Source organism: Aphelocoma coerulescens, chromosome 8, assembly GCF_041296385.1.
Source record: "Aphelocoma coerulescens isolate FSJ_1873_10779 chromosome 8, UR_Acoe_1.0, whole genome shotgun sequence".
NCBI lineage: Eukaryota > Metazoa > Chordata > Aves > Passeriformes > Corvidae > Aphelocoma > Aphelocoma coerulescens.
Genome location: NC_091022.1, coordinates 24348869 through 24455719, shown reverse-complemented (window position 1 = coordinate 24455719; position 106851 = coordinate 24348869). Strand labels below are relative to the sequence as shown.

Genomic DNA, 106851 nt, shown 5'->3' with positions numbered 1-106851 from the left:
AAATATCAGTGTTGGACTGCACCGTGTCCACAAGGAAACACAAGGGCAGACTGATGCATGGGAGCATGAGGTTATTTCAGCAGAACACCCCACCATCAGGAAGCTCAGTTGAGGCTATTCCCAGGTTGACTTTTTATATATTTTCATCTATTTTTGTACAGTAAACTTTACACCACCCCTTATTCCTAAGGCAGCTGCAAGCAGTTTGGTCTGACATGCAATACTTATGCTAATTTTCTGATTACTTCTTTCTTATGGAGTCAATGAATAGGTCATGAGCATCACAAAGGTCCTGTGAGTTAGGCCAAGTGTCCATCTTGGTGGCTTGGTGGCCATGGACAGGAGACCATCTCTCCAATGACACCATGAAAAGAAGCAGAGAAACACAAAGCAGTTCCAAAGCTGCCTCAAAATCTCCATTCAGGTCTCCACAGCTGCCCTGGGAAACGTGAGGAAAACTGAAATACACTGTGTTACCCTGGAAAAACCTGTGCTGATGGATTTTCATGTGCACAGTCTCATTCTTTAGTTAAAAAATGAACTTTCCTATAACAAGATAAATCACTTGCCTGGTGGAAGCAGCTCAGCTCCCTTCAGCTTGGCCTTGTTGAAGGCAAAAAAAATACTCAGAAGTTATTTGTCAGCTTCAGTTTTGCTTCATGTCACCAAAAAAAAAAATCTTGTCTGATACCTCATGTAGTCCAGTCCTCTCTTCCCCAAGGAGATATGGGAGCTGTTTAGTAAAACCTTGGGATTGCCCTGTGGAGACCACCAGAGGTGAAACTCTTCCCCCAAGAGATTATCTGCTGTAGAGGGATCCACATGTGGAATTAAGGACATATTTATTGCTGTGTCAAGAGAAGAGAGAAGCACCACATCTTCCTGAACACCAGCCCTGCTTCACCTCTGCCCTCCCACCCCAGAAACCGTATTTGCCTCACCTCCCTGTAACAGGCACCTTAAAGGAGAAAAAAAAAAGGCCTCTGATCCACTCTGAAACATGAGATATCTCTCAAACCCTCAATAACATCTTAATTTCCTCTCCTCGCTCTCTGTGCTGGAGATGATTACACAGGCAGGAATGTTTCTGAAGACAAAAAAAAAATTACATTAGTGGGGAACAATAGAGGGGAGACCTGGTGGAGCAGAAGTGAATTAGTTTTGCCTTCAGAGACGCCCATGGAGAAAAGAAAGGTGTCTGAGTGACCTCAAAGTAATTCCTCTGCACACAGAGCTCCTCTAAACAGCTTAACCAAAGAGAGATGAGAGATGTGCTCTTGATTTCAGCCCCATTTCCCAATTTTGTTTGTTTGCTTTGCTTCCACTTGCGTTTTTAAGTCCCTGCACCTCCCAGGACGTTTGCAGGGCTGTTACCTGCAGGAATGTGTCGTCTCTGCATCAGATCTCAGCACAGCAGTCAGGGGTGGGAGGGGGCTTCACCTCTGCCCATGTTCCTGCAGCTTTCAGAGAGAACAACTGCATTTTCCACATAAAATTTAAGGGCAAATTGACCTGGGGTATCCAAAAACAGCAGGGAGGGCTGCAGGGTAAGCAAGGGAAAACAGGAAAGCAAGGAAAGGGGAAGAGCTAGAGCCTTTCACACAGGGAATCGGGAAGGGCTGACATCCCAAATAGCTAGAATTTTATCTAAATGCCTTTTAGGTCCATTATTACATATTTTCCCCCATTTTGCTTCATTTTTAACTTAAAAAAAATCCCAAATGCTTCTCTTCAGCACTAAGTAGAACGTTGCTAGTGGAAAAATTGTTTTTGTTTTAATTTCCCAACAATACCTGCAAAAATCTCTGGGGGAAAAAAAAAAAAAAAAAAAAAAAAAAAAAAAAAAAAAAACCACAAACCCAAAACCTAACAACTTACTTTTCATTCATCTTTACTTGAAAAAAATGCTGAGGTTAAGCCCTCAAAGCCTGAATCAGGATCTCAGCCTAGGCCTTCCAATTGGCCTTTAAAACACTGCTTTTTGGCACATTTCTGGGGTCACAAGGGGCTCCTACCTCTGAACTTTCGGACTGTCAGGCCAAACAAAAGTGAGCACTGCTCTCTTTTTCTTGAGGGTGAAGTGGAACACACACCAATAACTGGTGTTCAACATTGAACACTGAAACACTGTACATTGAAAAATCCCTGTGCTGTCATGCTCAACAAATAAATTATCGAGCTGTGTAAGCAGGGCCAGGGATGCTCTTTATTTATTTATTTGTTTGTTTAAGGGGGGGGGGAGGGGAATAAAAAGTAGCTTGTCCATAAGTTGCTTGCAAAATGCAAGTGTCAAGCAGTGGGGGGAGGAAAAATCAACAACAAAGGAGCTTAAGGACAAAATATTAAGAACCCCAAATTGTGTGAAAATTGCTTTCTGACAGATATCACCTATTGCAAATGAGACAGAAATACAAGTAATCTTGTAAAATGAAAGCCAAGGACAGACTTGTACCTGCCTTAGATGAATAAGTATCCCATTATCTTGAAGAATGAGGGCCCCAGGCTGTGATTATGCCACTATTGTATTCTAAACAGCATGGTTTGTCAAATGGAATAAATCCTAGCAAAATCAAATTTTAAAAAAAAAGGGATCCAATTTGAGGGCCAGCACACGATTTATTATTTTGTTTAATGTCGCCCTCTCGATGTTACTGATTATTGGGCAAAAAGTGCCATGTTTAAGCATGTGTTTAGAGTCTCCTGTCCCCCTTGCAGGCTCCCAGGTGTCCCCCTGAATGACACCCAGTACTGGCCAGCTGTTTGCTGCTGCTGATTGCCACCACCCAGCTCAACAGCCTTAGAATGGCTCTAGATGGCCATGGCCCAGGCCAGCACCATGGGGAAAGAAACTCAGTATTTGGGTTTCTGCTTGGATGAGTCTTGTGGTGACACCGAGGGATGGGGTGAAGAGCACTTTGTGCTGTGCTGGCAGGGGCAAAACAAGCAGGAGCTAAAGGCAGACAGTTGCATCAAAAATTTACAAGGTGACAGGAATTTCCCACTGGTCTTCTTGTCCTTTATGGATTTGGGATAACAGTCCTTCTCCCAGTGTATCTTGAAAAAGTTTCTCCTCTTCCAAAAGTGTCACTTCTTGTTTTATGATGTCTCAAGCTTGATTAACAAGAACAGAAGGGTGGTTAAGAGGACCAAACAGATTATACATGTTACAAGGTGTTCTATGAAATACTTGATGTTGCTTTACCTGCTTGAGTCACAGGGTGGGACTGGACATGAACCTGCCTCTGCACAAGGTGGAAGCATTGCTGTAAAACTGCAATGATGAGTGTTAAGGAGCCAGATCCAGAATCACAGAATCGTTTATGTTGGAAAAGGCCTCTAAGATCATTTGGACCAACCATTAACCGAACACTGTCAAGTCCAGCCCTGCTTTGCATTCAGCTGACTTCCAAAAGCTGGAAAAAGTTTCCAAAAGTTGGAAAATTCCTCGGGAAGCTGACTCTGACGTCTCCCAGTTGCACTCAGAAGTGGATGTTCAGGAGAAGCTGGTACAACCACAGGCGACTGCAAACGGGAGGGAAGCTCTTGGAAATATTTCTGGGCAGCAGTTTGCTGAGGAAGGAGCATTCCTGTACCCTGGCTCACCTCAGGGAGTTACTGCAATTCCTTGACTTTTCTCTGATGGGGCTCTGATTTCCTCAGCTGTGAGAGAAAGGTAATAACACTGCCTTTAACTGGCATAATCTATTCCCTGTGTATAAACCCTCGAGTTACGTAAAAAACACTGAGCCAGGAGCAGAATGGGAGATGGAACATGTAAACGACACCTGTGGACATGGACCTCAGAGAACCTTTTGGCCAAACAGCCCTTGTGATGATCCCTCCCCCTCCCATAAACCCTGTCTCCTTGAGTTCTCCATGAACGAGCGTGGTTGTTCCTATTCTGGTACTTTAAAGGACCAAGGGTTTTTGGAAATGTAAGTTTTAAGTGCAAAAATGCAGCAGTTTGTCAGGTCCTCAGGGCAGGAGCTCTTAGGGCTTGAAAGCAGATTGCCCTCACACAACAAGGGCTGATTCTAGCAATGAGTGAGCTGACAGAGTCTAGGAATAATAGCAAGAAATGATGGATTTAAAGAGTCAAAAATAAAGTGGATATATTTTATTTAGGCAAAGTTACAATTGAAATCAATAAGAACTAGAGAATGTAGCCTTGTAATTTGACTTGAAAACATTATTTGTTAAGGGCTATGAAAAACAGAGGAATTTCAAAAGTCTAATTAATTTTACATTATTTTGTGTGGGCTATTTAACACTCCTGAACCTCATTGCTTCTGGACATGGGAATGTCACTCAGTCTGTTTCTCTCAAGTTTCATAGTACTGCCAGCCACAAGCATAAAGAAAGTTACTCTCGAGTTTCTAAAATAATTAATGAGATTTTGTCATGTAGATAAAGGACAACTTGACTTCTGTAGCTGTCAAATTTCTGTAAACCACAAGGGAAAAACTCATTTAAAAGCAGAGGTGTTTTCATATTCCCAGGTCTGCAGCAGCTGGATTCTAACCCCTTGGGCTTTCTCCCCCTCACGCCCCAAACTGTGCAAATTCTGGGCAGAGATCTTCTTGCTGGATTTCTACAGCTTCTGCAATGTTCTTGTTCATTAGCAGGTCTCTTGACAAAGTTTTCCTGGTGCTTTTAATCAGGCAAGGGCTCTAGAAAAACACAAACCCTCATTATATAATAGCTACCAGTAGTCATGGTCCAGAAGGTTAAAAAGACAGAAGTTGTTCCTTTCCCCAGCTACTTTGAGCAGCCCAGAAATGACATTACCTGCAAGACTTTCTTTTCCAACACAAACCAGAAATGATGGCAAAGTTTCTGTTTGCTTTGTGCAGAACAAGTGAAAAACATTCCACACCCACAGAGTCAAACGAAACCCAGATTTTCCTAAATGAATCTGAATATTTTACCAGAAACACTTCTTTTCTACAGAAACATACAGATCTGAGAGGGCTCACACGGGTCCAGCCATCATGTTTCAGGTTGGGAAAGGTGAAGACACTGGCCCCTTCAAAATCTTCTCTATCACAGGGTCCTAACCTGCAAAAAGACAAAAGCATTTTCCAGGTGGAAACATCAAAAGCCTGCATGTCCTTAGCCTTCTGAAATGAGCACACAGAGGAATTTAATACTACTTGATTCCATTCCCCAGGAAAGCTCAGTGTGTTTGTATTTTTGTTTTATATGAAAGTAGCTTCAAAACTTCCCAAATTTTTTTCTCTTTCACAACTATTTTTGCCTCTTGGTTTTCAAAACACGCTTTGAGTTTTCAAAATACACTTTCTGGTTTTTTCCCCCCTCCTGATTTCAAAATTCTTCTGCTTTTCTGGAACTTCTCTTTCCTATCACCTGGAATGTTCAGAAGCAAGCCCCAAATATTTCCAATTAAGTTTCCACCAGGATTCCAATTCCACCTTAAGAAAAGAAGGAGAAAAGGCAAAAAAACCTCAACAACTAAAATGCCCAGTGAAAGCCATGAAGTCCCACGGCAGGAAAAAAAAAAAAATCAAGAAACTGGGACTTTCAAAAGGGAATATTCTCCCTGTAATATGAAGATTTGCACCTAAAAATCCTCCAGCAGCTATTTCAGCATTAACCACCGCTGCTTTTTTTTTTTTTTTCTGATTTTTCCCAGGCTATGGTGCTGGCTGCCCACGAGCCCCGCAGCAATGCCCTGACCCCCTCTCCCGGTTCCTGCGCCGTGGGGCGATGCTCCCCAGAGCCCACCTCCCCATTCAGGGCCATGATTATGCTTTCCTCACCACACTGAAAGCTCTGTGCAGAGGGGAGGGAAAGAGGGGAGAAGAATCCAAAGGCATTCTGGCACCCTGGCCCGATAAGAAACTTTAGCCCTATTCAGCGACTGACAACCGCTCGTAGAATATGATCTTAATCCTGTTTCTAACATTCTCTCGCCCTTCGGCCGCCCTATTCCAGGCTGTATTCTTCTAACCGTCGCTCCAGCAAATCCCCCAAAGAGAATTACTGGGGGGAGATAAACATCAAAGGGAAATTCAAGAAATCTACAGTAGGTTCACACAGTGGGGGAAAGAGGGGCAGGTGGGGGCTGGTGGAGAGGGCTGTCTCTCCCCTCGCCCTGGTTGCATTCCTCAGGGCTGGCTCTCTGCAGAGCAGTCCCCACAAACCTGCTCTGCAGAGTGCCATTTTTAGGATTTTTGGGGGTTTTTATCCTGTTTGAGGCTTTTTTCCCCTTGGGAGTAAGAGATCATGGTCATGCAAAGCTCTGCACACAGTCACCGTGCGTAAAAATGCAGCCCTTCCCCAGAGAGGTGCATCACCTAAACGGAGAAGATGGAGGTGGGAGAAGTGGTGGATGTTTTCCTGGTAGGAAGCAGAAATGGGGAGAACCAATGGATTTGCCCAGCAGCACACGAGAAGTCTGCTGTAGAAATGAAACGAGTGAACATCGTTTGGGAGCTCCCAGTAATTCCCATCAGGCGCAGGAGCCTTCAGCACTCAGAGACGCAGTCCCATGGTGCTCCCTAAAGAGCTTCCAGCAGGTTGCCAATGCCAGCTTGGAAAGAGCTTCCATGTGAGCCCATGGGAAGCCATTCATATTTGTCACAAAATTGTGAGTCTCCTCTGGTGTGTAACCTCCAGAACTAAGGAAAAGGTGGGGTTCTGAGGACAGGGCCAGTCTTTCCATCCTGTCTCACTTCAGTCCTCCAGGAATCATGGCCCTGCTCTCTGCTTTCTGTGCAGCTGGTGAAGAAGAATAAGCTCCTACCATCTCCACCTTCACATGACCAAGGTGACACCTGGACCAGGCATCCTCCGAAGACCCCTTCTAACCTAAATTACTGCTGTAAATACTGTGATTCAAGAGGAACTGACTTACAACAAGGCACAAAAAAATCTGTTATTTAAAGATAGCGAAGAAAATTGAGACAGCTAAGTTATCCTCAACACTGCAAAAGTGCCCCTTACTAACTCTCCTGGGATCATTCCTTCCTGCTGGCCCTAGTTCACAGATAAGTTCACACAAACTCCATCAGCACTTTCTTCTCAGCCCTTTCCAGCAGCTGTGAAACTTGGGTAAACACAGCCTTGACCTAGTGCTGGCAACAGCCTGGCTCCAGGCTGGAGATGGGTTTGAATTGTTCAGAGGTGCCCTAACCCCACCCAAGCATGCTCCTCAGTTCCCAAATGCTTCAAAAGAGGTTTTATTCTGGGGGAAGAAAAAAAAAAAAAAAAAAAAAAAAAAAAAGGCTGTTGCAATAAGAGCACTCTGAGACCATGTAGCAGCTTCCAGGAGGTAAAAATCTGATGAGCTATAAAAGAATAGAGAGACCTAAAAATAGAGCCCCCATCACCCACGCTGAAGGATTAACTTTCTGTTAGGAAACAGGACAGCGTTGACCTTGAGCAAGGCAGAGATGCCTGGCTTGCTACTCTTGTCTCTGCTGCCCCATTACATGTGGTTTGGAGAAAAAGCTTCACATTCTTGGTTCTGGTTTTCCTGTTTGTCAAAGGAGGCTGAATACCCTTGTATGTTTATTGATGCTGTAGATTCACATCTTGTCAGATTTATCCCAAATGTCAAGGGCCTACCTGGACTGCGATGAATCATCATCAGTTAACAGGGTAGGAGCTATGGTGGGCTCCTTCCAGCTCTTTTCTCTTGCAATTCTATGTCAAAACCTGTTTTATTTGATGCAGGAAAACATTTAAATATAGAACAGCGATGAAGATATCCACCTTCCAATAGTTATTTTGCTTTCTTTTAACTCATTTTGTGGTTTTGGCATCTCGCCTTTGCAGAGAAAGTTGAGGGCGGGGGCAGGTGGGAGAAGACACATTCCTCATTTCCATCACATTCAACAAGAAAGAAGAAGTCACAAAAGAGAGTTCCCTTTCCAGCCTACACAACCCCTGTCACAGATTTTTGCTGTAACTGCTTGATTAAAGCCATACAACACCCATGAGGTACTCTTACAACCACAGACAATCCTGAGAGAGGCCATAGGATATGGGAATGCATCTTCTTTCTGCTCATCTTTGGTTAAACCTGAGATGGAAAAACATGTCTGGTTTTGAGAACCAGTTCAAGAAAGATATGTATTAACTGGAGAGAGCCCAGAGAAAAATAATGAGAATAACTGGAAAACAGCATCCATAAAGAAAAATTAAGATTATTGATGTTTTGTGTAACTTGGGAAGAGACAGCAAATGGAGTTTCAGATACATGGGTGCTGTAAGTACATAAAGGTCTGTGAGGGCAGGACCTAGTCCTTTTACTGTGTTCTCAAAGAACAGTGCAAGACCCAGGCTTAGAAATACAATCTTTGAATTTTGCTGATCAGAATACATCTAGGGCTTTCTGCTCTGCTAGCATTTCCTAGGTCTCCTGTCTCTCTGGGATGCTCTCTCTCCCACGTCATTTGATATGTTGGGAATTGTTATTTACTTCTCACACTTGGTGTGGCCTGAGGACTCCACTATTGCTAGGCTGGTCCCCAAACCTCTGTTTCAGCTTCACAATCTAGTCTGTCACCCTGCACATCACAAGGCAAAGGACTTCAGTGAATTGACTCCCCCTTGAAACAGGGAATCCATCCTCCAGTCTAAAGTCTGCCAACAAGGAGGTACCCCCCACCTCACCTTCAGCAAATAATTACTGTGCTTAATTACCCTCTCAGCCCATGTTAATCTCACTATGAGGTCTGTCTCATCCTAAGGCTCATACCTCCTTCTCGGGTTGCTTGAGATTTCACCCTTGATTGCTGATGGCATCCATGGTCCTGGTGGATATGAAAAGCTCAGATAGATCGGTTGCACAGGGAGGCTTAAGTGTTGCCAAGACCATAATGAAAATTCCTTTCTGTAGAAACTGTGACCCAGACATGAAACCCAACCCTCAGTGGGAGATTTCTGATTTCACAGGAGACAAAAGCCAAATATGCTAAAAAAAATTATCACTCTCTTGGAGAATGGGAATTTATCATTCAGGTGGGAAGTGCTCCATTAGCCTCCATGCATTGGCTTACTTAGGGCTGTTTTTCTTGGGATTTATTTTAAATCAACAGAGTGGGTTTGGGAATACTTTGTGTTTGGCTTGTGTGGACAACAGAGCAACCAAAACATTGAGCAGTATTCAGCATCCAAGGCTCCTTTCTTGTATCATCCCAGCAGTGTTTATTTGGACTTGAGGACTAGTTTGCTGAATATTTGGGAGATGGAGTGGTGATGACACATCACTCACCGAGATGGTGGCACTAGGCAGAGGAAACGATGGGGGGAAGCTCATCCTGTCCATAGGGATGGGGTATCCATCCACCTGGGCCTTGAACCCCATGTGCTGTTTGTCCAGTGGCAACTGCATTCACCAGTCTGCTCTACATGTCCAAGAATCATGTCCATGCCTGGCTTGGTGTCCAGGTGTAGGAGTCCAGATCCAGAACTTCCATCACATGGAAAAGAGTAAAGATATCTGGGTATATACATTGTTATTTGATTTCACCCATGACAAAGTTAGATTGATTTAGAGTTAATATTCCCACAAAATCCATGCTTAAGGAAAAAAGAGCCCATAGAAATCCTCATCTCCACCCACAAGGGTTACTACGGTTTTTACAGAGAGAAGAAGAAACCAGTCAAGGGACACGGTGGTGCTGTCCCCATATTGGTACAGCAGCTTTGTGGTTTAGAGTCCCAATTCACTTAATTTCCTTGAATTTGTCTCGTGACCTCTCTGCTTTATCCCTCCTCAAGTGGGGCAAGCAGGAATGTGTCCACATTCAAAGTGCCATAGAAATGGGTTACAAATTTGGGCATTCCCTGTGTCCAGAACAAGAAATGTTTCTGTATGGTCAGGCTCAGGACTGATCCTGCACTTTCAGGCTGAGCACCACATCCGTGGCCAGCTGAGTCCCAGGGTCCCACCATATCCCTGCTCCCCTTTCCCAGGGAACACAGCTGAAGAGGAGAGTTGGAGGAGCAGGATTTGTGAGCTGCAAAGTGCCCACATGCCACACAATGTGATCACAACCACAAGGATGTGCTCATGCTGGGGAGGCTCTCACCCTTTCTCCATGCCAGACCATTGCAAAATCAGCTTCTGGGAGGATTCTGCTTCTCATTTATTTCTCCTGGGTCTGTCCATGCTTCCCCCCCAATCAGCTTTGCCAAGTTTTAGCTCATTCTGCATTCTGAAAACAGTTCCAATTAAATGGCTTTTCAATCAGTTTGATCACAAGTGCACTTGCCAGAAGTGCGGCACGTCCATGAAATCAGGAATTTCCTGCAGGACAGCTACTCTCTGAAAAAAAAATATTTGGATTTTTTCTTGGAAAATGATCAGTTCAAAAACTATTCGGCCTTCTAGCCAACATTTTTCTTTTTATTTCTTCCAGAATTTGGAGTAGATTCTCCCCCTCCCCCTAAAATTTTGTTCTCAACAAAATATTTCATGGATAAAAAACAAACCAAAAGCACTCTGTCCTGGCTCGGAGTTCAAACAGGCAGGAATTTTCACACAGCCCAGACCTGGGGCTTGGAAATACACTGGCTCCTTGACAAAGCCCATTTGGTAAAGTAGCTGAGAGTGCCCACGTTTGTCCAAGGCACACCTCCAACCAGTTCAACACTGGAGAGGCAAACCCAGTTTGAATAATTCCTAATACAGCCCTGCTGAGACTTCCCTTTCCAGTAAATATTTATTTTTGTTAGCAGCAGCTATGCGAGAGCCATACTTTTGGGGTTGGCTCTTTCCCCTTTTCTCAGCTTCTTGAGGGCCAGGTCGTGATTTTATGTGGTTTTTTCCCTCGTTCCACACTCAACAGTCCAGAGGATCGCTGTGATTTATCTGAGCACAAGGGTGCACCTGGTGGTTACTCCCTAGACCAGACTGCTGTGAGATAGGAGAGCTGGGCTGTGCTCCCCCCCCCTGCTCCTGATGAGGAGAGATTAGATGGGGAAGCCTGATAGCCTGGCTCTGGAAGGGAGCAAATGAGCAACCCTAAATACCTTCCTAGACCCGGTGACCGTAAGTCCTTGGCGGTGGCTGGTCCTTGTGGGATAATGCCAGGAATAGGCATATTAAGCACATGAATGTCAAGTCCTAATTCATCTCTCTAATGTTGTACAGTAGCAGGACTGTACACCCCTGCTGTGGTGTAATTTCACGCTGAGGAGTCTGATGGGGCTTCCTGCAGACTGATCCTTTATGGATCAGAAAACTCACTTTCCCTTTGTATTGGAGGGTCCTGAGATTATCTTATTAACCACATCCATGCCAGCTCTTATAAAACACTGGGCTCTGCCTCTTCTGAGGACTCCTTTTCGTGCTGCCTTTCCCCTCCTGTGGGTTCACATCGCAGAGGTGAAGAACATTAAACCCAAACCTCTACACCAGCAGGTTTCACACTTGCATGAGCAAATGGAATATTTTGCATTCTCTTGGCTCAGGTACAACACTGACCTGGCTTGAACCCTAAATCAGTTTAAGGAGCTTGGTGCATCCACATTAGGGCTCCTGTATCCCCTTTGCAGGCTCTTTTCACCTCTCCTTTCCCCAAAAAAGTCAATGTTTAAACTACTTCAGGGTGATGCCCTGCAGGTACCACCTGGCCCAGAGCAGCAAGTTTGAATGCAGGAGTGGGTTCACCTCAAGTGCTGCCCTCTGTAGGACCTGGCCACCTGGAGGAAGGGTTTCTTCTCTTCCACCAGTTAGGATGTTCTTGTGGCCTCCGAAGGTGTCAGGCTCTGCACACAGGTCAGGAAAAGGCTGCAGGAGGGAAGGCAGAACTGCACACATTCTCAGACACTCCTCAGGATGTGGGCTTTTCCAATGTGACGAGACAAAAGCCTTCTGCTTTCAACACCAGACCACGGCTGCCTCCCTGAATGATGCCAGAGGGCCACCCTGTAGCCACGTCCCAGCGTGTAACAGGGGATGATAGTTTATAATCTCATTTTCTGGGCTGGCTGCCCTTCTGGTGCCCCTCATGCTCCATGTAAATCATCTGGAGTCTGATTTCTTTGGCTCACAGGACTGTTCTTTCCTTGTCTGCTTCTAACAGGCTCCTGGCTCAGCAGGGACCTTGTCAGTGAAGACAGTACCAGGACAGTCCCCCAAGAAAAACTTCAATTCAGTCTTGCTTGGACAAAATGCTGCAGCCAGGGCCAGGCTCCCATCCACATGCATTTCCAGCAGATTGGGGGTGCTCTGGCATGCTCATATCTCCTGTTCAATGTGTGTGCACTTCCCAATCCATTGGCACCATTTCTTGAATCAGGGTATCCCACTCCTTGTTGCTTCACCTGATGCACTTTAAAAAGGCAGTTCAACAGAGCCTTCAGTGGATTTCAGTTATTTTTATGATATTGTTCCTAGCTGCTCATGTTGTGTCGAGCTGCAGACCTGGTGGCAAGCTTTGGCACCACCAGCAGCCTTTTGCAGCTAATGAAAAATAACCTGCATTTTAACTGCAGAAACAGCATCGCCTGGGTCTTGCCATGGCAAATTATTTAATGGCTCTCCAAGCAAAGAAGTCCTTCCCTGTCTATAGGGCTGTGTACATTCCCTTCCAGCTGTTATCTTGCTGCACTGCTGAGCACCTCGGCTTGCAAAGCAGAGCCACAAACTGTCCCATCTTCTACGCAGGGAGGCAGAGTTCCACTTTTTTGTAGAGAAGGGAAAGCCACTGTTGCCACCCCAGCACCTTGCACACAGCCAAAGCATCCTCGGGAGAGCCCAGAGCAGCAGCCCAGCCTGCAGCTGCCTCTGCCACAGCGCTCTGGTCAGAAAAAAGGGATCTATCAGGGGGATGTTGCTAAGTCAGGGGATGGTTTTAAGAATTTGATCATTAATAGGGTGGTTGGGTTTTCTTTTCTAATGCAGAGAGAGTAGTGAAGGATTTGTTGTTTTAATTGCAATATTCTTCTTGTTCTTATTTTATATTCCCATAAAGGAAGAAACAAACCCTTCTGTTCCACCCCAGCTTCCCTTCACAGCAATATGGCAAATGGACAGCAGTAAGAAACATCATCAAATTCTCCAGCAAGAATGAACTATTCTTTTTTTTCTTTTATCTTTTCCCGGTTTTTTTGTTTGTTTGTTTGTTTGTTTTGCAAACAACCTACTCAAGAAACACCCTAAGGAAAATGTGTTACTTGCTGGAACCCTCTATTTCTACTTTAACAATCTGGCAACTCTCTCCTTTGCCCACATGAGCTGGGTCAGGTTTGGCTTGGGCTTGGGACGTTTATGCTCTTTCCAAATAAGCCTATAAAGGTGATGGGGAAAAGCTTATGAAGGTGACAGGGAAAGGCTTGGGAAGGTGATGGGGGAAGGCTTATGAGGATGATGGAGGAAGGTTTTTGAGGCTGTGTGGGTCCTGAGACCCCACTGGATGGGAAGCAGCTGGCAGCTACAAGGAAGGCTCTGCAGCCACACAAGCAGAGCTGAGGCCAGCAGAGATCACTGTGGGTCACAAGTGAAGCCAGAAGGGAAGTCCCCAAAGGACGTGTCAGAGTGATCTGGTGCATGCTGAGCTGCCCACTTGCTGTGGGACTGGAGCAAAAGCCATGGGAGAACTTTCGCCACCCTGTGCTGCTACTGCCCACAGAGCTGCGGCCAGAGCTAAGGGGACAAGCGGGGATGGAGCATCCCTGTGGCACGGACCAGGGAGAGCCTTCATCCTGCAAAGGGGAAGATTTTCAGCCTAAATAAATGCAAAGCCCCCTATTCTGCCTGGCACAGTGGGTTTCCCTGAGACTCAGCCCATGCCTTACTGAAGGACCTTTCCCAATCCACAAGCCGACAGATCCCAGAGCAGAAGGGAGGCCTGTTTGTTTAGACCTATATGGGTTAGGCAGCTCAGACTTTATTCTTGCACTTTGATAGGTTCCTAAATGAAAATCCAATAATATTTTAAGCAGAACGAGTTCCCATGAAAGTCATTTCTAAATCACCCGGCTCATCCTACCTGTCGGCTGGATTCTCCATCCCCACTGGCCTAAGCCCGGTGTAACATCACTGCTGCCAGCACTTACTCCAGGAGCTGAGTCCGGCCCTGCCGCAGAGAGCAGCACTGCTGCTGCCTTTAATGAACATGTAAATAGACAGGAGGCTTCGGAGCACAGTAACCCTGCAGTCAGGAAGTTCTCCAAAGCAGCTCGGGAGAAATAATACTTTATTCCTGGCGGTGCAAATAACTGATAGGGACTGGCTAAGAAGGGTTCATGCAAATACTCCTGAATTAAGCTCCGTCTGAAGTTAGAAAGGAAAGATGATAAACACACCCGGCTTTAAAACTGCAAAATATGCTTTGCAGGCATGAAACCGGAGGAGTAACAAAACTATCTGACATCACATTTAACAGCAAAGCATTTCTTATTCTCAGGGATGCAGTTACCTAGAGTCCCACTAAAGAGTCCTACCTATTATTTACATTTCTAAATCTTAAAACCATTAACAAAAGCCACTTAATTCAATTACTTTCCCTGAGCACCGATGTTATTACATTATTGTCACAAAGACGAGTTTTGGCTCTGGGTTTCTCTTTTTTTTTCTTTTTAAATTCATTCCTCTTTTCTCCACGCCGAGTGCCTCCCCGCCACCTCCCCGTCTTTCTCTCCCCCGATGTCATTGTGTAGAACTAATGGGGTAAACTGAAATGGTATCTGTCCTCATTGACAGGTTTATGAGAATTTAATAAAGCGTGGCACGGATAAAATGAGATATTACAAGGCCACACAAAGCTGATTGACTTCTCCACGTCAGCATTTTTATTTGGTTATTTATTTATTTATTTATTTATTTTCAGCACGGGGTGATCTCACCAGTCCTTTGGTGGTGCCGGCTCGGGAGGGATGAGAGGGGAAGGGAAGATACAGGCAATGGGAGGGGCTGATCAATCCATTGAGGTGCTTGCTGTGAGCACGGGCCATGATGCTTTGTGGCTTTCCAATGGCTCCGGGAAGATGGCATGGCAGGAGTCACCAAGGGCCTCCCCACCACTGCCCGCGCACATCTCTGCCCCTCGAGCCTCCACGGTGATGGGGTGAACTCACCAAAACCAGCTTGGCATGGGCAGGGGTCCCCACCACTGCTCCATCAGAGGGTCTGAACCAGGGTTGTACAGACCCTGCAGAGACACTCGGCATGGACAGGGCTGGGGGAGCCCCCCCGTTGTGCACTGTGGGTCCCTGTGGAGGTGACACCTGTGGTGATGCTCAAAAGGACCTCCACAGACCGCCTGAGGACCCACCTCAGAGCACAGGGATGTTTGCACTGATCAACACAGAGCAATCCCAACCTGCAGTAGGGCCCAGGAGGTCATCACCAAGGAAGCCACCAATCACATCCCTCCAGGCATGGTCCTGCCCTGTGCCTCAGTTTCCCCTCCTGCCCAATGCCCACCTTGCTTGTGTAAATGTAAATTGCAGGCCAGCTGGGGGGGTCCTGCACAGATCAAACCTTCCCCCTGGGAAAATCAGTGTGTGTATTTAAAGTGTGTTAGCTTCCATCCCAGGACAAACAGAGAGCTGGAAATCTGAGCTGTGCTGTAACTGGCTGGCTGTCTCCCTCTCCTGGCCTGTTCAGAGAGTACGGATCTCGAAAACGAAAGAGAGCAAAAGGGAGAGGGAGAGGAAGAGGGAAAAGGAAAGAGAAAAGGAAAGGGGAAAGGGAAAAGGAAAAAGGGAAAGGAAGATAAAAAGGAAGAAGAAGAGGGAAAAGGAAGAGGAAAAGGAAAGGGAAAGAAGGAAACCTCCATGTGTGTATACTTTTTCTGCCAGGCAAGGGAAACCCAAAATGCCAGTGGCCAAGGAGGTTTGGATTCAGCCCAGTCACATTCAGAGTCGCACAAGGGCTCAGGACCCTGCTATGACTCAGGACTCCACTTGAATCCTGACTCCACACTATGGATTAACATCACTTTTGGGGAACTCTTTCAGGTTTAAACTTGGGGCAGCCCTTGTTAGCCTCAAAACTTGGGCCATGGGGCTTCAAACTCAAATAATACCGAGTGTTTCCCCTTCTCTGCAATGTGCATTCAGGGAGGGTGGAAATGCCCTTGCTCATTCAATTCATTCCAATGTCAAGCGCTGGAACAAGCTGCCCAGGGAAGTGGCTGTGTCACAAAACCTGGAGACACTTAGGAAATGTGTAGATGTGGCACTTAGGGACGTGGTTTAGTGGTGTACTTGGCAGGGCTGGGTTAAGGCTTGGAGTCAGGGACACCAGAGGTTCTTTCCAACCCAAACACTTCCGTGGTTGTCCTCGAAAGGGCAGGCAGCCTGCCAGACTTGAGGCACGGTCCTGGCCACAACAAATCCTGGCAGCAGCAGAGCCAACAATTTGCAGGATCAAGTTCTGCAGGGATGTTCTCCTTAGCAAAAACAACCTGGCCCCGATGGATCAACAGCAGAACTCCCAGCACTTTATAAGAGCACTTAAAACCACCTGAAACCAAAGCGCTGCTCCCCACAAAAACTCCGGGTGTCTCACCACCCAAATAGCCCAAAAAGGGCTCTCTGCTTCGTGCAATACTACAAGTTCAGAGCGTATAACACAGGGTTTAGGACGCTGAAGTCTCCGAGTCGGAGATTCCTGCCAGGCCAGCAGCTCAATCCTGCTCTCTGGTGGCTGCATCCGAAAGGCCAAACACATCCAGCAGCGCTGTGTCCTCGGCGCAGCAAGGAATGATCCCTGCTGTTCCTCCTGCACTGGAAACGCTCTTTGCTCTTTATTCACTTAGCTCGAGGTTCAGAAGGCAGCTGTGCACAAGGAGATGCAGATCACGGAAGGTTTTACGTTCCCCGCTTGAGCAGAGCGTGGGTCCATCACTGCAGGGGGCCCACGGGCTCAATAAAGGAGCTGCAACCCACCACACTTCTCTTAAAAGCCCTTCCAAAGTCTTTGTATCATGGAAAGCATCCTGCTGCCCTGCACACGCTGCCCACAATCCCTGCAACAGCCCCTCCTGCAATGCCCCAGCCTGTAAACCTTCCCCCAGTACTGTGTCTCCCTTGAAGGGCCACAGGGTGTGAAGCAAGCTGGGGAGCATTTCTTCTGCATTTCCTCACCCCATCCCTGCTGAGACGTGCCCATGCTCCCAGCCCCACGGAACGGCTCTCCCAAAGCACATGGCATGAGCAGATGTCCCCTGAGAACAACACCACTGCCATTCCCACCGTGACCAGCAGTCTCCCAGGGCCAGGCAATGAGTGCCTGTCACCCCAGGATTGGTTTTATCAATTCATCACACCATAAGGAAGCATCCTACAAAGACTGGACTCATCCCTTGATATTCTGAGGAGCATTTAACCATCTTCTCCATACTGGCTTCACCCTATAAAGTTTTAAGCAGAGATTACCCCCATTCTTCACTCTGTAATGCACAATAAAGAAAAAGTACGGGTGAAACTTGTCCCCCTGCTCACCAGCTTTGCTGTCCTGGCTCTGCTCCCCGCCCCAGCCAAGCTGCTCAGTGTGTAAGTGTATGTAAGTCTGTGGCAGTACACACAGCACCCCCATCTCCTGCTCTCCTCCTCTGAGCAGACAGAGTAATTACAGTGCAGCAGTGCCAGCACGAGGCATTTCTGCTGATGAATGCACTCAATCTAAGCACAGTTTTATGTATCATTAATTCCTTTAGCATTCAAAAAAAAAACTTTTTTGATGGCAGATAATACTGTAATCACTCACAATTGCCAATAAAATTATCTTCATTGAGCTGTGTAAAACAACTACAGGAGTAATTTTACTCACTTAAAAATTCTTTTTTTTTTTTTTTTCTTATTTATTTTTTAATGCAAAGCTGTTTGGACTCAGACCACTCTAACACAAACACTGCTAGAAATAAGTCCCCACTCCCTCATTTATATACAAAGGAGCTTTTCAGAGGCTGTTGCTTAAGGTGTCTTCAGCAATCTCAGGGATCTCCCAGGAGGTCCCTTCCATCTTAGGGACCCCTCTGCTATGATGTCTTCAGCTTTTCCTTCAAGGTACCATGCCACAGCTGCTACGTACACAAGGAGCAAGAGAGTTTGTGCAAGTGCAAGCTGCATGTGCAAGTCATGGTCCTCTCCCAGGGCAGCTCCTCCTCCACTCTGCTGGTGGAGAAAACACGTGAGCACTTCTTAATCTGCTTCAGAACAGAGTCCACAAAGCTGGCACAAACCATGTGTTCAAACTGATTATGGGAACTCACATACTCCAGCTTGAAGCAGATCTGGGATCAACCAGCCCTCACACTGACAGAGCTCTAGGGCACAGGCAGTGAGGAGCACAAGCACCTTTCCAAAGCAGAAGTGGCTACAAAGTGAACAACAAAAGCATCACTGAGTGAGCAACTTGGTTGAAACATGCCGTTTTCTTGCAGGGACGAAAGAAATCACTCCCACGTGGCACTGCCTCTTGCCCAAGCTGCTGAACCTTCTTGCAGAGGTTTAACTGCAGCTCTGAGAGGAGTTGCTTCACCTTCTTGCAGACCATTGACTAACTCCACTTGAGAGTCAAGAACCTACAAGGAGAGGAGAAACAAAGCAAGAAGGCCTGCTGGCAGTTGTAAATATAGCTTGAACCTTCTTCAAGAGAGCCAGATCCCAGGAAGCAGGTGACTGGCAGTTGGTGGCAGGAGCAGGTGTTTAATCTCTGGGAAACAGTCCAAAAGCAGTGAGGTGAAATGGAAGAACAGAAGTGTAAAATTCCTGGGTGAATAGTGAACCATCTCTTTTCCTCCTTGGAAATAAGGAGAGTAAATGAAATCAGCTGTGGGAGACCAACAGGAGATGCTGCTTCCCTACAGCACACGGATAAGGCATGGATGTCCCTGCTCCAGCATGCTGGAAGTGCCAGAATCTGATTGCTTCACACAAGAAATATCTGTGTGAGCTCACAGCTATTAGTCACTCCAACCTAACCTCTGGCTTGAGGAGCCACAGCATTCCAGATGCCAGGAGTCAACACCAAGGAAAATACCACTGCATATTTGCCATGCTCTTGGCACTGCTCTGGTGCCAGTGAACAGGAACTAGCTGGTCCTTCAGCCCCAGCCAGTCTGGCTGACCGTGAGTGATCCGTCACAGATAGAAGAACACAACAACTCTTTGCCCCTCCTTCGGTAACTGCAGGGTTGCAGCATCTCTGGGGTGTGGTGGCACCCACCCAGTCACAGCTCTGGGGACACAGGGACATCGTGTATGAGCAATGGGGAAAGAAGTCGTCACAAATCCAGCAGATCCTTTCATCCTCCCTTAGCCACAGGCTCCAGCCCTGCCAGGCAGTGGAGGAGGAGCAGGGGTAGGATCAATCCTCAATTCCAGCACTCCAAAATTCAAGCCCCATTTGCAGTAGCATATGGGCAGCCCTACGGATTTAACAGCAGAAAAATGCCACTTGCTCATCTGACAAGAACACACCAGTGTCCCAAAGGGACATCAGGGCATCACTTGCCCCACAAGCCAGCAGCTGGCCACCACCCCAGCCCATGGGGAGCAAGACCAGAGCCATTTTACCTCTGTTAGCCAGGCCCAGGCACATCCGCCTGGACAGGGCATCCCCAGCCACCAGCTGCGTGCGCTGGCATTCCCCGTCCGGTGCCATCTGCTGGCCCATCTCTGCTGGCAGCTGGGCCACAGCACAGACCAGCTGCGTTTTGGGATTTCCCACACCCTGAGTTAACCTCCTAGAGCTGGCTGGCCCCAGCAGAGACCCAAGCCTTACCACTGTCCTGCTTGATGCTTCAACCCCACTTATTCACCCCCACACACTTCCCGGGAAAGGGGAGAAGGAGAGTCTCCGGCAGCAGCTCCTGGAGGCACAGGTGCTCCAGGCATAACTCTCCTACTATGTTTTCTTCCCTTTCACAAACTGAACTGCAGAAGTTGAAAAAAATGTTCCTACATGAGAGATTTTGAGCAGGATTTAAATTAGGGGGAAGAAGGCTGGAGAAGTAATTTTGTCTTCCACAAGAACTAATTTTACTTCTGTCTCTCCAAAGTTCACCACCTTTCTTGTTCTCATGTTGAAGGACCTCAGTGCACAAGGTTTTACAGCCTGCAAGGGAAAAGCCCCAACTTGGCATTGTGCTGCCATGGGGTGAGATGAGTGCAGGAGCCTGGAGCCAACAGGGTGAGAAAGGAGGAAAGGGGAGATAGGGATCACAGACAGTGAGTGTATGCTCTGCCAGCCTGGAGCTTATTACATCCTCCTGACTCATGGGAAGGGTACTCCTGCCAACTCACTCCTTTCTTGTGAATAGACAGCAGTGCCCTTGGGAGTTTGCAACCTTGTATAATTCTGTGAGCCCTACAGCCTGAAAAAGGGCAGGGAGAGGGAAGGAAAAAAAGAAGTAAAAAAAAAAAAAAACTGCTGGGAAAACTGCTGTTCTTGCATGTGATTTCCTTGACGCAGACAACAGGCAGCTGCATATCCTCAGAGCAAGAAGGCCATCGAGTTCATGCAGGGCTGAGTATTTTTGAGGCTTCAACACTCTTCAGCAAAGAGCCCCAGGACATGGAGTGCATCCAGCACACCCCAGGACATTGTGGATGCACAGCACAGCAGCTCCCTCCGAGGGTGCTGCCAGAGTAGCCCTCAGATGGTGAAGACTGAACTAAATAAAGCCAGTGGCCTGAGCAGTAATGCCAGGGAAATCGAGTCTGGGTGCATCTAGCTCCACCACATTTTCTAGCTCAGCATCTGCCCTGGGGTGGCTTAGGAACAGCACATCCTGCTGGGAAGTGAGAAAACATCCCAGATCCTTCCCAACAGGTTTTTCACAATCCTATGAGCAGTATCTAAACTGGATAGCTTGAAATATTTTCTGACAAACTTTTGGAAGTCGTGGGGTTTTTTTTTTTTTTTTAAGGACAGACTCCTTGTGGGGCTGGTGATGAAGAAATTATTTTGGCGTTTCTCTCAAAACGGAGTGCAAGGCCGCAGAGCAGGGATGCCAGACATCGCTGTTAGGAGCCGCGGCACTTCGCAAAGCACAGGCACACCCATGCTCTGCCAGTGACAAGTGAACTCCGCTGGGCACAGCCTGCGACATTCATTGTTTCTTTTTCCCACACAGCCGCTTGGCTCCAGGAAATGCAACTAAGTCGGGTACCTTTGGGACTCCCCTCCCGTGCTTCCTCGATCCTCCAAGCAAAGACTGTTCCCAGAGGAGCTGAAAAACTACGGGGAGATCAAACCCTCCCCCGGCGAACGGCAAAAACAAATAAACCTTATCAGACAGAGACCACCCAGCACAGGGAGGGGCGAGCTATCACCCAGCAGCTTTTCCTGCTCCCGGACCTCCCTCTCCCTGCCCGCGCGGCGCTCGCAAGGCAGCAAACCGGTTAAATCCCTGTCCGGCTCGGAATCCCGCCCAGGTTTTGCCTCGCTCTCCCCGCGGGCGGCGGGCGGGTGCCCGTGCCGAGCCGAGCCGGGCGGAGCGGGGCGGGGTGCGGGGGCTCGGGGTGCCGGGGCTCGGGGTGCCGGGGCTCGGGGTGCCGCTGCCGCAGCCCGGCCATGCGGGTGCCACTGCCCGCCCTGCTCGGCGGCTCGGCCCTGCTGCTGCTGCTGCTGCGATGGCGGCGGCGCCGGGCGCTCTGGAGGAAGGTGGCGGAGGCGCAGGAGCGGCAGGAGCGCAGCCTGGTGCGGATGGAGGCGGCGGCGCGGCGTTTTCGGGAGCAGGTGAGTGCCGGCAGCCGCGGCCCCTGCTCCATCCCCGCGGCGGCAGCTCCTCCCCTGGGCCCCCTCCCCGTCGCGTACCCTGTGCCGCCCTCCCTGCGAGGAGCAGCTGCTCGCCCGGCTGTCAGGTGCTCTCCCGGCTCCTTATATGGATCTGAGGGGATTTAGTGTCATTATTTTCCCTACGTCAATGTGTGCGCGTACACCTCAGCATCGCAGCGATCGCAGGGATGGGGAGGAAACGCTGTCTGGGGCAGCGGGAGACAACCCGTTATCTCGGTAACAGTCCCAGGCAGCGAGGAGGGGAAAATCCCTGTGTGAAAGCTCCCCGGCCCCGTCGCCGGGGAGGAAGGCTCAGGCCGGTTGAGGAAGCAGCAGGAAGAGGCGACAGGCGATGTGTTATCAGCAGGGGCCAGAGTGCAGCCGCGGCTGCAGGCAGGGATGCGGTGGTGCCCCGCGATCCCGGCAGGCAGCCCGGCCGACTCGCTCAGGTTCAGAGTCCAGCTCGAGGCGTCAGGTTTGATGTGTTTTTCATGGTGTTTAGTAGGTGGTGAGGAAAGCTCTGTCGACCCAAAAATGACTAGCCAAGGGGCTCCCTGGTTATTGCACTTCCCTGTGCAAATATCTTGGTGGTGCGAGGAGAAGAGCTGGCTCCGGTTCTGGTTTCATTCCTTGATAGAACAGTGTTTATAACCATGACACCAACTCCCACTGTAATTCAGCAAGAGCATTGCACTAAGCTGTTCCCCCAGGCCTAGCCATGACCTATCTGAACAAGGCTACGTGAAAAGCTTTATTTTATTCAGCAGGTGCTTGGTGTGACTGGTCTGAACAGGAAGAAAGGCTGAGAAAGCCCAGGCCAGTACTGGCCCTGAGGGTTTCACACTGTGCTCAGTAGTGTCAGGTAGAGCAGGATGTGATCTTGGGGCAGATACCACCTTCAGCAACTAAATGGCAGATATTTTTTGGGTGAGTTACAGAGGGCACCAAAGAGAAAGGAGGAAGCCATCAGCTGAAGTAGAGGTGTGACATTGCCTGTTCAACCTTTCCCGTAGCATCCTTCTGTGAACATGGTCTCCATCCTCTCTCTGCCGTTGCCGGAGCTCTCCAAGAAACTCCGAGATGGCTCCCTCCCTCCAGACCACGTCTTCTATGCCTATGTGGGCAAGGTGAGGAGCAAGGGTGGCGGGGCAGCATCTCACCCACAGTGGGGCTGGCTTTTTTTGGGAGGAGCCCAGCACAAGGTTCAAACCGGGCTCAAATGCTGCTGAGCTGTCGCTGCTCACTGGTACGTGATGGCCCCTTGTGTGGTTTTCTGTGAATGGCTAGAGAGCTGGGCACCTGGCTGCCATAGCTTTCAGCTTGGTTTGGAGGAAGAAGGACCAGCAAGCAGCATCTGCAGAGCCCATACCTTTCTGGGAGAGCCCACCCCTTCCCTAGGGCAGGTATGCCTGTAGGGAAGATGCAGAATGCTGCTGTTGTCACCCCTCCATCTCCAATTGGGTTGTTAAACCTCAAAAAGTCAGTGTTCATGTTCATTCTCTACTTCTGCCATAAAGTTCTGATTACTTCCTGGGTTCCCTCTTTGGGATTATCATTTGTGCCACCCCAGAAGCTCAAACAAGAGAATAGTGTGCAGTATTCATCTGAGCTGAGTACCTCCCTTCATCAAGCATAAGCTGGTGCTATGGCCCCCCTGTGTCTGGAAATAATCGTGGAATTTGGCATGAAAATGGCTTGAAAAGTAGCAGGAAGGGCTGCCCTGATACCGACTGCTTAGATGGGGAGGTGGAAAAGGGGGAAGAGGCAGGTGTCCTTGGCAGAACAGAGGTCATTGTGCAGCACCATGGGCTGTGACTCACCTGTGGGCTTTGCCTGCTTTCCCCAAGGCCCTCCAAATCGCCACAGAAACCAACTGCATCACGGAGTTCCTGCAGGAAAGCGAGACCCAGCTCCGGAAAGCCAAGCTGATGGAGAAGCAAGGTCTGCTCTATGGGGTGCCAGTCAGCATCAAAGACTCCATCGACTGCCAGGTACCACCAGCACGATTCCGCCTGTATCCCGAAATCCCTGTGGGTTGAAGTTTGGTGGTGAGGGGAGGTTTGACCTCAGCACATGGCTTGACTTTGTCTTAGCTGATGTGGGATGGGCTGCCTGGGCAGAGGAGCCTGTCTCCCATGTGAGCCAACAAAGGGTGTTCAGATTTGCCATCAACATGTGTGTGATGGGTGGGTTGTTGGAGGTGCATGTGTGTGCTTAAATGTATAGTTAAAAGTACAGAGATAGGGAGAACTGCAGTCCTCCATCTGAAAACCTCATTGTCCTCTTTTCCCAGGGTCATGATTCCACGTTGGGGTTCATAAAAAACCTCAACAAACCTGCAGCAGAGGACAGCGTGGTGGTGCAGGTGCTCAAGAGACAGGGGGCAATTCCATTTGTCAAAACCAATGTTCCCCAGTCCCTCATCAGGTAGGTGGGTGCTCTGTTCCCTCAGCATAGCAGCAGTGCTCCCTTCCCCTTCTCGAGGGAGGGTTTCTATCTGGTCTCATTCTCATTTCCCACTTCTTTTTATATAACAACACCTGGTCCCCATTCTTTGTGTCTATAAGTTTCACATTGAAAAGTAAATACATTTACACTGAGGATGAAAATTAGCTCTAGTTCCACATGAAATAAAGAAGCAGAAGAGGAGGAGGGGAGGAGAGAAACTGTTGCCCTTCTGTCCTATGCTGGGTGGTTTTAAATCACTTTTCTTTTTATCTTTTTTTAAATTAACCTCTCAGAGATGATCCTGTTAACTCTAGAGTGCACACACATATTGATGGAAGGAGAAGCTAGTTAAGCTAACAGCCTCAAATTATTCTGCCCCCAAACCTCCTGCTCTATCTAGCAAGACCACTCTTGGTGTCACTGATATGTGGTGAGCTCACGTGTGCTCTGCTGGACAGCCATAGTGTGCCTGTGTCCGGCCAGGTGAGCTCTGGCAGTGCTCCTCTGTGGGTGACCATTGCCCAAACCCTATGAAATGCCTTCCTTAAGATGATGTGGCAATGACTGACCATAGTTCAAAAAAGCCACACAAAGAGGTTGCCCTGGGGATTATCAGATTTTGCACCAGCTTCTGAGGAAGTCCAGTGTAAATATCTCTGCAGTTGGCATTTGGCCTGGTCTCAAGCAAGGACTGAGCTTTGGGTGTCCTGTGACATGCAAGACTGCCTCAACAGGGAGGCTTTCCAGGAGGATTGTGCTGCCAGAGGTTCTCTCTGGGTTAGGTTTAATGACACTGAAATTAGCTGTTAGTGAGTCCAGAGCATGGGACCACCAGGAAAAGGCTCATGGTCTTCACCACCACAGTAAATGATGTCAGTGTAACAACTAGTGAACTACCTGATTACCTTCTCAAGGTCTTCTAGTAGTGACTAGGCTCCACAGCAGTAGATACCTGCATTCCTCATTGCAATCTCTCTCTCTCTTCAGCTATGACTGCAAGAACTTAATCTTTGGTCAGACGTGCAACCCTCTGCTCTACACCAGAACCCCTGGAGGCTCCTCTGGTGGGGAAGGAGCACTTGTAGGAGGTGGTGGGTCCATCTTGGGCATTGGGACAGATGTAGGAGGGAGCCTACGTTTTCCTGCTGCCTTCTGTGGGATCTGTGCAATCAAACCTACTGGGAACAGACTCAGGTACTGTGAGAAATGCAGCGATGTCTCTGGGTGACACCCACTCCACCAGCCACTGTGCTGGGATGCTCCTACTCCTGTGGGCCAGGGAAACTTGGGAGGAACTGGGAAGGGCTCGTTTATCCCTGTCTGGGCATTTTCTGGAGCATCTATGAAGGGAAGCACTGGTTCCCAGCACAGAGATGGGGAGCCCTCTCCAATTGCATGCTAAGGGGATGGCTGTTCCTGACCGACAGGGCCTAAATCTGTCAGGCCTAGGGTGAGTGTCTGTTGGGCTTCCCCTCGGCTCTTCCTTCTGCCAGCCTTCACTTCTGCAGTTTTAATTAATACTTGCTACTGCTTAAAGCCTTTCCCTTCAATGAAAACTACTCAGCTGCTGTATTTTGTGTCTCTTTTCTTTACAGCAAAAGAGGAATAATGGCTGGAGTCGTTGGGCAGAAGGCAGGTAGGAGTTATGTCTGTCCCGCAGCAGCAGGGCAGGGGTGAGAAGGATCCTCAGCTGGTTATGGAGGACTTTGTCCATCACCTTTAGAGAGAAGCAGGTTCCCTTTCAGATTTTTTCAGAGAGCTGCCCCCATACTGTGAATTCTGAGAAACTGAAATGCGCATGAGCTGAGAGGAGCAGTTTGTGTAGCATAAACCACAACATGACCTGTTACCCACAAGGTGTGGCCTTGTCTGTCACTGCTTCGTGGGGGTGGGATTAGCAGTCAAAGGGAGTGTCTGATGTTGTCCTCATGTCATGATTGACAAAGCTTTTTGTTTATTTTTTTTTTAAATCATGAAATGGAGATGCCAGGGCGCATGTTAATGGATAACAGCTCTGGGTCCATAACAATGGACCTGTGGGTGGGAAGACACTTGTGGGCATCCCCTGCCCAATTCTTAAAGAGGAACTGTTGCCAACACTAAATTAAGATAAAACAATGCCAAGAGGTCCTGGTTTTGCAGAACGTACCCTTGAAAGACCCCCAGCCACGAATGCTCTCTTGTGGTCTCTTCCAGTGGCTGCAGCAGTGGGACCACTGGCAAAAGACGTGGAGAGCCTGGCGCTGTGCCTGCGGGCGCTCCTGAGCGAGGACATGTTCAGCCTGGACAGCACAGTGCCGCCCCTGCCCTTCAATGAAGAGGTGCGGGACCCCCAGGGGGCCAGAGGTCTCTGGGGAGAGCTGCAGGCTGAAAACACCTGACCTGTGGGTGGGCGAGGCAAATGCCGCTCTCCAGACTCGCCCCGTGCTGCTGGCTCCGCTGGCACCCTTCCAGCCAGCGTCTCCCTCTCCCTGCAGGTGTATTCCAGCACAGAACCCCTCCGCATTGGCTACTATGAAACCGATTTCTTCACCATGCCCAGCCCGGCCATGAGACGCGCCGTCCGCGAGACCAAGCAGCTCTTGGAGGAGGCCGGCCACACGGTAGGGGCCTTGGGGCTGCTTCGACAGGGGGGCAAGCCCGTCCTGTGTCTTCTGACTCGGCAGTTGTTGCTCAAAGGGAAAACATTGTTTTCAGGGAAGGATGGAGGTTTTCCTGTGGGCTTGTCAGGAAATCCTCAGCCCAGCTCAGCCTGTTTCAAGCCCTCAATGGCTTGTCCCACACAGTGCCTGTGCCACTGATACCTTCCTGTGTTGTCCTTCCAGCTGGTGCCCTTTGAACTCACAAACGTGGACTACGTGGTCTTTAACTACTGCATCAGGGGAATGTTTGCAGATGGAGGCAGATCCTTTGTCAAGAAATTGTAAGTATGGCCTGGAACAGTTTGGTGGGATTGGTGCCTGTCTATAAAAATCCTCCCTAGGGTCTGGCTGGAATCTGGATACAGGTAGCAGACCTAGTGGATGTAGGTAGTGGCTGGTAGGCACTGGGCAGGGGTTTAATATTAAGCGATTCAGAACCTTGGTTCTCTTTGGGATTGTTTCCAGCCTTGGAAGGAGGCTGGGAGCTGATATCCTATAAATGCTGTGAGAATCAAGTGTTGCCCACCAGAATGGAGCAAACCTGTTTTTGTCACTTAGATATGCTGTTCAGAGGGGTTGGCCTGGGAAAAGCTGATCTGCTGTGATTGCTCCCTACCACTGCTCAGCTAAACCCCCCTCTCCCTTTCAGCGAAGGGGAGATGGAGAAAGGCGGCACGGGGCTGTTGTTCTGGCTGGCAAAGGCACCACACTGGCTGAAAATTCTCCTCTCCTGGATTGCCAAACCTTTCGTAAGGTCCATTTCTTTCTAGTGTAGACAGAGTTAAGCTATATGTGGATAACTTGTCTCCCATTGCAGTAAGGCTTTCTCATAGAGAAGTCTCTGGGCATTGCTTCCTGGCTGTGCTCAGACACATCTCCAAACTGGAGTGATGCTATTTCTCTTCCTTCTCTCCCCTCTTTGGGGAAAATCCGCAAGTCCTCCCTGCACACTGAGTAAACAGCTTGTATTTGTCACTGAGCTGTCTCAGAGGATGGAGCTGGGATTCATAGAAATTATTTTCCTTTTTTTTTACTTTCTCCTGCTCAGGTGCCTCGATTTTCAAGTATCGTAAGAAACATGAAAGAAAAGTGAGTAAATCTGAGCCTGAGCAAATGTGTGAAGATTTGTTTTGCAGCAGGGTTTGCTACATTATTGGTACTGCTGCAGCTGCACGTGTCTGAGAGAATGCAAAGCAGGAAATGCAAGGGTGGGAGCAAACTGAGAGCAGTTTGTGTCAACACCATAACCCTGCTGGGTTTGGAAAACTGTTTGTAAATTGAGGGTGGGAATGAGAGCAGGGGTCACAGCCTTTTGCTCAGGAAGAGGATGAAGCCTGTAGGAATGAAATATGGTGTTTGCTTCAGCACTGGTTAATGCATCCATCATGCCAAGAGGTAGGGACCCCATAAGGCAGAAAGAAGGTGTATGCACAGGGAAGGACGCCTTTCATTGGGTTTGTTTCCTTTTACAGCACAGTGGATGAAGTCTGGAGTCTTCATCATGAAATCGAGGTGAAGTATTGCAGTTTGGGGTTAAATAGTTTTTGTTTGATTTCTGTTTGGGAAGGGGCAGATTCAGCACTCACCAAGGTCAGGAGATTATTGGGTCCCTGGTGATGTAAGGTGGGAACACGTCACTCCTCAACAGATCTCACTTGGGTGTGCAAGTTCTCAGCACATTTAAGGGTTAGGACAACATGTAGGCAAGTTCATGATGCTAAATCAGACCAGAATTTTTGACATCTGCATATAAAAATGTAGATCATCAGACTTGCTTTTATTTCCCTTCTGGTTTTCCAAAGACCCGTGCCCATGTCCCAAGTCACCATGTGCCCATGCACTCAGTCTTTGCCCACCTCCAGTTTACCAGGGAGAGGGTGCTTTGTAAGCTGGGAGGAATATTGTCCAGGCAGCAAAGCACTGCTGGGTTTTAGCAGGATCAGGCCTGATGTAGCCTGTTGGCTGCTCCCAGGGAGGGACCAAGAGCCCAGCTGGACACCCTGGCACCCTGGGACAGTACATCCACCCCACTGACCACCAGCACATTTCCTCCTCAGGACTTTTGCCACCAGTTCATTGCCCAGTGGAAAAAGCTGAATCTGGATGTCATGCTGTGTCCCATGCTGGGCCCGGCTCTCGGCATCGGCTACCCTGCGAAGCTCTCAGGTAGGACACCGACAGGGGACCTTTGCCGTGGCACTGTGCCAGTATCCATGAGCAGCCTTCCTCCTCCCCTTGCATCCCCAGGGTGCTGGCCAGCAGTAGGAAGAGCTCAGCTCTTGGGACAGCTGCGGCCCAGCCCACGGGGAGCACCTGGAACACACCCCCAAATGGGAGCCAAAGGGCCGACTTCCATCCCTCAGCCCCTGAGTTCCCAGTACAAGTGCCCCAGTAGCTGGAATCCTGCGTACACAGAGGGGGGTGAAGGCTTTCCCTGCGCAGGCTGGCACTGCAAGCTCCCCCTCTCCCCCAGTGGCAGTCAGCTACACCATGCTCTACAACGCCCTGGACTTCCCTGCTGGTGTTGTCCCTGTCACGCTGGTGACGGATGAGGACGAGGAGGAGCTGAAGGGCTACAAGGGATACTATCAGGACTGGTGGGACCGGACCCTGGTGAAGGTGAGTGGTGCCAGGCTCTCCAGGAGCACGAGCTCTCCCATCCCTTCCCCTGGACATCCCCAAGCCCTGTCCCTCTCTCTGTGCCACAGGCTTTCCGTGGCAGTGTGGGGATGCCCGTGGCCGTGCAGTGCGTGGCCTTGCCGTGGCAGGAGGAGCTGTGCCTGCGCTTCATGAAGGAGGTGGAGACCCTCAGCCTGAAGAAGAACAGTTTCTTCTGAGCCCCAGGTGCTCAGCCAGAGCAGGATTCCAGCTAACACCAGCGCGGGCCATCCTTTGGTGTGGCCCACAGGACTCTTGTTCCCCTCAGTGAGGATGCAGTGATGGCTGGGCTGGCTGCTGGCTTTGGGGGTGAGGGGAAAGCAAAGCAAGCTCTGATGTGGTGGAGCTCTTCCAGTCATTGTCCTAATACAGTACTTCTTATTATCTGAGTCAGTTATTTCAAGTCTGTGTTCGTGTGTGGGGTTGGGGTGGATTTTAACCACCCCAGGGAAATACAGGAACATGATCTTTCTCTTACAGATGGGGAAACTGGGGTGTGGGGACGGGTTCTGTCCAAAATGCTGAGACTGCTACTTGGAGTGCTGTAGAAACAGGGATTTTCCCCTCTGCTCTCAGCTCCCTGAGGATGAAATCTGGTATTTTCTCTAGCACAGACCAGCAGTGAGAAGGGAAAGCTGAGCCTGCGTGCAGACTGGAAAGCAGGGAGGGAGCTGTGGCCTACTTCCCACAGCATAGGGCTGCTGGCACCCTGCACAGCATGAAGGAGAGATTATGGAATCACAGAACAGTTTGGGTTGGAAGGGGCCTTAGAGATCATCTTGTTCTAATCTCCTTCGATGGGCAAGGACACCTTCCACTAGACCACATTGCTCAGAGCCCCACCCAACCAGGTCTTGAACACTGCCAGGAATGAGGCATCCACAGCTTCTCCAGGCAACCTGTGCCAGGACCTCACCACCCCCAAAGAAAGAATTTCTTATATCTTACCCAAACCCACTCCCTTTCAGTTTGAAGCCTGTATTGAGCAGTGTGCCAGGGTCAGATGGACAGCAGACAGCCTGCCCTGCACACCTTCTCCTCCCATTTAGCCCATGCCAGGTTTTCCAGCAGGATTTTCCAGCCACTGATGGCCACTGGCGCTGGGATTGGCAGCGGTGGCTGCTCCCGGCAGGTTTCCAAGGGTGTTCCAGAAAGGAATTTCACAATGCTAAAGTGTTTTCCCAATGCAGGGATGTCAAAAGCAGATGGTAACAAAGCTCTGGCAGGATTAATGTTCGGGGGTTTAATGTATTATTGTAGTTTAAACCAGAACCATGCAGAAGCGTGGAGTGTTTTCAAGGGCTGGGATAGTTTATCACAGCCATGGAGAAATCAGCTCCCAAGGACCCCCATTCTTTATCAGCAGGCTTTGAGAACAGGAGGGAGGGAGCTCCAGGCATCCCATGACTGAATGCTATGTAAAGCCAAGCCCAGAAGTGCCTCAGTGAGGTTACAGGTGCTTTCTGCCCATACAGAAAGTGCTGGATGGGGTTATATGTTTACTTTAAAATTCAAGCCCAGAGGACTTTTTCCAGGAAAGGCAGTGCCACCTGCACCTCTGCTCCCAGAGCCAAGCACCACATCACTGTTAGCTTAACCACTCTCTCCCTGGCACAGAGGTGGGCAGGGTGCAGGACTCCAAACCATGCAGCCACCAGTGAACCTGAACCTGTAATTATTCCTCACTGGAAGCCCTGAGCAAAGCTCTCCAGCAAGCTCACAACCACGGGGCAGTGCACCAGGCAGGGCCAGAGCTGCTGGGTGGCTCTGGGGACTTGAAGCTGCCACAAGGGCCAGCTGCAGGCTACTCCCAGCCCAGCCTGGGCAATAAGAGGTTGGTGTGAATGGCAGCACTGAAGCACTCAAGGCTGAGATGGGGCAGTGAAGACCAGTCAGTGGGGAGAGGTTGGTGACATCCACACTGAGTTGTTTGGTTCATTTTGCTGCCCGCCCTGTCCAAATAGGGAGGACTGTCCTCAGTTTTCCAGTCAGCAGGTTCTCTGCAAGGTCTCACATCTTCCCTGCTGCCACAGGAATATCCCATGGGACATGTCTGTAACAGGCAAGAAGGTAACATGATACAGCAGCACGACTGCTGGCTTCTGTCCTCGAGCACGACCTCTCCACCAGAGAGCAATGGTTACCCTGGGTGCTCTCCCCTTACAAGCTGTGCTACCCTGCTGCCTGGAGCAGAGCCAGCGTCTCTCCAGATATAGGGGGGTGGCCTTGCCTCTTGGCGATGAGCTCTCAGAGGCATCCCCTGTCCCTTCCCTGTGGGCTTGCAGATGCTTGAGAACTGAGAGAAGCTTAATTTTTTCAGCCTCTCCTTTTTGCATTAAGCCACGGGACAGTCCTGGGCAGGGGGAGCACCCGTGGCAAGGGGCAGCTGCTAAGACTACATGGTCCAGCTCCTTTGCATTCTGCTGGCTGGAGGATGGGTTAGAAACAGCAGAGCAGACTCTGAATCCATCAGAGGGGATTTCCCAAAAGTGCTCAACCTCTGATTCAGGTTGGCAAACGACTTTTCAGAGGCTGGGCTTGAAAATGACACAGAGCAGTTATATTCCTTGAAGGCATCTTCAGACAGTTCCTTCCACACTGCGCTTCCAGAGTCACTGTTGCATCTTCATTCTCTTGGCTCTCCTGTGCTCCCACCTCTCCACAGGAGCTGTTTCTCTCCCTGCATGAGGTTCCCCAGGACAAGCAGAACGATATTTTCCCAGGCTCACGGGGCTGCAGGTGAGCAACAGGGATGACAGCTGAGCACCTCTAGTTAATGGGCTTAAGTGTTCATTAACTATTACATGTGAGTATAGCAGGGCTAGCACAGAGCTGGGCTTTGCTGGCACTCAGCTCTGTGTGTAGCCAGGTACAGCCACAGCCTCTGGCTGGGGGAGACACAGCCTTGGGGACACCCCAGCCTTGGGGATGCCCCCCAGACTGAGTAAGCTGAGCACACTGCTCTGCAGCCTGACCCACAACGCTGCTCCAGCAGCCAGACCCTTTCAAAGTCCACAGTCTGGAAAGTCCATTCCTGGACTTTGTTAAAGCAGCTCTGCTTCAGAGCTGATCCTGCGCAGCAGGCGAGCGCAGAGGCTGCATTCATCAGCCCTCCGACGAGAAGGTGAGAGCCAGGTGTCTGCAGCTGGACCTGAGAGAGAAGTCATGACCCAAGAGCGACTGTGGCAGGTCCTGGATCCATCCTGGGCAGACCCTCGCGCCCTCTTGGCTCTGCTCTGCAGCTCAGCTGCAGCTGTGGTGCTTCTGAAATGGCTGGGACGGAGGCAGGTCCAGCAGAAGATGGATGAGGCAAGGAGGTCTCGGGATCTGGCCCTGGAGAGGATGGAGAAGGCAGCTCGCAGGCTTAAGCAAGAGGTAGATTTGGGGTATATGCGAGGAAGGGTTTATATTTTGGATAACCAAAGAAATGGGGGAGCTCTGATCAGTCCCTCTGTGAATGGTGGCTGGGGCACAGGCACGTTTTGGAGCATCTCCAACCCAATGTTTTTTGAGGGTCATCACCCTCCATTTTCTCAAAAGGCCCTCCCATAAAAGACGGTGTAAATTAAGTATTCCTCAATACAGACCCACTGAGGAAATCCTGAGGATGAAAGAAAGATTGGAGCTTGGGACCTTCTCAATCAGATCACCACCCCAAACCTCCCTGTGTCCTTTCTCCTCATCCATCCCTACTGCCAAGCCTTTCCTCTCCCATCCCCTTTCCTCTGCCCCTCCATAGGGATCTGTCTGCCCCATCATCCTCAAAGTACAAGAGGGCTTCACGTCCCTCCAACATCTGCACATCAGTGACCAAAAGCCATTTCCTCCTGCCCATGCCCAGGTAAAGAAGCACCTGGATTTGAGGAGGTCAGGCCCTTGGAATTGTCTTAAACCCATAAGAAATACCTCCTGCTATTCTTTTCTTGGAGGACAGCTTGCAAACAGCCCACACTTTTTTTTTTTCCATGTTAATGATAAATTTTGTAAAACTTTAGCTGGTTGAACTGCTATTCAGTGAGTTGGAGTTAGAAGGGGAGTGAAGGCCTTTAGGAGAGTAAATAGAGACAGGTCAAACCACTCTTGCAGGTTCATGCAACTCTCCAATCAAGGTACAGTTTTCTGCCTGTTTTGGTTTTATGAACTAAGACTCAGCAAATTCCCTGTCAGCAAATTCCCCACTCCAGCACACAGAGTGCTTTGTGGGAGGTCTGCATGCCTACAGGGCATATCTCCTAAAATTTTCCACTCAAGGTGATGTCTGGGCAGATATTAGAATTGGATATCTGCAGCCTTAACCAACCTCTTCTGTCTTTTTCCTCTCTGTACCCAATTTTCCACCCATTGCAGAACTCAGGCACCCAGACCTCACACATCCTCTCGCTGACAATGGTGGAGCTGGTAGAGAAGCTGAAGGCGGGGTCCCTGTCCCCAGAAAGTGTCCTCTACTCCTACATGGACAAAGTGAGTGATACCTCCAGCATGGCAGAGATGCTGCAGGACTCTCCTGCAGTGGGACTTTCAAATTAAAAATCAGCTCGTTTGCTGAGAGAACCAGCAACACTGGGGATTACAATTTGTCAGTACTGTGATGTCTGAAGGGTGGCTTACAGGCAAATATGCACAGGACAGAGATCCAGGGCAGAAAAATATCTCAGAAATAAACATCCAAAGTTTATAGGTAAGAGCTGAATAATAAATGCTGAAGTTTTGAGGAGCTTGAAAATTTAGCTTGAAAACTCAATACGTAATGTCTCCTTCCATCCACTCATCTGTCTTGCTGCTCTTCTCTGTTCTGGAGAGGCTTTGGAGGTGAATCGGGAGGTGAACTGCGTGACAGACTTCATTCATGGATGTGAGGGTCAGCTCCAGAAACTGAAGAAGCAAAAGGAGAAGGGGCTGCTTTATGGCATTCCCATCAGCATCAAGGACCACATTAACTGCAAGGTACAGCCCCAGTTCCTCTGCCTTTTGCCTTGGGTCTGGGAGCAGGCCAGGATTTCCCATCCTCATCAGGACTGGCTAAGAATTCCCTCAGACAAGGATGTTCTGGATCCAATATTGTGGGACCAGCAAACCTACCTTTGAAAATTTTGATGAAAATTTTGTTTTCTGCAGAAGTTTCTGGCCTATTCTGATCTGGTTTTCCCTGGGATAGTCAGGTCCTCTTCTGCCTCTGAGAAAAGTTAGGTGGGAACTGTGTCACAAGAGGCATCACGACTTATGTCTGTTTTTGTCACAGCTCCAAACAGCATTTCTCCTGCACCTAAAGAGCTTTGTTTCCCATCCCCAAGGGCCACATCTCCTCCGGAGGGATGGTGAAATTTCTGGGCCAAGTGAAGGAAGAAGACAGCGTCATTGTCCAGGTTCTAAAGCACCAGGGGGCAATCCCCTTTGTGAAAACCAACATCCCACAGACCATGATAAAGTAATGGCATGTTTGCCTTCGTGGAAACACTGTGACACGTGCCTCTCGCCATCCAAGCTAATGACACACGTTAATTGCCTCCTTACTTGGATCTGAAAGGATTTCTCTTGTACTTGATGCCTCTTCCTTCTTAAATTCAGCTGTCTCAACAAATCTACTTCATGCTGATTCCACCTTAATTCCACACCCATCCCTGCACGGTGCTCTATGCCCCGTGTTTATGGTTTGCAAAGGCACAAGCACCTCACTCACCTGCTGATCTTCCTCTCCCCAGCTATGACTGCAGCAACCTCATCTTTGGCCAGACACTGAACCCTCTCAACCACCAGAAGAGCCCCGGGGGCTCCTCGGGTGGGGAGGGAGCTCTGATTGCAGGGGGAGGCTCCATCCTGGGCATCGGCTCGGATGTGGCCGGCAGCATCCGCCTGCCCTCCAGCTTCTGCGGGCTCTGTGGCCTCAAACCCACAGGCAACAGGATCAGGTACGTGCCCACTTCTGTCCTCTTCTTCCACCCACTGCAGAGGCTGCAAGGTGTCCCCCACAGGGCATCAAACTTTGTAGGAGTTCCCATGGTTTCCCCCAGGGTTAAGTTAGCATTGAACTTGCTCTATTAATGACACAAGATGACTTCAATCTCTATGACACCAAAGACTTATTAAGTTTTTAATAGCCCTGGCCAAGAAGCTGAAAGTAAATACTACAGGATGATCTCCTTTTCAGATGTTCCCCAGCCCTTGCTTTGCTTGTAAGAGCTTTCTGTTTATCAGAGGTGGATTGCCCATAGATAAGGAATTAGTTGCAGCAGGGGAAAGAGATGATAAATACTGTCCCTAGCAGCTTCCAGACCATGTTAATCTTCCTCCTAGCCTAGGAAGTGTCAAGTCTTTGTGGGAACTTTTGCCCGTCTAGATTTGACTGAGGGCAATGGGAAGTTTGCAGCTCAGCGTGGTGACCTGCCTTACAGAGCTGCTGCTAATCTGCTTCTCCCATTATGTTCCCAGCAAACAGGGAGTTGTTTCTCCTCTCATAGGAATGCAGTCAGGTAAGTCCATGATGACATGTTACTACATCAAACCTCTGCCTCTTACATCTCCTACTACTGAGATGCCAGCAAGGGTGCTTGCTGTGCCCAGTGCCTCATGGCCAGCCGAAGCAGTGACCTACTAAAGCACCCTCCTGTTACAACATTTTGCACCATTTGCTGTGTTCTGGGTTGTGGCCAGTGTTGGCTGAACCTCAGCAGGATGAAATCAATGCAGTGATGGAATGGAACCAGGCAGTGCAACACCTGTCAGGAAAGGTGTGAGATGTGCATCCCAAAGACCTGGGGTGTCTCACTGGAGATGCTGCCAGGATACCGTGGCAGCCGCAGCTGCCCCCAGGCAGCATTGGCAAGAAGGCTGCAGCCCTCCCTCCTCATGCCTGCAGAACCTGGCCCAGGAGGTCATTAGGCTCATTAGGCTGCCTCTGCTCTGACAGATCCTCCCTGCTGGACCTCCTTGCTCATTACACTCATTCCCCTCATTCCCTGCTCCTCTTCCCTGACCTGAAACTCCCCCATGCTGGAGCCCTACCAGTAACTATGAGACAGCAGCAGCCCACCTGGCTGCAGTGACAGCCCCTTTGTGCTCACAGTGACAGGGATGCTGGGGCCCATGGCGAGGGACGTGGACAGCCTGGCCCTGTGCATGAAGGCTCTGCTCTGCCAGCAGATGTTCCAGCTGGACCCCACCGTGCCCCCCATCCCCTTCGATGAGGAGGTAAGGCTCAGAGGCGATCCCATGTCTCCATCTGCCCAGCAACAAAGAACGATCTCTGGAGATTCCCATCTGGTTTCATGTCCTGAGATAGCAAAGGATCCAGGGAAACACACATCCTTGTGGACAGGGGACACCCAGCATGAGCGACCCCCAAGGAGCAGCCACACAGCAGGGCTGGCAGGCAGGAGGTGGTGTCGGAAAGACTGTACCAAGGACCAGTGTGTTCTGGACAGAGCTGCTTTTCACCAGCCCTCTAGCTCCCACCATTCCCCCAGCCCAGGAGAGCTCAGCTGGTGCCTCCCTGAGCCCTGGGAACAGTCCAACCTTGTGCTTCCCCTGGCTGCAAGTCATGGCTCCTCTCCTCGCAGGTTTACACCAGCTCAAAGCCTCTTCGCATCGGGTATTACGAAGGAGATGGTTACTTCCAGCCCTCGCCCAGCATGAAACGGGCTGTTCAGCACACAAGGAAGCTCCTCCAGGAAGCAGGGCACACGGTGGGTTTCCATGCCTGTGGTTGCCTGGAGCTGTTACCCTGGTCCTCACAAAATCTGGACAAATCACTTTCCATCTCCGCTTCTGCTCCCCGTAAAAGAGAAAGGCAAATGCAACAGCTTGTTTTCCAAACTGGAGTGACCTTGCTTATATTTCTGGCCTAGCAGATGTGATAATTATGTTCAGATATCTCCAAGTTACCCCAAGCACTGTTTTTTCCATCATGTTTGGTGTTCCCATAAATATCAAACTCACAACAGTTTCCATGACCCCTCAGCTGTTAAACACAGCTTACAGATTTCTTAGTGGGTAAGTGGGTAAGTGGGAAGGAGGCTGGAGCAGTTGACCCTCCAGGGACTTCTTTTAGCCTACATTTTTCTGTGGTTCCACCAGTGGAGATTTCTATATGGGAGCTGTTCCAGTGATGCAAATTAATTTCAAAAATTGGTGGTTTGAAGTTTCTAAGAATTCTTCTCTAACGTATGGAGGAGTGGAGCCTGTGCCAGGTCCCAATATGTGTTAATGCCTTGGATAGGACTAATGGGAAAGGACAGCAGGCAGATGAAAAAGAGGTCTTGCTGTCCTGGAGCAGCAAAGGAGGGTGTATGTTTCTCACCACTTCTCACTGATCTCTGGTGACCACTGGTGAGGCAGGGAGGCTCACAGAGGGCTCTGAGTCATTCACCTTTTGCTGCCTGTTGGACAGGGATGGTTCTCTTGCAGCTCATTCCCTTTGCCCCACCCAAGATCGACTACGTGGTGGATGAGCTGTTCACCAGAGGGATTTTCGCGGATGGGGCCACCCACCTGGTGGACTGCTTGTGAGTAAACCCCCATTGCGGTGTGGGCTGTGAAACCTGGAACTGTGAGGCCAGTAGCTGCACCCAGAGCGTTTGTATCGTGGGTGCAAACTGAGTAATGAGCAGCAGAGGAGCAGTTTCTGGCAGGATGACTTTAGCATGAGCAGCAGCCAGTCCTCGTGCACGGGTAACATGGTGGGTGCCCCCCCAGCCACTCTCTCACCTCGGCATGCCCAGGGCTGTGCTTTGCACCACTGCAAAGCTCTCCAGAGCTTTTATGGCCCTGATGACACAGGCAGTAAAATACTGATTTACCTGTAACTTCTGCAATGAGCATTTCCACCTCAGCATCTCTTGTTCAGTGTTTTCCATTGAAACAGGCAGATTTTGTCTTCTAGCACCACCCCCCCCAAGACAAACCCTGCCTTGGGAGCAGCACTGCTGTTGCTATCACTCTGGTACAGGTGACTTGTCCTGACTTTTTCACTCTCTGCCCTTCCAGCAAAGGAGACATCGTGGATCCCAACCTGAAATCCCAGTTCAACACGTACAGGCTTCCTGCTCTAGTGAAAAGGACCTTGGCTATTATTTTGAAGCCCATAGTAAGTGTGTGGGCGTGTCTCACCTGTGTGACATGAAATCTGCACGGTGGGGAGGTTCTTTGTGCAGGGAGGTAAATTGTACCACCCAGGAATGCTTAGCTGCTTCATGTTAAGTGCCTGATGGGCTTCCTAGGGAAGTATATTTACTCCCTAAACCCAGGCTGAACTTATCAAGTGAGTCTGACAGCCCTTTGTGGCATTTTTGCTTGGGGAGGTTGAAATATGATCCTTTCTCAGGAAACCTGTGAGCATACAGCTCATCCAGCAATGAGCTCCAGGAGAATGGATATCACTAGCAAGGATCTAAACAGCTTTCCCACATCCGGAAGATGCTCTCCAGGACTAGTAATGTGGTCTAGAGCCTTATTTGTATGGGTTGTTGTGATTAAACGTGTACATTAATGTGGGAGTAAACCCACTTCACTGGAACTGGCCTGTTCTTCAGAGCCACTTCTGCTAGGACAAGACAGATGCCCAAAATGCAGTCTCAGGGTAGCCAGCTATTCCAGCTGCATTGTTGTTGACTAATCCCAAGTTCTTCTCTTCCCTTCTAAAGTACCCACGAATTGCCCGGGATCTCAGCGCTCTCTGTGGAGTGGGGTAAGACACTCTGAGGTAGCTCTGGAGAAAGGGGATGTGCTTGGCTGTGCCCACCCATGCATGCAGGTAGATGCCAGCTGGCTGTGTGTGCAAAGCCGTGCCACGGGGCTGTGTGACACGGGCTGAGCCAGGTGAGTGTGTGCTGCCTCTGCACCAGCTGGGCTCAGCACTGGCTTACCCAGGGCTGTTCAGCCAGAGGTTGTTTTAAGAGCTCAGGCATCCTCAGAGTGACAGAGCTGGGATGACTCCATGGAGGTCAGCACAGGGAGATGTGGGCTGTTTTCCCCATCAGGTGGTACCCGCAGCACCAAGTGCCAAGTTAATGCAGAGGTCTCTGCCTGCACGTGCGGTGTGGTGTGAGGTACCTGCACCTCCAGAAGAGGCACAGGCACACCAAACTGACAGCAAATGCATTTAGAAGACTGATTTTTATCCAGGTCTTCTGGCATGCTTTAGCAAAAGCTCTTTTGATGTACCCGTAAGCACATGTGCACCGGGGGAATCAGCTGGGTGGTACCATTGCTTGTTCCTAGAAGGGTCATGCAGTTACCATAAAAATAGGACTGTCTGGGCATTTTCTTAATTGTTTTCTGTTGCCACAGTCACAAAGCTCATTAATTCTGCCACCTTTCCAGATCTGCCAAAAACCTCTGGGATCAGCATGGAGCAGTGGCGGTAATGTCACTTTTATCTTATTTTCTTTACTATAGTGAGAGGTTTACAAAGCTTCTAAGCAATTGTTTTGCACTCTGTGATGGACGTGGGGTTGAAAATTATTCACCTTCCTTTGCCCTGCGTTGTCTATACAAAAATAGAATAGGAACAGCCACTAAAGATGAGGCTTCATTTTGTCTTTTCTGCCTCTTGGTGTGAATTCTTCATTTCAGGTATTAGGTGTTATTGTCGTGAGCTAAGGTCATGCTTGAACTATCAAGCAGAGATATTAGGAGTCCAGAATTGTGTTCTTGAACTCTGTGACTTAGGTGGTTTTCTTATGAACTCATTTGAGATCAGGAACCTCAGACAGGAAGCTTTTTCCTGGACAACTGCATCCAGTGCTGCCGCAAACTGACCAAGTTCCTCTTTTAAACCAATTTAGTTTTATGCTTGCATTTGTTTTTATTGACTGGCTCCTCTCCTCCCTGCTCTGATGGTTGGAAACCTTCATGTTTCCTGTGCTCTTTATTCCCTTCCAGTTTATCCTCATTTTATTTTTGTCCTTCAGTTTAAATAGCACCTCTCCTCTCTGGTATTTTCCGCTGCCTCTGTCTATTTATAGAGAGTATCCTCTTTCAGCTGGTGTTTTGCAATGCTGAAGAGGCTGTTTTGGTGTCCTCCCACAAGGCAGGATCTGTGTTCCCTCACAACCCTCCATGAGGAGAAACATCCCCCCAGCTTGCACCCAGCCTCTATCAGTGCCAGTCACTCCATGGATGTGCACTCTGGTCTGACAAATTATAGGGCAGAGGAAAAACTCCTAAAAAGCTGCCTGGTCACTGGTGGGAGTGTTTGAAATGAAATGGGCATGGGGTTTTTCTTAAGGTGAAAACAGATTCCTCTTCCACTCCCAAAAAAACCCCCACAGAAAACCAAACCTAACAAGTAAACATAAAAAACCCAAGACAGACAAATCAACAAAAAACACACAAAAAAAGAGCCACCATCAAAAAAAAAAAAATCTCCCAAAAGAAGCCAAACAGAAAACACTTTAGAAGGTTTGAAGGCTTCAAAGATATTTTGAATTGTTGTAGCTCCGTGAAACCATATTCACATGTTTTCATCTACTGCAAACAAGAGCTGATTCAAAACTTTTGGCTAGTGACCAGCTTTTCTCTCAGAAAAAAAAAAAAATAAAAAAGAATCAGGTTAGCTGCAGTGACTGTGTTTCCTGGAAACACATCTCCTTTGTTGAACTTTCAGCAGGAAGGATCTCAGAGTGCAGGTGGAGATTGAGGTCAGACTAAAGAATAGCTCCAAGGCCAGATCTTTTGTGAGAGTGCTGGAAGATTCTTGTACAGAAAACTTGTTGTGAAAAGGTTGTGCAGGACAGGGGCTGGGCCATGATGGGACAGATGTGTCCCTGTAGCCAGAAAATGGCTGCAAAAACAACCATACTGTGGTTCCACCCACATCTGTTTGCTGAGATAAAGTGGGATATCTCTTTGAGTGTGGATTCATTCGTTGCCTGATGTTCAGCACAGCTGTGCTAAACCAGACTACAAGTCTGGGTCTCTCTTGGAGCTGCAGTACAATCCTGAAGCTGTGCCTCCTGCATTGTGGGGGATGTCCTGGGGCTTGCCCAAATGTCTCTTGCTGCTTCCTTTCCTTAAGTGTATCCTCATGCAGAGTGAAAGAAGGTTTTGTGGAAGTATTTTGGATTCATATCTTCTAATACTTCTACCAGAATAACCAAAGCTTTTAGGAAATGTGACTTTTTAGTCATCTAAACAAACTGCTGTTGATCTCCACTCAATATAATTCTAAAACAAAGCTGTTCATGGAAAGGACTGGGTTAATACTCAAAGAAATCAGTTCTGAAACGCACACCTAGCATTAATGTCTAGGTCTGGGCAGCACATGGTATTCTGACAGGAAACCTAAAAGTGGAAGAATAAAATCCCTTGACCCTTTCAAAGCACAGCTCAGATTTTATCTTAATTTTTTGTTGTTGTTGTATCCAGGAAGGCTTTCTCCTTCCTTTTCCTCTCTGTCAGCATTGATCCGCCACTGCTGTCCAGCAGACACCTTTGTCATCTCCTCTGCCTTTCCTTCCAGGCTTACCGCACCGAATTCATTGCCAAATGGAGGGAGCTAAGGCTGGATGTGATCCTTTGTCCCATGCTGGGGCCAGCCTTCAACCATGGCTACGCTGGGAAGCTCTTTGGTAACGTGCCCTGAGGAGTCCCTGCACACACCCACGGTGGTGTCTGTGGGCAGAGCTGCAGCAGGATGCTTGGGTCCCTGGGGCATTCCCCAAACCACGCACGGTGCTCGCTCTCCCCTCTGTGGAAGAAAGCAAAGGAGAGGCCTCTGGGTGGGTCTTCTCACACCCACCCCTCATCTGAGCTGCAGATGTTTGGATTATTATGGGCAGCAATTAGTGGTCACTCTGTCCCAGTTGTTCAGTGGTGAGTTTTCTCTGTTTTTCTGCTGCAGAAAGCCGCAGAGCTACTCCTGCAGCAGAGAGTGGCAGTGAGGACAGCTGTGGTAAGCTTTGCTACAGGCTCTTGTGGATGCAGCTCTCTCACACTTCCCAATACTCTGCAAACAGCAGGAAGGCTCATTGCGTGTGACTTGCAGAAAAAGGTGTTTTTTTATAGCTTCCAGCAAACAGTCAGGGTCCTCCATCCCTCTAGCAATGACCTTTTGGGATCCAAAATCCCCACGGTGGTGTTTCATTACTGGACATCAGGAATATCTTGGAGAGATAGCTGGGATTTTTCCCCAGGGATAGATGCAGACTCTGAATTGGTCCCTTCCAGAGCACATCTAATCTCCACATGAGTGACAGGTGAAAGCACAGGTCACTCTCTGCTCCCTGGTATCCAAACATGTCCATCAAAAGTCCCTTTGAGACAGCGCATTTTCAGGGCCTCCTTGGGACCAGCAACTTCAGCCTGCAATTCCTGCAACTCAAGTTATCATAATGTGCTGGCCCAGCACATTAAATTTTGCCATTTTGCATGCTCTGTATTCCAGCTGCGACCTCCTACACCAATTTGTACAACGTGTTAAACTTCCCTGCTGGGGTGGTGCCGGTCAGCACGGTCACGAGGGCCGACGAAGAAGAACTGAAGCATTACCAAGGGCACTACAGAGACCCTTGGGACAAGAGGCTGAAAGAGGTCAGCAGGAAAAGACCTTAAGCCTCAGCAGAAGATTATGACTGGCAGAGTGACACCTCTGGGACATTGTCCCAAGGCTTGTCTACATCCCCTAATGAGAGTGGGAGCTTGTTTAGTAGCCCAGTTCGCATCCACTGTTTCAGTACCCTGTGGTGCAGCAGGGCTGGTGTTTGTCAGCCTGGCAGCTGTGCCCTCACTTGTCTTCCTCTGCCCTCCCTTCCTGCAATGCCCAGTGCCTGCCCTGACTCAGCACTGTCCTTAACTTTTGCAGGCTGTGGAAGGAGCCGTGGGGCTGCCCGTGGCCGTGCAGTGCGTGGCTCTGCCCTGGCAGGAGGAGCTGTGCCTTCGCTTCATGAAGGAGGTGGAGACTCTTGCCCACGGCACGAAGAGAAATGTGTGATTTCTGGGAGCCAGCCTCCAATGTGATGGCTTTTCATTCCCTGCCCTTCGCTTCAGCCACCTTCTACCCGATATGAAGCAAAGTAGATAGCAAGCTGAAGACTCTGAATTAATGTTTCAATAAAGTGACACTAAATTCGGTTTTAAAATAGTCAGCAAAAATCCCCTCTCTGTCTAAATTGTCCTTCATTGTTTGAGTTAAACTGAGTCAAAAAAAACAAAAGAAAGGACTGAGAGTTAATGCTGGATCAAAGGGATCCAATAACAACAGTTTCATGATATCTGTTGTATGCTGTGAGACCAAAGAGCTGTTTATTGCGATATTTTACTTCCAACTGTGGGCAGGAGCAAATATTTGTGGGAGAGTATAATCTAGTAAGTGCAGGATTCCCTCCCTGGCTGTGCCATTGTTTTTTGGCACAGACTTGCAGTCAGCCCATGGGTTTAAATAGCTGCCAAGAGAGCTCTCCTCCACAAACTTGTCCGCTTCCTGAACTCATTTGCTGTCTAGATCTCCACACCACCCAGCAGTTTAGCTGTGCAGGGAGTGGTGCAAAGGTTAATATTCTCTGTTTAACCATAAGCTGTGAGAAATGTTAACTGGTCTATCACCACTGCTGTCCCTCATTATTTCTTCCAGTTAAGCAATGGGAAGAGATGGGGGTTTATTGCCGAAAAACGCTTAGGGAAAACTGAGAAAGAATTTCTGTGGATATGCTTAGGCCATTCCACTCTTGGGTGCTTCCAACAACACTGTGACGATTGTGTGCTGTTTCTTGGCCCATCCTTCACTCTCAAGGTGGAGGAAGAGGCTGGAGGAGAAAGTGGGAGTGATGAAGGAGATGCTTTGAATAAGCAAGTGTGTGTTGAAACAAGGCACGCTCACTAGAGACGATCATTAGGGTGATTCTTTCCCCAAGCCTGCAGGCAAAGGGAGAGAGGCAAGGGGTGACATTGCCCTTGGTACTCATCTGCCTCCCCGGGGCTGCTCGGGGATGCTGCAGTCATCCAGCTGCCTCCCGTGGCCACCAGCGAGTCTGAGTCACAGAGTGAGCGTGACAGTCACACAGCCTGACTCACCGCCCTCTGACCCCAGCGGAGCCGGGAGAAGCTCCATGGCACACCCTGCTCCGAGGAGATGCCCTGCCTCTGCAGGATTGCTGCCGGGGGCACCAGCCACGGAACCCCTGCCTGGGGGGGAGCCTGTGGAATGACTGTGACCCTCTCAGGCCAGGAGCAAAGGGTCTTTAGCTGAACTCTCAAAGGGAAGATGGGAGCTCTCCATTAAACTGGTAATCTGCCCAGGTTGTGCTCCTGGCTAGATGTGAGCATGCACAGACCTTGTTTTGCAAGGAAAGGACTGCGTCCTTCACTCCTGTATCCCTCCGTAGCTTTGCAAGGCTGAGACAGGTGAAAAAGTCCTGTTTCTAAAAGGAATTTCCCCAGGCATCCTTGAGCTCTGCATTCCAGCTGCTCCGTGTGGATGGCTCTAGCAGGGATTTGCTGTTCCTCCCGCTCTCCTCTCTCCTGCCTCCAGCTAGGCACTAGATCTCAGGATCCTGCAGCGCTTGCTCCCAGACCCAGCAGCCAAAGGGAATTTCTTCCTATGATCCAGTAGATGCTGAAGTAGAGTGCATGGATGCTCCAATAAAGCTCTCCTGGCGCTGAAGTGGATGAAGTGGGGAAGACATGCCCAGAAGAAGGTTGAAAAAGTGTGAGGGAAATAAGATACATGTTTGGACCTGACTTAGGGTCTGCCCAGGGATTTAGAGACCAGGTAAGCTCCTCAACTGGGCAGAGAGCAAAGCATCTTCCTTGGTAAAACTCAGGGCCCTTCTCCAGCCGGGTTGTCCATGACATCAGTTGTCATTGCTGCATAAATGTAGGGAAAGTGGGGAGGATAATGCTGAGAGCAGTCTGGTGAGCTCAGAGGCTGAAACACTAGCAGAGCAAGGCCTTTAGCAGGGTGTAACCTTAAGTTTTCAAGAGAGTTCTTCCTCCAGACCTCCTCCAGGTTGGAGAAGGAATGTCAGCCCCTTCCACACCCACCAGCACAGTGCTGCTGTTTCCAGCCCTGCTGCAGGTCCTTCACCAAGAGCTGTCAGCTCGGGCTGTGCAGCCCTTGCAGACCTGCACCATGTGTTTGCAGAGTGCTTGTCCAGCTGCCTGGCACTGACCAAAGTCCAGGCTTTGCTCTGTCTCAGAGAATTATGTACAAATGCTGCTTGAGCCAAAAGGGCTTTGTTTTTACTAGTTTCTTTCATCTTCAGCACAATGTCCTGGCTGCGGTCTTTAATTCTTTTTCCTCCTCCCTCTTTATTTGAATACCTTAAATCTGCCCTCCTTAATCCCTCTTCCATTCTGTGGCCAGATAAATAACCAAGCAAAGTTGAGAGATTGAGGTATCAGGAAATCCAGGGTTTTTATTTCATTTTACTTTATTTTGCAGGACTTTTGTTTGCAGTTCACATTGGTGTGTAGTCACAACACCAGGAGCAAATAAAACTCTCTAGAAGGATTTACACCAGCAGAACATGAGTGGTTAGAACGGGTCAGTTGTCCCCTTACAGTATCCAAAGCACACAGAGCTCTCTATGTAGCAGGCAGTGGCAGAGAAAATTAGGGACACAAACATTCCCAGGACCCCAGACATTCACTTCAAACAAGTTTCAAGGAAGGTGGAAGTTGAAAAGCTTAAAGCAAATATTTTAAAAAGCAGGTGAATTGAAACACCTGAATATAACAAGGCTCACCCTTGAAACACAAAACCAGCAAGAATTAGGGTTGGTACATCTTTCCCTCTGAAACAGCTGTTTACTGCACAAATCCTCACCTCCAAGAATGGTCTCAATATGCTCTTTCTTTCTTTCTTTCTTTCTTTCTTTCTTTCTTTCTTTCTTTCTTTCTTTCTTTCTTTCTTTCTTTCTTTCTTTCTTTCTTTCTTTCTTTCTTTCTTTCTTTCTTTCTTTCTTTCTTTCTTTCTTTCTTTCTTTCTTTCTTTCTTTCTTTCTTTCTTTCTTTCTTTCTTTCTTTCTTTCTTTCTTTCTTTCTTTCTTTCTTTCTTTCTTTCCTTTCTTTCCTTTCTTTCTTTCTTTCTTTCCTGTTACTGTTCTCCAGCTTCCAACATTCCCTGCTTGCCTACAGGAGACCAGTGAAAGCCCAGCTTGCTGCTGTAAGCTTTGTGCCCAGCCATGGAGCAGCTGGGAACATCCCAGTCCCTCACCCTCAGGGCACTGGAGTCTCAGCTGTCACTCAGTGGGGACAGACCTGGGCAAGACACCAGACATGATGGAAGAAGTAGGGATGCTCCTGGACTCCTGGTGAAGAACTAAGAGCTCTCTGCAGCACCCTTTCTGATCATGTCTCTGTCTTGCTGGACAAGTTCTAAGTAGGATTCATACAACCCGCTTGGCTATGGAAAGGCTAAAGGAAAATAGTGCAATACCCACAGAAGTGGGGAAAATGTGGGAATGATCAGGAGAGAAAGCAGCCCCTGCTGTCAGAGGTCTGAGGATTGCTATGGGAGTTCTCTGTTCCCATCCTATCGCAGTTGATTCAGGAAAAGCCAGCAGGGTCCTGGGTGAGCAAGGTGAAAAAGAGCTGATAGAGGCAGACCCTCACCTCTCAACTGATGCTCGTGGTATTTGGAAAGGTGCAGCTTAGGCAGTGGCAAGTTTCTTAGCAGCTGTTATGTTCTGTGAGTGCCAGTGGAGTTGGCCTGGAACTGAGGAAAGTGTTATGCTGCCAATGGATATTCCAGGCTGAAATGAGTCAGAAACTGGAGAGTTCCCAGAAAACATTTATTCAGCCCTCTGAGCCAGATTGGACAAGTTCCCCGGAGGGGTCCAGTGCATTTCACTATGATTTCAGTATTTTGTAAAATGTCTTTAGAATTCTTTCAGAGCAGCATAGTTAATACGCCTCGTTTTGCAAATCATTTTAAAAAGAGCATCAGAGTGTTTGGTTTCAAATACATGAACACAAGACACAGCTGTCAGGATTCATTCTTTGTCATTTTAATCAAGGCTGACTTAAAAATATTTCTTACCAAATTGGAGAGAAAACAGTTCAGTTATAAAAATTTCTGACAAGAGCCAGCCTGCTTGAGAGCTGAACCTGCTGACAGTGAATCAGGGCAGTTTTGCTCTTGTAAGCAAGGATGGTGCAGCTCTTGCTGGGGACACGAGGGGACTCTCTGACTTGGTTTAACTGCCTTTTTCTGGGACGGTCCAAAGTGAAGGACATGTTGTGGATGCCACAATGGAATCCCAGATCAAAAATCCCACAGGCTGACTCTTCCTGTGAAAAGGGTCATGGTTGTCATCTGAACTCCACTAGTGGGTTTGACCTTGGACCTGGATCAACTCAGGTGACAAAACCAACATGGAGGAGTGAATATCGACCTGCAAGTCAGGCAGGTCTGTCTCCTCTGCTATGGACTTGAGACTGGACTTGGGACATCCCTCTACTTCCCTCCTTTACGTTCCCTCGGATTTGTGGCCTTGTGGTGGCAGGAGGAGCCATACCTCAGATTCATGAAGGATGTGGAGATGCTGGCACATTGATAGGAAAAGGGTTTTCCCCAGCAGCATCCAGCCATCTGGAAATGCAGCTGTGCCTGCTGAAAAAGCTGTCCTTTGAAATGCCAAGTCAGTCCGGACACAGCTGTGTCTGTCTCTGTTAAACATTTACCAAGTGTCTAAAGGGCAGGATCAGGGCACAGATCCCAGTGCACAGGCGGGTGTGGGAGGCCAGTGCCCTGACACTTCCCAGCACAGGGAGGAAACCCTCCCACATCTGCTCAGCCCATCACAGAGGTTGCAGTGCTGTCACACAGGCAAAGAACCCACCTCTGCCTCAGGAACTGCTTGCATGGATTCCTGGAGGCTGGATGAGGACTGGGAGAGGGCTGGGCATTGCTCCATGCTGACTCTGCTCACATACACCTTCTGGAAGCTCCTGTTGCAGCCAGCACCATGGAGCAGGAGAAGGATGAGCTGCAGGCACATCCTCAAGCTGCAGCACTTGTCACACCAGCAGTGCCATAGCTGAGGGAGCATCCCCCAAGGAAGGGTGCTGCTGGAAGGGACACAGGAAAAGGCCAGCTCAGTTTGTTACCACCTTGCTGCCAGCTCCAGAATGTTTCCTTGAGGGCGCCAAAGGCAATTTTGTTCAGAGTCCATAAATTTCTCTAGTTAAGAACTAAGATAAGAACATTCCCAGCTGACACAAATTGTGAGAGAAAACAGCAGTGAACTCTTACAAGTGCTAAGAACAGACATGACAATGGAAAACTGAGCACTAGAGGACCACGTAGCCCTGAAGGGAGAAGGCTCTTCAGCCTCCTATCCAAATCCAGTTCCACACTCTGCTGGAAGCTTGCAAAGTTTTGTAATGCACAATGTAATAAAAACACTTTTCCCAAGGAGGGGACCCACAGGGAGGACCCACCATCCAAAAGCAACAGAGGAGATTGCAGACAGACCATGGCTGATGTTGGCTGGATTGTTGCCTTCAGCTCAGTGTGTGGTTCTTGGTGCTTGTAGTGAGAGGTATCTGTGCTGGAAAGATGTCAGACACCGGCCATTCCAATGTCTGGTGGAAAGCACTTGCTTCTGGCCTGCAAGCCTACGGGATTTTCCACTGCTGAGGCAATACCAGCATGCCTTGTCACAGGGTGGAACAGCCCCTCCTTCTGGTGCCTGAGGACACCACAGCAGTGCCCAAACAGCCTCTGGCCACCAAGGCAGCAGCAGAAGGGGCTTGGTGAGCCCAGGGTACCCCACAGATATGCATCCCCTCGGCATGCCACTCCCCAGCCCTGTGCAGGGAAGACTTCTTATTTCAAGCTGGTTTTCCTCTTCTCCCATTGTCCTCTCAGGCTGGAAATAGGAGGAAGCAGGAAATAGGAGAGCAGCTATTCCCTTGCTTCATTTGTTCAGTTGACCCTACGGTCTTCCCCAGCGGAGAACCTCCCACAGCCCAGAAAGCCCCTATAAACCCAACACCCCAATGAACCCAAGGTTCATTGGCCAAACTTTGCATTCTCCATTTCATGGTTAATCATTTTCACTGCACGCTCCACCTACAGTAGCTTTGCAGGGGTCAACTTTGGGCTGAACTATCTGAACTATTTGCTGACCCAGGATAGTGGTGCTGGGGGGAGGGATGGGCTGGGGGAGTTAGGGAAGGTCTCCTGCACCTGCCTTGCTTTTCTTCCTCATTCCATCCCTGGAGACCAGAAACACACACGATGGTCCAGCAGCTGCTGAGACAGCTCCTGCCAGAGAGGAAGGTGAACACTTCTGCTGCCCTTGCCCTGCTTGGCGGCTCCGTGGCAGCCCTGGTGCTCTGGAAATGGCTGGGCAAAAAGATGATCCAGAAGAAAATGGAAGAGGCTCGGAGGACTCGGGATGAGGGTATGAAGAAAATGGCAAAGGCTGTCCAGCAGTTCAGGGAGCAGGTAACCCGTCCTTCTGGGGGGTCTGAGTCCCACTGGGGTGTCTGCTGATGTTGTCCTTCAGCTCCTCTGTCCAGCTCATGGCCCCATAGCTTTTATAAGGAGGAGATGTGCCAGCAGCCCTCAACAAGAGGAAGGGTGCCTTGGGAGAAAGGGACATCACTGCCCTCCTCAAGCTGGATGAGACGTGGTAGGAGTCTACAGCTTGGGCAATGTGAATTACTCACTGAGATGAGGTTTCTGAACAACTCAGATCATGCACTGGAACTTCATTGATGTAAACGCCAATTCTTTCACGATCTGCAAATGTCTCTTGCCTATAATGGGTAGAAGCAAGAAAGATTTTTCCTCTACTTAAGTTTGCACATCTGTTCACAGTCCTATACCTTTGTATCTGAAACCTGGGCTCTGAACGGCTCTTGGGGTGTCTCCAAAAGAACTTTTGCAGTGCTCCCAGTCAGGAACACTGCAAAACACCTCCCATCAGGCTGCCCAGAAGGTGCCTGGTCTAACTTAACACTAATGAAGCACAGGGTTTTCAGTGTCCCCTGGGAGCAACCAGGAGGTGATGTGGGGGTGACTGACCCAGGCATCCAACCAGCATAGCCCTGAATTCCTACTGCAACTCTCATTTCTAACCACCTTTCCATTCTGCTCCATTCACTTCTGAATATGTACTGGGTAAACCAGCTCATGTTTACACAGGTAGCATACCTGGAGATAAAGCCTCCAAGTGATACATATCTCTACAGCCTTTTTTCTTAAATACATATCTATATACATATAAATATATTATATGAAACCTCTAAAAACCTGGTGGCACTGAGAACTGCCAGTCTTCTTTACCTGAGTAGGCCACCTGTGAGTCCCTGCTGACTTCCTCGCAGTTTGATGGGCTTGAGCTATTAAATGTTTTTTCTCAGCCTGGGCTGTTCTGCACTGCTTGTACCTGTTCTGAGGGATGAAAGGACAGCCTGAGACTTGTGTACAAGGACTTTGGTACCTCCTACCCTGGGCAGTGCTTGTTCAGCTGAGGTTATGTTTTGGTCAGTGGGTAAATCCCACTGTGCCAGGAGGAAGGCATTGCTATGTCCTCTGCTGCAGTGGATGGACAAAGCCCTTCTACACCTGGGTTCCTGTGTTTGCATCCTGTTTGTGACATCCAAACTCAGGATAAAACACTTGGCAGCTCAAGGTCTGAGCCCCCACGTGCAGGATCTGCCTTTCCAGCTAGCTCTGTTGATAATGTTGACAAAACTTAACAACCCTATCCCCTGAGCCAAAGGGTAACTGGAGCAGCTGCCCTGGATCCCCCTCATCTTCCCCCTCTCTGCAGGTCCCCAGTGTCCAAACAGATGCCATCCTGTCCCTGCCCCTGCTGGAACTCACTGGAAGACTCCAGGAAGGGTCTCTGTCCCCCAGGACTGTCCTCTACACCTACTTAGAGAAGGTGAGTGTCCATCCACAGTGAGATGGACAAAGCAAATCTTTTACATTCTCCATACCATGGTGTGTGTGCTGGTGGCTGAAAAGGCTCGTTGGAGCTGGATTATGACCAGCCTTTAATATAGCAGCTATTTAGAGAAAAACATGCTGTGTCTCCTGGGTCAGATCCACCACTGGGAGAGTCCTTTGAGATGGCTTGAGCTGGGATGATCTGGGGATAGGGTTATTTATGCCACATTTTGTAGATCAAGGTAGCTACTGAATGCAGCTGTGTAACGATGCTGTTCTTATCTAACCCCTGTTCCTCCACACGTCCAACAAAGGCCCTGGAAGTGACCCAGCAGACAAACTGCTTGCGACACTTTATCCCAGAGTGTGAGGAGCAGCTCCAGGAGATACAGCGGCACAAGGAGAAAGGGCTGCTCTACGGCATCCCTGTCAGCATCAAGGATCACATCGGCCACAAGGTTCTTCCCTTTGTGCTTGTGGAGTGTCCCATCATGGGCTGGGCTGGATGCTGAAGTGGTGGGACACAGGGAATGGGGAAGGGGCCCAATCCCTCCTTGCCTGCAGCACAGGAAACCTGTCTGTGTCTGAGGCAGCTGCAACCCAGGAGGCACTCACTCACTCCCTCACTCACTCACTCACTCCCTCACTCACTCACTCACTCACTCCACACCCAGTGGGATGGGGGGAGAGAGAATAGAAAGGCTAAAAGTGAGAAAACTTGTGGGTTGAGATAAAGACAGTTTATTAGGTAAACTGTGAACACAAGAAAAGCAAAACAAGGAATTAATTCACCACGGGCAGGCAGGTGTTCAGCCACCTCCAGGAGAGCAGGGCTCCATCACGTGTGATGGTAACTGGGAAAGGCAAACGCCATCACCCCAAAAATCTCCACAAAATCTCCCCTTCCTTCTTCTTCCCCCAGCTTTATATGCTGAGCATGACTCCATATGGTATGGAATGTCCCTCTGGTCACTTGGGATCAGCTATTCTGCCTGACCCCTCCCAGTTTCTTGTGCACCCCCAGCCTGCTCACTGGTGAGGCAGTACAAGAAGCCCTGTGCAAGCCCTGCTCAGTGATAACAATAACATCCCTGTGTTATCAACACTGTTTATAGCACACAGTCCAAAACACAGCCCTGAAGTAGCTACTATGAAGAAAATAAACTCTACCCTGGCCAAAAGCAGCACAAACCTCCATCAGCAGAAAAAAAACCAGGGGTGAATAGTTACAGACACAAATGATTTCTCCTCTGATACATGACACAGTACAGGCTGCACTAAGGTTGAGGGCTCTTGCCCAAAGCAAGCCCCAAATACCAAGGCTAACTGAAAAAGGGTCACACTCTGTTTACCTGGGATTATTCCTTCCCTGGACATCCACTGATGGATTCACTTGGACAGCAGGGTGCTGGGTTTGCTCCTGAGCGAGTGCACCTGTGGAGAAGGGAGTTGCATTTGGGTCACGGGAGAAAAGGAGCATGGAAAAGAGCAAGGAGAGCTTCGGGAGAAGCTTTAACCCAGCTCTCTGCCAAGGATGGAAGGAGAGGGTGTTCTTGGCCCTTTGAGCAAGGGCTTGCAAGGGAGTGTGTTGGTACCAAACACACAACCCCTGAAGGAACACCGGATGATCCTTCCAAAAGAGCAAGGGAACTGCACTGACCGTGTCCCTTGTCACTTCTCCTCTCTGCAGGGGCACTTGGCAACCTGTGGGCTTGTGCAGTGCCTGGGCACTCTGATGGAGGAAGACAGCGTCCTGGTCAAGGTCCTGAAGAGACAAGGGGCCATCCCATTTGCAATGACCAACGTGCCACAATCCCTCTTCAGGTGACACACATCATTAAAAATCTTCCCTCTGGTTGTGCTTCTGAAGGAAAAACCCAGCCTGTAGGCCCCTGGACAAGCTCCTCCCTGGCTCCTGAGATGTGTCCTGGAGAGCCCCTCATCCATTATCTGGCAAAAATCTCAACTGAAAGAGCTGTCAGATAAGATTAAGAGGGGAAGAACCTACCATGGGTTAAGAGAAATCAAGTGCACTTGTGCATGGGAGGGAGAGCAGAGGCTCGTGGGAATGAGCCGTGTCCTGAGGGACTTACGGGATGGAAGGATGGGGTTGGCTCTGCCACACGGGCTCCCTGCAAGGGAAAGCAAACAAACCCAAGGCATTCAGCTGTCCCTCACAGCCTGTTCCCTGGCTTTTTTCTCTCCAGCTATGACTGCAGCAACCCCATCTTTGGCCAGACCTTGAACCCTCTCAACCACCAGAAGAGCCCTGGGGGCTCCTCGGGCGGGGAGGGAGCTCTGATTGCGGGGGGAGGCTCCATCCTGGGCATCGGCTCCGACATCGGCGGCAGCATCCGCCTGCCCTCCAGCTTCTGCGGGCTCTGTGGCCTCAAACCCACGGCTGAGAGGCTCAGGTGGGTGCTGGGTCTGCCCTTCCAACCCTCCTCATGGTCAAGCTTGGCCGAAGGGGCAAAGTACTGGGGGAGTACTTGGAGGGAGGAGAGAGAGTGGCTCCTAAAGGGTGGCTTGCTTTGCTCAAAACCTCTCCCAGGAGACAGCATGGTTAGATTTTGTGGGAAATGGGCACATTTTCATTGTAAATCTAGCCTGGAGTTAAAAGTAAAAGGGGGTTAAAGCAGTTAAATAATGCCAAAAGGGAACAGGTTTGGTTAAAACAAAACTAAGATTTGTTGGGGTTTAGGTTTGTTTGTTTGTTTGTTTGTTTGTTTTATTTTGGCCAAAAGTTCCTGTTTTGCACTACTCAATTCGAATTTTTGAAATAAGTTCTTTCTGTTTCTGGTCCTGAGCTGGAGACCCCACTACACTATTCAAACACACTGGGAATATTTCCCCATTACTGAAACGACAATATACTGCTTTTTCTTCTCCCACAGCCTATCTGGAGTGACTGGCCCTATCAATGGCATCCTGGCAGGTACATGAATTATCAATTCATTTTCCCTGTATCCTGTGGAGAGCCTGATGTTCTCCTGCAGGCCAGAAGAAAACCTGAGACAACAAAGGCCTGCCTGGAGTCCATCTGAAACACCCCTCACTGCCTGCTCACCCCAGTGTGGCTGTGCAGAGGGGTGGGACGGTGTTTGGCACATCCATCTGCTCAGTGTGGGTGTTTGCTCTTGTCCCATACAGTCCCTTGTGCACTGGGGCCCATGGCAAGGGACGTGGACAGCCTGGCCCTGTGCATGAAGGCGCTACTGTGCCAGGAGATGTTCCAGCTGGACCCCTCCGTGCCCCCCATCCCCTTCAATGAGGAGGTGAGGCTTTCAGTCAGCAAGCTCTGGTTCCCCCCAGGGTGCTACACACCTTCCTGAAGGGTCCAGTTACCTCTACAATACTGGTTTTCAGTAAAATAGCTCTCTTTGAGGGCACAATTCACAATTCTCATGAAAAAAAAATAGACAAATCAGTAGTTACCCTGTCTGTCTTCTCAGCTGGAATGCAGCTTATTGAATTGAGAGAATCCAGGAAAGAGTGGGGAAGAAAGCAACACTGGGAGCAAATAGCTGGAGATCTTTAGGGAAAGATGAGACAGGATCAGAAACTGCTGCAGAAAATCTCTTAGCTGAGGGCATTTACTTTCCCTCTGCAGCAGAGCAGCTTCAGGAGGTTTTTCCACCTCCATCCTTTGCAGCAGTGGTTGAATGTACTGATTTGGAGTAGCTGGGCTTTTTCTGAAGGGTGGGATGAAGAGGGGTCTGCAAAAAAAGGCAGGGGTACACATTTGGAAAGGGCATCTATAATTAGATAACCAGAAAATTAGTCACTCCTTAACATTTGGAGCTCTTCCCCCTTCTGCAGTGGGTGTCAGTGTGGGAGCAGACCTACCCCCAGCAGGGTGGGTGTCACAAATGAGTGATGTAGGTCACCTAAAGAGTCACCAGCAAAGGCATTGGAATAATCAGGTTTTAACATAAATTTGCAGAAGGGTGACAAAGTTCGATGACAGGGTTCACTCTGTTACTCATTACGAAGACAGAGCATCCAGAGGAAAATCAGCTCTGGAATGATTTGCAGGGAGCCTAGGGATGCAAAGGACAAGGGTGCAAAGGGCAGGGATAACCCTCCCATTGAACCACGAGGTTCAGAAAGGACCCCCTTGCTTTCTGAACTCCTGACAGAATCTAAGTACAGCTGAGTCCAATCCTAGTCCCAGATTGGCCAACAGTTCATATCTAAGAGTTTAACAGGGAACTACAAGGAGTAGGGGAGACCCTCCCACTGCATCACAAGGTTCAGAGAGGCCCCCCCCTTGCTTTCTTGATGGATCATGGGTGTGGCTGGATCCAGTCTTGATCCCAGACCTGGTCCATGGTGTATGTTTAAAGGATTTTCACAGCAATCCCATTAGAAATAGGAACACTAAAGTGGTGTCTCCTTGCTCCAGGTGTACTCCAGCTCCACTCCCCTGCGGGTCGGGTACTACGACACTGACGGCTACTTCCCGCTGCCCCCCTGCATGAGGAGGGCAGTGAAGGAAACCAGGCGTGCTCTGCAGGCAGCTGGGCACCAGGTGAGCACCACCACCCCCTGCTCTTCTCCCCAGGGTGTCCCCAGCCTCGCTCCACGCTGAGGAAATCACCCTTCAGAAACCAGACGCAGCTCCCAAGCCCAGCTGTGGGAAAAATGACCTGGCAGAGGTATGGGATTAGGTTACCCCAGCCATGTAACACCAGGCAGAGACACCCCTGCTTGGGGGAGCAGTGCATCTCATGGGCAACCAGCAGGAATAATCTCATGGGGAGATGGCTGGATGGAAAAGCGTTGAGGCAGGGCTTCTCTTGGCATGTGGAGCCCAGGGAGGTGCTTCTCTGCCTTTGAGGAATATCCACATTTGGGTCTTGGAAACTCTCCACATCCCCAGGCCGCAACATAATCTTGTGTTTTGGTGCAGCTGGTGCCCTTCTCTCCTCCTCGGATCCCCTATGTCATGACTGAACTGTTTTTTAAGACGTTTTTTGCTGATGGAGGCCGTGCCTGGTTGGACGTGTTGTAAGTAGGAGCCCTCTGGCAGCAGTGCTGCCAACACCTGCAGCCCCACTCCGTGAGCACGGCACAAGCACAACGAGCCCAGCTCTCCCACCCCAAACAGGAAACACCCAGGCCTCTGAGAAAGGGCAAACAACTTCTGTGGCATGACCCCATCCTCTTGTCATCTCTCAGCACAGGAGATATTGTAGATCCAGGCTTGAAACCACAAGTGAATTCCTGCAAGATGCCGAGGCTGGTGAAGAAGCTGCTGGCTCTGCTTCTTAAGCCTCTGGTGAGTCCCTGTCCCTCAGGAGAGGAATGGGAGCTTCCCAGGGTGACACAAGTAACTGCACCCCCACTACATGTCCCTAAGGAACCTCCTGCCTTTCCAGTTTCCCCGCCTGGCTGCCTACCTGAGTGCCTTGGCAGGAATGAGGTAAGATGGCATTGTCCCCATGGATGTCCATGGAAATGGGTGGTACCTTCTCCTCTAGGCATCCATGACTGCGGGGGACTGGATTCACAACAGGCTGTGATCAGCTCTCTGCAGGGGTTGTCCTTCATTGCTGGACATGGCTTCACTACCTCTAGTGATATCCTGGCAGGAATGAGGCACTTGATTGGATAAGGTCATTACAGGAAGCCTGTGGAAGAGATGAGTATTAAATCCAGGCCCATCAGGGAAACCTTCTCTCCAGCACTTCCAGACATTTGCTGCTTAATTGCTTGGCCAGATGCCAAAGGAAACTTTAGGAAGACTGTGAAACCTGTATTGTTTTAAGCAATTGCCAAAATCAGCAGGGCTTATCAACCCAGAGGACTATTTAAGCAATTCCTCATCCTCTTAAAGCTTAAAGATGTTGCTATGATTTCCACTTGCAGGTCAGTGAAGGAGATGTGGAATCATCACCATCAAATACAGGTGTGTTTTGAGGACTTTACTCTCTGGCATCATGCCACAAGTTGAGGCTTTGTGGCAAGCACCAGGTCAGAAAGTCATCGGTTTGGAAAGGGATTGTGCAGAGGAGGGATTGCTGGGGAGGAGACAAGATGGAGGGAAAGGCACGAAGAAGGGTAGGAATGGGTAGATGGGCTTTTGAGTCAGCCCAGACAGGACTTCATTGGTTGCCTGCAGTGCTCATGCCAAGGCACAATGAAGGCTGTCCTGGGAGTGGGGATGGCTGAAATGAGACCTTTCAAATTCCTGGCCACGGTCTGGCCACATGCTGTGGAGGCAAACACACGCTCCTCTGCCTCATCCCTCAAGCACTGCTGCCTGCTGCTGCCTCCTCAGCTGTGCCTGGAGAGGCTGAGATGCTCCAGGCATGGACAAGGCTCCATGGCATCCCCCTCTCCTCGCCCAGGTGTACCGCTCCCAGTTCATCGCCCGGTGGAAGGAACTGCAGCTGGATGTTGTACTGTGCCCTGTCCTGGGGCCAGCCTTCACCACGGGATACCCTGGGAAACTCCTCAGTAAGTGAGTCTGGGGCCTTCCCAGGAGGGCAGAGAACCACAGTGTCTGAGACTGGAGGGAAACATCCACCACCATGGAGCTTCACTGCCCACCCAAGCATTTTATGGGAATTGGGAAGGAAAAGTAACTATAAAGAGCTCTCTGAGCAGGTGGAGACAGACACATAGTTCTCAGGGGCTTCAGTGAATATGGAATGTGTAAGTTTGAAGTAAGACAGGAGGCTGTGACTGCCTGCATCCTCTCCTGCTCCTCTCAGCTGCCATCTCCTCCACAATGCTGTACAACGTCTTGAACTTCCCCGCTGGGGTTGTTCCTGTCAGCACCGTGACAGAGGCTGATGAGGAAGAGCTAAAACTTTACCAAGGATGCTGTGATGACCCCTGGGACCAGACACTGAAACAGGTATGGGAAGTGGTGGAGCAGAGACTGCTGATGGAAGTTCAGGTAACAGTTTCAATGATATCAAGGGCTCCTAAATATCTCCATCAGCATGGGCACAGTGCAAAAAAATTCGTATCTTTTTTATACACCCTTGCTAATCCCCAAATCCACCTTGAATACACCCCTTGCTTTTCTCCCAAGCCCCCAAATGGTTAAGTGACTAAGCTTTGGGGAGACTAAAGGATCTCCCCCAGGCTGGGTAGGCTGAAGCCAGCAAGGAACCATGCAGCAAAGCTTCTGGGAGCAGGTCCTTGCAACAGCCACAGCCCACAGCACTGCACTGCACTTTCCTCCTGCTCCATGACGCCTTCAACCAGGCCCAGGCTGTCACTGGAGCATGGATCAGGAATGAGGATGCTGAAGGAAAAGGGATCTGCCTACAAGACAGCTCAAAGCAGAGCTGGCTGGGGTGTGTGCGGGGGAAGGTGTCTCAAACATGTTACCCTAGATTTGGCAAGCATTTCCATCACAGAAGAGCAAGAACCTTCCCTCTGCCCACACATTAACAGGGCTCAAACTCCAACCTCCCCACTCTCTGGGTTGAGCCACAGGCCTAAACCAAGTCCCCAAAATCTGCTGGAGGTCTGAGCCCCCCAGATGACCCCTCACTGCTTGTGCACCCACTGCAGGCTGTGTCAGGAGCCGTGGGGCTGCCCGTGGCCGTGCAGTGCGTGGCCTTGCCGTGGCAGGAGGAGCTGTGCCTGCGCTTCATGAAGGAGGTGGAGACCCTCAGCCGTGACAAGAGAGTGGCATAGTCACCATGGTCCCCAAGGAGAAGGGACAGCGCTGCACGACTGCCACCAGCAGTGCAGAGACTACACTGAGGAGGGGAGGGGAAGGAAACGCCACCTCCTGACCCCTCTCCTTGCCAATAAGGAACCAAGGACGCCCTGCAGGAACTGGCTTAAGACAGGTTCAAACAGTGATAAATCTAGGAGCTGCACCTTCCTGCAGGGATGGCCATGGATGTGGGTTCAGCCCTTCACCCCCATTTCCGTCAGTGCTGCCTCTCACAGAAGCAGGGCGGTGCTGTGAGGGAAGGATTACAGAAATTCAATGGTATTTTCTTTCTGGCACTGGAGTAACTTCATAGGGATGTATGTAACTGTGGGCTGCCCCATGAGGAATACAGCCATGTCCATCACTTCCCATCCCTGTATTTTGCTCACAAAAATAAAAATGTAACTATTAAGCAACTCTTATAATGAACTCCAGTAATCCTTCACTGAAGGTGGTGATTCTATAAACAAAGTCACTACTCAGAATCATACAAACACCTGCCTACTGGACATTAAATGGCATCTAGCATGGGAACATTCACACTTATCCACAGCCTTGCTAGATGTGAGGGATGGCAACAGTCGCTGGCCTCTCCACAGCACCAGATCTCCAGCATCCCAAGCACATTTCCAACCCCCCAGGAGGGGCACTCTTAGGAACCTCTGATTTCAGGACCTCAGGCTGCTCTCTCTGAAGGCAGGAGATAAGCAGAGACAGATGCAACTCATTTTTGCAGATGGTGAGATCCCGGACAGAAAGGCTGAGATCCCCAGATGGTGTTTGTTAACCCAAACCTGCTCATGTAGGATCAAAGCAGTCAGACAGGAGGGAGAGAGCAGGGCCGTTTATCCTGTCCCACACAGGCAGATAACTCGCTCCCTCTTATAAGACCTCTCTCTCTTTCCTAGATTAAACACCTCAGTCTCAAACAGATAAATATTCAGGAAACACCACAGCAGGTCTTTCTCATTTATTCCCCATGTCTACAGTAAAAAAGCAGACTTCCTTTGGGACATTTTAGAAAGAAAAATAAATATAAAGCAGTTCTGCTTTCCCTTAAAGATTGGGGTATTTCCTGACAGCAGATGGACAGAGTCTGTCGCCCCTTCTACATCCGACGTAATTTGCAGAAATACATCGGCCCAAAGTTGGCTGTGAGGTGAGGCAGGACAAGCTCCCCGAGCCGGCAGTCCGAGAAGAAGGAAAACGTGTCCTGGAAGAGCGTCCGGAAGTGGCTCAAGTCCTCAACGTGGACACTGATGTTGAACTGGGCTTCTGCAACGTCCAGCGCCCTCTCCACCACACACTCGTTCTGCAGCGGGGACAGGGAGCACGTGGAATACACCACCTCTCCTCCCGGCTTCGTGGCGAGGATCCCAGCCCTGCAGGCAAGGTGAACACATGCGTGGTCATGGGATGAGGAGGACTCTGTGGGACATGGGCATTCCCACCCACCGAAACTGGGAAGCCAACAGGGAACTCATAGGAAGTGACAGACAAACCCCCCTTGAACTCCACAGGCTTGGCAGTCTGGGTCACTGCAACATGAGGAGTGTTTTGGGCCAGGGCAATGAGTCAAACAGATACTTAAATTGATAAAGAATTTAACGTGGGAGAGATGCTGCTGGAGAGCAGCTGGAAGGTGTAATCCTGCAGTCACATTCAAAGGAACAGGATACACATACAGGGGAAGAAATTCTTGCAGTTCAAGTGCTGCCATGGGACTCTCTAATCTGTTTCCTTATTGCCACAGCACACAGTGACAAGCCGTGGCACCTTCCAGCACCCGCCATGTGCTGGGAGAAGCGGGCACTCAGGAATCCTCCAGGGTGCCAGGACCCAGGAGATCACCACCCAAAACAACTGCACCCATCCTGTTCCTTGGACCCTTCTCCCTATATCCTACAGCTACTGCTGGGGACAGCAGGACACGTGACCTGACCAGGAACACCTGCACTTTCTTACACTTACTGTGATTTGATGTGTTCCAACTATTGCCAGAAAACTACACGTGGTTTCCACATTTCCCAGTTGGGGACAGACAGAGTAAGAAGAGGTTTCAGTGCTGGAGAGCTGCTCCCAGCACCCGAGAAACACAACACAACCGAGCTCACTCACATCAGCAGCTGCAGCTGCAGCATGGGCAGCATCTGACGCTCCTTGGTTCGCCTCTTGTGGAAGATGTTGTTGTCCTCCTCCATGGCAGAGTGTCTGTCTGTCGTGCAGGGCACATCCACCAGCACCTGCAACAGCAGAGGTCCCACCTCAGACTCCTGCCCAGGTCAAGCTCAGCAAATCTCCTCATGCAGCCAGCCCCGTGCCCACCACCTCCACCCCTGCCAGCAGCTCTCAGTGCTCAAGCAGAGGTGTGCACCACACTGAACTGTAATCATCTGGCTGCTTTGGCATTTTGGGAATGTGCAAAAATGGTGGAAAACATCCTGCACTAACTCGTGTCCTCATTTGATGTCCCTGCTCTGCGTGTGTCCCTGGCAATGTTCCTGCAGCACACAGAGGCAGTGCTGCTGCAGCAACACCTCCCGGAGTACCCAACCCAGCCCCAGGAGTACCCAACCCAGCCTCTGGAACACCAAACCCAGCCTCTGGAACACCAAACCCAGCCCCTGGGGCTGGACATGGCTGAGAAGCCAGAATTATCTAATCTTCACATTTAGCCCCTTCCAGGTGATGGACAAGAACAAGATTTCTATGGGGGATTACACAGGCAAATAAAGGTACAAGTCTAGATGCACACATGTACCAGATCCTGCAGAAAGGGATATCAGGTGGAAATCCTACTCCTTATGTGGCTTGGCCTTCTCTCTTTCTCTGCATTTAAGATTATGGAAAACCACACAATTATACAGAAAGATAAGCTGCTGTCTTCCTCAAAAAGAGGAGGGAAGTGAATTGATGGGTTTATCTTCACTGGTTCCCAAACACCTACCTTATGGAAAGTGCCACCTTTCACCTGGTCCCAGTCCCTTCCGTCATAGGACGTGACACTCACAGTATCCCTGACTTCTTTGGGGACATAGCTATGGAGAATCTGGTACAGCCTCTTTGTCCGGGAAACGGAGACATCGTTGGCTGCCAGGTGCCCTGACAGGACAGAACAGGCACACTGGGAATGTCACTTTTGCAAAACCTCACCTGATTCCCAACTCTTGCACACAGAAATTATTAATGGTCAGACACGAATGGGCACAGCACACTGCTCCAGCCCTGTTTTACACACGGGAACAAGGGAATGCCCACCTGCACTCACCACAAATCCCAGTCTGCAGCAGAGCCAGAGTCTTCCCACCCGGAGCAGCACAGAGGTCAAGGACAAAGTCATCTGGCTGCACGTTGAGCGCCAGGACTGGCAGGAGAGATGCTGCATCCATGAGGTAATAGTCGAGGAGCCCCAGAGCATCTGGCCTGGAAATCATCAGTTTGCATAACAACAGCAAACATTGGAGGGGAAAAGAAAAGAAAAGAAAAGAGCAGTTGGAAATGAGGATGGGGACACATGGAAGGAGCCCCTGAGGCTGGCAAAGACGGGGCGGTCTGTCCAGGGGTGTCTCACCGTGCAGGGCGAAAGCGCGTGATGTCGCCCCTGGGGAAGGTGTAACACTTGATTTTGGAGCTGATGGAGGCACTAAACAGTGGCGATGTCTCTGCCTGTGTCATTATTTCTGCCTGCATCACAGTCCTGCCCTCACCAGAGCCCTCCTGGCACCCTCTGGCCACTTTCCCTGCAGCTCCAACCCGCTGCCATTGCTGCGCCTTTTGGGAGGCCTCAGAAATGAAATCGGTGGCGTTGAGCAGCTCCAGCTCTTGGGGAACGCGGTCAGCAGCAGCGAAGTTGTTGAGGAGGGCCCCGTACTTCTGCTCGCAGAGAAGCCCAGCACGGACCGAGGGCCACAGGGCCCCCAGGTGCAGGCTGTAGCTCGTGTCGAAGTGGTGCAGGGCCAGCCGCGTGGACGCGATGCGCGGGGCCGTGGCAGCCTTGTGGGGAAAAATAAGTGGTGTTAAAAGACAAAATACCTTGATATCTCAGTACCCAGCCCCTCCAGCCAGCCTTCGTGTTTTTCTGGGAGAATCCAGCACTGGGTTCTGTGCTGCCAGAAGTCCATGGGGCCTTTCTGGAGTGTGAGTGTGACAGGACCAGAGGGAATGGCATGAATCTGTGACAGGGGGGCTTAAGCTGGGTAACAGGAAAAGGCTTTTCACCCACGGGGTGGCTGGGCACTGAAAGAGGCTCCCCAGGGAAGTGGTCAGAGCACCGAGCCTGTCTGAGTTCAAGACGCATTTGGACAATGCTCTCAGGCACAGGGTGGGATTGCTGGGGCGTCCTGCGCAGAGCCGGGAGTTGCACACCATGATCCTGATGCATCCCTTCGAACTCAGCATATTCGGTGATTCCAGGATTCTGGGAATGGCCGAATGGGGTCGGGGCCCTGGGTGGGCACGGCTGCACACAGAGCGGCGGCACGGGGAGCAGCGAGAGGTGAAATGGGGGGCTTAGAGGGGGATTTGCAGTGGGGTGCGAAAGGGTTAGTGGAGAACAAAGCGGGGTGAGAGCAGCGCCGTGGGGTGCGAAAGGGTTAGTGGAGAACAAAGCGGGGTGAGAGCAGCGCCGTGGGGTGCGGGTGCTCTGGTCTCGGCCCGGCCTCGCTCACCCACTTCTCCTTGTGCCGGTGCCGGCGCGGCCCCGCTCCCAGTATCGCTCCCGGTGCCGCTCCCGGTGCCGCTCCCGGTGCCGCTCCCGGTGCCGCTCCCGGTGCCGTTCCCCGCCGCAGCAGCGCGGCCACCGCCCGCCCGCGCCCGCCCAGCGCCGCCATGGCCGCGGTGCCTTCCGGGGCGGGACCGGGGAGCGCTCGGGGCTCCGGGCCGCAAAGGGCTCCGGGCTGCACAGGGCTCCGGGCTGCACGGGGCTCCGGGCTGCTCGGGGCTCCGGGCTGCACAGGGCTCCGGGCCGCAAAGGGCTCCGGGCTGCAAGGGGCTCCGGGCTGCTCGGGGCTCCGGGCTGCAAAGGGCTCCGGGCTGCACAGGGCTCCGGGCTGCACAGGGCTCCGGGCTGCAAGGGGCTCCGGGCTGCAAGGGGCTCCGGGCTGCTCGGGGCTCCGGGCTGCTCGGGGCTCCGGGCTGCACGGGGCTCCGGGCTGCTCGGGGCTCCGGGCTGCACGGGGCTCCGGGCCGCAAAGGGCTCCGGGCTGCAAGGGGCTCCGGGCTGCAAGGGGCTCCGGGCTGCTCGGGGCTCCGGGCTGCAAAGGGCTCCGGGCTGCAAAGGGCTCCGGGCTGCAAGGGGCTCCGGGCTGCAAGGGGCTCCGGGCTGCTCGGGGCTCCGGGCTGCAAAGGGCTCCGGGCTGCTCGGGGCTCCGGGCTGCTCGGGGCTCCGGGCTGCAAAGGGCTCCGGGCTGCACGGGGCTCCGGGCTGCTCGGGGCTCCGGGCTGCAAAGGGCTCCGGGCCGCAAAGGGCTCCGGGCTGCTCGGGGCTCCGGGCTGCACAGGGCTCCGGGCTGCAAGGGGCTCCGGGGCTCAGGGCGCGTGTCCGTGCCCGCGGCGCGGGGATGAACTGAATGGCCTTTAAGGTCCCTTCCAACCTAAACGTCCTGTGATTGCTGAGCTGGGCTTGGGCATCAGCTGCTGAAAAGGGTCCGGCAACAAACGCGCTGTGCAGCAGAAACGCACAGGCACAGCTGGACCCTGCCCTGTGCCACAGGAGAAAAAAAACACACACACCAAAACCTGCTGGAATTTACATGGTACACTTACCCTAATAAAAGTCTGAAATCCATCAGCAAAAGGACCATGAACCAGTACATGGATAAAGAACAGCCAAATTTATAAGGTGGTGGCCTTCATTCCACTTTGAAGAATAGCCAAGAAATTTTCTACCCCGTGAGATAACCCTTGTTTTCCTCCTACTAAACATTCTCTCTCACGAAAGGAGCAGGCAGAGCACGGACAAGACAGTTCCAGGTGAGAAGAACGGGCTGGTAACTCACACAGAAAGCCTTCAGCTCCCCCCGGTGACCCTGACCGGGCTTTGAGCAGGTGAACCACCCACATGCACCTCCACAGGCACGGGGTTGGTTTCCTGGGCAAGAGGGCAGAGCTGGCTGCTGCCAGGACGCTCTTCCAGCCGCTGGCAGCAGCAGGGGACAGTGAGGGACAGGTGACAGCTTTCCGCTGAGGGTGGGGAGAACTTTTCTCTCCTAGAAAAGGGTCACTCCCTTCAGCCTAACTTAGTCAGAACATACTGTTTGAACAACACTGGTCTTGAGGGGCTTGGAAATAACCTTTGTGGCTCCAACAGACAAATTCTTCCCCATGGGACTGGCCTGTAGCAACTGTCCATCACAGCAGCACAAAAAGGATATTCCCACAGGTGAGGAAAACTCTCCCGCCTTTACCTGGGTTCTGACACCCAGCAATTTCATCTTAACCCAGTACGAGTCAAGCACAAGAACTAGGAAATAAACACAGGGCACTTCCACAGGAACTCCCAACGTTTAATATGGAAAATTACAGAACATCAACACGTTTGTGGTTTTTTGCACGGCTGCACATCTTCCAGGAGCACAGAGGCAGTGACAGGCTGCCAGGAAGCCGTTTCGTTCATGCTCAGCATGGAGGATGGACTGCAGGAAGCAGAACTGTGATCCAGGAACCACTGGCACTGGCTGTGGAAGCAGATGGACAACTATGCCTTCCTTCACTTCAGCTTACTGAAAAGCTTGTGAGCAACCTGCAAAGAGAGAGAGCCCTCAGTAACTCATGGGTTAGGGATGGAAATCAGCAGGGTGTCACCACCAGCCTCTTGGTTTTCTGGGCCACCAATGCACACATCCTTACAGCCCCTGGCTCTTGTTCTGCAACAAGTCATTCAAAAAAGTTATTGAGATGCCTTGGAAAGCTTCAGCTCAGGTTAAAAAGGTTTAACTGCAGAATGGCAAATACAAGACTGAAACAGCTGAGTGATTTACCGCGCACAAGCAATGGGTTTGAGTTACTTAACTGCGTAATAACATACCGAACCCCAGCTAGATCTGTTGTAACAAGGAGGAACCCAACAATAAACAAGAAAAAGCGACTGGACAACTACCACAGCTCACGCTCGACCTGGCAGCGCTGTCAGCAGCGTGGCTGAAGGCAGCTCTGCTCACAGCCGCAGCAGGGACGCTGCACTTACACAGTGGTCCCTGGCGTGCAGGAAGTCGAAGAGCTCCTCTGTGCACTGCTCCTCTGACTCGGAGCGGGAGGACACCCGCGCGTCACACAGCTCCAGCCGCTCCCGCGCCTTCACGCATTTCTCCGTCTGCTCGCAGTGCTCCCGCACCGTGGTCAGCGGGTCCTGCGGACACGGGGCTGCGGTGAGCACAGGGACACCCGCGCACGCCGCTTCCCCCGAGCCCCAGCGCTTTGAGAGGGAGCCGCGCATCCGCACCGCGCATCCACCCGGCCTCCCCACGGAGCTCTGGGTCGCCGGCACAGCGCGGCCCGGCCCGAGCCCCCCGAGCCCGTTAGTCGGTGCTGACGGCCCCGGGCAGCCGCTCCTGGCAGCTGCGAGTCCCCGCCGCGGCTCCCCGTCTTACCACGAGCTCTTCCTCTTCCTCCTGCAGAAAGAAAAGAGAGCACAGCGTTACCGCCCGCCTGCCCGTCCCGGTGGTCCCGTGCGGGCCCGGTGCCGCCCCGCGCTCACCTCGGGCTCCCCGCGCTGCCCCATCGCGCTCCCGCCGCACAGAAGGACTCGCCAGGGTCACCCGCCGGAAGCGCCGCTGCCCGCGCCGGAAGCGGAAGCGCCCCTCCGCAGGGCGGTGCTTCGCCCCTGGGCGCGGCCCTTCCAAACATGGCAGCCGGGAGCGGCCGCGCGTGTAGCCGCGCCAAGATGGGCATTGCTGCGCTCCCTGCCTTTCCTCTCCCTTCTTCTTGTGTGTCTCGGCCTCGGAGCTGGCTCTGCCTGGCTGCCGCCGCCGGTCTCTCCGGTGCCGCTGCTCGACGCGACCTCCCCAACATGGCCGCTCGCTCCCGCCGCCTCCCAAGATGGCGGCGCGGTGCGGGCGGTCGGTGCCCGAGGCGGCCATGGCGGCGGAGCGGCCGCGCAGCCTGTTCGCGCTGAGCGCGGCCGCCGTGAGCCGCAGCATGGCCGCCCTGGAGCGGGACGTCTGGGGTAAGGCGCGGGCGGCGCGGGGCGGCGGGGCGCGGGGTCCGGGCCTGCCCGCACCCTGCCGCCCTCTCCCTCTGGCTCTCCACAGCGCTGCCCGGGCACCTCCTGCGGGGGCTCCTGCCGCTCCTCACTGTCTTCCATCTCGAGCGGGCCGAGGACGCCGCGCGGAGAGCAGGTGACACCGGCGGGGACGGCGACGAACCCGTGGGGACACCCCTGGGCGGGAGGGACGAGCCCCTCAAACTGATGGGGTGAGAAACTGGGGAGATGCTTCCAAACCTGGCGGGAGGAGCCCCAGGGACCCTCAGCTGGAGAGAGGAGCTCCTCTAGGCTGGAAATGGGAGCCCTTAGGCAGAGGGGTCCCAGGGACACCGCCCTGCATCCCACACCCGGCCAGGGTCTGCGGCTGTGCCTCCGGCACCCCAGCAAGCCCCGGAGCAGGACACTGGGAGAGGGGTGAAAGCGCCCGGTTGATGATTGTTCCCCCCAGGTGTCTCGACACAGCCCATCTGGCGCAAGCTGTGGGACGATGTGATGAAAACCAGGCCGCCCAACTCGGAGGTGAGGAAATGCTCTGGTGGGAGAAGGGGCTCGACACGGGTGCCCTGTTTCTGCTGTTTTCCATGAGGTTTTGTTTCTGGCTGCCTCCAAGCAATCCTGGCGCCTGTTTATGTGTTCATAGAGCTCTGGACCGAGGTGTGATTCTGGTAATACAAACATTTTGTGAAACAGGGTTCATGAAGGAAGTGTAGTGCACAGCCACACCCTTCATCTCCCCACAGTGAGTTTGTGAAAAGAGCAAATCTGTCTTCAGAGATTATCAGTGAAACAGAGGATAAAACCAGTATCTTATATCATGTTTACACCTATGCTGGCAAAAAAAAAATAAGCTGATGTCTTAGAAAGCATGAGAAAAATGAAGAAGACTGAGTTTGGAGAATGGTTTTATGTAGAAAAAATGAAGCAGCTTCATTGCTTCATCATCTTAAAAGAATTATTAACAGACAACTTAATGACAGCCGGTAAAATAGGTGCTCTGGAAGAAAATTGCTGGTGACGTGGTTTTTAATAGGCAGAATAATGGCCCAGCTCCAAACCAGTGAGTGTTTAAATTAGGCCAGAAGGAGGATGAAGGGAGCAATGGGATTCACTCAGGTTTTCAAGGAATACACTGAGGAAGGATGCTGAGAACTGGAGAGGTGGTCCCAGTGGAGCTAACAGGAGGGGTGACACCAGGTTAGCATACAGCAATAATTTTACTTTAAAAGAATGAGAAAAATGGATTCTGACTTTCTCTTCCTACACCCTGTTGTTCTATTGCAGAGCATAACCTGCTGGAGGAAGAAGTTCCTTGAAACGTTCTTCTCCAACGTCCTCCACGGTGTCTTGGACGTTTCCTCTGACTGGCGCCTCAACGACCGTCACTTTTCGCCACTGCTCCACAGCTCCCCGCACGTTTCCCAGCTCACCCTCTGCAACATGCTCCAGGGGGCCGTGGAACTCACTGCCGAGAACAACCACAAGGTCCTTGAAAACCTGGCTGGCTCCCTGCAGATCCTGAAGTTCCAGCACCTCCTCTCCTGCGACCAGTCTGTCAGGCACTCGCTGGTTTTGCTCCTTCACCGGCTGATCCACCACGGCTCTGTCAGCCAGGTGTCCATGTGTTCCTGGCCTGTTCCTGACACGGTTCTTCTTGTTCTCATCTTGAGCATGAGCGCTGGGTTTTGGCGCTCGGGAAATGCCGTCGCCTATCACGGCAGCCCGTGTGGCCTTTGCAGAGAGGAGGACAAAGCCCAAAGCCAGGAGTCAGCACAGGAGGGAGCAGAGAGGGGCTGTACTGCTGAGCGGGAGGGGAGCAGTGGTGAGGACCAGAAGGGATCCCCAGAAGAGGCTGAAGCTCACATGAACTCTGTCCTCTCTGGCCCCAGAAATCCTCCCAGCTGGCAAAACCCAGCGTGTGAGGAGACAAGCAGCGAGGTGCCCTGTGACCACACCAACATTCAGGGTGGATCTTCCCCTTGTTCCAGCTCAGAGCAGCTGTCCTGTCACCCTGTTCCTCAAAAGACACGCAGACGGCTGAAACCTGCAGTGGGGAGGAAACGTCGCTGCCTCAGACGGAGCAGGGGACACTATGCTGACCCAGAAGATCTGTATGATTTTGTTTTTACTGTTGCTAGAGAGGATAATTCAGGGTTACTGGACAAAAGCAGGACCACAGAGGGAGAGAACACTGAGAACTGGACTAGTTCCTCCCCAGGATCTCCATGCACTAGCCATGCAGGCTGTAAGAAAAGAGGAGGATCTGCTGGAATCTTTTCTCTGAAAGCTGCTCACCGCTTCCGAAGTGTCTCCACACTGGAATTGTTCTCCATTCCTTTGACTGGGGAGACATGTCGGGCTCTGAGTAACCTGCTGAGCTCCTGGGTGTCTTTAGAAAACCTCATTCTGTCTTACAATGGTCAGTGCTGTGAATAGGGCATTTCCTTCCAGCGCTGTTCTAATGGTCTGGCTTACTGCTCGGGTTTACCCTGGTTTAATTTTCACTGGAAGGGGAATTTTAGGAGTAATGGTGCCCCATCTTGAGAAAGGTGTTGGGTGAGATGTTTAATGAGTGTGAGGACTTGAGGGAGAGAATGGGATTCCTCTGCCCCAGAACAGCCTCTGGCTTTGTGCTTAAACGCCCTTCAGAGCGGGCAGAGGGAAGAGCCAGATCTCCATCTCCCACACACACAGTGTAGCTTAAGGATGCGTGGATAAAGCAGTGTGTGAGTTTAGCCTTAGACTCGGGCTGCCATCGCTGCGGCCCCATCTCTGCGTGTCGGTGTCTGTACGCACACAGCTGATACTTTTCTGTACAAATGCTGTTCCAGGCCTGCATGCCAACATCTCCTGCATCCTCTCCGGGCTCCGAGCCCTGTCCCGCCACCCGGAATGCCGCTTCCGCGTGCTGCGCGTGAGCGACATGTTCTCCCACATGCCTTGCATGGAGCTCGTTCGCTGCGTCCTGAGCGCCCTTCCCCAGCTCCACACGCTCTCGGTCAGCTTCGACCTCAAAAACCATCTGGAAGGCAGCAGGCCGGAGGAGAGTCCAAGCTGCAGCGAGGCAGAAATCCCAGGTAGGAACCATCATTCTGAAAGATGGCCAGGACTTGCCAGGCAGGTAGAGCTGCAAAGGCTTGGTACATGCTTCACTACACTATTATGGTGGTTTGTTATTAGGCAATTACAGCCTCACCTTTCTGATTTAGTTGTTGTTACAGTTTGTCACTTCCAGTCTGAGGTGTTCTGTGGAGCCGGAATCTTGGTGAAAATGTTTTATTGCTGTATCCCAGCCTGCTGCAAGAGCAGCTCTGTACAGGGCCAGTCATAACCTGCTACCTGTGATTGTCCATGGGAGCCTATCCCACCAGATCTGTAAATTGATTGGGAGCTTCCACTTTGTCCATCCCCTTAACTGTGAGGCTGTAAGCCTTAGACACACCCTTAAGCAGAGGGAAAGCATCCTTTGATCATCACAGTACCACAGGGGATGGCAAAGCACTGCCCAAGCCTTTGGATTACAGCCTGGGAGCTACAGCAGTGTGTGCTCAGCTCACAGGTCTCCCATCTCCCTTATTAGCCCTTGAATTGCCAGAAAAGCAGTGAGCAAAGCCTGAGCGAGTTTGGAGTGGAGTCAGGAAAGACCTGTGCTCTGGGAAGGCACTGACTGGTTTGTGCATTAAAGGGTGACCTTTTCTCAAGCACTGTTGAGCACAGTAGAAATTGGTGGCCCTGTGGTCTGGCAGGAATCCTGAATGACCTGTAAGTGACTGACATCACCCCAGGTCTGAGTTGCCTGAGCTTCTCAGGGCAGGGCACATTGCATAGGCAATTTCTACCAACCTAAAGGACAGTGGTGTTGGGCAGACAGGCTTTCTGCTTGCTTTACGACCAGCTACACTGAAGATTGCTCTGGAGTGCCTAACTATTTCATTGTTTTTCTTCCCTTAGAAAGCTGCCTGGAGGTGCTGGAGATCCGATTCCCCAGGGAACCTCTGCACACCGCATTCCTGCTGCCAGTGCTCAAGGCATCCAAGTCCCTCCAGCAGCTGTCCCTTGACAGTGCCACACTGCCCTGCCCCCAGGAGCTCGGGCTCCTTTTGGAGGTGCTCAGAGGTACTCTGCTAACCCATGGGCAGCATCACTGGGCACACACAGTGTGGCTTCCATGCTGTGGTCTTCCATCCTCTAGCATGAAGGCAGCTTAGGTGGGTCCATTTCTTCAGTGTGGACATCACTGAAATCTCCCAAGAAAAGGAAATGGGTGTCAGCCATCCCATATGCCGTGCTGTGTGGATGATCCTGCACAGCATAATGGTTCCTTTTTAATTATCCACAATCCAGCACAAATTACCCACAGTCTAAGCCAGTTTCTGGGTGTTAGCAGGTAGCTGGGTTAGGGTCTTTTTATCCCAAGGATGTGCAGTACCTGAGAATTTGTTTTTGTTTTAGAGCGTACTCCAAATTTGAAGAAACTGAGCTTTCATGATGTGAACCTGGCTGAGCACCAGAGAGAAGTTCTGCTTTTGCTTCAGGATCCCGGCCTGCAAGGTACAGCCAACTCCTGGGTGCTGTTGCTTGGAAAAGTCCTGCCGGTGGCTGCTTTTGGGTGGCTGACATTTAAGGGGGGGATCTTGGGATGTGTAAGGTTTAGCCAAATGTCACAGTCCCTGGAGCAGATCTGCAGGTGTTGTCAGAGTGGGAACGTGCCTGGTTCTTTGTGCCAGTGGAGCAGAGGAGCTGCTGGGTGGCTGGCAAATGCTGCAGGGAAGAATCCGTAGTCTCAGCTATAAAACAAAAGATTTTTAACCTGCAGAGCACATCAGCCTTTAACTGGGTGAGCTGGCAGAGCCACTGGCCTGGGTGTGATCTCTGCTCTCTGCCTGACACAGCAGAAGTGCTGTTATATGCAATCCACTGCTGGGGGAGCTTTGCTTTTGCATGTGGATTAGGGGCTGGAGCTGTCTGCAGAAAGTAATCATGGAATAATGAAGCACAAGGAGTACTCATACGTACTGTAAATGCATTTCTTCATAGAAATCACGTTTTCCTTCTGCCGGCTGTTTGAAAGCTCTACTGCTGGGTTTTTGTCAGAAATAATCAATACAGTGAAAAGAAATTCATCGCTGAAGAGCCTCAAACTGCCCGGGAACCGCCTTGGTGGGTACTGGGAGTGTTGCTGTGGGGCCTCAGAGCAGCTCTCTTGGAGGGAACTTCGGGGCTGGAGTCGGGACCTTTGAGAGTGCTGAACTTACCACATGCAGGAACAGAGTGGATTTAGTTCACAAAATAAGGAGCACTGGATCCCTTTTTTAAAGGCAGAATTTCAGTTGCATTCAGCAATGTACCAAGGGCCCAGGTAGTGTGCAGGAATTATAGCTGCTTTTCTCTGCAGCAAAAGCAAGTTCCAGCAGGTCTCCAGATTTGACTGAACACTGATCTGGTTCAGACTGTAACAGGAACAGATCCAGCAGTAGATGCACTGCCTCTGATTCAGAGGCACAGATTTTGCCCAAGTTTGGGCAATTTGTGTCTTAACAGTTGTTGGCAGCCACTGGAGGGATGAGAACAAGTAAAGAAGTAGTTTGTGTCAAAGAAGTGGAATTAACTTACAGAAATGATAGGCTTTTTGGATCACAGGCCAAGCAGAAATGTTTGAGAAATTAATTTCAGATAAATCTAGAGTATTGGTTCCTGTTCTTTTAATGAAGTAAAACAGGAAAGCTTGGAATAACCTGAATACACATAATTTCTAAAAAAAAAGCTGCATCTGGACTTCTCAAACAAAACCAGGATTTTTCTAGGGAAACAAACTGCCCTGTCAGCAAATGCTTTCATTGCCTGGAACACTGCTCAGGGGGATGCACTCACTTGCTGCCGCTGAGGGGAACAAACTGAAGGTGCAGAGGTGGCCCCTTTTTGTTCCAATCACATGTTTACAGACTCCTTTTTTGCCCTACAATCCCAGCCCTATGGCCACTTAAATTTTAAGACAGTTTCCTATTTGCATCTAATAGGTGCATTTCTCCCCTTTCAGGGAATCAGAGGCTGGTTGCCCTTGCAGACATTTTCTCTGAAGATTCCTCCTCTTCTCTCTGCCAGCTGGATGTCAGGTATGCTGCTACTCTAAACACTGCATTTCTTGTTATTGGAGGGAGAGAGCTGAACTGGGCTCTGACAGCAGGAGAACCTGAGCATGGCTTTGTTCCTTCCTTGAGGGAATGTATGCCCAAGAAAAGCTTAGAGAATACTGCAATGGGCACATACAACCTCAAGGGAGCTCCAGGATCTCTGAGACATTTCACCTTTATAAGGAGTCAGGCTCCATCTTTAAAGCAGCTTTGGTTTGCTGCTTCCTTGGGATTCACCTGCAGGCCCTCCCTGAGCTGTAGTTAGGACTAACTTGCCTACATACTTTTATTCTTGGGCATCAGTGTGAACAGCTCTATTCCCACTGCCCCTTCTTAGCAAGGGAATGCTGTCACTGTTCCTGGCAGATCCTGAGAGTGCCTCTGCATTCCTTTCCTCATCTTTGGGCTTAAGTCAGAACTGCTGCTCTCTTCTTGATCCTGAATGACCACACAGACAGGCAGTAACCTTCATGAAGCACATGGGGGTGGCATTTCTGCAATACTAACAACGGCTTTGCTTGATTCTGCCCCTTCTTTACATCCTAATGGGTCAGGTTGCTCAGAGTACACAGGCTTGCCAATTTATGTAACCATGGCCACACTCCTTCAGCAGGCTTGAAGCTTAATTGTTACTGTGCCTCTGACAAGACTTCAGTCCAGCATGCAACTTGCTATTTACTTACACATCTCTGCATGGGAATTGACCTTTTAATGTCCCAGAAATACCAGGACCTGACACATGCCCTTCAGATTTTCTCAGCAGGAAGAGAGAAATGATCACTTACTGCTGAGTCTTGCACTGGGACTGGTCGGTTGGGCCAGGCCCCTTGGTCCGGGCAGTTGACAGCTGCTGTGAGTCTGAAATGCTCCTGGTACTGCACAGGCAGCAGCTTGGGTCCAGCAACATTTTAAGGCCACAACCAGGTCTACTTAAGTGAGTAGTAGGAGGTCTGGATAATGAGTTTAACTTGGCCATTGTTACCACCTTGGTTTAAAAAAGTTTCCAGCCCTTCATACTCAGTTTTGTTTTTTATAAGAAACACTCACACTTTGTACTGCTGAAGGAAGATGCATTTTGCCTTGAAACATCCTCAGGTACTTGCACAGGCAGTTACTAGAAGGAACAGTAATTTAAACTGCTCAAATTATAGCCTAGACTCTTATGGCTTTCTTTTTCTTCTTCTTTCCCTGGAAAGCTCAAACTGCATCAAACCCGATGGGCTGCTGGAGTTCACAAAGAAGCTGGAAGGCCACATCCAGCAGAGAGGGGGACAGATTCCATTCACACACCTCCGCCTCTTCCAAAATTGGCTGGACCAGGATGCAGAAACAGCCCAGGAGGCGCTGCGGCGTCTCAAAGCCCTGTGCAGTGTAGTCAATGACTCGTGGGACTCCTCCCAGGCCTTCGCTGACTACATCAGTGTCATGTGAGGGACACAGGAGCAGGAGAAACCCATGAGCTTGAATGAAGCAATTCTGATTTCACAGCACAGGTGGAGGTTTCTTCCCCAGTTCAAGCAGTACAGAGTTGTTCTTTTCACTTTGGTGTTCATTTGAAGAAGGGGTGTGACACTGACATGCCACACCAGACCACGTGGGCCAACAGCTCTATTTCCAGGTGATCTAACCCTTACCATCTTTTTGAGTATTTTAAGTGGGACATTCATCAAATGAGCGTCTGAACAAATAGTTGTTTATGTCATTGGGTGTTGTGACAAATTTCATGTTGTTTCAGCTAATGCCTCACCAATAACCATCTCCAGCATGGGAGAGACTCAAAAGCCATTGGGTTGTGGTCCTTGGAAACCAGGTCTAGGTGATCTTGTTTTTGAGGAGGGGTATTGGACAGTATCACCTGACATCCCTTCCACCTTCATTATTCTGTGATCTGTGAATCTCATGTGAAGAACTCCTTCCTCTACTTAAAGGGAGTAGAAAACAAGTAACAAAGCCCCCAGCCTTGACCTTTTCCATTTGGAAAGTTGTACTTTATACCAAAAAAGTTCTTTATGTACCAAGTAGCTTGCTGTTTATTTGCAGTCACACTGCCCTTTTCCAGTGTCTGCAGTCATTTTACAGAGGTTTTGAAGAGTTTGTTATTTTGTAACATTTTTATAATAAAATTATAATTAAGACCCATAATGTACCAAACTGTGAATTTTATTACTGTCATGTAATGTGATCTCATTAAAACACTGCTAGATCAGGGGATCCTGCCCATAACAAAGCAAGTAGTTTTAGAAATGGAGTTACTGAAATAGAGCCTTGCTTGCATGATCTTTCAGGCCAGATGTTCAACATACAACCTAAAAATTTTTCCCATTGTACAAAATCCTCTTGTTCCCAAGTAATCAGCAAGGTTCACATTTCACAGCAAAAGTGGATCCTGCAAGTTTTGATCAGCAGCTGTAAGCTGGAGCTGTCAAGGAAAAAACTTGACTGCACATCAAATGCTATAAAACCTGAAGACAAAACCTGGGTGAGCAGAAGGCACAGACACCAAAGGCCTAGAGTGAACCAGTGCTAAATCTGATCAAGCATGCAAGGTCCTGTTATTCCCAGTTCCCATGGGGGTGTTTTTCAGGCACACAATACAACAGGAGAAAAAAAGCCATGGACTCCTTGCTGCTGCAGTAGACTGAACACTGCCAAGGGCCTTCCAGCCACTCCGAAGCCATACGGTTCTGCTGTCCCACAGCCACACAAAGTCCAGCATGCACAGCTGCCCACTGTCCCTTTCCTTGAAAGGGATCAAAGTGGGGCAGGCTGCCACGGAGCCTGCCCTTGCCCCCACAGGGGACAGTAACCTCTTAGGGAATCCCTCGCTGCTCCTCATGGGAGTGATGATAGAAAGTGAAGGTGACAGCAGCATCCCACGCAGCCTTCAGCACAGAGTCCTGCAGGCCGCGCTTATCGGCGCAGTGGTGCCACTGGGACAGGTCCGAGGTGCAGTCGGAGCCGTCGGGAGGAGGCCGGACCTGGTGCCTGTTCACACAGCGGCGACACTTGATCCTGCAACAAGGGCAGTGCAAGGGCAGTGCAAGGCTCCTCTGCTGCTGCAGCACAGGGGCTGTTTAAAACTGCGGCCCTGTAACATTTGGATTAACTCCAGTGGAGCTGGATTGTCAGTTTCTGAATTACTACTGCATTTCATTTAAACACACAACTACCTTCCGGTGTGTGTGACAGATAAGGAGTGACTCGTAATTTGAAAACCTGGGGTTCTGTTTCTAATGGCAGTTGCTCTTCATGTTTAACCATGTGGGAATGGTCCAGCAGGACCCAGAGGAAGTTCAGGAGGAGTTTCTCTTAAAAGGTGTGGGATGTTGCTTAAGGCAGATCTCAAGTGACTGCTGCTATTAGTATTGCATTAGGACTCCTGAATTCAGAAGAGCACACCATGCTCCAAAACACTCCATGCTGGCTCCCACCACAGCCACCACGTTGTACTGAGGCTGTTTTGGAGAGGCCCTACTGAGCTGTCACTTCAGGAGACAAAGAGCAGCAGCAGCCCTGCCAGCAAGGGCTGTTGCCATGCAGAATGGATACCTACCCCGAGCTAAGCTTTGAGTCAGCTTAAAACTAATCCACTTCTTGCCTGAACTAAGAGTCTTAATTTTCACAGTGAAGCATTTTTCCTGCACTCTGTCCCCTCTTTCTGGTGGCTATAATACCACAGGTCTCTGGGCTGGGGGAGAAGGGCAGACAATGGAGAAGAGAGGATTCTTTTAGTTCCCAGAACAGGACTTGGGTTGGCTTTATAAATTCTTAGCCAGTAGAGAAGGCCTGGCATGAAAGCAGTTCAGCAGTTAGAGATCACAGACCACCAGGAAGAGAGGAGCAAGGAAGGACCAACAGGTTCCACCAATTTGAACAGTTCTGATCAGTTTTTTCATTAGCTGCAGTATTTAAGTCTCCAAAACAGGCAGCTACAAGATAGTTTGCTCACCTGTCCAACCAGCACAGCTTTTCTATACAACAAAAAGGGAGAACAGCAAGAAAGTGCTCATGTCTAGGTGGTTAACAGCTTCAGAAGCAGAACCACTTGAGGCTCACTCTCTGGACTTCCTCCTGCTGCCTGGGAAACCCCTGAATTACACGACCAAACTTTTGTTATCCCAGCCATTAGTCATTCAGAATACTCACTTGTCATGGGTGTCACTGGTGGTGGTCTCATTCAGCGTGAAGAGCTCCTTCAGCTCCCCAAGTGAGAAATGCCTTTCTACATCCTGTTCTTCATCCACCACACAGCTGCTCAGGGCCTTCTTGTGGGTCTGGCGCTGGAATATCTTCTCCTCTATGGTCCCTGTCTACAGGTGAGTCAGAGATGAAGCACAGTTGGAACACTGGTGTTAAAGGAGCACTACACTGGGAAGGTGTCACAGATCAAACAGCACTAAGATGTCAGGATCACTCAGTGCCTCGCCAGTACAGGTGGCAGGCAAGTTTTAGTAGCTGCACTCCAACCATGTCTGTTTTATTGCAGATCTAACCCAACTCTGCTTGTCTTGCCCTGTGGCTACAGAAGTGGATCCAGTGGAGATATGGATGAGGAAGAGGTGGAACTGCCACTGGTGGCTAAAGGTCACACACTGCACCAGGTTGTGCTGACAAGAAGGAAGGGAAAGGAGCTGAGCAGCTACAGCTGCTCCCTGACAAAAAATCCCAACCACAATCTCCCCAAGAAGCAGCAACAAGGTCTAGCCCTGGGTGACACCATCAGCACTATTTGCTGGTTCACCCACACACAGATCAATCACATCCTGTCTGGAGGGAGATGTCTGCTTCCAGAGCAGATGTGCAGAAAGTTCAGCATGCTACTTCAAAGGCAAAAATCTAAGAGCAACATGTCTGTTTTGCAAACGAATGTGTACCAAGGAGCGGGGTGATTAGTCATGATTTGTAGAGTGACTTCCTGTTTCTAAAAGCAAAGGAGCTCCCTGCTTCCAACTGCAGCCAGGTCAGAGAAGAACTCCATTAAGAAAAGATGGGCAAAGAATGTCTGTTTTCTCAAAGTAAAAATAATAATTGACCACAGAACCCAAACTTACACAAAAAAAAGAACCAAAACCAAAAACCACATACAAAAAAAACCACCCAACAACTTCCCCGTCCCAAACAAAACAAAAAAATCCCACAGTCTGAACTAAAGAGAGAGAGGTGAACAAGGGCAGAGAGGGGACACTTCTAAGCAGTAATCACTACTGGCACTGCTGGACAAAGTGTTAGAGTAGACTGAAAAGATTAATCTCCTTCATGGTTTTCCTCTACAGAGCAGCTATCCCACCTGCTCACTGGCAGCTCATCCCAAATGCTGCTGGTAATTCCAGGAATGTACTTGCTGTTTCCTAAGTACATGTACACCCAACTGAAACAGACTGCAGCCTGACTGAAAAACAGCAACTTCTGCATCAGCCACCCCATGAAATTAAAGAAGTCAGATGCCTAAATGAATTCAAAGGAACATCTTATCTGCAAAGCCACAGTTGTTTCTATTTCTCAGAAGCCAGCCACTGCTAGAAACCAAGGGCTGCAGTAATGACCCTCCAGCTAGAACCTTCATGGTTTTCCATGGCAACACATCTAAGGGCAGGAAGCAATTAAGTTCCAATCAATTCTGGTCACCAACACAAAAGAGTTCTTTCCCTTCTGGGCCCAATCAGAGCAGCTGCAGTCTGGGCTGGCACCCAGAGCTCCATGCTGAGGAGGGGAGAGGAGTTTGCCTCACCGAAAGCAGTCGGTAGATGTAGCACATCTTCTTCTGGCCATCCCGCCACACGCGAGCCATGGCCTGCTCGTCGTTGGCTGGGTTCCAGTCGGGGTCGAACATCACCAGTCTGTTGGCCCCGATCAGGTTCAAACCACAGCCACCTGCTTTGCTGCTTAACATGAAGATGAACTCAGGGCTCTGCAAAAAGGCAGGCTTGGATTAGAGCACAGAGGCAGCCATGCTTTAACTCACAGCACTCGGAAGTGGCAGGAGAGCTGCTCCCATCTGGCAGGTTCTACTCACCGAGGGGCTGTTGAATCGCTCCACGATCTTTGCTCTCTTTTTAATGGACATGGTGCCGTCCAGCCGGACATACAAATACCTGGAACAGACAGCATTTACTACAGACTGCTGCTATCTTTAGAGCATCCTACTTAAAACAGAAAAATCTGTCACCATCGGCCTTATAACAACAGAATGGGCTTTAGAAACGTTAGCAGAGGGCCAGAGACTTTCTGCTGAGTGACGCCAGGAGACAAAGCACAAGCCACATTAGTTCCAATTCAGGAACACCTGAGCTACAAGACAGATCACAAGTTCCTGCTGATAGAAAGTGTAGAAATAGCCAGTTCTTTTACAGCATAGGCTACAAGTCAAATCTAGCAGGATTAAACCAGCAAAACCCAAAGACAAACCTTCTGTTCCTGCAGAGCTTTTCAAATAGATCCAGTGTCTGAGTGTAGTTAGACACTAAAACCACCTTGTCATTACTGGTGCTTTTGGTAACAGCAAGGATGTAATCCAAAACCAGCATCTTGCCTGGATAAAAAGGAAAGAAAGAAAAAGCTAGAGCAGAATTCCCAAATTCCAGATCTTGTAGGGAGCACTTGGTAAGATGTTAAATACAGTCCCATGGTTGCCTGTGTTAGGCAGCACATCTGTACTGCTGAGTTCCACAGTACCTGAAAGCTGGGGCTCCACAGATTTGGTGCTGTAGCCAGCAGGGAACAAGTCCAGGGCTCCCATAAATCCTTCTTCCTCTTCCACACACTTATCATAGATAAGAGCAGGATCTGGAGAATAACCAGAGCTCAGAGACTGTGGTGTGCACAAGGGAGACCCAAAAAAGTTCCACCAACAGTGCAAAACCCAAACCCAAGTGAACAACTCACGATTACAGAGCTTCTTCAAGGAAGTGATGGAAGAGAGAGATGAAACACTGATTTTGCCCTCCTTCAGCTCCTCCACTGGCTTGGCTTGCTTCAGGAAGTTCTTGTACAGCTCAGTCTGCAAAGGTGTCAGTCTGAAACACAACAAGAGCTCTGCAGCCCCAGTCTGCAGCCAAACAAAAACCCATCCTGCTCAATCTACACAGTTCCTTTCAGCTCAGCTACAGCACAGACAGCCTAGAACTGCCCCCAAGGCTACTGGTAGAGCACTGCTATCTGCCAGAGCTGGAAGAGAAGCTTGCAGAGACTGCACAGCCCAGGGCTCTGCTCTACACAGCTGCCCAAAGCTCACCAGGCTGGCTGGCAGAACCACCAGTTGTGGGCTGCGGCTTCAGGAGGAAAAGCAACATTGCCAATGCCTACAATATCATTCCTAGAGGGAAGCAGTCACCACAAGAATGGAAGGGCTTTTTGCAATTTTTTAGTCCTTCCTACTGCTTCCACTATTTCCCAGACACAGCAGATGCTTTTTGGTACCTGCAGCAGACCACCTGTTCAATCTTCACTGGCAGGTATTTGGACAGGATGTCTGAAGTTCTCCGAATTAAACACCTGCAGGGAGAGAATTTACCATCAGATGCTTGGATGACTCTGTTTTATCACTACTATTCCTCAAGTGGTCAACACACAGTCCCTCTGATGTCTTCTCTCCATGGGTCTGTGACTGTCCAACACATGGCAGAGGCCAGACACCCACCACCCACATGTATTACAGAGCCTCATATAACCCACTGTCTTTGCAAGGCTTCCAAACGTGGTCCATGAGATTTGGAGGGATCAGACATGATTCCACCTACACAGAGCTCAGTCACAAGAGAATCTCTGCTCTTCCTTAGACTACCAACAGCATTTGCAATTTGAGCTACAACAGACCAGCAGCATGGACAACAAACAAGGACAGGAATCAACTACCACAAACTGTGGGCATAACCCAAAGTACAAGCAGGCAACTCCCCATTTAATAAATGCCATCCTTGGCCAAGATGGGCTCATTGCCTGGCCCAAGATTCCAGAAAAGGACATATCCTTTGGGGCTCTGGAAATGCCCCATGAAGCAGTTTTTGCCACACTTCGGGAAGATGGAACGGACTAGAAAAAGTGCTGAGCTGAGACAGAGTAAAAGGTGCAGAAACCCAGTTCTGCCAGGAAGCATCAAAAATATGTTACAAAACCTATAGAAGACAGACAGCAGGGATATATGACAACCCCAAAATCAGTCAAAGGCTGGTAAATAAAGGAATAATCTGGTCTCTGAACCCATAAGCAGCAGGATGAAAAGTAATAGGCTTAAACTGCAGTAAGGAAGATTTATGTTACACATTAAGAGCATTTTCTAACTGCAAAGAGAGCGATGCCCTGGAAAAGGTGTCCTAGGAAAATTGGTGTCCTAGGTCTTCAGTGCTGGGTGGGGATTAAGAGATGGTCTAGGTCTAACACCTTCTATCTTAGGACAGCAAGACTGATTAGATGCCTTCTCCAGCACCCTTCCAGCCTTACATCCATGATTCTATGTCTTTGCATCACTGTCCCATTTGCAATTCCTACTGAATTCAACAGATTCATCTGCTACTACTTTTGTGCCTTGTCTTCCCTATTTGTGTATCACGACTGTTGCACAGTAAAGGGAAGGACACAGACCTCAACAGAGCCAGGCACAGGCATTCCTGAACACGCTTTTACACCCATTTTCCATCAACTATAAAAAGAAATAAATGCACCTCAAGAAAGAATAAGCTTTTCTCCTCCCAACCTTTCCTTTTCCTTAGGCTTCTGCAAGCTGATCTGAGTCAAGGTCAGGACTGTCTCTATGGAGTGACTATACTCAGTGTGAAATTTAATTTACCATGACCATAAACTGCAGGATTGTATTTGCGATGGCTGCAGAAGATCAGATTAAAAAAAAACGAAACAAAACCAACCAAACAAAAACCACCAAACAAAACCCACAAACAAAAAATCAGAAAAAGAACTGAAGACACCAGCAGTGCTGAGAATTCAAGTCTTTTCTAGAAAGTTCTTAGAGAGAGCCAAGCAATCGCCAGCAGATGTGGATAAATTGGTTGTATTCATGAAAAAAAAAACCAGCTTTAAACAAATACCACAAATCAACCAAAGATAAATAAGACAGTGCTTCACATGACAGAGGTGCTTCTTGGGGATCAGAAGTCCCATCTCTGACACTTGTAGTCTCCTATCAGCCCTACACAGCCAACACAACTATTAAAGTGTTAGCTGGACTCTATTGTGACTTGGGCAATCAACAGCACAACTGAGTGACATTCCTTATACTCCTTCTGCTACTCAGCATCTGGGCTGGATGGATCTCAAGTCTGATCCAGCCCAAACTTGTAGTTATCTTAAAATAAATAAAAGGATGCTGCCTCATTATTCAGATCCCAGGAGAAAACAGAAACACAGGAGTCAAATAATAATTCAGTACCTGAGAGTACTGCTTGGGGGTGACTGCAGCTGACTGTGCCATGTCAGTACCATTTAGCAGACAAAAGCTCCATGCTATGTGGATTTCTTAGGCAATAACTATTTGCACAATCACTTGCTGAATAGATGTAACAGGCAAGAGAATTCATTACAGCTACTGTAATTTGGAAAGATAGCAGGGCTTATGCAAAGGGCTTATGCAAAAGCCCTGCAAAGAGAAGAGGGATGAAGTTCACCTGTTCACAATACTGATCAGCTCTTTAAGCCTCTCTTCTCCCTTGTGTCGCTCAGCTTCACTTGCATCTGCGTCTCTTCCTTTCAAGATGGGCATTTCAAAATGTCTTTTAAATTCCTGTGCAGTTCCTGTATAAAACAGAAGTGAAAAGGTGACAACTACTACCAAAGAACCTTTGATCAGCATCCCACAGCCCCAGTTATCACACCCCAAGCACAGAGCCCAGCAGATAAAAACAAACCCTCATCCCATCCGGAAGATTGTTTTTCTTTCTAGCCAGGAAAGACTCCAGCAAGGCAGGCAAATCAGTACAACAGAATCATTTTGTACTCCAACAACAGTGCAAAGCCAACAGTTACATGATTTTACTTCAACAGTTAGGCACATACTGCTTTTGCTCACATTCCAGTCATACTTTTATTCCCAGATTTTGTCCTTCCAAACAACAGCACAGGCATTATCTGTGCCTGCTCTAAAATTATCTGTAATCAGTTGCTTATTACTGGCCACAGGCTGAAAGTGGGAAAAACACCTACTGAGTACATGCAGCTTTGCTGCAGTAGTTACACCATTAACCTCATCTCAGAAAGAACGAGCTGCAAGTACAGGGAGAGTCATCTTGCCCAAAGTACAGGTCAAGGGGGCCAGGTGAAATCCCATCAGCTTCCTGTAATAACTACCCAAATTTGAAGCACATGAGAAAAGCAGATGTAGAACATCTACTACCCCATTCCATCCTTTCCTTCAGAACTCCTGGGGGCAGAACAGCTGAACGGAAAAGATTAAGCCCAAATTCTGCTTGCAAGACTAAGAATCTGATGAATTGTGTTTAACTAGAGCTGTGCATGCACTGGAATTAATGAGAAGCCTCTTGGACTGAATGCCCAACAACCTGAGACAATCATGGGTGACGAGTTACAGCAACAAAGAAATCATTTACAGTAGTACTCAGTTTCACATTTTTATTTTACCCTGATTCCCCTTCCAAAATACCTGTTAAACTGGTGTACTTTGCTTTACAATCTTGTTGAAACAGATCAGATGATACACGGCCTCTAGAACAGGGCACCCTGACCTAGGCTTTCTGGTTACAAAGAGGAAGAGGCTAAGTCTCATAAAATCACAGAATGGTTTGAGGCGGAAAAGACCTTGGGGATCATCTAGTTCCAAGCCCCTGACATGACTTTTCACCAATGCCTCAATTGTTGCTTTTGCTGGCATTGAGAGAAGCCTGGCCAGCACCTGCCCCTCCCTCACATCTCCCACACATTGATCTCTTACCCAGGATGCCCGAATTGACGAAGTGCACCAGGCTGAAATACTCCAGCAGGTCATTCTGAATGGGGGTGCCTGAGATAAGGACTCGTCGAGGTGTGTTTAAGCTGTTGAGAGCCTGGTAAGTTTGGTTTTCAGAGTTCTTCAGTCTATGGCCCTTTAAAAAACAGAGAAAAGGAATGAGGCTGATAAATCCAGTGGCCCTGTTAGGAAGCAGCTTGGAGAGCCTCATCAGCACTGATAAAAAGCATCTCACCACTTTTCCCAATCCTGGTAGTGGAGTAAGTCTTGCAACAGACTTGTTTCAAAGACAAGGATCTAGTGCAAAGACAAGGATCTAGGCTTCTAGTGAAGCCATTATGTGAGGAAACAAGACATTACAAACTTCCAAGACCAGGAATATCTGAGCTACACCCAGGCAAGAAAGTCTACCATGAAAATAACAATAATCACACAGTATAACTCTAGGAACTGCTTCCTGTTCAAAGATGGGAATGTTTTCAGCTATCAACACAAGCACTGAACTCTGGACCAGTAAAACTGCTCCACCCAAGGTCAAGATCACAAGCCTCTCAGACCACCTATACAGAGGATTGCTAGATCATTGCACACTAATAAAAGAGAGATTCTTCACCTCTTACAGGGGTAATCTGAATACAGGTGCAATTTCTCATGCCTGGGAAGAGAAACTTTATTAGCATCTGAGTGCTGTGTAGGACAAAGCACAAGTGATAAGAGGCTTTTTACGAGAGCCAAACAGCAGCAGAGGTATTTATTGGAAATATACAGAACCACATGGCCAAGGATGTGGGTTCCCAGACTCCCTAGGTGCTGGTCCCATCCCAGGAGCACTGAGAGGTGCGGGCAGTCACGGACTGGCAGATAAAAGGTTTATGGGAGCTACATTTCTGGGGACACTCGCTCTGTTTAAGCCTCTCTCTAGCAATTACAAAGCCAAACCACTGGGTGGCACCGCTATTTAATTAATCCTCTCAACCCCTGCCAGGCCCCAGCTTGATCATTTCAAGGAGGCAGAGGACACTTCAAAGCATCTCTGGCTCTCACTGCCTATAACCACAAGTAGAGAATGACAAATGAAAAAACAACTCAATTTTGGCCATGTGAAAGCAGAGCTTGACAACAAAAGCTTGGCAAAGCTCGATCCAGTGCGCAGGGAGTCAAGCCAGCCCCATCTCCTCTTGAACAAGCAGCATGAGTAACTCCTCACCCAGCTCTCCTACCTCTGCTCCAGGCATGAGACTACAGAGAGAGGAAGTGCCATGGGAGCATCCTTCAAACTCACCCACAAGCACAGAATGCCAGATATAATGGCTGACAGCAGCCAACACTACTCACAAGAGCATGCTGAATCACAGAATTATTTAGGTTGCGAGAGACCTCAGAAGCCTCTGGTCCAACCTCTTGCTCCAAAAAGAGACAAGTTAAAAATTACTGTACAGAACATGAGGCCAGGCCAAACAGAAAGTACTTCCCACTTTAACAAAGACACACAGTAATGAATGAAAACCAGTAAGCCAGGGCACTACCCAACAGAGTCAGAGATGGGCATGGACCTCCTTTCTGGTACATATTTCACATGGAGAGGGCCCTAGTAGTAGGACCTATCAGACACCTACAAGTGGACACAGTTACCACCAACTGGATTTTCTTCATATCTTGGCTCATGAAGACACCTTCTCCCATTCACACTCACAACAGTATGGTTGATTTTATTACTTAGAACCTCTGAAACACCTGAATGGGTGTTGTCCACAGCCACATCTTATTTCCCACTGTCCGGTCTCCTTTTAAGAAAGCAGATCCAGTCTCACCCAGATGTTGAGAAAATACCAGGAATGGATTCTCCTTAAAGGTGCCCCCATACCTCATCACATATGACCAGCCCAACACTGCCCTTCTGCAGCACCTCGGCGTGGAGTCGGAAGGTTTCATAGGAGATAATCAGGATGGGTGAAGGCACTCGCAGGCCACGCTGGTTCATAAAGCCAACTGCAGATGGGAAGGGAGCAAAGAAAAAAAAAAAGGGATGAGGAAAACTAATAGAAAACAGGTCAAACGATCAAATCTTTTGTCTTAAAAATCCAGAAAAACCCTTCCACCCACATATAGCCATTCTTCTTTCCCCAAAACTGTTCCCATTTCCATGGCCCTTCTCCCTCCTTTCCTGCCTTCCAGCTGCAGCAAAATAAGAGCACTGGGACTACTATAATACCTGACTAGATTTGGATTATGCCAAAAGATCAACTATCACCAAACATGCAAGGGTCTGATCTAAACATGTAAGTGGAGAGACAGCCATCAGTGTGCAGAGATCCAGTGACTGCACAGAGATGTTCACATGAGCTGCTGCAGGCTTCTTCCAATGCAAGATTTTGACCTCAACCAGCCGAACGCACAGATTGCAAACATTTCTGTACCTAGTTTACGGTCAATCTCTTCTTTGGAGCCTCCATCAATGGCCAGTGGCTGGATCCTTCCCCCCAGCCATTTCTCTACTTCATTGTACCAGTTTCTCACCAGGCTGGAGGGAGACACCACCACAGCTTTCTCGATTTCGGGCTTGCAGTCCGGGCTTTGCCGGAGAAGCGTCCACATGAGTGTGATGCACTGGAGAGTTTTGCCCAGCCCCATTTCGTCTGCCATGATACAGCCATGGCTCCCAGGGATCCGCCGGCTCGTCACACAGTCCCAGAGGAATTTCACCCCCTGCCAAAAAATTGTTCTCTCAGAGCAGGACGGGGACATCAGCGGAGTGACAATTTCATTACCACAATGCACAGGACCAATAGCACAACAAACAGCAGATCTGTGTAGCACACACATCCCTGGGGATATGCAGTGTTCTAATGAGACAGAGGGAAATCACCCGAGGCACAGCTAAAATGCTGCCACATCTGGAGTGGAACAGCATTACCAGTGCCAACATGTACCTCATAACATGCATAAAAATCTCAGTACATTTTACTTGTACCATTATAATGAGCTTCCTAACATGAATTCCCAGAAATTTCTACCCTTGGCTGCATTAGACACGGTCTGGCCATGAACCAACATGCATTAATCATTTCAAAGAGGTTTATCATCTTAACAACACCCAATCAGGTAATTTTAAAGAATCAGAGTGAGTAGAGTTGGTTCTGCTGCCCAATTAATTCCCACAATACCATCATCAGCCTTCATCACTTCTGCTTAGAAGCAGTGACTCACCTGGGGGCTCAAGGTCCAAAGCAGATTTAGCTTTAGAGAAGACACAGGGCTGAGGTTATAACCCACGTCACATGGTGGGAGAAGAGCTCAGCCCTGCATTAGGCTCTGACACATCACTGAGACAGATAAAGGGGGGGAAGGGGGGGAAGGAAAAAAAAAAGAGAGAGACAAACTGCAAAATGTTCATGTAGCATGTGATGACAAGAGAGTCAGAGAAAACCAGGGCATTGTGCTGGAAAGGTACAAGCTACCTGCATTGTGCCAACAGAGCAGGGAGTGTGGGACACAAGCTAAACACAGCTGTAAGGATTCACTCCTCTCTACTCCACTATTTAGGACTTGAAGATGGAGCACCTTGACTTGCACTTTCAAGTTCTTTTCCTTCTCTCTTTCTTAGGCCTTTAGTTACAGGTTAATGGAATTCATTTAAGCCAGTTGAACATACATGAAGTTCATTACTGGCTACATGACTTCATTTGGCTGCAGAACCAGCACCTGGGCAAAAGTCACAATAAAGTTGGAGCAGAGCTGTACTACCATTTAGGAGCATCAGCTGAATAAAACAGCATAGGAATCTTAGCAGGCAGAGACTTATTAATCAGACTAGAGCAGAAACTGCTTTATCATCGATATCTACCTGCCAAAAAAAAGCGTGCCTAGGACACCAACATAACTTTGATTACTTGACAAAAGCACCAGCAGGCAGTAGCTTACCCAAAACCAGAGTGCCTCCAGCTATGTAGCCAGAGATGAGCATAACACTGAGACACAGGTTCAGTACCAGATCCAAGATAAAACGACAAGCCATGAGCAGCCTACAATGCTCTCAGACCCATCTAAAGATCTCCCAAGCAGGGAGATATCCAGCTTGACCTGCTTAGCCTGCAAGATCAGCAATCACAGCTTCCATCTGTGCTGCCTCCAGGCTTAAATGACAATATACTGCATCTGGGATGAATTTTGAGCTGTCCAGAAGCCTGTATCAGATATTTGGAGAGTTGTACACACTGCTGCCGTATTATGATGTTGCACATATTTACAACATAAAATGTTTTTTGGCAGTCTCCACTGTCAAATTTCAAGTCTGCATAGGTCAGGGACAGCTCACACCTACCAAGAGCAGCCTCCAAACAAAGCACACTGAAGTAGGAACCTACTCTCCACTTTGCTGGGAACCATGGTGCCAGAAATTGGAGCCTCAGTGTTTCCTGGCTCAGGGACTTGCAGATCCATCAATTCTGCTGAGCAGTAAAATGGTGGTGGACAGTCTGCCCTGCCTGACTCAAGACTGGGCTGCAAAATAGTTTATTGCAACTATGTCCCATCACCTTCCACACTAAATTCCACCCAGCAGAGCTACATCTCCAGACTTCAAGGTAAATAAAGGCAGGACTTTCAGCCCTGACTCTTTGCTTGAAAAGGGACAGGGAGTATTGGCAGCATTCAGGCCTCTCAGAGGATGCTTAAAACAAATGTTTCACTTTGTACTTGCAACAGACTGGAGTCTGTTAGACTGTCAGTCTGTGAGGTCTATGCAAACCTGTAACAACTCCAGCAGAAGAACTGCGGCTTTTTGAAATGGACCAAATCCTCCAGCCACATCCTCAGGTCCCAGTAGAAAACTTAACTTCTCTCTGACCTTTAGGTCCCAGTGGAAAACTTACTTCTCTCTGATGGGGTCGTAGAACACGGCTGAGGACAGGATCCACCACAACATGGACAGGTGCCTTGTCCCTGCAGGAGGCAGTCAAGAAAGAAGAGAGTGTGATTAAGGAATCTGGCACATGTTTAGGTTTTGTTAAATCTCACTGTTATACTGAGGATTCCCCTGTGGCACAGGGGAAGCAACTTCAAACAAGAAAGTAAAAAATGGATTAATTCAGCTTTGAGAATCAAGTTAGAGACCTACCCACAATCTAAAACATCAGTGAAACCATGTATGTGGGCTGTGGTTAAAACAAGGGCAGAATGTGGTTCTGAGACACAGTTAAAAAGTCAGTATTATTTTTCTTGTTTCTGTAACAATATTGTAATTGCATTTCTGGAGAGAGAAAGCCCCCTCTCTGTCCATGAAGATCCAGCTGACAGCCTTTTTAAGTTATAACAACAGCACAAAATAAACCACCTCAGAATAAAAACCAGTAGGCAGCCTAACATTTGTCAGTCACGTCCCTTTGCTTGTCCTTAGATGTTGATGTTTCCTGACAAACGTCTAAGCCGTAATATTTTCTAAGCAACTTCTCCATATATGTATGCTCATTCCCTGCAACAGGTTTAAATTTTTGGTGCATGAGAGATGGAAAAGTCAGTGAAAGAACATGAACAATCCAGCATAGGTACATTCCTTCTTTGATTGTAACCACACCTGAACCAATCCAGGCAGAATACTTGGAATCAAACTCCCTCTTGATGTTCAGACCCCAGCTCAAACACATTTGGGAGAAAAGCGCATAAACCCACACCCAGAAAGAAGCCAGAGCTGCAGCATTCATGCCAGGTGATGACTCACTTGTCTATTTTCAGCTGGTCATGGGCACTCAGCACTGGGGGCTCATACAGAACCAGAGCTCCATCCTCGAATGGGTCGTGGAGAGGACTCCTCACTCCTGCCCGTTTGACACCCAGCGAGCGCAAGCCCAGGGGCCCTGAAAGCAAACAAAGGCACAACTCAAACAACAAAAACATCTTCCTGGAAGCAAGCAGAGCCTTGCAGCAGAGTCTGATTACACTTAGGAACAGTGAATTAATTGGGTGCTGGAGTGGAGGTGCACGCACAGCTGGTGCAGACAGCAAACCTAAGCAGGGCCATTGTTTGGCAGCACTCTGGCAGCACACAGTGGGAAGCTCAGTGGCAGGAAAAAACAGAACAAAGAAACAGAGGCAAAGATGGAGCAATGGCACTGGCTGTTCCAGATTTTTGAAAGCCAATGAGGGTTCCAGAATGTTCCAGAATCAACAAATACACTCCTACATATAGAATATGCTGGGTGAAATCCTCTTTGGGGGTCACCTAACCGAGACTTAGCCAGTTGTATCTTTAAAGCAAGGTCAGGAATTGATCTTTAACAGTGACAAAGTTCTACAGTATCACAGTCAGCATCATATTGTCACTACCTGCTCTGGGGTATTATTTTCTCTCTGCTGAGCAATAATAGATGCTTGGCCTTGGAGCCAATTTCTGTGAAAAGCAGAAATCAAGCATGAGTCCCTTTCCCTAGTACTGTATTTTGATGTCACAGTTTTGAAATGGAGATGAACACAACAACCTACATAGAAATCCCTTTTCCCCTCAAAACTCAGGCAACTGTGCTCCCAGGATTGATTTTGCTTGAAAAAGATTCAATCAGTCTATTTGTCCATTGTTTGCTAAAGCTCCTTGCAAAACAGAAGTGTATCACAAGCTGAGGCAGCAGTGCACACACAACAAGAAAGAAAGCACAAGAAACAGCCACTTTTCCCAATTAAGAGACTGAGGTAACAGCCACAGAAAGCAGCTTTGCCAGTTACAGTTCTGTTTGAGCCTCTTGACAAATCCGCTTCTCCAGAAGAGAGCTTTGCCAAACTCTTTTGGGGCTTGTCATTCCATATTCAGTGGCTGCTTAAAGACATTTTTATAACTAAAGTTTGAGTGAAACTGGTTGATCTGCATTCGGGTTTTTAAGCTGGAGGGTGAAGGGGAAGCAGGGGACATGAAAAGGCCCATTTGTTTCCGAGATCTTATGTTTCACTGATTCAAACCAGCTGACGCTTTGAACTTCAAAACGATCTTGTTTTGAAGATCACCTTGAGGCTCAACACACCAGGCCAAGCAGAAATAAAACTGGCACATACAATCTTTTTCACCTCAGCCTTCTGTCTGTTAGCATCATTATTTAAATGATAAACCTTCGTGGCTTGGAATTCATTTTGCTTTTGTATTTGTGATATGGTGTAAAATCTCCTGGCAGTACATCCAACACATAGCAGTAAGACTACAAAATCCAATTCTGAAATGTAGGATTATCCAAACTAAACACTAGTAAGAAATATGAAGACTTTGCTAATATGCCAGTATTTTTCTTTCAAAATTAAGTCAGGATTTCTGGAACATACGCATCAGTGCAAAAAATAACAATAATCCCCACAGATATATTTGACAGGCCTAAGCATCATCTGTTTTAATCAAGTCAGCCAACATAGACAATCCTTAAACCTCCTCATCTTACCTTTATAATTTGGAATGGGGACTTTGAAGGGTTTGGACAAAATGCTGCGGATAAAAGCCTCCTAGGAATCCAGAAAAAAACCACATTTCAGAAGTCTGAAATCAGAGATTGCTCAAGAGAGCAAGTCCAGGACATTTTTTGAGAACTCAGTTTTGCCAAGTACTTGGACTCCCTCTATTTAATCTACTCAAGCTTCAACTCCAACTACTTTCAAGACTATCCAAAAGGAAGAAAGTAACAATTCAGCACAATTTCCTCCACCAGTTCTGCTTTTCAAAACTGTTTTCCTTTGGGTTTTCTAATACACGAAATTGATTTTTCATAGCTCCCATCTTCCTAAATCCACTGGTTTTATTCACTTCTTTAAAAGCTATTGCTTTCCCCTGCCTTGGTAATTCAGTCAGGCAACTCATTTCCTGTAAAGGAGCTGGGTTACCATTGCAGGAACATCCATGCTGGATCAGCAAGCACCCAGCCAGTCCAGCATCTGGTCTCCAGTAGTGGAAGCCCAGAGAGAACCAGGCAGGCACACAGCATTTGACCCACCTGGGTGGAAAGCAACTCACATCTCTGGGCACTGTCCTTCACCAGGGCCCCACAGAACAACCTCACCCAGGACTTCCACTACAGGAAGTTCTCCCCCCACACCTCCATCAACACTGAAGGATTGGAGCTGGCAAAAAGCCTCTCCAAAAGACTTTGTGTGTGTGTGGCACTTCCATAACACCTCTGATTAAATGGGGCCATGGAGGCACTTGGACTTGCATGCTGAGTGAGCTCTGTGTGTGCCAGCAGCAACCCCCACTCACGTGCTGACTGCTGTCCAGGCAGTGGGGTCTGTTGGTCAGCTGAGCCAAGGGTTTGCGGAAGGGCGACCTGTAGCATTCCCCACTCTCTGTCTCACTGGCTGCCTTCTGCCTCTTCCGGCTCTGGAAAACAGAATCGCAACTGAACAACCCAGGGGCAGCGGGGGAGAGCAGAAGATGCTCTGCTGTCACACTCAGTAAGCACCACACACTCCATCGCCCAGGCAGCCGAGCAGCTCTGAGCCCACACGGCCATCACTCACCCCTGCTGCCAAAGGGCTCACACGGCAACACCACCAAGGTCACTGCGCCCTAAAGTTTAATTTATGTGAAGCTTAAAATATTCTCCTAGTTAAGAAAATAACTACCACCTTCTAACCTGTAAAAGGGCAGGCTTGTACACACTAAGATTTGTCCTGTCACCCAAAAAAAGCAGAATTAAGAAAAGGAAAGGTCAGTAGCATGGAACAAACTACATCAAAGTCCCCAGAGGCTCCATGGCACCTGGTGTTATGCAGGTGAAAGGCCTCACACTGAACCCTACATTTCAAACACTTAGAGAAGCATGAAAATAAATAAGTCATTGATCTGTTTCCTGATTTAACACAGTCCTCTTCAGCGTGAAGCATGGTTTCAATCACCTGCTGGCACAGAAAAATGGATTTGACACAGAAAACATTAGGTGAGACTCTTTTCTTTGACCTGTGTGACATAAAACATAACTGTATACTAGGATTAGGGCTGGGACTAGTGGCTAAACGAGGTCTTTACTGTTTCTTACAGATAATCGGTGAAATTGATCCTCCCGTGTCCTGTTACAAAAAGATGCAACATTCTGTCTTAAACATTGACCTATTCCTAGTTACCCAGTCCCCCCTCCTTTCACACAGCACTCGGGAGCTCTCACAGGAATAAGTTTTCCCGCAACCACGACGCACCACCCGTACACAATGAAGTTCTTCCACCAACCACACGCCGAGACACAAAGTTTCAGGGCAGCATAAACCGGGGGCCTGATGCCAAGAGCATGGGGGAAGGCTCAGGCACCAGGGAGTGACCTGGATGCAGCATCCCCCTGCCCACGGCTGCGGGGTCACACGGGGCCGAGAACGCGCACACACCGAGCCGCGTCCCGGGGCCCCTCGCTCACCGTCGGGGGGTGCCAGTCCTCCTCCTCCTCTTCCTCATCTTCATCGCCCGCCTTCCTCTTGGCCAGCTGGCTGGGGGCCAGGCTCCTCCTCTGCAACAGAGGCACAACACACACACACACACAGAGAATGAGGGGCCGGGAGGTTCCCAGCACAGACACCTCCCTTCCCCCCCTCCCCCCGGTCCGGTCCGGTCCCGTCCGGTGCCCCTGCCCCACACCCACCATCGCCTCACGGGAGCGCGCGGACGCGGTGAGGGCCCGCGGTCACGGCCCGCGCGCGCCGCCGGCGGGAACAGCGCCGGGCCCGCTCCGCCCCCCGGCCACAGGCGTGGCCAAGCGAGCACCGAGCCGCATCGAGCCGCATCGACCCGCTCGGGGCTCCGCGGAGGGAAAAAGGGGAAAGGAAAAGGGGAAAGGAAAAGGGGAAAGGAAAAGAAAGGAAAGGAAAGGAAAGGAAAGGAAAGGAAAGGAAAGGAAAGGAAAGGAAAGGAAAGGAAAGGAAAGGAAAGGAAAGGAAAGGAAAGGAAAGGAAAGGAAAGGAAAGGAAAGGAAAGGAAAGGAAAGGAAAGGAAAGGAAAGGAAAGGAAAGGAAAGGGGAAAGGGGAAAGGAAAGGGGAAAGGAAAGGGAGAAAAGAGAAAAAGGAAAAGGAAAAAGAAGGAGGGAGGAAAAAAAAGGAAGGGAGGGAAGGAGGAAAGGGGTCACGGCAAAGACATACACTCCACTGCTTTATATATATATAGATATGTGTGTGTGTATATATATATATGTATCAATAAGAGGCTTGAGATTTATCATTAATGTCTGTGTCAAGCAGAGCTGTTCAAAGGGGGATTGGGAGAGAAAATGGAAAAAAAAAAAAAAAAGAAGAAAGTGGATTTTATTTATTTTTTTTTCTTTCCAAAGAAAGATCCTGCCAGGTCTGTTCCCTTCACGCAAGGGTAGCGCTGGCCTACAGAAGTTGTGCCACAAGAGAGTCAGGGTGTAAGACTGTAGTAGGGAAATCAGTCCAAGGGAATATGCAATTAAGCCATTTCTTTCAGCTCTTCAGCAGCTCGGGTGCGGGCAGGGAGATGAAGGGAGCCGGCTCCACACAAAGGTGTGAAGACGAGAGCGTGGGCGTGGCTGCAGAGAATCCTGGCAGCAGGAATTACAGCCCTGGGTGTTGTGATGAGCAGGCGGGTGACCCCGGGAAAGAGCAGTGCAGAGGGAGAAGCTGTCCCTTTACAATTTTGTCTCAATTTGGCACAGTCTTACGCTATTTTGCGAGCTTACCTGTTCTGACAGGTTTGGCTTTACCTGTATTTTATGTGACATTACGGCTGACCCAAAATCTCTGCACATGGGCCAGTATAGTTTTTTGCACTCATGGAACAAAGAGAAAATCCCTTTGGAGCACCCTAAAGGGTATTTGTGAGACTCCAGGGCAAAAAGGCAAACTCAGGGCAGCAGCAATTTCGGCATAGATTTGTTTTCCTTCAAAGAAGGGCGGGCTAGTCCTCAGGAAAGAGCGAGGCTGCTGCTGTTCCATGGATCACAGCTGACATGATAAATGAGGGCTGGTGCTCACCAAGCAATTTAAAGGACAGACGTTTTACAGGGTGCAAAACCGCAGCATTTTGAAGACACGCAGCTAAATTATCCTTCTGGCTACACAGGGAAAACCCCAAACAACTGAGCCAAGTCCTCTGACACATGCAGTTAACCCTTCCATTGCTGGGTAGGAAAGGCATCCTCATCAGGATGAGATTCCCACACAGCTTGTGGGGAAGAGGTGCTGCTCACAGGCCTCAGAGCACATCTCCCAGAGCCTGTGGGTTCCTGGAGGCCTCAGCAGCTGACAGCATTAATAAATCTTGAGAAAACAGACAAATCTCTAGACGCTGTCCATGGAGCACCCGGGAACAGGCAGGGAGTGAAATGTGGCCTTCAGTCCAGCAGAGCAAACATATTCAATGCCCTGCAGCTCTTGAAAGGACTTTGTCTTCTCTTCCTCCTCCAAGGAGGAAAAGGATAAAGGGGAGGATGGGTTTCCCCTCTGTTGGTTGTTTCACTGGTAAACCCGGGAAATAAATGCAAGAACTTACTTGCGTCACAGTTGCACAGCTGACCTTCTTATACACCAAGAAAGCCCCTTTGGCAGTATCCCCTTCTTATACACCAAGAAAGCCCCTTTGGTAGTATCCCCACCTCAGTTGCATCCTATTTTACTATTCAGTTTATTAAACATCTACATTAATACAGTTACAGACCTTTAAAACATAAAATAGAGTGGATATAAGACAAAGCCAAATCCTTGCACCTGTAGGACTTAAGGGGTAAGTGGGCATGGATTCCCTGCAGCCATTTTACACCCCCTGAATATCCTGTGCCTTAAGTTTACTTTTTTCCCCTGTCTTTTTCAAGTCCATCCATTTGCCAGTATTTTATTCCCGAAGTGCTTTCAGAGCTCTGTGATGAATGTTAGATGTTGCAATTACTGGCTCACTGGGCAGAGAGTGGTTCTATAGGAAGGTAATTGGCTATTTTTCCTGGCATGAATAATATTCGCATTAATAGCCTCCCTCTCCATGGCTCTGAGAGCAATTCTGCTGTGTGTTTTTTTTCCCTGCAATGGGAACAGACACACTTTATGGCCCAGGCCAGGCTGGGTCAACAATAAAGGGAAGGGGAGGCAAAATTCCTGCTCCATGTGGAGCAGCAGGAAAGATCTTAGTCATTGTACACCCAACACAGAACTGCTGTGGGTTTCATCCTGCAACGGCTTTTCTCTTTTAACTATTCATGACAAGTCCCAGAGGGAAATTTGGGGTGATGCCAATGTCTGAGTACAGCCAGTCGACTCGTAAGGCACTGCAAGCCTGGGGCAAGGTGGACATGCAGAAGGGAATTTCTTCGCAAAGAAACTGGCCAAGAGTCTCAGCAGAAAGAAATATTTTGTTCTTTGTCCAGAAGGGAAGATCAAAGGGCTCACCCAAAGCAACAAGAGCAGCCAGGGACCAGGTCAGCCCTTTCCAGGGCTGTGGGGCCCAGCACAGACACTGCTCAGTGTTCTCTTTTCCACTCTTCTCTCCAAACCAGCACCATCAGGTAGAGGTTAAGTCCTCCCCTCTTCCCCCTCTCTAATTACACAATTTACTCCTTTTCTGCTGTAATCAGCTCCCATTTATACAGAGAGATCCTGAGAGATCACAGGATAATCACCATGGGGAATAATCCTGTCATTTCCCTTGCTGTCTCTGCAGGATACTGAGTCCCTCCAGTACAAGCAAGGGGAGGATGCCAAGCATCTTCCTCAGGGACTCTAGAATTAAGCAAAAAAGCAGTCCAAAAATATTTCTCATTTATATTGTTTGTCCACATCAAACAGAGCCTGTCTTCCAGTCACCACCGTGGTATGAGCTCATAGCACTCCCTGGGTGTCAACCACCACCACATCCCCCTGGGACCACTGCTGCACTCAGACCCTGTGGATGCCGTGGCTCTCCACTGACCTCCCTGAGTTGTGGCATCCCCTTTCTTTTACACCCTCCCCCTTTTTTTCTTTTCTTTTTGAGGGTCCTTCCTTTTCTGTGGAAAGCGGGCCTTGCCCAGTTCCCCATGGAAACTTTTAAGAAATGTTTTGGAAGAACTGGGGCCTCTTATCCAGCTCTTCACAGGCAGGAATAAGGACAGGTCCTATGCAAGAGAACTTGTGACCTTTGTAGCAGGCAGAAAACAGCATGAGGGAGAGATAAAGTAAGAAAATATCTCCTAATGGAAGGACACTTCATACCGTGTCCAACAGCTCCAGCCATTCTGCAGTGGAAAGCAGAGGCAAAAATCTGTAATTGTGACCAGAAGGGCAGAGCTACAGCTTTAACAAAATTCAGCAGTGCCACCTGCATCTTCTCAGGTGAAACTTCTCAGGGACCACGACTGCAGGATGCACCAACATAGCTTGACCATATTCACCTCAGAAAGTAATTAAATATCTTTCCAGTTATTTCCTTTGCAAACCACGAGAGGGAAACTGAGTATGATCATACCAAGTTACTGCCAGCTGGAGTTGTGATCCCGTCTCATCACCACCAGAGACAGCTCTTCTGCCCTTTCAACACAGCTACTTACTGAGAGGGGGGACATGGAGTGCTTTGAAAATATTAACTTCAGGCAGAAGAATCCTATTCCTTTCTGGAGGCCTGGTGCCATTCTACACGCAGCCAGGTCACAGGCTGGAAGGAGACAGGAGATCGGCAGCAAGGATCCCAGCACTGCTGCTGCTCTTGGCACGTTTGCATGATTACCACCCGAAGGAACACAGTCACGAGCCCAGAGTGATGTGAGTCAGGCGCTGATCCACATCCCACCCCCTGCCGTCTGGATGCTGAGCTGGCACAGCCTCCAGCTCTTACAGCTGTGCCTGGCGGGGAAGGGCTGAGGGGGCTGACCCTCATCCCCCCCTCCATCACCCACTGCAGCCTGAGCACACCCAGGGCACAGCTCTGTGTCCCTCGGCGGGGTGGCACAGCCGGGTGACCCTGCCTGAGTCACTCTGGGGGCCCTTCACCTTCAAATATTACGTACCAGATTTCACTGTTTCTTTTGGTTCATTTGTCTGCTGTCCCTTTGGCTCCAGTGGTAGCTAATCCTTATTACTGTTAGAAGAGAAAAAAATAAATCTTTGCTAATCGTGTTTATTTAAAAAAAAAAGAAAAAAAAAAGAAAAAAGAAAAGAAAAGAAAAGAGACACGCAAAATCCTATTTCCTTAAAGCAGCAAAGGCAAAAGGAGCAGGGAAAAATCTCCACAGCCACTGCTCCAGTGAGCTCCGAGCACCAGAAATGCTGCAAGCTCACTTTCTTCCTCACGGATTTGCTGCATCTTTCTCCAAATACCTCCTTGCCCCTGTGCTGGAAATCAGCCTGGAGGACAGAGACTTCCACACCGTGCTGAGCCACAGGCCATGGCTTGAGAGTCATGAGATGGAGAAGGGACTAGTGACCCAGAGACAGAGGAGGATGTGGGAGCAGCGGCATAGCAGGAAGAGGGATGGCCTCCAGGTAACGCAACAACCTCCTCCAGAGACTAAACCGGGAGCTTTCTCCTATGTTGTTGCTGCATCCAACATTAATCACAGAATGTGGTACTAATTTCACATTAATCAGCTCTTCAGGCTCAGGGCACTGGTTGAAAAGTACCTGTAAACAGAGGCTCACCCACCAAGTGATATCCCCTCACTCTGAGAAAAACCATCAGCAGCTTGAGTGCTTCAGGCATTTTCCCACTTGTCAGGACTGCTTTCAGGAGCCAGCCCTTCATTCAAGAGGAAGGCAATCCCCACAGGGTATTTTCCCCTGCACCACCTTTGCCTCTAATTTAATTTTTTTGCCAAAATGTTTTTAAACATGCATAAGTCTGACTCAGCTACCCAAAATATTTCATTTGATGCAAAGCAAAATGTTCTATTTTGTTTACAAGCTAATTAGCCAGTCTTATCTCACTCACCTTTATAAGCACATGCAAGCCAACAAGACAACCTGTGAATATGAAAAAGCCTGGATTTAGGAAACATCAGAGTCAAGCTCTATTGGCACTTCTAAAAACACATCCCTCATTTCTTATGGGGAGGATGGGAGGCTGAAATGTCTTCCCAAATTCAGCTTGATTTTGCAAATTGGCTTAGTCCTGATGAAGGTCCATTTTTGCAAGAAATTTACAATCAGTTACAATTTTCCTTGCCAAGCTCAGATACTTACTGAGCACTCAGAGAGCTGCAGAGCAAATCCAAAGGCAGATCCCAGCCTTATGGACCGTGTACAGCCCCTGATCCTGCTGGGTCCTTACCAGGTAGTAAGGGACGTGTCTCCTCTAACCGTGTGGGACTGCTCTCCCTAACCCCTTTGTCTTTGCTTAGAGAAGTCCTCCCTCTGGCAGGAGGCAAAATATTATTCTCTCTGCCCCTGATTAAATCTCAATACAAAAATAAAAAACCTGGCTTCTGTAAGTAATGGCTCAGGACAGAGGAAACATCATTTCATTGGGGCAATTAGAGCAGTCTAATTAAACCCAAGTCTTCCGATCAGGCTCTGCTGATTAAGTGGGTTACAGGCACTCTGGATTATATTAACGAAATGAATCAGTTAATTATATGACAATCAATAAGAAGCAAAAAGTAGGACAAGCAATTTGCCTTTAAATGACCATCTAAATTCATCAACATGATACATGTTTGTAAGTGTTAAGGGAAAGAGCAGATCTCTTAGGCACTGAGACAATCATTTCTGATAGCTGCAATTCCTGAAAAGCAAAGAATTTACAGCATCTCCCAAAAAAAAAAAAAAAAAAAGGTTTCTTTTTAATAATAGCTTGCAAAACAAACAGGGCACCAGTGAAAAAAAGCTACTGGGGAAAAAAAAAACCACCTTCAAACTCAGGGCTTTAATAAACTGAGAGTCTTAGTTTAGAGCTGTGAGCTCAAATGGTCAGCACTGCTTTGAACCAGACAATGTGGTCTTGAATGATTATCCGACTTAGAGCTCCCGTCCAAACTGAAAACCTTGGGTAAGTGGGAGCTGGAAAATGACATTGTTAAAGAGGCAATTTTTGCCCTGAAAAGATCACAGCCTGAATGGAAAGACTTAAAAAAAATAAAGGGGAAGAACTATTTCGTGAAAAATACAGAACTATCTGTTGTTCTCATTTTGCTGGGTTCAAAACAGGCAGACTGTGAGGGATTTTTCACCATTTGTAGTGAGGGCTTTTTAATCATTTGGGGTTTTTAAAAAAACAACAGAAAGCATTATCAAGATGGCTATTGGGAAGTTCTCTCTGAAAGCAGGGTTTTCAGTCAAGCTAAAAAGCAATAACATTTTCAGGGGAAAAAAAATCAGTGAAAATGTCATAAAAAATGAAATGTCTGACAAGCACAACAATCTTCAGCCTTGAAAAAAGGGATTGGGTATTTTATTTTTGACTTTCCACTTTATGATTTCAGCTGGATGGGTAATGCAGAATCAGGAAGGTGACTTTGCCTTCTACAGGAGATGGAGACCTCAGGACCAGAGAGATGAGTTTTACCCCAAACGATGCCTGCAATCACAGACTCATTTGGGTAAGGAGGGACCTCTGGCAGTCTCTAGTCTAAGTTCATGTTCCAGCTTCCAAGGACCAGCTTCAAAGATTAAACCAGTTTGCTCTGGGCATTTTCTGGTTGAGCTTTGAGGACCTCTGAGGATGGGCAGCCCTACCCCCTGTCCCACTCACACTAACTCAAGTTTTCAGCCTTCTGGTTCAGTGCCCCAATGAAAAATGTCCTAATGCCTCTCACTGCCCTGGGATTGTCATAGAAGGAGATCTAGGATGTGAAGTGGCATCTACAGTCATGGGGGAAGTAGCTTTTAAAAGGAAGAGATGTGGGCCAGAACTTCTGAAAACTTCAGGCTCTGTCCACAGCAGGGACATGAATAATTGAGTGTGGATGTTCTCCCAACCAGCTTCATCCAAAGCAGCCATGCTGGACACACTGAGCCCCACCACAATACAGACTTCAAGATGTACTCTAAAGCTGTGACACCTTGTTTGTCATCCTTGTTTTCTCCTCCTGTACAAGAATGTTTATGAGTCTCTGCAGGAAAAAATTAAAAAGGAAGAACCTCAATGCCATAGCCTGGGCTGCCAGACAAGGAATTGACTTGCTATTTGTGGGCAAGCGCTTGCCATCTTGCACAGGAAGTGGATCAAGCTTCTGGGGGACTTTCAGCTCAAAAAAAAAAACACTGTAAAAAAGCTGAAACTGCCAGGAAGCAGAGGAAAGCGGATTGCAGTGAGACAGCTCCGCTGTCCCAGCAGCAGGTTTTACTGACAGTAAGAGCTCCGGGCTCCTGGAATTGCTTTCCCAAATTCTCTCCAGCTGGCTGCCGAGTTAGAGCCTACAGTGAGTGAAGGCAAATACCTTTCATCTTTTTTAAGCTTTATTTTTGAAGGAAGCAGAATTATGCTGCTGTTTCCTTTTTTTTTTTTTTTTTTTTTTTCCCCTAATAACTTTTAAATCCTTTGGCTGCTTGCACCAAATTTTTCACAGGGGAACCAGACATGCAGTTCTGACAGGTCTGGAGTAAACAGGCAGCTGGGGAGAGGAGGGAGAAACTCTGCTGGTGCAAAATGCCTCTCGACAGCGACACCGGAACATGAAACATCTCATTTACAGGACACCATGGACTCCAAGCAGAACTCAGCCTCCAGGAATAACTCCACGGGACACGGGCTGTGCTTGGTTCAGCCCACGTGTCTCCCAAGTAACTTGTCCTGCTTTACAGCAGGGTTTTGCAGTTTGCTCTGAGCAGTGCTTGTGTGCAAGCAGCAATCATTTCTAGCGTGGATGGAGATTGTGGTCAGGGCTCCTTTAAGTCCTCAGCTGCTGGAGCCACCACATGTGCAGCTCTTAAGGAGCTCTGCTGCATCCTGGACTGTATCATCAGGCATAAACCATCAGATGCCGCACAGCATCTTTCCCTCAATGCTGCAATTCCATGTCCAGTGTTGGCTACCCAGTCTCAGTGTGTTTGGAGGTGAGAGTGACCAGCGCTATCAAAGCCCTTGAAAATAGAAAGTGAAGAGGGAGACTGAAGAGGCTGTGATTGTTTTAATCTTGGGAAATGGAAATATGAGAGCAATCTGCAAATTTATAAGAAGTTTTTGAGAAGTAGGGCATCTTCTCAGTGATGACAACAAGTAGAAAAGGAAGTGGTAGGCTTCAGTTGCAGCTCAAGAGGATATGTATGGGTCAGAAATTAAGGAAAACCTTGTCTGGACAGGGATGGCCTTCCACCTCTGCAGTTTTTAAGAGCAGGCAGTACACCCTTCAGCTGAGTTTATGTTTTGGGTGGAAGTGACCCCTAGACCTCCCTCTTGACATAATTTCTAGTTTTCTGTAAGAAACCACCATCTCTGAGGAGACCACCAGCAGCTTAATGCTCTGCTTGACGCAGATGGGCAGGATACAAATCTTGGAAGAGAGGATGTAGTTTTTTCAGCTTGGCTGGTGTGCTCAGTGCTGCACAAAGCCCAAGGACAACTCCTGCCCCATTGCTGTGGACAATAAGGATGCTGCAAATTCCAGATTATCATTCATGCTTAAGTGTCCTATCTGTATTCAGGAAAACCTTAGGATTTTCCTCCATGCCACAACTAAACTGCAGTGAATTGGCATTTTAAAAGCTCTGCTGAATCCATGTTCGGAAAGAACAATGTGATTGTTGCCAATTTAAACTCAGTCAAACCACCACCCCACTATATAGTGGAGAATTTCCATCTGGATCTGGACTTTGGCATTTCCACCCAGGACATTTAACTGTCTGCAGTAAATCAGCCCTTGCAGCTTGAATTGCAAAACGTCACTCACACAGGAGGCACCTATCACACAGCCCCCAAATCTCTCTGCTTGCCAGAGCGAAGAATCCACTGCACACATCCAGGATATATGTGAAATGCATATGGATGCTCATGCTGGACACTGTTGATGCCACTCTGAAGACTAGGAAGAAGGCTTTTCCCCTTCAAAGGCCACTTACTAACTTGTTCTTCTTGGAGGGTCTCTTTGAAGGCACAAGGGCTCTGATTGTGCCACACACAGTCTAATCAGCAAACCTGGCACGTCTGTGTGCAGGAAAGGAAATAAAAACCACCTTGATCACTACTTGCCTTTTACCTTAACCAAGCCTGCCTTGATCTCACAAAACCCGGGGTGCTTGGAGTACAGAGGCACAAGTTCAAAGAGACAGCAAGAAGTTAATCTGAAAGCAAAAGGTGCTCTTCAGGCAGGTGGGAAGAAGTAATTAGAAAGCACAGCTATTCCAAAGCTTCAATAAATGACATCAAGGCAGCCATTATACACTCACTAAAGCACGAGGGTCCTTCACTCTTGTCAATCAAGGGGAAAAAATGCACAAGACTGTAGACATATGGGCCAGACTGCAAAGGCAGGAGCTCTAGGGCTCCTCATCACCCTGCTCTGCTTGAAGCAGAGACTCTGCAGGAAACAAGCAGCTTCAGGAGGCCCGTATCTGTCAAGACTTTTTTTTCATTTAGTTGTGCTTCTCCTATCCCCTCCACCATCAATATTTACTCTGCTCCATGAGCTCTGTGGAGCTCCATGAGGTTCAGCTTTCCATGGGCAATGTCCCGTTTTGGTGTTACCCAACAAAATGTATTTTTTTTTACTTCAGCATTTTAGTTATTATTTCATTCACCTCCAGAAACTGTAGCCTGTCCCTGTCTGAAGCCTGGTGTCAAATCAAAGGGTGACTTATATTTCTGAGTCTCCCACCCCCAGGCAAACGTAGCCCTGGATTCAGGATTCTGTTGCTTCAAAACTGCAGTTGCAGAGGGAGATTCCTTCCCTCAGAGTTCTTCCATCTCTCGCTCCTTGTCTGTAAAACACAGCTGATTGCTGCACAGCTTTTGTCTGTGCAGGCTGTGAGCTCTTGGGGGCTGTCCAAGGACACCACAGGTGAGCAGCCCCTCTGTCAGACAACAGAAGATGACCTGCATGTGCTGAATACAGGCAGGTTGGCAGAGATTGCATCTTTTATCAGAAAAATTGATTCACAAAAGCCGAGAGGAGCAGTTTTCTCTCTGTGAGCAACATCAATACACTCGTATGGATCCAGAGTTAGTGTTTTTCCCATGCATTTCACCGCCCCGTTCCAACATCCCTTTCTACCCCTGACTGACTCGAGCTTTTCACACGCCACAGCTAGGCCTGCATCCCACGTGGCAGTGATGCAGACCCAAACCCTCTGTTCTACACCAGATGTGTGCCAGCTGCAGCAGAGCAGCACAAGCTGCGATGCTCTGCTCAGCTGCCTCTGGCTGAAGGAGCAGGAGGAGGTTGTGGTACCCAGCTGCTGCCAAAGGGGAGCGGTGCCACTGGGCAGCACAGCACATCCCTGCTGCAGGCCAGCAGCTCCTCCCTCCTTCTTCCCCAAGCCTGGGAGGCACCTGCCACATTATACAGCGTGATGCTGCTTCTGATCCTTGCAGGCTCAGGGAATCGCCTGGACACTGAGTCCTGCTGGACTTGGGAAGGTGCCCATGTGAGTCTGTGATTCCACTCTCTGCTGTCAGCTCTGCTCACAGGCAGATCCCTGTAAGCCACCCAAGCCACTGTGGAGCTGCGGCTGCCGGCAACAGTAGGAGCCCTTTCCCGTGCTGTAAGCACTGATCCCTCCTAAAACCTGAAGCGATCGCATTAATCAGTTTGCCTCGAAGTAGGCCATGCGAAATGTGTTTGAGCCTGGCTGATAAAATGGGGAGAGGAAGAAGTTCAAGGAGATTAGAAAGGAATCGTGCTTAATTTGGGAACATCTCTGAAGATTTATTCCAAAGCATGAAAGCCATGGAGAACGCTCCTGCCCAGAGATTAAAGATGCTGTGACTCACATCTCTGAGGCCTGACAATAGCTTATTCAGGAGAACTGCCTGTAGCCACGCGACAGAGGATACAGTTTTCCCAAGGCATTTCAATTTTCAAGAGAAAAAAAAGATTAGACTTCATTAATTTCACCAAGTAACATGAGACACCATTGGCCTCATCTCTCCTAAATGGGCTATAGATCTCCAAGCTTTTGTCAGCCTGAAAAAAAACAGGGCCACCAGCTGGAGGGAACTTCCACCTTCTAGCATTTCCTATTGCATTTGACCTCCAAACAAAAGCGAGAGAAGAAGCCAGTGCAAGGCCCTTGCCACTTGGGGGAATACAGCAACCATTGCTTGCCTGTGTCTCCTTCTTCCACAGAAATGAAATCCAGGGGCCGAAGGTGTTCAGCTGTTTTATCATGTTCTACCTGCTGCACATCCAAGTGTGTGAGGATCACACAACTCCTGAGCAGGTGTCCCCATTCTATGGGGTGGCCCACTGAGCACTGGCTGAGTGGATGGTTCCAGGACTTCAGCATCTCTTTCCCCACAAGCTCATGATGGTCCCACTGTCCATGACAACTCCAGGTGAGCCTTTGAAGGAAATGAGGTGGCACCTGCAAGAGGGTGTGTGTAGGAATTAGTCTTGTGTTTTCTGCTTTGCTTCTTCCATTAGGTGCAGAAGGGAAGGGGGTGGTGAGTTTGGGAGAGGGGGTAAGGCAGGTAGAGGGCAGAGCAGCAGAGCAGCCGTGGCACTGCGTTGCTGATGCACAAGAGGTTCCCCTGCATCGCTGTGCAGCAGATCATCTTTGGTACAGCATTACAGATGGTCCTTGCTGAGCAGCTGCCACTGGTGCTCCTTGTTCTGTTCTCCAAGATAGCTGTGGCAGAGACAAGCCCAGCCCCACAAGAGGCTCTGCAGACTTTGTTTTGATCTTCCTGCTGATGGGGAAGGACAGACAGAGTCTGCTGAACCTAAAAGGCTGTGTACCAGCTCTAGGCATGCAGGTAATTCTACTCATCTCCCATACATCATCCTGGGAACGGCAGCCTCTCTTGCCAGATCTAATGCCCTTTATGCAATTTCTTTTGTGGAACCAGCCTGAAATTGATTTTGAAAGAGCAGCAAGAGGCTGTATCAGTTTTCCCCTTGGAGGTGTGACAGCCTGCCTGCTTTCTGCCGGGTTAGGTTATTTCTGTTCTCTGCTGTATGTGTGTGTGCTCCCCTGGCACTGTTCACTGAGACAGGTAGAAAGAATCCCATCTTTCCCAAGTCGGGCTGGTGGGGAGGGGAGATGACTGATGACGTGACATAGCAGAATGACAGCCACTCCCACACTTCATGCTGTGTCCATCTCCTGCATTTTGTTTGACAGGAGAAGGGTTCAAGGCAGAGATCTGAGGCACATGCATCCTCTCCAGCTTAGTCAGACCTTTCCAAATCATGAAATCCATCTGCCAAGCTGTAGAAGAAAACTGAGCTTAAAGGCTAATACACATGGTTGCCTCACCTGTGGCAAGAGGATGCCATGAAAAGGCATCCCCAGATTTCTAAGCAGTGCAAGGTCATACGATTGCTTCTTGATGTCTTTTTTTTTTTTTTTTTTTGAGATTCCTGCTTTAGAATTTGTCTCTCTAACTCAAACCTGTAGCACCAAAGAGGTGACAGCCATGCCCACAGGTGCCCCTCTTCTTCTGTAGCTGTGCAGCAACATTACAATCTCCTGACTGGAGATGGAGTTGCAGGAGAAAACCCAAAATCAGAAAGAGTGTGGAACGTGGGGGTTTTTTTCCACACAGCTTTTAGTTTAAATATTAACAAAGCAATCAAGATTTCCCCCATTCTTGAGCAAAAATCTTCTAGCACCATCTG

At 49.3% G+C, this 106851-nt stretch overlaps 7 protein-coding genes across 10 annotated transcripts; 4 read left to right on the top strand and 3 right to left on the bottom strand.

Annotated features, from left to right (window-relative positions):
- The first annotated feature begins 21459 nt into the window (after positions 1-21459).
- LOC138114169 (fatty-acid amide hydrolase 1-like) lies at positions 21460-29846 on the top strand. Its single transcript, XM_069023331.1, has 15 exons — positions 21460-21670; positions 22723-22836; positions 23557-23700; positions 24003-24136; positions 25145-25351; positions 25753-25793; positions 26354-26478; positions 26635-26760; positions 26983-27080; positions 27449-27548; positions 27848-27888; positions 28272-28311; positions 28857-28965; positions 29273-29418; positions 29508-29846. Exons 1-15 carry the CDS (start codon positions 21506-21508, stop codon positions 29634-29636), a joined length of 1719 nt encoding a protein of 572 aa, XP_068879432.1. The 5' UTR covers positions 21460-21505; the 3' UTR covers positions 29637-29846.
- A 2465-nt stretch (positions 29847-32311) lies between these two features.
- LOC138114168 (vitamin D3 hydroxylase-associated protein) lies at positions 32312-43542 on the top strand. Of its 2 annotated transcripts, XM_069023328.1 has the most exons (15): positions 32312-32832; positions 33805-33918; positions 34258-34401; positions 34749-34882; positions 35157-35363; positions 35884-35924; positions 36518-36642; positions 37011-37136; positions 37858-37955; positions 38437-38536; positions 39093-39136; positions 39772-39811; positions 41912-42020; positions 42836-42981; positions 43253-43542. In XM_069023328.1, exons 1-15 carry the CDS (start codon positions 32623-32625, stop codon positions 43379-43381), a joined length of 1767 nt encoding a protein of 588 aa, XP_068879429.1. In that variant the 5' UTR covers positions 32312-32622; the 3' UTR covers positions 43382-43542. The 2 variants fall into 2 exon arrangements, with proteins under 2 accessions (XP_068879429.1, XP_068879431.1); XM_069023330.1 differs by lacking the exon at positions 42836-42981.
- Positions 43543-49503: 5961 nt separating this feature from the next.
- LOC138114166 (vitamin D3 hydroxylase-associated protein-like) lies at positions 49504-59404 on the top strand. Its single transcript, XM_069023327.1, has 15 exons — positions 49504-49843; positions 51177-51290; positions 51610-51753; positions 52986-53119; positions 53503-53709; positions 54190-54230; positions 54446-54570; positions 55701-55826; positions 56208-56305; positions 56477-56576; positions 56677-56720; positions 57167-57206; positions 57649-57757; positions 58015-58160; positions 58829-59404. Exons 1-15 carry the CDS (start codon positions 49634-49636, stop codon positions 58952-58954), a joined length of 1764 nt encoding a protein of 587 aa, XP_068879428.1. The 5' UTR covers positions 49504-49633; the 3' UTR covers positions 58955-59404.
- A 530-nt stretch (positions 59405-59934) lies between these two features.
- NSUN4 (NOP2/Sun RNA methyltransferase 4) lies at positions 59935-63814 on the bottom strand. The gene is made up of 6 exons (XM_069023326.1): positions 63647-63814; positions 62551-62972; positions 62248-62402; positions 61927-62081; positions 61098-61222; positions 59935-60361 (listed from the first exon to the last, which is right to left on the bottom strand). The coding sequence occupies exons 1-6, from the start codon at positions 63806-63808 to the stop codon at positions 60088-60090; spliced, it is 1293 nt and encodes a 430-aa protein (XP_068879427.1). The 5' UTR covers positions 63809-63814; the 3' UTR covers positions 59935-60087.
- A 1815-nt stretch (positions 63815-65629) lies between these two features.
- Positions 65630-66759, bottom strand: UQCRH (ubiquinol-cytochrome c reductase hinge protein). Of its 2 annotated transcripts, XM_069023325.1 has the most exons (4): positions 66673-66759; positions 66566-66586; positions 66163-66324; positions 65630-65718 (listed from the first exon to the last, which is right to left on the bottom strand). In XM_069023325.1, the coding sequence occupies exons 1-4, from the start codon at positions 66694-66696 to the stop codon at positions 65686-65688; spliced, it is 240 nt and encodes a 79-aa protein (XP_068879426.1). In that variant the 5' UTR covers positions 66697-66759; the 3' UTR covers positions 65630-65685. The 2 variants fall into 2 exon arrangements, with proteins under 2 accessions (XP_068879426.1, XP_068879425.1); XM_069023324.1 differs by lacking the exons at positions 66566-66586; positions 66673-66759 and having other exon boundaries at positions 66163-66426.
- A 94-nt stretch (positions 66760-66853) lies between these two features.
- LRRC41 (leucine rich repeat containing 41) lies at positions 66854-75449 on the top strand. 2 transcript variants are annotated; one of them, XM_069023320.1, is made up of 10 exons: positions 66854-67140; positions 67226-67312; positions 67628-67698; positions 68461-69595; positions 70008-70253; positions 71128-71292; positions 71629-71727; positions 72214-72336; positions 73214-73289; positions 74504-75449. In XM_069023320.1, the coding sequence occupies exons 1-10, from the start codon at positions 67014-67016 to the stop codon at positions 74736-74738; spliced, it is 2364 nt and encodes a 787-aa protein (XP_068879421.1). In that variant the 5' UTR covers positions 66854-67013; the 3' UTR covers positions 74739-75449. The 2 variants fall into 2 exon arrangements, with proteins under 2 accessions (XP_068879421.1, XP_068879422.1); XM_069023321.1 differs by lacking the exon at positions 66854-67140 and having other exon boundaries at positions 67307-67388.
- A 2-nt stretch (positions 75450-75451) lies between these two features.
- Positions 75452-93888, bottom strand: RAD54L (RAD54 like). Its single transcript, XM_069023323.1, has 18 exons — positions 93807-93888; positions 93585-93674; positions 92438-92557; positions 91629-91689; positions 89933-90068; positions 89088-89157; positions 86634-86922; positions 86081-86205; positions 84202-84352; positions 82922-83048; positions 80724-80798; positions 80190-80320; positions 79980-80090; positions 79713-79836; positions 79321-79399; positions 79036-79215; positions 77454-77617; positions 75452-76319 (listed from the first exon to the last, which is right to left on the bottom strand). Exons 1-18 carry the CDS (start codon positions 93807-93809, stop codon positions 76118-76120), a joined length of 2238 nt encoding a protein of 745 aa, XP_068879424.1. The 5' UTR covers positions 93810-93888; the 3' UTR covers positions 75452-76117.
- Between the last annotated feature and the right edge of the window lie 12963 nt (positions 93889-106851).

Excerpts from the sequence above, each read along its gene's own strand:
- UQCRH (XM_069023324.1), bottom strand. The coding sequence starts at position 66,411 with ATGCGCGGCTCCCTCTCAAAGCGCTGGGGCTCGGGGGAAGCGGCGTGC. Across the intron at positions 65,719-66,162 it reads TGCACGCCAGGGACCACTGT|GTTGCTCACAAGCTTTTCAG; the intron begins GTAAGTGCAGCG and ends CTCTCTTTGCAG.
- NSUN4 (XM_069023326.1), bottom strand. The coding sequence starts at position 63,808 with ATGGCGGCGCTGGGCGGGCGCGGGCGGGCGGTGGCCGCGCTGCTGCGG. Across the intron at positions 62,973-63,646 it reads ACCGGCACAAGGAGAAGTGG|GCTGCCACGGCCCCGCGCAT; the intron begins GTGAGCGAGGCC and ends TTTCCCCACAAG. Across the intron at positions 62,082-62,247 it reads GCTGCAGACTGGGATTTGTG|GGCACCTGGCAGCCAACGAT; the intron begins GTGAGTGCAGGT and ends CTGTCCTGTCAG.
- LOC138114169 (XM_069023331.1), top strand. The coding sequence starts at position 21,506 with ATGCGGGTGCCACTGCCCGCCCTGCTCGGCGGCTCGGCCCTGCTGCTG. Across the intron at positions 25,352-25,752 it reads CCTACTGGGAACAGACTCAG|CAAAAGAGGAATAATGGCTG; the intron begins GTACTGTGAGAA and ends TTTTCTTTACAG. Across the intron at positions 26,761-26,982 it reads TGGAGGAGGCCGGCCACACG|CTGGTGCCCTTTGAACTCAC; the intron begins GTAGGGGCCTTG and ends TTGTCCTTCCAG.
- LOC138114166 (XM_069023327.1), top strand. The coding sequence starts at position 49,634 with ATGGTCCAGCAGCTGCTGAGACAGCTCCTGCCAGAGAGGAAGGTGAAC. Across the intron at positions 51,754-52,985 it reads AGGATCACATCGGCCACAAG|GGGCACTTGGCAACCTGTGG; the intron begins GTTCTTCCCTTT and ends TCCTCTCTGCAG. Across the intron at positions 56,577-56,676 it reads CTCTGCTTCTTAAGCCTCTG|TTTCCCCGCCTGGCTGCCTA; the intron begins GTGAGTCCCTGT and ends CTGCCTTTCCAG.
- RAD54L (XM_069023323.1), bottom strand. Across the intron at positions 89,158-89,932 it reads GACCAGCTGAAAATAGACAA|GGACAAGGCACCTGTCCATG; the intron begins GTGAGTCATCAC and ends TGCCTCCTGCAG. Across the intron at positions 86,923-89,087 it reads TACGACCCCATCAGAGAGAA|GGGGTGAAATTCCTCTGGGA; the intron begins GTAAGTTTTCCA and ends ATTTTTTGGCAG.
- LRRC41 (XM_069023320.1), top strand. The coding sequence starts at position 67,014 with ATGGCGGCGCGGTGCGGGCGGTCGGTGCCCGAGGCGGCCATGGCGGCG. Across the intron at positions 67,313-67,627 it reads GGACGCCGCGCGGAGAGCAG|GTGTCTCGACACAGCCCATC; the intron begins GTGACACCGGCG and ends TGTTCCCCCCAG. Across the intron at positions 69,596-70,007 it reads CCTCATTCTGTCTTACAATG|GCCTGCATGCCAACATCTCC; the intron begins GTCAGTGCTGTG and ends ATGCTGTTCCAG.
- LOC138114168 (XM_069023328.1), top strand. The coding sequence starts at position 32,623 with ATGACCCAAGAGCGACTGTGGCAGGTCCTGGATCCATCCTGGGCAGAC. Across the intron at positions 34,883-35,156 it reads ATCCCACAGACCATGATAAA|CTATGACTGCAGCAACCTCA; the intron begins GTAATGGCATGT and ends TCCTCTCCCCAG. Across the intron at positions 42,982-43,252 it reads GGGACAAGAGGCTGAAAGAG|GCTGTGGAAGGAGCCGTGGG; the intron begins GTCAGCAGGAAA and ends TAACTTTTGCAG.